Source organism: Lissotriton helveticus, chromosome 7 (genome assembly GCF_964261635.1).
Source record: "Lissotriton helveticus chromosome 7, aLisHel1.1, whole genome shotgun sequence".
Taxonomy (NCBI): domain Eukaryota; kingdom Metazoa; phylum Chordata; class Amphibia; order Caudata; family Salamandridae; genus Lissotriton; species Lissotriton helveticus.
This window is the reverse complement of record NC_136068.1, coordinates 849,899,129-850,043,307: the sequence shown is the minus strand read 5'-3', so window position 1 is coordinate 850,043,307 and position 144,179 is coordinate 849,899,129. Positions and strand designations below refer to the sequence as shown.

Genomic DNA, 144,179 nt, shown 5'->3' with positions numbered 1-144,179 from the left:
AACCAATTAAAAATTAAAGAATATTTTAATAAATAAAATGCTGATGAAAACACAAAAATCCACTTAGTACAACCAGAGTTATGAATTTTTCAATGTTAAGGTTAAAAATAGTGCCAAAAGGTGTGAAATGCCAACTCCCAGGATCTGGTTGCACCAGCCCGTGATGAAGTCAAACGTTTAGGCCGACTGCGATGAAGCCCGGCCAGGTACAGCAGCAGGTTCAGCCGCTGCGAGTTGTACCTTCTAACCTTGGTGCAGGGGCTGTGCAATGCCGCTATGCAAGGCTCTACATCGGATTCGGTGAAGTCACCAATCAGGACCTGTGTGGTGCTGCGCTGTGAGGTTCTGCATCAGATCCAGTGAAGCTACTAATCAGGAGCTGCGCAATGCTGCACAGTAAGGCCCAGCACCACTCTGCATCGCTTTGTGTCGGAACCGGTGAAACCTCCAGCTAAGAAGGGAGAAGTACACTCTGACTCCAGCCATGTATCCAGGACCTTGAGAACAGTGCAAAAAAAGGTCAGGACTCACTCCCACAGAAGTCAGCAGAAGGGCCCAGGTCAGGCTCAGTAAGATATGGTCAGCTGGAAAGCAGGAAAGGCTTCTAGAACCTTGTTGTGTCTCTGTAGCTCAAATAAGTGGTCAGCCTACAGACCCATGGAGTCTCTTCTGGGGTTTTGGGTTCTGTGTTTTGGCAGGTCGAGTCTTCCTTCTACAGACCACAGGCTAGTCCTTTTTCTAAATCTTCTCAGGTCCAAGAATGTTCTGATTTCAGGTTCTCTGGGTGATGCCTGTATACCCAGTGCCAGCCTATGGGTGAGGGATACACCCCTTTGTCTAACCCTAAAACTGGTCTGGTCAGTCCTTCTCTTACCAATGGGTTTGGCTCCAGCCTGGCTAGTGAAAGAAATGATAGGCATGGCCAGGGTAAGCTGCATCTTTTTGACAGGGAAGGCTTCTTCTTAAGTCAGGAAGGTCTTGGTACAGCTCCCTGGCTAGCCTTTGAAGTGCAATCGAGGCAAGAGCACAATTCCTCCCCAGCCTCCTGTCAGGATGACTCGCTCCCCTCTACACCCACCCCTTTGTACACTGTCTGACGCCAATACATATTTCCCACTGTGGGAGTCATCACCAGCCACAGATCAACTGGCCACTGACAGAAAGGCACTAAAAGCTATAGGCAGGAAAGTTCCAAACTCTAAAAGTGGCATTTCCAACATAATAATTTAAAATCCGCCTTTAACATTAAAGAAGATTTTAAATTATAATTACAATGAGTAGAAGAACTATTTCTAAAGCAGTTTCTGGAACAAATTCAGCACTTATTAAATGTGATAAGGTAAACCAATGTTAGACTGTGGTAGGCCAGCCTTGCCACAGTGAAAAAAGACTTTGGAGGTTTTTCACTACCAGGACTAGTGCCGGACTGGCCGTAGCGGGCACCGGGCATTTCCCTGGTGGGCGACCAGGGTTGGGGCCGGGTTTGGACTTCTGGGGGGCCGTTTTTGCAGCATGATTCAAAAAGGGGGGTGGTGATGGACAGAGTATCTGAATTAAGCAGAACACTCCTACCCAGTCAAAAGATATGGGCTTGATCCATCACCGTTTTTTAGCTCACTGCACCATCCCAGTTCAGAACCTGGCTACATGCAAATTAGTCTGGCCCTGGCCCAGTGCATCATGGGAACAGGGCAGACCAAACTACCAAGCCAATTCTTTACTGGAAAGGAAACAAGCTTCCGGGGACCGGTTTCTGGCATTGCAGCCGTCTTCGGCCCAGCTTGCTTGAATCCTGATGGTGCAGTGAGCAAGGGACTCACATCTGAGTATACCCTTCCATACTTGTGGTGGCTAAAACGATTCAAAAAGGGGGGTGGTGATGGACAGAGTATCTGAATTAAGCAGAACACTCCTACCCAGTCAAAAGATCAGGGCTTGATCCATCACCGTTTTTTAGCTCACTGCACCATCCCAGTTCAGAACCTGGCTACATGCAAATTAGTCTGGCCCTGGCCCAGTGCATCATGGGAACAGGGCAGACCAAACTACCAAGTAGGAGTGTTCTGCTTAATTCAGATGCTCTGTCCATCACCACCCCCTTTTATGAATCGTTTTGGCCACTACAAGTGTGGAAGGGTATGCTCAGACATGAGTCCCTTGCTCACTGCACCATCAGGATTCAAGCAAGCCGGGCCGAAGACGGCTGCAATGCCAGAAACCGGTCCCCGGAAGCTTGTTTCCTTTCCAGTAAAGAATTGGCTTGGTAGTTTGGTCTGCCCTGTTCCCATGATGCACTGGGCCAGGGACAGACTAATTTGCATGTAGCCAGGTTCTGAACTGGGATGGTGCAGTGAGCTAAAAAACGGTGATGGATCAAGCCCTGATCTTTTGACTGGGTAGGAGTGTTCTGCTTAATTCAGATGCTCTGTCCATCACCACCCCCTTTTATGAATCGTTTTTGCAGCATAGCTGCAATATCAGCTCCCTGTAACAAAAGCAGCAGGCAGCAGTGAGACGGGAGTGGTCCTTCCAACTATCCTCCCACCCATGCCTAGGGGCTTGCTGAGCTGTCTGCCAGAGCCGGTTTCGGTTGCCAGTATGGCCGAACAGGCCAAGAGATGTAAAACATTAAAGTTACATGCCTTTTTCTTTAAATACCATGCACCTTTCCCTATGAGCCTAAAGGATCTACCTGAGGGGTGATTTATAATTATTAAAAATTAAATGTGCAAATCATGTAAATGCTAGTTTTACCATATTTGAAGAAAAGAAGGCACACACGTTACCACTGGTTGGCAGAGTTAAAGCGCACAGAGTACTAATGCCAACAAAAATGGGTCATCTACAGGAAGCAAAAACCTGGGGAAATATCATGCAAAAGATGGCCATTTCTAACCAGGTAATATAAAGAATTATGAATGGGTAACAGTGAATAATGGGGATGTTTTCACTGAGCGGTTCTGAGTGATGTAAAACAGGCAAAGAGAGCAAAGCTACCCATCTACAATTTTATGTTATATGGCCAACAACATCATCAGTCCCTTCATTCAACAACTATGCAGGGGCCATGGGGGAGCCATACACAACACAGCCTAATCTACCTCAACCCCTTAAATTATGTTCTGTAATATTAATTTACTTTATGATTTATTATGGTAGATGATTGCAAATGGCACACATCCATCACTTGCAATTTCATATTAGCGCTGTATAGTCTTTATTAACTTGGTATTAGGTTTTCCTAAAATTATGGTTCACCCATTGGTGGTTAAGTCAAATCCTCGCTCGTTAAACCCCCTAAGCAGGGGTTGCAACAAGGTTCTTTGTTTAGTCCTACTTAATTTTATGTTTTCATGGCTCCCTTGGCCCCAGTAGTTGAGTTATTTGGGTTTGATGTAATTTCCTATGCCAACGTCATCCTACTGCTTCTTTTTTATGAGAGTAATTTGTCCACGGGTGAAGCACCTTTCAAAGACAGTCTTCATGCTGTTTTTGAGTGAATGCATAAGAGACAGATAAAATACAACTCTGATAAGACCAAAAGTCTTTTGTCTGTGACACAGGCGACTATTGATGGAAGTTGGTTTGACCTGCTTCTTTACCACCTCCTCCATACCCTGCCACAATTGCTAAAAATCTTGGACTGAAGCTTGACAACCTACTTTCCTTTCAACTTCAGGTGTCTGCTGTTGTAGGTTCTAATTTTGGACACTTAAGAAGTTTCTCTTCCTTATTCCACTGCATTCTAGGAAGCCACTAGCCCATGCAGTGACAACTTCTAGGTTGGATCTTTGGGATCCTGGAAGCCCTGAGCCACCAGCTGCAAATGGTCCAGAATGCCGCAGTTCCACTAATTCTGAAACTACCTTGGCCTACCTTGGTTTTTAGTCATTTTAGATGTCTCCACTGGCTGTCAGTTAAGAAGAGAATTATTTTTAAGTCTTTGGTTCTGCTTCATCGGGCCCACTCTCTTCTGTTCTGTACTATCTCTCTGCAAGATTTCAGTTTTATTGTCCTGTCAGAGTTCTTCAGCCAGCCACAGCCACTTTGGTAGGAGTGGCAAGGGTTTGGCAACTGAAAGGAGGGCTGCTTGGTTCCTTTTCTGGCAGATACGGCTTGGAATCCACTACCTCTAGAAGTTCGATCCCTCAGACCAACTTGTCGTTCCAGAAGAAGCTCAAGACATAGCTCTTCTCTCTGTGCTACCCTGTTGCAAAATATTGTTTGAATCTCTCATCCTCCAGTGCCAGGACACACCTCGGAGTAGCTGCAACTTTACAAAACATCTTCATTTATTGATTCATTTGACCCACACCCTCAGCCCATCTCTTTGGCTTCACACCCTCACATTAGGTTCTCCTGCCTTTTCTTGAGTGACTGGGTCTTTGTTGATCTGGTGTGTGTCCTTGTCAACGCCTGTTGAAGTTTCATTTGTGGTTGTGTGTTTCGCCTTCCATGTGGCTCCTGTCTTCCTAATATCTGACTTCTGTTTTTGTAATATCATAATGGAATGCATATCCATGCGGAGAAGCAGAGGAACAGGAGAGATCCCTTCAGCCCCCTTTGAAGTACTCATGATGTGCTCACCAATCACTGCCCTCCCTCTTTGGGCTACCTTATTCCACACTCGTACTTCTTCAAGACTCAATCCACTATACTGTCATGACCTAGCCATCTCGGCTCCACCCACATCCTTTTTTTTTCATCCTGCCCTTTTCCTGCTCCCTTCTAACTAAGCCCAAAACACAAAACACAAAACCAAGGTTTCACTATTGACAATATAGTTGATATTACATGGGAAAATTCGATTTAGTAAGCCAATACAAATGATCACATCAACTACAGCCGAAACTGTGTCATCAAAACAACATGTTTGTCATGTGTTGTTCTTCTTGGTTGATGTATACATATTCTGCAAAGTGTGTGCTTTGGTTGTGTTTCTGTGTCCAGGTCTGCTATGCCTATAGGCAGATGAGCACATTAAAAAAGCTCCATCATTCTGCTTGGCATGGGAATGTGGGTGGCTATAAACCCACTGCCTTTGTTCTAAGAGCCATTCGCTGGAAAGTTTAGAATCCATCCCAGTTTCAACTGTTTAAAGTAGGTGTCTCCAACGAGTAGCTCGCAAGCTACCTGGAGCTCTCCAGCTACCTGTGAGTAGCTCTCCTGTGTGTAGCCCACCCTACTAATATGGAAGCTTTTGCTTGCTTGAATTATTATATGTATACTAAAATTTAAAAGCATGTACTCAAGATGAAAGTGTATCTATTTTCAGAACTAATAAGCTGATATTTGGCGAAAAATTGTTGCGTTTTCAAAATGTTTTTAAAGCTATTATTGAGTTAGGGGAGGGTTATTACTCATATTATTACCTTAGTGCCAGGGGGGTTGCAGCTACGGTTTTATTTATTACCCATATACAGACATTTCAAATTGTCAGTGGATTATTTTACATTAGTGCTGGAAACCCTGCCTCACGTACTGATGTGATCACTGCTGACAATCTTGGTTGGGTGGTCAATATTACATCACTAATATTAGTAACTCAGGATGGCTTCCATGGAACATAAGTAGCTCTTATTACAGACAAGGTTGGAGATCCCTGGTTTAAAGTGTAATGGGACATGAGTTTAGCGTTTCACATTGGGTCTGCAATCTATGTTGAAACTTCCACCACCAATATGGTGGTTTGCTTTATAGCTTGATGCATACTTTGATGCAGAGGGAAAGTAACACAGGATCTGGTAAAGCTGCTTAAATGTCCTGCTGTCTCTTTTCTGAAAATTATATAGGTCACATAATACAAGTTTATTAATAAAAATAGATTGGGCCTTATTTACAGTTTGGTGGGCAGGTTGCAAGGTCACCAGCTTGTGGATATTATGTATGTCTCATTAGAAGTGCATTATATCGTATGACACTTGTGGAAAGGCAGGCGGGATATCTGTCACATTTGTATTGGAATAACCTATCCACAGAATTCTAAAACAGGCACATTATGTCCTTTCAATGTTTTTTTAATGACATGTTATGTTAAGTGATGTTATTTAAATCTTGATATAGCTCACAACTCATCACCGAAGGGACATCTCAGTGCAGATTCAGCAGGTGGGTGTGAAAGAGGCAGCATTTAAAACAGCCAAGTTTTAAGGTGTGTTTTGAATAGTATGCGCACAACGTGACATTCCCTCCTCCCCAACTTTTGTCACCTTACCTTACATCAAACCAAGTAATTTACCACAGACTATTACCAAAAAAAAGTATCCTTCTTGAATAAATAAGAATTATTCACAACATCACACTTTAGCTGCATCAACATATCAATGGCAGTAAGGGAATTAGGCACGACATTACACTTAGCCGTACATTTGAACTTTACACTTTAACTTTTAACTCGGCCGTACACTAGAACTTGGCCGTACATTTGAACTTGGACATCTCGGCCACCAATGTTCTACTCTGCTGCGCAGATTTTGCCGGTAGGCCCCAACACACTACAGCCAACAGTTGCACTACTTAACACCCAGGACACCGCATACTGCACCGGCCCTCCGGGGTAGGTACCTGAATACAGGCAGCATCGCCAAGATTTTACTCAGTCCATACGTTGTGGATTAGGACAGTAGAGTCCAGGACTACCGTCAGGTCAGTCCCTCCTCCCGGCCGACCCACTGCACCCGTGGAATCTACCCCCTCCTGGGGTCCATTGAATGGCTGCACCTCCATTGTTGTGCATCCCTCTTTGTTGTTAACTGTCAGCGTTCCGCTCCGCTTCCATGAAGCCGTGCCCTTCTGCCGGGTGAGTGGGTGGTCGACGACGCTCCTGTGGCCAGGCTGTGGTCCGAGGAGACAAAGAGGATGAAACCCCCCAAGGCACAGCCTTAAATACTCATGCTAAGTTTAATTTCTGCTAAGTTTCGTTCTCACCGTGCCTCACGATGACATCACCTCGGCCAGCCAACCCCTTCCTTGTTCAGGGGCCCCCTGTGGAGGCTCAGCCTGGTGGCGCAACTAATGGCGCCCCTACCCTAGGCGCGGGGGCGCCTGTTCATTCTGCAATGCTAGAGCATACGTGCATGAACAGCTAGTTCCAGTGGAGTGGAACAAGATAGGAAAAGGCACGGTCACCGTATTTGCCATTGCAAATCCGTCGGGGGCATAGAAGAAGCTGGTTGCTTGATCGCAGATGCCTGCTTGTTGCATAAGGGATATAAGGCTGTGCTGGAGGTATGTGACAACCACCATGGTGGCTGGTGTGCCACAAGTCCTTTAGTTGTATGACACATGTGTTCCATACATAACAGACTGAGTGCTTGTTCAATTCCATTTCCTGTCATGATGGTTCAGTGAGCTATAAGCTCGTTGCAGATATCATGTGGTGTTTGCAAGACCATTATACCAACCCACAGCAAGTTCGACTTCGCTTTCCGCGCAGGGCCATTTTAATTTCAGGTCTTTCATACGTGGAGAAGTGTGGCTCAGGGGTTAGAGGCAGCAGACCCGGAAGCTGAGATCGGTCCTGGACCAGGGTTCAATTCCCCGCCTCGGCGGGTCTTGGGCTAAAAATTCCACGGACTCGATAATTCTCGCCCCGGTGCCTCCTCGACTCACGGGTTCACACTCTGCGACTCTGGGCAATAGCTTGCTTAATCTCCACAACGGCCCCTCGCGGCGGGATGCCTGACTTTCACCTTGTGGGTACCCTGCTATCTCACAGGGGAATACCAGGAAGGGTTCCCTAAGCAAGCGCCGGGAAACCCACTGCGGGTAGCTGTGCGCTATATAAGCTCAACTACATTTACATTTACATGCCCTCGTTGGCCGCGTCACTGACAGTACACAGGAGCACTGGTCCAAATTTTAAATATTTTTGCGTCTAATATTCAGGGATAGTGTGTTTGCAATGTTGTAACACAGCAGTAGCAGCAGCTCAGTAATATTAATGCAAATAATCTCCGTGACACCCTCCCATTTCTCATATGTGAGATCCTGTTTTGAGCTAAAAAAAATCTTTTTTATGGATGTTGTATGAAACATAAACACAACATTTGTCTGTTATACACTCTCACACATCACCCACATTAAACATAAACTTAATGAAATGACGCTATTTACAACAATCTTTTAAAGAATGATTCAAGGTCAGCTCAAGACTCTACAGAACAGAGATGGCTTTATCAGGGGGCTCCTGAAAAACTGGGACCCTGGACCATAGCCCACTTTGCCCATGCCTTAAAACGTCTCTGCAAGTACCGAGATCGGTAAATTGTATACGATACATTGGGTATAGTATCTGTTATTTACAGCTCTTGGAAACTGCAGCATGTAGCGTTGCTCAAAGAACACCCTTGCGTATCTCTGAACACGTGCTTAATGTGTGACAAGTAAGAGTGCTGTCATGCCCACGTTTTACCTTAATGCTACACTAATGTGTGTATTTTCTGAATATTACTTCCCATACGCCCCTCTGCTGTGACGTCCACGTGCAAGAATGTAATGATTCACCATGAATCGCCGTGTTTCTGCTGGGAGGTGTTTTGACTGGCTTAAGGGAGGAGTTTTTTGTCAAGGGCTGCAGAAATGACTTTGTATGTGCTACATGTTAATAGTATACCATGACTAGTGTTGATAGGTAGGGGCACTGCCTTGGTGACTGCAGTATGGGTGTATTGTGCTTCTCTCCTTGCTTAACGTCGCCTGACTTTTCCCCATCGCTATTTTGAGAGCTGCTCTTCTCCCTACTTTTCTTTATCTATTTTTGTGACTATGTTGCTTGCAGACGCTGTTCAAATGTTCAAACTTTGAGATTTCAGAAGATTTTTTTATCATTTGCACCGAGTCCCCTGGCCTGCTCTCTTTACTTCCTTCTGTATTTAGACACCTTTCAATTGCGGTGTTTTCTGCACTTGAGCAGTTCGTGTGTCAGGTTCTCCTCCCAGGTATACCCTTAACGAGTTACCGGATGAATGACCTAATCTTGGGATCTGTCATGAACAATGGTGTCTGTACAAACTTTCTCAACACTTGGAGGTTGGTGTCAGATCACGCATTGGATGGAAAACATACCACTCCAACCACAGGCAGAGGACTTATTTTCCCGTTTATTAAGATTAGTCAAAAAATTGCGCACCCAGATGCTTTTATTTGCATTTCCTAAAGTCTTATGGTGAGGAGATTTATCTAATCAGCCATTAGTGCCTAATTTGAGCCGGTGGTTGAGGGTGGGGGTCCCCCTGCACTAGTGTTTGGGGACTGGCGCCTATTTTTCCTCATCCGATATTTCCCAAGTGCAAGAGAGGGAAGAACACACAATGGGAAAATACGGAAAAAACCGTCAAACAGGCATAATGCATGACCCTGCACCATTGAATTTAAGGGGAAGAGAGTGTCTGGCAGTGGATTAAAGCTGCATGAGGACGTGGATTTAGGACTACCCTTCCTTAGTATTCGGAGCGCAGACATTTAATTGCACCAGCCTTGGGCTTCCGAGCAGAACTGTGGGCACCGCCACTCATTCTTGTGGAGAAGTGTGGCTCAATGGTTAGAGCAGGCAGACCTTGATGCAGAGCTCTGGCCAGGGACCAGGGTTCGATTCCCACCTCGGCGGGTCTCCGGCTCATTGATTCCCCTGACTGGATATTCTCGCCTCAGTGCCTGTTCTGATCATGGGTCCCATGCTGCAACTCTGGGCAATAGCTTGCTTAGTCTCCACAACGGCCCCAAAAGCGCTGGGATGCCTGGCTGCACCTGGGGGGTGCCCAGGAGTGGACATTTCCCAGGAAGGGTTCCTAAGCGGTATACGGACAGCGCCGGGACACCTCCGGTGGAGGTAGCTGTGCGCTTTACAAATTCCGACATTTATTTATTCTTAAACAAATTAAGCACTGTTGCCACTCATTCTCATACAAATTAGGCACTGTTGCCACTCATTCTTATACAAATTAAGCACTGTTTTTACTGCACCTGGAGTGAAGATATCAGGATTCTAACGTGATTTTTGGTTCTCATATAATTGGTTCCAAATGAAAACCACACACAAAGTTAATTGGTGAGTAAGGGTCTCATTCTAAATAGAGGACTAATTTTAGTTTGAGAGCAAACTGCTCCTTGCTGCCGAATAGGCAGCACTGCGTCACTAGGAAAAGTAAGGAATCCACCGTAATTAGGGCATACTGCGCATTCCTAATTTTCCCCCTGCGCTGGCGAACCTTTGGCTGCCTATCTTCAATGCAGGCACCTTTGCACCATGGTGCAAGGGTGCCTGCATTGCATACTGGATAGTTTTTTGTGCAGGAAGCGGCACCTTCTTGCACGAAAACAATCCTGAGAGGCTTTTTCCTTTTTCTATGTGTGCTGCAGAATTCAGGTCGTAAAGTGAATTCCCACTCCTAGATTTAGTTTTTCTCTCTGTGTTGCAGCAACATGAACACACAGCCGGAATGAAATGTTGTCAGAAATGTTAAAATATAAAAACGGTGCTGCCGAGTACGCGGTGAGAAAAATGGAAAAAAGCAGAAAGGCTCTTGAAATAATTACAGTGTTGTCGGCAAGACTGAACACTGTGAGACGCATTTGAAAAAAACTTGAAAAAAACCAGATAGAAATGTATAGTCAAGACAGGAGCACACAGTGAGTAAAACGAAACTTAAAAGTGGGAATTCGCTTTACAACCTGAATTGAAAAGAAACAGTCTAATTCAATCAAGAATTACCTAAATACAGAAACAAGTTAAAAGACGGGCTTGGTCCTGAAAAGACCTCCAATCAAAGAGGTCGAAACGCATTGACATTCTTCGCAAAAAAAAAAGGGAGTTGTCAAATTAAATGAATCTGTTTCAAGGCAACCAATGGACTGTGAGGAGTGCCTTAAAAAACTAGCATTTGTTACAACCCCTCAGAAATGCGAAAACTGGAAAGTCTCCTAAAAACCACTAACTGAGTAGAGACTTACTTGGGTAGCAATGAATAATATAAGACTGTTTTTTGGTTAATTTTGTCTTTGTGCTTATACATGTCTTTTAAAACATACATTTTTGTAATGTTAAAGAGTGGTGTTATGTGTAACTTGTAAAATTGTGTGAAAAGTGAATATGTACTGCTGATCAAAGTTAATGCAACATTAGTTCTATGTGATCTAATGTGTTTGATATTGAAAAATAGCTTTTTGAAAGAAACAAAAAGTTTGAAAATAAAAATCAAGGGCTCAGGTAACTAATATCCTGATGCTAAGAATAATAAATCTGTTGTGAATAATTTCAGCTAAGGGAAACAACTTCATAAAAATGGCATTTTGAGGACTGTGGCTTCAAATCTGACTTTACCATTAAGATTTTAAAGTTACAATTCATTTGAGTCTAAACAGCCTATCCCTATCTGCACCCAATCCAAAGTTATCACTTATTAAATGTAATACAGTATCCCTGTGTTAGCCAATGGGAGAGATAGATCTTGCAGTAGTGAAAAATGACTTTCCCAGTACAAATTAACCCACATGTCCTACTTCTGAAATAACATGCACACTGCCCTATGGGCCTTTAGAGCCTACCCCAGGGGAAGGTTTAGACCTGGCAAATCATTAGCTGTGAACCAAGGAATTTCAAAACCCCAGTTAAAATCCCTATTTGGGCTTTCCCCTCCCTTGAAAATTGGGTGATTTCTTATGAACGTTATTGCAAGTAGTGTATAGTAGCCTTCATCTAGCACCAGTCCTGCAAATGATACATATCAAAATATCTATATAAATGACCTGAATAAACTTACACCTCATTTCTGTGCTACCCTCAGTAATGAAGGTGTGAGCTCTGCTCCTCTTTGTGCAATGACAGCGCCAGAACTTAGGCGTAGTGTACCATATGACTGTGTAATGTTGTGTGCAGTTAAATAGACACCAAACCATTACCCACCCATTGTGGCTTGTTTTTTCATGGGAGTCACTCCCATGTGGAAAAACAAGATCTACAAGATGGCCTCCAGGGGTATTCGAGCCAGCCAAGGGATTCCTAAACTTAACACATTTGAAAATATGTATACCCTTTCTACACTTGTTTACCCTTGGAAGTTACTACACAGTGTATTCAGTACCATTCTAGCTACTCTGAGTCTATTTCACCATAAAGAATACCTAACTATGTGAAAATTATCCTAGTCCCCTGCCAAATCTATAAATCAAGAGGGCCTTATCCAATAGAGCAATAGAGGCTTTGTGACATGGTGCTCTCAATATGTGGCTGCAGCCAGCAGAAGAGAGATTGCTTTGGTTCCTGTGCTTTGGGGCTGACTCTGGAAGCACCTTCTGCCGCCGCACTCATCTTTTGCCCCGCACCTCACCCTGGTGGGACCACAAGTCCCAGGGTGCACCGGCCTCATTCTCCCACCGCCGCTCACGAGGGGGAGGCACCACCACCGCGCTTAAAGCACTGCCTCGCTCCCCGCAGCGCGGGACGCTGCAGCTTTGGTTCCTGTGCTTTAAGGCGGACTCTGGGGGCATATCTGGCAGCATCCTGGTGGGATCGTAGTCCCAGGAAGCACCTTCTGCTGCCACACGCATCTTTTGCCCCGCACCTCAGCCCAGTGGGACCACAAGTCCCAGGGTGAACCGGCCTCATTCTCCCTCCACCGCTCACGACGGGAGGCGCCACCACTGCGCCTAAAACGCTGCCTCGCTCCCCGCGGCGCGGGAAGCTGCAGCTTTGGTTCCTGTGCTTTAAGGCTGACTCTGGGGGCATATCTGGCAGTATCCTGGTGGGATCGTAGTCCCAGGAAGCACCTAGTGCCGCCACACGCATCTTTTGCCCCACACCTCACCCTGGTGGGACCACAAGTCCCAGGGTGCACCGGCCTCATTCTCACACCGCCACTCACGAGGGGGAGGCGCCACCACCGCACTTAAAGCGCTGCCTCACTCCCTGTGGCGCGGGACGCGCCTGGGCCAACGGCGGGCCCGTCCTGCGCCCGTCAGCGCCTGGAAGAGGCACGGTAGGGCCACCCTCCTTGGCCTACGAACCCCCGCATAGAGACTCTGGCAAGATTGCCTTGGGACTTCCTTGAATGAAGCCATATATACCCTGCGCACTAAACTCTTTTTTAGCTGTGTTGGCCCCTCCCGTGTTTTTAGCAGGACTTGGTGGTGGACCAAGAGTGCATGCAACCTAGTGGCCCTTAGCACAAACCACTCGAACTGTTCCACTTCAGGACGTTCTTAATTGTGACACAATTTACATGTATAGTCTGCCCTTTCATCATTTTTACCCCGCGTCTTAATGTCTTTTACTTTGGCATATAGGGTGTGTAACTTCACTCACCTGTTTTAATTCACAATATTGGTTCCGCGCCTTAGGTGGCCTAACGCTTTGTGTTTCCTTTTTGTTTTCATATTTTGTTTTTATCTGACCGAATATGGGTAGGCGCATTTGTGTAGCACAAAAAGGGCCACAGACCCCCCATCCCGCCCCCACTGCCCCAAACCTCAATCAATAGGATGCACCGGAGGGCTATTGGGGTGGTCTCAACTGAAATGGAATTGACAGAGAGGCGTCTGTCTCTAACACCAGACTTATATTGACCAGGGCTGGATTCACCTAATCCCCAACCAAGCAGCTCGGGCTCCCCATTGAGACCAACAGAATCCCTGTCTAGAACAATTGAGTCATCTTCACCTTCACCACAACAACTCCCAGTGAAGCCAACCACCTGCAAAGGTGGCACCATTACTTCTACCCTTAAGACTACTAAACGTAAGATTGGAAATGCTACAGGAAAGAAGAGAAGGAAAAACCCAGTCTCAACAAACAGTGCTGAGGGAATTGATTGTAGCGCAAGCATGATTGAATCCCCCACCAACCCCCTTGATATCCTCTGACTGTCCTCCGCGGGCAAAGAACTTGATAGTGGAGCTAGAGCACCAGATGGGAGCCATTGTTAAGGAGGAACTTGCTTTCTTTCTCAAGCATCTAGATGTAGGGCAACAGACTGGATTGAGCGGCAAAGGCAACCCCCCTGGCACAACTACCATTGCCTTGGGGAAGAGGCAAGATTGTAGCTCACAGACCGATAGTATAGCCAATTATTTCATTTCAAAAAAGGGGCCTATGTTGGCTCCAATCTCTGCTGCACTACCAAGCGAAGGAAGGGCAGAGGCCCCTATTGCCTTGCCGACTGCTAACCCCCGACGCACCCTGAAACATCTGGCATTTATCCCCCACACGAGCCTAGGGCAATCTCCTGCCCCGCTCCACCCGGAGAGGACTTACATAGAAGAAGGCCTTTCCACACAGTGCAGAGGGGAGGCAGGGAAAGGTTATACCCAGTAGAGGCTGAGGACACAGGTCCAGCAACACCAATGACACCGACTATAAATCTACCCCCTGCTTCACTTCCCTATGTCACCATTCTTACAGGGGTTCCTGAGATCAACCATGGGCAGAAAGAATTGCAGTTAGAGCTCAGGAACAAGTGTCTTTTCTGGTTAACCAGGCACAAGCACTACTGCTACGACAGGGCTGGGGAAATTCTAATGGCCTGAAGAGTGGGATGTGGGCAACAATCCAAAAACAATTCAGGGAGATTGTATAGTCATCAACTTCAGCAATCCCCTAACCATACAAAATATTGCAGGCCAGTTTGTAAGTACTCATGTACCGCCTACCATGGTCCGTGCCCACACCTTGAACTTTTTCTACCCAGGTAATCACACCATGCTCTGGACTCTACAGTCTAGGGCTCCAACCCACAGATTCCAGCCATTTAAAACTGCAGGCCAACTCCTCAGACCTCTTTTTAGCATTCCATTAGCAAACAGATACAGGCCCCTCGAGAAAGTGGGTTGACTGGGGCTGCAAGGGGGCCTCAACCTCAATATAGGGACGGGGTCCAAAGAAGGCAGCAGGGGCCGATCTCAGTGGGCCATGGATACAGCACACCCTCAGCAGGGAAGATCTTGAACCAAGGGGCACAGTTAGCCTTACACCCTGGAGGAGCCCTTTATTTTCATGAGATAGGCCCAGCCATGCCCAATCATCCAGCTGCAACTCTTATGGATAATGTAATTCCCTGCCCAGTTCTTTCAACGGAGGAACCCAAAGTTATTTCGTCAGCACGGCCAGCCGTCACTAGTAGTTGTACCTACTTTAGTCAGGATGCCTATGGCGGTATTACATATTTACAACATGGGGTGGTGAGGGACAGAGTCTCTGAATTAAGCAGAATACTCTCACCCAGTCAAGAGATCAGGGCTAGATCCAACCCCGTTTTTTAGCTCAATGCACCATCCCAGTTTCAGAACCTGACTGTAAGCAAATTAGTCTGTTCCTGTCCCAGTGCATGATGGGAACAGGGCAAACCAAACTACAAAAGCCAATTCTTACACTGGGAAGGAAACAAGCTTCCGGGGACCGGTTTCTGGCATTACAGCCGTCTTCGGCCCGGCTTGCTTGAATCCTGATGGTGCAATGAGCAAGGGACTCATGTCTGAGTATACCCTTCCACGCTTAGGGTGGACAAAAATATTTACAACAAGGGGTGGTGAGGGACAGAGTCTCTGAATTAAGCAGAATACTCTCACCCAGTCAAGAGATCAGGGCTAGATCCAACACCGTTTTTTAGCTCAATGCACCATCCCAGTTTCAGAACCTGGCTGTATGCAAATTAGTCTGTTCCTGTCCCAGTGCATGATGGGAACAGGGCAAACCAAACTACAAAAGCCAATTCTTACACTGGGAAGGAAACAAGCTTCCGGGGACCGGTTTCTGGCATTACAGCCGTCTTCGGCCCGGCTTGCTTGAATCCTGATGGTGCAATGAGCAAGGGACTCATGTCTGAGTATACCCTTCCACGCTTAGGGTGGACAAAAATATTTACAACAAGGGGTGGTGAGGGACAGAGTCTCTGAATTAAGCAGAATACTCTCACCCAGTCAAGAGATCAGGGCTAGATCCAACACCGTTTTTTAGCTCAATGCACCATCCCAGTTTCAGAACCTGGCTGTATGCAAATTAGTCTGTTCCTGTCCCAGTGCATGATGGGAACAGGGCAAACCAAACTACAAAAGCCAATTCTTACACTGGGAAGGAAACAAGCTTCCGGGGACCGGTTTCTGGCATTACAGCCGTCTTCGGCCCGGCTTGCTTGAATCCTGATGGTGCAATGAGCAAGGGACTCATGTCTGAGTATACCCTTCCACGCTTAGGGTGGACAAAAATATTTACAACAAGGGGTGGTGAGGGACAGAGTCTCTGAATTAAGCAGAATACTCTCACCCAGTCAAGAGATCTGGGCTAGATCCAACACCGTTTTTTAGCTCAATGCACCATCCCAGTTTCAGAACCTGGCTGTATGCAAATTAGTCTGTTCCTGTCCCAGTGCATGATGGGAACAGGGCAAACCAAACTACAAAAGCCAATTCTTACACTGGGAAGGAAACAAGCTTCCGGGGACCGGTTTCTGGTATTACAGCCGTCTTCGGCCCGGCTTGCTTGAATCCTGATGGTGCAATGAGCAAGGGACTCATGTCTGAGTATACCCTTCCACGCTTAGGGTGGACAAAAATATTTACAACAAGGGGTGGTGAGGGACAGAGTCTCTGAATTAAGCAGAATACTCTCACCCAGTCAAGAGATCAGGGCTAGATCCAACACAGTTTTTTAGCTCAATGCACCATCCCAGTTTCAGAACCTGGCTGTATGCAAATTAGTCTGTTTCTGTCCCAGTGCATGATGGGAACAGGGCAAACCAAACTACAAAAGCCAATTTTTACACTGGGAAGGAAACAAGCTTCTGGGGACCGGTTTCTGGCATTACAGCCGTCTTCGGCCCGGCTTGCTTGAATCCTGATGGTGCAATGAGCAAGGGACTCATGTCTGAGTATACCCTTCCACGCTTAGGGTGGACAAAAATATTTACAACAAGGGGTGGTGAGGGACAGAGTCTCTGAATTAAGCAGAATACTCTCACCCAGTCAAGAGATCAGGGCTAGATCCAACACCGTTTTTTTAGCTCAATGCACCATCCCAGTTTCAGAACCTGGCTGTATGCAAATTAGTCTGTTCCTGTCCCAGTGCATGATGGGAACAGGGCAAACCAAACTACAAAAGCCAATTCTTACACTGGGAAGGAAACAAGCTTCCGGGGACCGGTTTCTGGCATTACAGCCGTCTTCGGCCCGGCTTGCTTGAATCCTGATGGTGCAATGAGCAAGGGACTCATGTCTGAGTATACCCTTCCACGCTTAGGGTGGACAAAAATATTTACAACAAGGGGTGGTGAGGGACAGAGTCTCTGAATTAAGCAGAATACTCTCACCCAGTCAAGAGATCAGGGCTAGATCCAACACCGTTTTTTAGCTCAATGCACCATCCCAGTTTCAGAACCTGGCTGTATGCAAATTAGTCTGTTCCTGTCCCAGTGCATGATGGGAACAGGGGCAAACCAAACTACAAAAGCCAATTCTTACACTGGGAAGAAAACAAGCTTCCGGGGACCGGTTTCTGGCATTACAGCCGTCTTCGGCCCGGCTTGCTTGAATCCTGATGGTGCAATGAGCAAGGGACTCATGTCTGAGTATACCCTTCCACGCTTAGGGTGGACAAAAATATTTACAACAAGGGGTGGTGAGGGACAGAGTCTCTGAATTAAGCAGAATACTCTCACCCAGTCAAGAGATCAGGGCTAGATCCAACACCGTTTTTTAGCTCAATGCACCATCCCAGTTTCAGAACCTGGCTGTATGCAAATTAGTCTGTTCCTGTCCCAGTGCATGATGGGAACAGGGCAAACCAAACTACAAAAGCCAATTCTTACACTGGGAAGGAAACAAGCTTCCGGGGACCGGTTTCTGGCATTACAGCCGTCTTCGGCCCGGCTTGCTTGAATCTTGATGGTGCAATGAGCAAGGGACTCATGTCTGAGTATACCCTTCCACGCTTAGGGTGGACAAAAATATTTACAACAAGGGGTGGTGAGGGACAGAGTCTCTGAATTAAGCAGAATACTCTCACCCAGTCAAGAGATCAGGGCTAGATCCAACATCGTTTTTTAGCTAAATGCACCATCCCAGTTTCAGAACCTGGCTGTATGCAAATTAGTCTGTTCCTGTCCCAGTGCATGATGGGAACAGGGCAAACCAAACTACAAAAGCCAATTCTTACACTGGGAAGGAAACAAGCTTCCGGGGACCGGTTTCTGGCATTACAGCCGTCTTTGGCCCGGCTTGCTTGAATCCTGATGGTGCAATGAGCAAGGGACTCATGTCTGAGTATACCCTTCCACGCTTAGGGTGGACAAAAATATTTACAACAAGGGGTGGTGAGGGACAGAGTCTCTGAATTAAGCAGAATACTCTCACCCAGTCAAGAGATCAGGGCTAGATCCAACACCGTTTTTTAGCTCAATGCACCATCCCAGTTTCAGAACCTGGCTGTATGCAAATTAGTCTGTTCCTGTCCCAGTGCATGATGGGAACAGGGCAAACCAAACTACAAAAGCCAATTCTTACACTGGGAAGGAAACAAGCTTCCGGGGACCGGTTTCTGGCATTACAGCCGTCTTCGGCCCGCTCAGATGTGAGTCCCTTGCTCACTGCACCATCAGGATTCAAGCAAGCCGGGCCGAAGACGGCTGTAATGCCAGAAACCGGTCCCCGGAAGCTTGTTTCTTTTCCAGTAAAGAATTGGCTTGGTAGTTTGGTCTGCCCTGTTCCCATGATGCACTGGGCCAGGGTCAGACTAATTTGCATGTAGCCAGGTTCTGAGCTGGGATGGTGCAGTGAGCTAAAAAACGGTGATGGATCAAGCCCTGATCTTTTGACTGGGTAGGAGTGTTCTGCTTAATTCAGATACTCTGTCCATCACCACCCCCTTTATGAATCGTTTTGGCCACCACAAGTGTGGAAGGGTATGCTCAGATGTGAGTCCCTTGCTCACTGCACCATCAGGATTCAAGCAAGCCGGGCCGAAGACGGCTGTAATGCCAGAAACCGGTCCCCGGAAGCTTGTTTCCTTTCCAGTAAAGAATTGGCTTGGTAGTTTGGTCTGCCCTGTTCCCATGATGCACTGGGCCAGGGTCAGACTAATTTGCATGTAGCCAGGTTCTGAGCTGGGATGGTGCAGTGAGCTAAAAAACGGTGATGGATCAAGCCCTGATCTTTTGACTGGGTAGGAGTGTTCTGCTTAATTCAGATACTCTGTCCATCACCACCCCCTTTATGAATCGTTTTGGCCACTACAAGTGTGGAAGGGTATGCTCAGATGTGAGTCCCTTGCTCACTGCACCATCAGGATTCAAGCAAGCCGGGCCGAAGACGGCTGTAATGCCAGAAACCGGTGCCCGGAAGCTTGTTTCCTTTCCAGTAAAGAATTGGCTTGGTAGTTTGGTCTGCCCTGTTCCCATGATGCACTGGGCCAGGGTCAGACTAATTTGCATGTAGCCAGGTTCTGAGCTGGGATGGTGCAGTGAGCTAAAAAACGGTGATGGATAAAGCCCTGATCTTTTGACTGGGTAGGAGTGTTCTGCTTAATTCAGATACTCTGTCCATCACCACCCCCTTTATGAATCGTTTTGGCCACCACAAGTGTGGAAGGGTATGCTCAGATGTGAGTCCCTTGCTCACTGCAAATGTACGTAAATGTAAATGTACATGTATTTATATAGCGCAAATCACCGACACGGTATCTAAGCGCTTGCTTAGGGAACCCGTCCTGGTATTCCCCTGTGAGATACCCCGGCAGGGTATCCACAAGGTGAAAGCCAGGCATCCCCCGCGAGGGGCCGTAGTGGAGATTAAGCAAGCTATTGCCCAGAGTCGCAGAGTGTGACCCCGTGAGTCGAGGAGGCACCGGAGCGAGAATTATCGAGTCCGTGGAATTTTAGAGCCCGAGACCCGCCGAGGCGGGGAATCGAACCCTGGTCCACGGCCGATCTCAGCTTCCGGGTCTGCCGCCTCTAACCACTGAGCCACACTTCTCCACTGAACCATCAGGATTCAAGCAAGCCGGGCCGAAGACGGCTGTAATGCCAGAAACCGGTCCCCGGAAGCTTGTTTCCTTTCCAGTAAAGAATTGGCTTGGTAGTTTGGTCTGCCCTGTTCCCATGATGCACTGGGCCAGGGTCAGACTAATTTGCATGTAGCCAGGTTCTGAGCTGGGATGGTGCAGTGAGCTAAAAAACGGTGATGGATCAAGCCCTGATCTTTTGACTGGGTAGGAGTGTTCTGCTTAATTCAGATACTCTGTCCATCACCACCCCCTTTATGAATCGTTTTGGCCACCACAAGTGTGGAAGGGTATGCTCAGATGTGAGTCCCTTGCTCACTGCACCATCAGGATTCAAGCAAGCCGGGCCGAAGACGGCTATAATGCCAGAAACCGGTCCCCGGAAGCTTGTTTCCTTTCCAGTAAAGAATTGGCTTGGTAGTTTGGTCTGCCCTGTTCCCATGATGCACTGGGCCAGGGTCAGACTAATTTGCATGTAGCCAGGTTCTGAGCTGGGATGGTGCAGTGAGCTAAAAAACGGTGATGGATCAAGCCCTGATCTTTTGACTGGGTAGGAGTGTTCTGCTTAATTCAGATACTCTGTCCATCACCAGCCCCTTTATGAATCGTTTTGGCCACCACAAGTGTGGAAGGGTATGCTCAGATGTGAGTCCCTTGCTCACTGCACCATCAGGATTCAAGCAAGCCGGGCCGAAGACTGCTGTAATGCCAGAAACCGGTCCCCGGAAGCTTGTTTCCTTTCCAGTAAAGAATTGGCTTGGTAGTTTGGTCTGCCCTGTTCCCATGATGCACTGGGCCAGGGTCAGACTAATTTGCATGTAGCCAGGTTCTGAGCTGGGATGGTGCAGTGAGCTAAAAAACGGTGATGGATCAAGCCCTGATCTTTTGACTGGGTAGGAGTGTTCTGCTTAATTCAGATATTCTGTCCATCACCACCCCCTTTATGAATCGTTTTGGCCACCACAAGTGTGGAAGGGTATGCTCAGATGTGAGTCCCTTGCTCACTGCACCATCAGGATTCAAGCAAGCCGGGCCGAAGACGGCTGTAATGCCAGAAACCGGTCCCCGGAAGCTTGTTTCCTTTCCAGTAAAGAATTGGCTTGGTAGTTTGGTCTGCCCTGTTCCCATGATGCACTTGGCCAGGGTCAGACTAATTTGCATGTAGCCAGGTTCTGAGCTGGGATGGTGCAGTGAGCTAAAAAACGGTGATGGATCAAGCCCTGATCTTTTGACTGGGTAGGAGTGTTCTGCTTAATTCAGATACTCTGTCCATCACCACCCCCTTTATGAATCGTTTTGGCCACCACAAGTGTGGAAGGGTATGCTCAGATGTGAGTCCCTTGCTCACTGCACCATCAGGATTCAAGCAAGCCGGGCCGAAGACGGCTGTAATGCCAGAAACCGGTCCCCGGAAGCTTGTTTCCTTTCCAGTAAAGAATTGGCTTGGTAGTTTGGTCTGCCCTGTTCCCATGATGCACTGGGCCAGGGTCAGACTAATTTGCATGTAGCCAGGTTCTGAGCTGGGATGGTGCAGTGAGCTAAAAAACGGTGATGGATCAAGCCCTGATCTTTTGACTGGGTAGGAGTGTTCTGCTTAATTCAGATACTCTGTCCATCACCACCCCCTTTATGAATCGTTTTGGCCACCACAAGTGTGGAAGGGTATGCTCAGATGTGAGTCCCTTGCTCACTGCACCATCAGGATTCAAGCAAGCCGTGCCGAAGACGGCTGTAATGCCAGAAACCGGTCCCCGGAAGCTTGTTTCCTTTCCAGTAAAGAATTGGCTTGGTAGTTTGGTCTGCCCTGTTCCCATGATGCACTGGGCCAGGGTCAGACTAATTTGCATGTAGCCAGGTTCTGAGCTGGGATGGTGCAGTGAGCTAAAAAACGGTGATGGATCAAGCCCTGATCTTTTGACTGGGTAGGAGTGTTCTGCTTAATTCAGATACTCTGTCCATCACCACCCCCTTTATGAGTCGTTATGGCGGTATTACATCCTCTGGCCATAAGCTAAGGATCTTATCCCGGAACATCGCTGGAATTAAAAACAAGCTCCACTGCCCTGATTGGGGAAAGTTTGTGGGATCTCACGATGTCTGTATGTTCCAGGAGACCTGGGCAAGAGAGGATATAGAGAGAGAAGGTTTCGCAACCTTTAACGTGCAGGCCACCTCAGGGGGAAGGGGCAGACCCTCAGGGGGGCCTATGCACTTGGGTCGCTACCCAACTGGATTGCATGGCAGTCCAGCTGAGTACCACATCCAATGATTTGAAGTGTATCATACTCACTTTCCCCTCCAATCTGAAACTCACACTCATTAACATTTATTCCCGACCTGTAAACATTAACCAGGAATCCCCGACCATAGAACTACTCAACTCCTTTATTGACACAGTCCTCCCGAATGCCAGACTGATTCTTGGGGGGACGTTAATTGCCAATTTGAGCCCCTGGCTGCCCCTACGGATGCCCTCTCTAGAGAAGAGGATTACCTCTGGTCAATCCCTGACCCGCATGTTCCACCGGTAAAGGCCTGAACTCCTCTGGTGCTCCAGATCAACGCAGCAATCCTAACCCACTCCTTGAGGGCCTGTAATGGCCGTACCAAGTCTGATCCGCCTGGGAAGTTAACTTTTAACAGAACAGGTTAATCCTCCCTGCTGGACCATATTTTAGTGGAGACAAGCATGTGGCGGTGGGTGGTCGACTTCGCTGTCATATCAAGATTTGACAGCAATCATAATGCTCTGACACTGGATCTTGAGCCTCCAGAAATTTATATCCTACGTCTACTGCCACCTCTGCTAGTACCAACCTAATACTCGCTAATAACAGAAGGAAAATCAGGGAGGGAAAGTTCAAGCAGTCTCCAGACAAGGAGGCCGAATTGTACTCCAAAATCATCTCGCCCTTGATGGAAATGGCGTTGGCTGCTGCAACACTTTTCTCTCCACTCACCCTCAGCAGACTAGAGGCACACCATGAAGAACTGACAACTAGCCTGACTAACACCTTCAACCCTATGACGCGTCCCAAGCCCACTAAGGGTGTTAAGCAAACTTGGTATAACAACTCTTGCCGTAAGGCAAAAAGCGCCCTCATAAAGGCTATAAAGCTAAAGGATAGATCCTTAATCAACAAAGCAGGGCACCGTATAGAGACTGTACCAAGCTGGCCAATAAGAACTGGGAGCTTGAAAGGCGGGAAGACATTAAGGCAGCTCTTCATAACAGGGATGTGAAGAGGTTTTGGTCTTTAGTCAGCACAGATGGTAGCACAGAGCCCTCAGCGATAGAGCCAAACATCTCTGCAACAGCATGGAAACGGCATTTCCAAGCCCTCTACACAACTGAGGAACCCACAGAGCCCAAATGTGTAACTGTTTCAGCAATCCAAGGGAACCCTAGTGAAGAACCTCAATGCATCACATTAAAAGAAGTCAGAAACGCAATTAGGAAGCTCCCTCTAGTTAAGGCCCCTGGTTTACATAAGATCCCCGGGGACCTATTCAGGGAGGAACCTAACAACTGGGGACCCTATCTCTGGGCAATATTTAACACTATAATGATAGGCATGAAGATCCCGGACACGTGGCTAGGGGCCAAAATCTTCCCAGTGTTCAAGAAAGGCTCACCACTTTTGCCCTCCAACTATAGGCCAATAATCATATACACGTCACTCAGAAACTGTTCGCTAGGATTCTCCTTGTGCGACGATGCCCCGAAGCTGGAGCAAGACAGGGTGCCAGCAATGATGTTTGCGGATGACACCCTGCTCTTGTCTAAATCTCCCATGGGCATCCAAAAGATCCTAGATAGTTTTTCTCTATTCTGTAAAAACCGAGGGCTAGAGATCAACACTAGAAAGACTAAATTTATGGTTTTTAATCCAGCCAAAACATCTCACCCAAATCCCTCCCTAAATGGTACTTCCTTAGAGCGGGTGACTGTCTTCGAATACCTTGGCGTCACGTTGTCCGAAACATTTGATTGGGGACCACAACTAGCCAAGGCAGGCCTGAGGCTAGCCCAGCTGGTGGGGGAATCACCAAATCCTATAGGAACTCCTCATACAAACCACCAGGTCCGGCAGTTGAAATATACAAAATGCAAGTGAGAAGTGCTGCAATGTATTGGGCTGAATTATGGGGCCACCGCCCTTCTGGCAGACTGGCCAAAACAGAAAAACAATTTTTGAGAAAGCTCCTGGGCTTACCGCCTAGCACTCCCCTCATTCCTCTGCGCCTGGACCTAGGAGTCAAACTGATTGCAGATGAGATAGGTCTAAGACCACTGACCTTCTGGTGCAGACTGTGGGCAACCCCTGAATTAGCATTCTACCAAAATGAATTTAAGGGGGTCTTCGGTTTACCGGGGGTGGGAAAACTGTCCTGGTTTAAGTACATCAAAGAAACCTGTGTCAGAATAGGGATGCCCAACCTGTGGACCAACCCAGAGGTAGTGTCCCTAACAACATCACGACTACAACTTGTCAGAGCCTATAGGGCACATAAATTAGCTGATTTGAAGGTGAACACCAAACTCGGGCACCTAACAGCTGAATTTCTTACCATAAAAAACAAGTACCTCTTTGAGTCTTTTCATAAGGCCCTGGTTGGCATAAATCTTGGTATAAATCTTAACTGAGAAGGGCCATTTGCTAGGCATTCATACTTTGACCAATGGATTTGTATATAGACTCCTAATTGCGACCAATAGATGTGGTGGAATACCCCATGTGTCCAGTTTAACCCACGGCAAGTTTCTATCTACTTTGTCGAAGGCTGTTGCAAAATCAATAAATGCACTATTAAGTTTTCCGGTCCACCTTTTAGTCACATTATTGATTAGGATCGACATCCATAGTAGGTTTATCTCATTGCCCTGCCCCTTTTAAAATCCAGTATGTGTGGCAGAATTATTTAATTAAGTTGTGCCCAAAGCCTCCAATTCCTTGTGGAGAATTTCCACTCCACATCCAAAATGGGAATGAGTCAAAAGTTTTCCAGTTTATCCTGCGCACCCTTCTTGTGTACTGGGACTAGGAGGGGTCCTGGCCAACTTTTGCTCACTATCACGTCCTGTAAGCAGTTTTTAAACAGGAGAGTTAAATAGGTAGTCCAATTGTCTATCGCTACCTTAAAAACACTTACAGGAAGGCCATTGGGATCGGGAGCACTTGCCGTGCAGATTGACGCCAGGGCAATATTAGTAAATATAAAATAAGCAAGGTGAAGCTCACTCAGGTTAAGGGCTTGGTTGTTCACCAGTTACGTAACGTTAATTTTTAGCTAGAGCAGCATGAGAACTGGGTCACATTATATAACTTAAACACGTTGTATATGATGTTTGATGCTTGTTCTGATGCATACCCTTCCACTTAATTAAACAAGATTTGGCATTAACTCTAGTTTCCTTGTGCGCTTGGAGAAATTATTATGATCAGTGTGTTTTTCTTCCGGTACCGCACCTAGTGACAATCGCAAAAACATAGGATATACAATTGTTGGCACAGATGGAGAACAGTCAAAGCAGCAAAATGTGCTTGATTGGGGGTCATTCTTCTTCTATGGCCCTCATTAATAGCGGCCCAGAACATGGAACAGTATTTCCCCACCCCAGAGTTACTGTTATAAGGCATCCGTAACTCTAGAAGTGGGAAAAGTTAACTCCATTATGAGTTGGACCATGAAGGGCCTCCAAGAAATGAGGAATTACATTGAAATCAGTAATTCTCGGTCTGATTTAAATGGTAATTCCTAATTTCCAACTGCAAAACAGCTCAAATCTAAGCTTGATAGCAAAGAGATCCACCGTGTTCCGACAGATTAAATTATTCCAAAGCGTTTGATACCTAATGTTACCAGCCCATTTGGAATTCAGGGGGTACTCGTAATGAGGACCCATGCATTTAATTCATTCTTCTTTGCTGTTCATCCAACATTAAATTGTTGCCGTGGCTGCTCGGTCATGCATGTCTTTCAGGCATTAATCAACCTTTAGAGTTGACTTGCTTTTCAAGTTCAGTGTGTTTACCTACGATAACACCATTCACCAACCACTCCCTATATTTTGAGATGATATATCTCAGTTATGAAAAGCCATTTAGCATGCTTCACTTGGGGTGAAGCATGTTTCTGTTTCATTATATTGGGCCTTCTGTTTCTATTATACTGGGCCTTCTGGAGAAAAACGAATTGGAACATTTGATTAAAATGTGTATGCATGAACAGAATGTATATTAGCCAGTGGTAGTTGCCACTGGGTAGTTCTAGCTGAGACCACTTTTCCATAGGAAAACCAATTTTTGTTTTGCTAATAGGTTTTGCACCGTTTGTAAAAATCTTTACAAAACTTTCCAAAAAAGAGTCTCATCCACCTCAGCTATTTCCAAGAAAGTTTTGGGATGATATGTGAAGCAAGGGGCAAGAAAAAGGGGGTACCAAAACTCGTTTTCCCCGTGCAACATAACAAAATTAGACACACCTGTAGCCAAAAGGAATAAACAGAATGTTAGACCTGACATCCTTGGCGTGGCTTTCCCCTGTTTTTTTGGCCTCTGCCTCCTCTATTTTTGCTGGATTTAGTTTTTGCTTGTCAAGATGCTTTGGGCACCTTGCCACTTCTGATCAGTGCCAAAGTGCAAGTTCTTCCTCTCTAGATTGTGAAAATGGATTGGTGTTTCCCTGATTGGCTTGTTTGACTTACCTGTAAGTCCCTAGTGCAGTGCACTGTGTGTGCTAAGGGCCTGTAAGTCAAATGCTGCCAGTAGGCCTGCAGCAGTGATTATGCCATCCACACAAGCAGCCATTCCAAGGGGTCTCAGACCTGCCACTGCAGTGTCTGCATGCAGTCTCTACTGCCATGTCGACTTGGCAAGTGCACCCACTTGCCATTCCCTAACCTTCCCTTTTATTACATGAGAGTCACTCCTAAGGGAAGCCCAAGGTGCCCCTGTGGGCTTGGGTGCAGTGTGTGTGAAAGGTAAGACATTTACTGATGTGTGTGCCATGTCCTGATAGTGAAATACAGTGTTTTTTGTTTTTCACTATTGAAAGGCTATCTGTCATTAAGGATAGAATGGGAGTTGATTTAAAACATCTTATAAGGATAACTTCCCATTGGGACAAGATAGCAAGATTGAGTTTAGTATGCCTGTACTCGTAATATAAAACCTTTAGTAAAGATGATTTTTATATTGTGTGGTTGAAAATACCACCTTTTAGGTATTTTCTTGCTTAGCCATCCTGTGTGCCTCTGCTGGTTTGTGGTTTGATTGTCCGGGAACGTTAGAAAACTCTGCTGCACCTTCCACCTGCCTGTTCCTGCTCACTCTCCTGGCGCCACAGACCCTCGGGACCCTCGGGACCCTCGACGAACACGGCAACTCGCCGGACCCGCTCCGCGGGTCCCGCAGCGCGGTCTTAACCGCAGGAGCTGCTGCAGGCTGAGGGGGGTTTATTCTTATTTGCTGACAGCTAGGGGTGCTTGGCGGATTCTCAGCAGGGCTGCGAGCTGAAGACAGGGACTCGGTGGACCAGGAGTCCCTGCGTGCCTGATTATCTCCACCTGGGCTGCTCTCCCTGCCGGCCCCGCCCACCCGCCCACGGAGTCATAACGGGAGCACTTGGACTGTGCCGGTGAGAACGTTAGAAAACTCTGCTGCACCTTCCACCTGCCTGTTCCTGCTCACTCTCCTGGCGCCACAGACCCTCGGGACCCTTGACGAACACAGCAACTCGCCGGACCCGCTCCGCGGGTCCCGCAGCGCGGTCTTAACCGCAGGAGCTGCTGCAGGCTGAGGGGGGTTTATTCTTATTTGCTGACAGCTAGGGGTGCCTGGCGGATTCTCGGCAGGGCTGCGAGCTGAAGGCAGGGACTCCGTGGACCAGGAGTCCCTGCGTGCCTGATCATCTCCACCTGGGCTGCTCTCCCTGCCGGCCCCGCCTACCCGCCAATCACGCCTGTCCTCGGTTATTTCAGAAGGTTGTGTACTCGCTGCGCGGGAGCGCCCGGGCAAAGGGCGGGCCCTCTGTGGCCCTCAGAGGCCGGAAGAGCCGGGCCTGAGCCATACCCCCTGCTTATTTTCCTTATATCCACTGACTATTGGACAAATGGACATCTGAAATCGTAAGCTCATAGTCTCCTGTATTCATTCATTATTATTGGTAATTAGGGCGTATTTTGATTTGTCTCTGACCTTGGTCACTGTTGTGTATGTTTAACATATTCTTAACCCATTTAATTGCATATTTAGTGTGGAGTAGCAAGGTTTGCTATGAATTGTAGAGAGACTAGAAGTATGGCTGCAGGTGGGGCAAAAAAGTTGACTGGAACTTTGGACGATTTTATTGTCCGCACCAATGCCCTAATTGACGAAGGGATCGTCCTAATGGACAGAAGGGTGTCCCAAGATTTAGCTTGGGCCAGGAGATCTTCTTTAGGTCTTATTGCCGAGGCACGTACACCTAACACCGTGACTCGCCCAAATAGCCCTGTCAGACTAGATAACGCTGGGGATCATGATTTATCTAGTTCCCAAGAAGGCCAACAGGGCTCAGAGGCGACCCCCAACCCCACTTTGTCAACAGACGATGGTATAGCTAACGATGTGATGAATAACCCACCCATGACCACTGACATCAGTCTAAGAGGGCTAAAAGAGGGCGCGATTCCTAAACAAAATAGTAACAAATCAACCTCCCATAAAGGCAGAAAAGCGAAAACCTCTGACAATCAGGTTACAATCAATTTAGATTCAGTAAGGAAGAATCTGGTAGAATGTGTCACTGATAAAGAGGGGGGTCATCCGGTAAATGCCGGTCTACCATTGAGCCTCCCCGAAGACACAATCCTAGACAGTAGTCTGGAGGAAATCTTGGAATTGAGTGGTACCAAAACCAATCCAGCTGAAATCAATCATGATGGTAGCGGGATAAGCCCGACTAATATTAATAAAATCTTTGAAATGTTAAAGGTTCTTTTGGAACCCATAGAGGCTAGACTACGCGGTCTAGAAACAGTATTGAAAAATATCCATAAGGATATAAGTGCCCCTAGCTTCAGCCTGAACAACAAGGTTCCCCATGGGGCAACCACAGTAAATAACTCAACTTTGGTTGAAAAACGTATTGCCCCGACTAAAAATACTGTGCCAAAGAACCCTAGTAACACCATAAATCAAGGCAGTGCAAAAGCCAAGACTCCTGACCCTAAACCATCACAGATCCCTGCCAAGCATACGACATCCCTCCATGTTAAACCTAAAGACCCCACACCTTTGATATCAAATCGGGATCCGGCCCTAAGAGACAAGGTAGAGGCTCGCAGAAATATCCATCTCCCTCCTGATGCCTGTCCCTATGTAGTGATTTTGACTGGGGTCACAGAAATTTCACCCACTGATGTAGAATCCTTTCAGACACTAAAAAACAAAGTGTGCCACTGGTTATCAAATAATCACCCCCTACCTCCAAATATATCAAGTAAGATCTTAATGGTAGAGAGAGCTCCATGGGTGGGGGGGGACATAAAAAATCTACAAGGAGATTGTGTTGTGGTAACCTTTGAGAACGCACAGGTGGTAGAACTTATCTGCAGAGGAACCTCTCGCCATCAAGCGAGTAGAGTCACTGCTAGGCCTCTCTCGTATTTCTACCTGCCCGTGAATCAAGTGGACACGAGATGGAGTTGGCTAAAGGGTTCACATGAACACAAAACCAGACGGAGGTTTAATCCCCCATGGGAGACACAATCTTGTGGATGGGATGAGGGTGGAGCTGATAGTTGGAACTTGGTCAAGAGAAGAAGAGGTAGACCCACCTATGGTGGGTGTGACTCAGGGCCACAAAATGGCTTCCCAAACCATTACCGCCAGACCGTGAATGGGTACGATAACCATTTTAATATCCCAATGGTTAACCAGTATGAGTGTCTGACAAATCTGGACTGGGTTGATTGACAAAAACAGTGCAGTCCGCCAATTCCGAGGCAAACTATTCCCATTACCCCATTAGAAAGTGAGAATAGTATCCAGGGTGTGCAGGAGTTAAACATAGATCAAACCTCATTAAATGAGCAGAGTGCTGGTGGAGGGGCATCACCGCACGCAAAACGGGATAAAGTAGGGGGAACGGGTGAGATAACTGTGACAACCTGGAACATTGCTGGTCTTAAGAATAAAGTGGATGATCCTTTTTGGAGGGACTTTTTAGGTACTATGGACATAATAGCCATACAGGAAACATGGGACACACAAAACACACTTTCTGTTGATGACTTCACTAAATTTTTTCTACCTGCAGTTAGGTCTACGCGGGGACGGGCAAGAGGGGGCATGGTCACTCTAATATCGGCTAAACTTCCGGGGACATATACGGATATAGCTACTGACTGTCCCTATTGCCTTGCGGTCCAAATTACCCACAGGGGTTTCCACAATGTGCTGGTAGTGAATTTTTATAATTCCTTTGATAGGGATCATCCAGTTAGTAACCTGATGATGTTAAATTCTTTTTTGTTGAAATTTAATGAGTCATCAGAGACTGAGTGTACCATCATATTAATGGGGGATTTTAACATCCATGGCTGTCAGGACAAATGTCCTCCTAAGGACCTGTTTGGTCCTCCGGATGAGGAAAATACTCATTTTGAGCACTCAGATCAGGGCATTTTCCTGGAAACTATGTTGGCAGAAAATGGGCTGATGTTACCAAAGGGGAGTAATGAGGACACCCCCACATTTATAGGACGTGGCTGCAGGTCTGTGATTGATTATATTTTTTTAAGTGGTAGTTGTGGCAGCCACATCAGTAGTTATTCAGTTGTGCGGTCCCATTTTAGCGACCACAATCCAGTTGTTTTAAGGGTTAAAAATGTTATTGTTGCCGTGGAAAGCAGACCGAATTTGGTTGACAAACGGGACATACGACTGACTGATCAAGCACGTAAAATCAAGTGGTGCAAGATAATCCCAGAGGAGTTCCTCTGTAATCTTTATAATAGTAGCCGGGAGGATTTAAAGCTCTGTATGGATGACAAGGCGGGGGACAGTGTAGTAGTGGAAGCGTACAGAAAGGTTTGTCTTGACATTGTCTCCAACCTAACCTGTAAGGGTAGAGGTCAAGCATATGGGAAAGAAGGCTGGTTTGATAAGAACTGTTCGGTGGCCAATCGTAAACTGAAAACGGCTCTTAAAGTAAAACCAGTAGATAGATCATTGGTGGCTAACCTTAGGAAAGAATACAAGGCAGTAGTTGGAAAAAGGCGGCGTGAGATTAGAGAGGATGCCTGGGCTGAGTTGACATCAATTGATGTGTTGAAGAGTAGCGCCAAGTTTTGGGCCGTGGTCAACCAACCCTATTTTTCTGACTCTAGTAATAATGAACTGGATTGTGGAATTCAAGAAGACAAATGGCACTTGCACTTTAAGTCTGTATATGAACAGTAGTTTCCGGGGGCTGAGGGTTTGACCACCTTTTCCGAAATGCCTTACATTTTAAGAGTTGAAGAGTGTGAGGTGGCTGAGGCCATTGGTAAAATGACTAGTAATAAGGCCCCCGGGCCGGATGGCGTTCCCTCCGATCTTTTTAAAGCTGATATTTCTTTTTGGTCCAAAATTTTAGCAAACGTTTTTAATAGAATTTCAAAAACTGGAATCCTAGAGACATGGTCCCAGTCGGTGATTGTCCCCATTTATAAGAAAGGGGTCAGGGGTGACCCTGGAAATTACCGCCCCATATCTCTAATTGACTCAGCAGTAAAGGTTCTAGGGAGAGTGGTTCTGTGTAAATTTACTGTTTGGTTAGAGGAGACCAATACCCTCTCTCCTCTACAGTATGGTTTTAGAAAGGGGCGTAGCACCATCGATCAAAGTTTGAATTTACAACTGCTTATTGGGAAGTACACTATAGCGAAGCAAGGACCCTGTATATCGCCTTCATGGATCTGTCCTCGGCATTTGACCGAGTAAACAGATCCAAGTTGTGGGCCCAGCTTCTTAGAATCGGAATAGATCCTAACATTGTGTATTTTTTAGCTGACCTCCACAGGGATCTTACTGCCACGGTGCGATATGACAGAAAAGGAAATAGCACTGGCAAAATTAGCATTTCTAATGGTGTAAGGCAGGGATGCATTCTTGCTCCCCTGCTTTTTACACTATATATAAATGATCTTAGTGGAGTTTTGGGTGCAGCTTGTAAAGATATCCCAAGGGCTGGGAAGTACCTATTGCCCGCATTATTATATGCGGACGATGCTGCTCTCCTAGCCAGAACTGCAGTGGGTCTCCAAAGCTTGTTGAATTCATTTTTTGATTTTATGACAAATCTTGACTTGAGTGTCAACTATGGTAAATCTCATGTTATGGTGGTGGCAGAAAAAGGGAAGTCTATGAAAAATTTAATGACACTGCATTGTAATGGACATAAGTTGACAAGAGTCGCCAGATTTCCCTATCTGGGGGTTGTTTTTGACGATCGCTCCACGTGGCACCCCCAAATATTGGAAAAAAAAAAGGTCCTGGCGCGCTCCATTTCAGCGGTGATGGCCTTCTCACGCAAACTAGGGGTCAAACCTCTGGAGGCTGTCCTAAAGGTATATGCTGCTAAATGTATTGCCATCGTTATGTATGGCGCTGATCTGTGGGGTATTAGGCCAGTCAAAACGCTTCAGGTGACAGAGGATAACTTCCTCAAAGCGATTCTCTCCTTGCCAAGATCCACGGCCAGTTTCATAGTCCATCAGGAATGTGGTGTGGACTATTTGGAGGATCGAATCGCTATGGCCCCCCTATTAAAATGGATATCAATCTGGCTTAACTTGGAACTTGAAGTGAATCATGAAATTTTAAAAGATTGCCTAATGCTAGATCATTGGGACAAGATCCCTTGGTTGAACTATGTACATCAAATATCTGTAAAGTTGGGTCGGTCGGAATTGTTTAATAAACCATCTAACTTAGTGAAAGGTGACTTGAAGTGGGTTAAAAACATTTTTTTGTTGAACCGAGGGATGGACAGAGAAGGCTTGGAGTTGTCAAAGCCTTCTGTCAGGACCCACCAATTGATTGTTTCGACTGGTCATGACTTGGAAATCTATTTAAAGGTTGTCAACAACTCTAACCATAGATATCTGTTAACCAAGTTTCGACTGGACAAAATCCACCTGCTAATTTCAGGCCGCCCTGGTTGGACCAAGCAACTTGATCTAGACTTGTGCAAATGCGATGGCTATTCGATCATGGACACTGCTCATTTTCTGTTTTTCTGTGAACATTTTAAGACATCAGGAAAAACTTCATTATCTCTTTTTTAAAGGGGAAAGGGTTCAGGCAAGTCAAGCCAGCTTTAATGCATCTTCAATTATTAGCAGACATATGGGAAATTTACAATGTAGCTAAATTTTTAACCATAGCGGTGAGACTCAGTAAAAAGATGAATTGGTCTTAGATGATTTACTGTAAACATTGACCATTGCAACTTGAATCAAGCGTTTTAAATTTAAAATTTTATTTTGCTGTTTTTAAACTATGGCATCATGTGCTGCACATACTAAGGGGTACTTTCTCTTCTTTTATATTGAATTTAATGTTTTTATGCTGCCTGGTGACCAATGGACCAATTTTGTGTGTGTTCTTGTACTTTTATGGTTTCTGCAATTGAACCGAATAAAGTATTTCTTGAACTTGATTGTCTGGCTTTGGAGTGTCAGGGGTTGGGGATGTTCATTCACTGTAGGCAGCAACTGGGTGGGGGGGTGAGGTGTGTCCTGTCTTTCCTGGATGAGTCAGGGCTGGGCTAAATAGACCTGGGCTGACTTTAGAGTAGTGGAGGAGATTTCCTTGCACCTGAATGGGCCTGGTCTGCCTTACACAATGCTGTCCCCACCTCCTGCCGGGAAGCTTGACCAAGGAGGATAGGACTGGTTTTGACAGCACAGAGCCTCTCTGTCACAATAGAACAAAGAGAAATTGAGTATACATATTGGGGCCCAGACCCCAGAACTTTAGAATACCTCTTGACTCAAGAAGAACCTCTGCTGAGGAGAAGAGTTGGGAAAGCTGAAGGAGAAGTACTGCTCCTTTGCTGTGTGCTGCTGGGGTTGGCCTGCAGTGGCTGCTTCCGGCAAGCAGAGGACGTAGACTTTGCTGTGTATCCTGCTTGAAGAAGATCTCCAAGGGCTGGAAGTAGAGCTTGCCTCCTGTTCTAAAGTCTCAGGGACACAAAGACTTCACCACCAGCTCCCCTGAACTCCCTTACCAGGAGTTCTAACCTGCCAAGAGGTACCTATTCCAGTGTTGGGCCTCTAGAGGTTATTCCTGCTGCTGGAACCTGAGAAAACTTAAAGCAACTCTAAAGCATGACGCATCCACACACGTTTCCGAAGCAACACACTGTGCAGGAAGAATTTCCACGCATTGCCGCTGTGCTTCTCAAGATACCGGCGCAGTGCCTACCCACTGCTCGAGAAATCGCTGCCTGCCGAGTCTTGTGTGTCCATCTCCGAAGTCCGAGATCACTGCACCAACTGATGCAGGCCCTGCTGTGCAACTGTAAGAACTGATGCATCAGGGGACCGTGGCTGGAGAGAATGACACAATGCCATTGCCACCACCTCATTGAGGGCCGACGCCTCCTGAATCCCCACACATCGCACTGGGGTGCCAAGTCTACAGCAAAGCCAGGGCCGCAGTAAGAAACCAAAGCATCACCTCCCCGCACAGTAAGAAACCAACGCATCACCTCCACACATAGTAAGAAACTGATGCATCACCTCCCCTAGAGCAAGGAACCCACACATCACCTTCCCTGTACGTAAGAAACCGACACATCCCCTTCCCTGCGGCTTGTTTTGTTAATGATTTTGACGCATTCAAGGTACTTTGTGTTACAAGTGTTTATCTATTGTTTGCTATGGACAGAAGTGTTTTTACCTTTTAAAAGTCATATCTTGATAACTGTTTGTTGGACTTTTGTCGTTTTAGTCTTGTTTGGTTTAGATAGAGATTACTTATTTTTTTCAACTGGTGTAGTGTCCATTTGTAGAGTTTTCACTGTATTACTGTATGTATGCATGAATGCTTTACACTTTGTTTGCTCGTGCCAAGCTAACAGCCGGTGAGCAGGGGTTGTCTAAGGGCTCAATTACCTTACCCTGACTAGACACAAGGTCCCTACTTGGACAAAGGTGCAAACCATTGTCAACGAGCGACCCCCATTTCTAACAGAGAATTACAACAAAGTTTGCAAAAAGCTAAATTGTGGTCCAGGAAGCGTGTTTTGTTTGTGATTTGGTGTAATTTTGTTCAGTATGTTTTTGAGAAATTAAGGTTTAAAATATTTGTATATTTCATTGCCACAGATTCACTGCGAATCCACCATGGAGTATGAACTGACCTTGCCACGCTGTGATTGGCTGACCACTACTAGACCCTATGTCCAACTTTCCAACCTCTACTAGGGGCAGGGTTGGGTTCCCTGTGGGGTTGGGTGCAGGGCCTGGCCACAAGTGAGGCCTTGTCCATAACCCTACTCTGCGCACAGTGATGGACAAAAAAAACACTGAAGTTTACCAGTTATATTTATCCCAAGTATCAATAACTTGTGCCCTAAATTAACTATCTCTCATGCCGATGCCATGCACTGCTAATTACCTCACATATTACATTATTTATTGCAACATCCAAAATGACATAATTGATAACAACACTGCATGGCAGGGCCGTGAGTTATGGTTAATTTAGGGCATGAGTTCCAGTGGTTTTGTTGGTTCAAAACAGTAAGTTTTGAGTGACATTTTCACCTATCTATAACGTTCCTTTAATTTTTGTTTTTTCAGTTAAAATCAATTAATATACTCATATATAAATATACATACAGATAGATAGATATATTCCTAAGGCAATGTGTCTACGGGTTGTGACATACCAAGCTCGCCCTTCAGGAAAATGTTTCAAAAAGCAAATTTATTGCCAATGTGTTTCAACCATGATGGTCTTCCTCATGGTCTGTATTGTTTTATGCACCACCACCTTTAAAAAGATTGGGTGAACAATAGACATAGAAGAGACATTGCATGTTCGTGCTTACCTCATACAATTATAAGTAAATGCCTTCCAAGGAGGTCTGGAAAACAGACTCCTATGTGAAATAAATTTTACAAGAGAAAAGAAAATATGTTTGGAGGAGAAAAAAAAATCTGGTTAGGCTAACTTTCACTAGTGACCACATTCAATACGGAGAAGAAGTAATTCATCCTACTGTTAGATAATATTGCCGCCTCAATGTTTGATAAGGACTATTGCCTGTCTGAAAAATAATTTCTTGTCTATAAACTGCTCAGGGTTCAACAGGCCTTGGTACATTTCATTTAATTCATACCAAGGAAGAATACATATCGTGTAATAAGGTTAGTTCATTGGAAAAACAACATGGTCATTAGAATTTGTTACAAAATGCATGCCAAATGTTTCAGTGACTCTCCTTTTCTATGCAGCTAATTGTATTCCATCTGTTTGCACGTTTGAAAAAGGAGCCATGGACTACTGCAGCTTCTATATCATCTGCCTGTGGTTTCTTGCATGTTCAAGGTTAGTACAAATTTTATTCAATGGCTTTATAGCATCCTGGTGCCAAAGGCCTTGTGTGATAAAAGAGGAGATATATTGTATGATGTAAAGTAGCATTTAGATCAAACAATCCCACAACATGAAGTAAATCCATGAACCAAAAACATTTTAGGGATTGGGTACGAAGCATCCATTTAATTATGTTCTCAATTACTGGGCCCCCCCTTGTTCTATACTCCAGCAAATGACAGGGACCACTTCACACCTAACCTGCATCAAAACTCCAGTTTATTTGGTATCATGCATCCTGTAAACCACACCTGACTGGCCCAGAAACCTGCGATTATATAAATTGCTGTCCCACCCTAGTTACCTGGACTAGTACAGAGCTATAAAAATAACCCAATAAAATGAAATAAAAATATGTTTAGTGATATTTCAAAGGAAGATACTGCAGGCTTTGCCTGGATTCAAACTATCAGCAAGAAACGTTATGAATACATGATTACAATATGCAGACAGTCGATACAGTTCTTGAATATGTTATTTTAGTTATTTTTATATATAGCACGATAATTACCCAGAAGCATCTAAGCCCTCCAAGATAAGGAGAAGAGGTTGGTATTTGAGTGTAACTACCTTGCCCTGAACTTCAGAACATTTTCTGGACCCTGATATTTCAATTCCTTTGATGTCTGAAGTCAGTATATACAAGGGCAATACCCAAAGAGTGACCCTACTGGCACTCGACCTCGGAAGTTAGAAAGAGACGGAAGTCAGATGCTGTGCTTCCAAAAGAAGAAACAATCATTACGGAGAGACTAGTTATAATCTTCAAGAAAAATGAAATGGTTCCATCTACAGTCTTCTTGGTTGGATATTGAGGCAAAGTAGAGATTATTTATTTTACACTTATTTACATCTTGTTTTAAAATTGTTGTATGTTGTATTTGTACTTTGATGGTCTTATAAACGGATAAAGTATTGTTATATCTACACATGAGTTCAAGCAGTACCAACTACAGTCAGGAAAACTACAAAATACAATTTAAAAATCAACTTAATAAAATGGAGGATAATCCAATGAGCACAAGGACACCAAAAAGAGAAAAATGGAAGAGGAGAACATTTTAAAAAAATTTTTAAGGCAAAACACAACTATGGAAAGCAAAGAGCCAATGTAAAATATTAGTATACCAATGACCAGACCTAAGGATGTTATCAAGCTAACAGCAATTGAGTCAAGTTGTGGCTACATCAAGTGGATTGTACTAGTCAAGGTCCAAAGCTGAAGCTGGTGAGGGTCCCCTGAGTTCAGTTATTTGGTCGTCAAGTTGCCACTGACCTCATTGGTTTTGCCACCAAATGCTCTGACCAGGACAAAGGAGGATTTCATGTCTGGCAAGGTTGCATTGCCTCTGATTTGCTACCTCACCCTAGTCAAAGTTTAACATTCAGACTTAGTTACAATTTTAGTTCTCAAAATTCACCAGGAGGACAAGACAGGAAGCTGTGCAGGGTTTCACAAGGCCGTATTTCCTTAGCATGTGGTCTTGCTGAACCAGTTTTTGGAACAGCAAAAAACTACAAGGGGGAAAACCTGGTTTCCTTTCTGACCTATAGTGCTTCCCCATCATGGACAATCCCCAGAGCTTCGTCCAGCTCTTCTGGTGGTGGATAAAATGACGAAGTGCCTGATTTGTTTATTGGCAGAGAGGGTACTCCGTCACAATGGTAACGAAGTACCTTCTCTGCCAATATATTGATATGACAGTGATAGGATTATTTTTTTTTTAAACTGGATGTTCTTTTTGAAAATAAAAAAATAATACAGTTTGCTGCAGGGCTCCGTTCTGACTTGGCCATACAGCAAACGCTAAAATGCATTCACAGGAACCGTCAAGAAAATGTTTTTTGCCAATTCCTTTATAAATGACCTCCAGCTAGACGGTCATTTATAAATCTGGAGGACGGAGTAGTCTGAGCCTGGTGGACATAAAGTCCTCAGCCAGGCCACTAATTAAAATGAGCCCTCGGTCTCACATTTCTTCAGCTACTAAGAAACTTCCTCTTGGACATTCCTGAAGGCCTTATGTCTGCAGTGCAAGCTTTTAGGCACTAGTTCTCTTCTGCAGGGATTCCTGTAGTGTCCATTCCTCTATGGTCAGTTTTTCTACCATTTTGTACCTGGCGCAGGCAGACAGGGTGCCAACCACCTAGCTCCTGGGGAGCAGTTCTAGTCCCTGGTTGCCAGCAGGAGTCAAGAGTTCTTGGGTCTTCCTTCTACTAGTTGCCAGGCAGAGTCATTTTCGTTCCAGGTTTTTACTTCTCAAGTCCAGGAATTTACTGAGGAGGTGATGTAGGTGTGCACGTTTTATCCTGTACACTAGCCAGTGGGAGGAGGCATTTTGACAAATAACTCTGACTTTTCTGTTGTAATGTCCTCACCTTTTTTAGCATTTCCTCTTTGGATACTGCAAACATGATGCATAAGTGGCTATTCCTTTCTTCTATCTGAAGCGGCTCAGTCTTTCCTTCAGTACTCCCCTCTTCATTTTAGATGGCCTCCCCTCTTTGAGGATCCAATTGGTTTTCCCGACTTCTTGGGTTAGTAAGTCCAGGATGACCCCTTGTGGAAATGAAAGGAACCAGGTCCTGCTACCTGTATTTGTCTTCACAAAGACGAAAGAAGAAGCACTAAGACTATATTGTCATTTCAATAGCTCCTGCCCCTTCTTCTAGATGGACTAATCCCTATTAAGTGGCCAGTTGTTGACAACACCTGTGCCCTCTGGAGGCCCAAAGGTAAGGCCATTGTCCTCTAGGAGCAAACTCCCAGTTAAAAATGTGTATTCAGCCTCTGGAGTAGGGCTGTGAGACAAACCATTTCTAAGCCAGTTTTCTTTCATGCAGCCCAAAGTACACTTTCTTGAAGTTCATTTTCACCAAAGTTATGATAAATTTACATTCATCGCTCAATTAGATTTTTGAAGCTAAGTGAAAAATAACATAATGTAGCAATTTAAAATTTTCTTAAATAGAGATAGAAATCCAAACCAAAGTTCCCAAACAATAGTTTCATAGTCCTTATAGCTCGATCAGATTCACCTTTGTCCATGAGACACAAGAGTTACTTTACTCTACGACTTACGAATTCGTATCTTTGGATCATGTGTGTGGGGTTTTGAATCTTAAAGACTTCACCTATATATAGACTATGAAGCTACTGTTTGGGAACTTTGGTTTGGGATCCTAAAATATGGGAACTGCCACTACCTTGTTATCATGTTACTTTCAACTCAAGGATTTTTCTCCAGGAAACACCTTGTGTGTATAGATTCTTGAATCAGTGCGCACTTTAGCACATTCTGTTAATTGATGGAGATTTATCAGCATAACCCCCACTCCTAGGAAACACACTGACCACACCCTGAAGAATTCCTATTGAAAGAAATGTGTTGGCTAAAGAAAAATCAGAGAAGAAAAATAAATGTTCTTAATTATAACAAAATTATGAATACAGAATCTCTTTTACCAAGAAAAAGATTCTGGGTGTCTGTGCATTTTGATGTCCAATTATGAATGTACACTGCTTTCATTAACTAAAAATATTGATTGGGTGTGGGTGCTGAGTCACATTTTTCTTTAACAATAAACTGTGTACAATACCATTGCAAGATGACTGCCCACTGCTATATTTAATGTTATTCTTTATTGAAAGCATATGCCTGATATGTTTAGACACCAGCATGTTTTCTATTTTCTTCTTTTAAACGTTTCATTTATCTTGCATATACTTATTGAGTTTATATGTCGGTGTTTTATTTTGGATGGGTAAGTGAGTGAATGCAGGAATGAGTAAGAGGGTGGATGAATTGATGCATGAGTGCAATAATGATTGACTGAATGCATTCATCATGAAGTCATATTGAGTGATAAACTCATCAGTCATTAAAAAGGCAATTTCAATTATGAGCCAGACGTACTGGCATTGGCGAAGTTCGCTTTTCAATTAGGTCTTACATTTTATTCAACAATTTCAGTGTCTGGCAGCATTTTGCCCTTCGCGGATTGATACAAAATGTTGATAAAATGTGCTGAATAAAGGTTGATATCATACAGTATTACATATCAAATATCTACTCCGTAATATGCAAATGCCAAAGCCATCATTTTTTACATATGCCCTTATCGTCAGGAATGCATTCGCCAGCGGGGATGGCTCCGATGCACTGCCAGGGTTCCAGAATCTCACAAAAGGTTACAACAAGTACCTCAGACCCAATTTTGATGGTAAGTATTTCATAATTTCAGCCGCTGAGGCAAGATGCTAAAATGGATAGCAATTCAGAAATTCAACATGTTTTCATAAATATTATTGCAAATTTGTATTACTTCTACTATAAGAAATGCAACTTCTATTGTAATTATAGTTTTTATTTTTGGTGTTATTGGTATAAATTATTAATATATTATTTTTAGAAGTATTCATATTGATGCACACACAAGATGAGTATAAGGCTCAGAATGAATCACGCAGGGTCACTGCTGATCACAATTAAAACAATACACATTGGAGAAGTGTCATGACATTGCTGTCACCAATAACGGTTTTCTAGCTAATTTTCTATACTTAATATTCACTTTGTCACTCCTCTAGAGCACGTAAAAGGAAGTAAATGCACCTTTGATATGCATATGGATTTCGGCCAGAGATCTTTTAAGCAACATGTATGTGCTATAGCCAGCTGCAATATCATGACCCTATACCAATCCAAAAGTTTCCATGTGTACTTCCAGGTGCTGTTAACACTATAATTTCATTACTGTTATTGTAATGAATTGCAAGTATTTATTTTGAATCTATAATGCTCATTCAATATTTTTCAAACTATACAATGGTGAAATGCATTCTTATATTAAACAGTTCGAAGTTCCAGGAGGCTCCACATTTGTGAAGTATTAGAATAATAGGGTATTGCATAGATTCTCCATAAGGCACTTCATATACGGAGTGCGGCTTTGAGTATCTTTAGCATAACTTGTTTGAAGAACTTTGGGTGCCTAAACCTCTGCAGGAACTCCTCCTGCCTATGCTCTGCTAACATCACTAAATAAAGATACCCTGTAGTAGATTGATTAGGGACAGAGCTATGTATTCGGAAATTCTTTAATTGAAAAGCATAGACATATATTTGGAAATCCGGTAATGCTAAGCCGCCACTCTTCACCTTGTTCCTAAGCTTTTTCCATGAAAGTCTGGTTGACATATACCCCCAAATAAAGGAACTCACTTCCCCCCGAAGCTACTTTATCTCTTTTTTAGGGAAATTTAATGGTATGCTGTTAAACATGAAGGTCAGTTTTGGAAGTATCGTCATTTTTATCAGATTTTTTCTACCATACAGATTTACAGGGAGGTTCTTCCACTTCCGGAGTAATAGATTCATTTTCTTGATTACTCTGTTTGTATTGAAAGCAGTTATGTTTTCCAGTTTCTCAGTTATCATGACACCTAGATATCTACTTTGGCCCTTCAGGTTATATAAATGACAGCCATTAGACCATGACATAATCTCAGTTGTATCCATGTAATTTGATAACCCGAGAGCTGGCCAAACTCTTGAGCTAGGGCACGCACTCTAGGAATGGTGATATGTAGGTTTCCAAAATATATAAGGATATCAGTTGCATAGAAGGCAAGCTTTATAGTGAAGGGCTGCAAGGTAAAAAGAAGGATTATTGGATTTAAGGGGATGATCTGTGAAAATGGTTCAGTATATAAGGCAAGCCAGGAGGTGAAAGAGGGAAACCCTGCCTTGTTCCCCTATATACGGTAATTGATCAGGATAATTCTCCAATACCTAGAGCTCTAGAGCTTGGTGTCTGGCATAGATTTTGAATCGCTAATCACAATGTTGGTGAATTTAAAGATTCTAAGCACTTCCCACGTATAAACCCAGTTAATCCAGTCAAAAGCTTTGGCCGCATCTAACATAACAATGGTTAAAGGACACTCACATGTTATGGCCATGTCTATGGCTTCTGAAGTAAGCCCCTTTTGGTCACTGAGTATTAATGAATGTATAGGATTTGCTTTCCTTCCAGCCACAATTTTTACAAAGACCTTGTAGTCACTATTCACCAGCAATATGTGTCAATATGAATCTGCTAGACCAGGTTATTTATATGGTTTCAGGATCATTACAACAGTTGCCTCTACCCAGGAAGATAAGATGGCAGACAGTAACTATGCAAGAAGATCTGATCAGATAATAGGCTCAATAAGGGGGCAAGATCTTGTGCCATAGTTTATAATACTCTGCGTGTATCTCATCTGGGACCACAGCTTTCCCATACTTTAATGACCTGAATTCGGGAATAATTTCTTTTTTAGTGATGTTGCTAGACATTTCTTCAATTTGGGATTCTGTAAGTTGGGGGAGTTCTTTTCCAGAAAGCCACCGATTGATATATTCTCGGTCAGGTGTAAAACGTTCCTGATATACCAGATTGAGACTATTAGCCACATACTCATTAATCTCTGCAGCTGTGGAAAGCTTTGCTGCTGTTCCAGCTCGCTCGATTAAATCTATGTGGCTCCTACCATTATCAGATCTCGTTTTCCATACTAGGAGTTTACCACAGCTCTCCTCATAGTCAAAATGTTGCAGCTTACTGATTTTCCACCTATCAGGTCCTTTCTTATACAGGTATGCCTTATGTTCCTTTTGAGCATGGTCCAGCTCACATATTACTGTATCTGAGTTGCCAGTAGAGGAGAGAGTGTTTTCTTGTAATTCTGGTTTTTGCAGCCAAAACACGAAAAAACTCCTCTTCCTGTAGGAGTGCCTTCTGATGCTTTATTGCTGCTACTTTAATTAGGATCCTCCGTGCACTCACTTTGAATGCATTCCCTAGCGAACACTAGATCAGTAGTGCCCACATTTTCTTTAAAGTAATATTGGGACGGAATAATTAAATCATGGAGTACCCCCTGATCCTTAAAGAGAGTTCTGTCTAATGTCCACCTAGGTTTGGATCTCTGTGTTGGGAAAGAAATTGATAGAGGGATTGACGAATGATCTGATAGTGAACCTGAATAGAGGACCACGGCTTGAACCATAACTAAGATAGTATTATCATGGAGAAAGTAGTCAATATGGAATTGGGAGCCATACTTTTTACTTTAAAAGGTGAAAACGTTACTATTGCCAAGTTCCCACCGACATATGTCAGTGAGACCGAGTTCCTTCTTCATATCTTTGATTTTTAATCTCATTTTCTTCATTGAGCACCCTTTATACTTTGACCTCTTTTCCATTGCCTCATTAAGAACTACATTGAAGTCGCCCCCAATTAAAACAGGGAGGTTAACTTCAAAGATTTTGTTTGATGATAATTAAGTAAGAGAGATCATCTATATGTGAACCATAATAACCAAAGCAAAGAAACTCTGTCCTGGGAACCTCCAGTTTTGCCAGGAGCCATCTACCCGATGAATGGGTCCAATAAGCTAACAATTTCAAATCATTTAAAAACATTTTTATTATAATTGCCACCCCCTTTGTTGATCTGAGCTGCTCCGATGTAATGACCTGCTGAACACAGGAAACATATGTAAAGTAGGCTCTGCCCTCCTGCTCACATAGGAATGTGCAGTTCGGATTCTTTTCCGACCGAGTCATTCTGATGGGCTCCGTCGGAAAGTAAACCGACTCGATTTTCCGGATGGCCTACGACTGGCTTGGAGAGGCCGTCCACCATCCGGAAACCCTTCCCACTGCCTTTTTTGTGACAGCCTTTCCGGCACAAAAAGGCAGTGGTACACTGTCTTTGGGGGGCCCCCAGCAGTCCTCCTGTTGATCTCTGCACCACGTGGCAGGCACCTTAAGGTGCCTGCCACGGGGTGCAGGGTTGAACTGCACCCCTGTTCTTTCAATGAGTGCATGCATTCCATTCGGACAAGACGGAGGTCCTCATCCTCTGCCCCACCCCCTCTGCCTGGGATGACTCCTGGTGGCCTACCACACTGGGACCAGCACCGACACCCACGGACCACTCACGCAACCTAGGATTCATCCTCAACTCCTCCCTCTCCATGTCAAAACAGATCAACGCCATCTCCTCTTCCTTCTACAACACCCTCCGCATGCTCTGCAGAATCTACAAGTGGATCCCGACCGAAACCAGAAGAACGGTGACCCAAGCCATTGTCAGCAGCAGGCTGGACTACGGCAACGCACTCTACACAGGAATCCCGACCAAACACCTACGACAACTGCAATGCATCCAAAACGCCTCCGCCCGCCTGATCCTCAACATCCCTCATCGCAACCACATCACCCCCCACCTAAGAAACTTGCACTGGCTCCCCGTCAACAAGAGGATCACCTTCAAGCTCCTCACCTACGCACACAAAGTACTCCACAACACCGGACCAGTCTACCTGAATAGCAGACTCAGCTTCTACACCCCCACCCGCCAGCTCTGCTCCGCCAGCCTTGCCCTCGCCGCCGTCCCCCGTATCCCACGAACGACCTCCGGTGGCAGATCCTTCCTCTTCCTCGCCGCCAAGACCTGGAACACCCTCCCGACCCAGCTGCGGCAGACCCAAGACCTGCTCACCTTCAGAAGACTCCTCAAGACCTGGCTCTTCGAGCAGTAGCAGTAGCAGCACCCCCTTCCCTCAGCGCCTTGAGACCCTCAGAGGTAAGTAGTGCGCTTTACAAGTGATTGATTGATTGATTGATTGATTGAAAGGTATAGGCATGCGACCGAACAGGGTTCGGTCACATCCTACTAGCGGGTCTGTAATCGACGACAGGAAATCATTTGGTTACAGTTCTTGACCAACGTCCGATGGACTCCAGTCTGTCCGACATCAGAATCAAGCCCTTAATTGGGATTTTTAATTATTACTGTACCCCAACCATGCTATCTATTGCAAGTATTGGGGGGTTGACTTAATATTCCTTAGTAGTTCCTCTGCCTCCTCTACTCCTCTTATACTGTGCATCTCATTCCGCCACATTAATGTTAGGGCTACAGGGAACTTAAATTGGACATTAACACCCAGTCCCTTTAGGTTTGCCACCCTCCTCCCGAATTCCTATTGTGTTGAGCCGTAGCCTGTCCAACATCTGACCTGATCTGGTAAGGGAAGGAGCCATGTTGGATATCCTTCCTTTTTAAGGCTGCACTGAGTATTTTTTCCTTTAGGGTATATGTATGTAGATTGACCAGTATCTTTTGAGGGGCCTTACGGCTCGTATCCCATATGAAGGCATCCCTGTGAATCCTTTGGATGTGGTCTTTCAAATTGAAGTCGCATTCCTCCTCCATAAAGTCTTCCTTTAAGATATTGACAACAAACCCTTTTAGGTCTGTGCCTTTGAGATCCTCTGACTCTTTCAACAGTCTAAAATTACTTCTTGTAGAATGGATCTCTAACCTTTTAAGATCTTGGGAAGGTATTTCCTAAATGTGATGTTTTCAGGTTTTTGCCATGGTCTGGAAACTGAAGATCAGAAATCCTGTCTAGCAGTCTTACGCTACTTTGTTTTGCTGCTCATCAGTCTTCTTTCTCTTCCTGTTGTCTGTACTTTGTCCTTGATGTACATGGGAAGATTCATAGAGTAAATTGCAGTTAATGTGTGTTTCTAGGGGCAACAAACAGGTCTTTCCGAATGTGTGTAATGCGGTTGGACATTTTAGCATTGGAAACAAGGCATACTGCTGCCCTGACAGTCATGATAGATATCTTGGGACGGCTAACCAGAAGAAACGTACTAGTCATCGACATGGTAAAGCACAAGGGAGCGGACTTATCTGACATTTGAAGTAGGAATTGTGTTCTTCAGCAGGTCAAGTTGGTATGATACAGTTTTTGCCAAATGTATTTACATGTTCATTGAGGTTGGGAAGCGGATCAATTATGTAACCTAGAAATTTGGCAACTGTAGCCTGGGTGGGAAAGATACAAGAGGGCAGACAATGTCAAGACATTTTAAAATGGTGGCAGGGAGTTGTTGGAGAAATGAAGTCAGAATTTGGCCATGCTAAGAGTAGTTTTAGAAAGAAACGGAGTCATCCAATCAATTAGCTTTTCATAGAAAGTTAGATTTGAAGTGTCAGATACTCTTAAGATATAAATGAGTGTCATCAGCGTACTGATCTTTGGAAATATCTTGGACTATGCCAGTCAGGTGTTCCCTATCAATATTTAATATTTGATGTGAGAGGACTGAGCCTTGCCACACTGACCACAGAGTAAGATGAAGATCTGAATGATTCATGTTGTATTAATTGTGCTCTTACTTTTAAGAATGAGTATAAACTAGTGTAGCACTTTCACTTTTATACCCATTGTAGAGGGAAGAGTGTTCAATTGTGCCAATTGTTGATGATAGAACCAACAGGACCAGAAGACAGACTTCACCCTCATGCATTGTTTTAAGGATATAAACACAATATAAACACACACAGAGAATGGAAGGCCTCTAAATTTTGATTAGTGTATCACAATCTGCATATCAGGAAAACCTGCAAGGTTTTAAATACTGCCCTCGCCCACTGGTTAGTGGCATGCTTCATCATTGGGCCGCTTCTACACCCTTCTGCAGGCCAACATATAGGGTGGACCACAAAAATATTTTATAGAAAAAAACAACTATAGGAATCTATTTGTGCAGAGGCAGTGATTCCAATAAAACTATAGGAGGGCACCCTCTCTGTTACTTTATTCCCGGGTCCTTCCTGATAGGATAAAAAAAATTAAAAAGTGGGTGTACTTGGGAGTTTAGTGTCCTGTCACCCTATCTGCTTTATATTGACACGTTTCTTGCCTACTTGTGTAGCCCACTAGGGGTCTGTGGCATTCCTCAGGATATAGATCCCGTTTTCTTACCTTGAAAAATCCTTCATTTGTGAGGTTTTTAGTATATACTTAACTGTGTAGTTTTAGTAACTCACCAGGAACTTCCTATGATAAAATGATTACCCAATTAGTTAGTATTCATGTATGACATTTAACAGTACAATGTATGGGTTAGCTCACCGTACCGCCTCATTTCTAGGTTATCCATTTCATTTTAACATCATGCTCATTTCTCTGGTATGATCTTTGTGCTCATAACTCATTCACACACTATGTTACCACCTATTTCGGCACCGTGTCTCCTATTTTTTCTAATACGGATCGATTTTAATAGATTGTGTTATCATGCACCCTAGTGTACTTATTAAGGAATTGATAAATCCCCTACCCAAGTTTCACATATCTAGTCCGGAAATCAGTAGGGGAGAGGGACGTCGTCCTGGTGTCACACTCTAGGGGAAGAGACGTTAAAGACACCAATTGTTAAACTCTCCTGTGTCGATTCCACCTCGTGACCCCGAGGGGATATGTGTCCTGTTGCCTGTTTGACCCTACTCTCGGGCGATGTTTATGTTGTACCCCTTGTATGATTATGGTTATTTTGTATGAATACTCCCAAACAATTTCTCATACGTAAAAGCTTTGGGCAAAATTCCTATTTCCCCATAATGCATATCAAGTTAAACTGACCATTTCCCCTTGTTGTGTACTCACTACTCCAAGGAACTAACGCCACCAAATCAGTTCTCTCTTCTCCCTGCACTGGTAATTCTTTCTCTACCGGCCAGCCTTAAAACAGGGTTCAGTTTCTGGGTCATGACCTGCCACGTGATCATTATGCCACATCATGCAGGAGTGACCGTGGGAGGATACCTTTTTATGTCTTGCCTGCACCCCATCCATAGTTACCGCCATATTGATATCTGTTCTTGGTGCATATTTTTGCTAAAATCATAGGTTTACGATTATTAATCCATCGGACAGAAATCGATAAGGATTTCTTTCATAACTTTATCCCTTACTATCACTCAGGGGGATCATGTTACTCGGGGATCCTTCAATAGCGGGCATGGTGGTGGGAAGCAGACATAGATCGGTGAATGTATTGTACATATATACAAAATAATTATCTGGAGCATGCTTATTAATCAACTCTGGGTTTTTTATTCAAGCTGTTAAGGCAATGCCACAGAATCGCATCATTCAATCCCTGGGTGTCACTCCTTATTCTTTAGACCCATCTTTGGTCTCATTTAAATAGATATGTTTTCACATCTAACACATTCCTTGGGATGAAAGGATTATCACCCATTTAATATCTCTCTCTGGGTGATTATGTTCGAAATAATGTGAATTTAATGTTTGTTATGGTTTTCTTGCCCCTCATGTGTTCCATAATCCGGATTTTCACCCATCTAGTTGTCATGCCAACATAGAGCTAGTTACAAGGTCCCCTTATGAGGTATATTACATTTTCTGAGTTACAGTTTCAGTGTGTGTTTAAAGTCCAAGGGGGCATCAGGTTCAAATCAATAGTTTTTATTTTGTCTGTAAAAGGGCATGCTTTGCATGTGCCACATGCGTAGTGCCCCACTACAGGTGGCAGATTCCACAAATTCAGTTCAATGTTTGGTTTCCTCACTACAGATCTTGTGTTTACAAGTAAGTCCTTAAAACTTGCACTTTTCTTGAATGCGAACATAGGTCTTTCCAAGTTTAGACCCCCAGAGTTCAGAATCCGCTAATTGTTGTTCAGTATTTTCTTTACATAATTGGAAGCAGTATTGAATGGAGTGGCACAGATGTTTTTGTCTTCTTCTGGTTTCACATGAGTTTCCAAAAGGGACTCCCTGGTGTTATTCCCCAATCATTTCCATGCGTTCTTGATCACTTTTCTTGGGTAATTATGTGCCTGTAATTTGGCGCTCCGTTCTTATTCTTCGTCATCAAAGTTATCTAGCTCTGAACAGTTTCTCCTAATCCTTAGGAACTGTCCAAAAGGTAGATTCTCTTTTAGGGCTTTGGGATGGAAGCTTCCAAATAGTAATAGATTGTGCTTGTCAGTGGGTTTATAGTATAACCTACTTATCAGCTTTCCCTCCTTAGATTTAAATTCAAGGTCAAGGAATGGTAGGTTCTCAGTTGTTACTGTGAATGTGAAGAACAAAAAAGAGTTTCTTTTGTTCAGCCAGCCCAGAAAGTCTTCCAATGATTTTCGGTCTCCCTTCCAGATAAGAAAGACGTTGTCAATGTACCGACGCCAAACTTTTATTGATTGTGAATAGGGCGTGATGGGATAAATGTATTCATCCTCGAAAGTCAGAGAAATAGAGGCACGCCAGGCTAGGCGCAAAAGAACTACCCATGTGACTGTAGATACAATGTGTCTTTGTATTGGAAAAAATTCTTTGTTAGGGAAATCGCAGTCAGGTTTGAAATAAAAGCTTATTTTAAGGATGTCATCTAGGATTTGCAAGGTGGCTAACCATTTTGTGTTTTGACTGGAAGCTGGATATGGCTTTGTTTAAAAGTTCTTACTGTGTACTCATAGTTCAGTAGTTGTTTGCCCGCAGCATTTGAAATAATTTTGCACAAGATGGTAGTAATAGGCCTGATGTTTTGGTTTTCTAGGTAGAGGTTTTGTTTCTTGATTAGGGAGTGACATGCCCAGGCTTAAGAGCTGAGGTAACCTGCTTTCATCCAGAGAGGTTTTGACAGGTAGGTTTGAAAAGAAAAGGAGAATTGACATGTGCCCACATATGGAATACAGTTGGTCAGTAGTTGGAAAGAAGACCATAGTGTGATTATTTTGCCTGGGATGAAGGGTGAAAGTAACTTTTTACAGTGATCCAGGCCTTTGTAGACATTCTGGATTTCCACAGAGAAGATTTGACCATGTTTTCATCCCTGGCCATTGAGCTGAATCTTTCAGTCGATTGGTAAGATTTTGAAAATGTTATGATTGAAAGAGCTTTAATTTGATTTGTTCCTCAATCTTGTGCTTTTAGTAATTTGCTTTGGTTGGATGGATGAAGTCTTAGAACATTCCCATTTATTTTTTAAGGGGCAGGATTGCTTCAAAAGTGCTTGTCTTTCACTGATTTCCTCAACTTTCCTTGTAGTTGATTTATTTGAATATAGATCATGGCAGTACCATGGGGATGAAGTCTCTCTCTGATGAATTTCATTATAAATGGTGCTTTGTTGTTAAAATACTCTTAGTTAAGGCAATATAAAAGTCAGTGTTGGGTCAGTGATATTAACACTATCTGAGTGATAAATGATAGCTCTATGTTTCTCTGAAAGATGTTGCTAGAAATATTCTTAAGTGTTCTTTTCTATATCCTGAGAGGTTCACATTTACCTTAGTTGTGTTTGGAGATGTGAATGGAAATGGAACAGTGGAGGTTGGTAAGTACAACTTAAAGGAGGGTGGGTGGGGCCCACACACACCCATGCACACTCACTTACAGCCATGCATTCACGTGCAGATATGGGCACACAGACCCATTCACAATACTCACTCACAAATGGGAAACATCCTTTACAACGAAACTTTTACCACGCAGTACCTTTACAACGCAGGTATTACAACGCAATGCGTTACAACGACTTGCGCTGGAGGGCGCTGTAGGATAGGGAATAGTTTAATTTACTATCCAAAACCTTCCCTACTACCGGAGTACCGGAATTGGAATAGTAAATTAAACTATTCAGTATCCAGCGCCCCCCAACGCAAGTCATTGTAACGACTTGCGTTGTAATACCTGCGTTGTAATGGCATGCGTGGAAAAAGCATGCGTTGTAACAACATACATCCCTCACAAATACACATACAGTCATACATACATGCATGCACCAAACAGTTAATAAAAACGCAACACATCTGCTGCAGCTTTCTCAGGGGGGAACATCAGAGGTGCCAGTAGGTTTGGGACTGCTGCATTCCCCCATTGGCTGTTCTTCGGTCACCCAATGTGGGGAGACTGCGGTCTCAATCTCATCATAGATGACACCACCCTCTTTGTGAAGAGGTGTCAGTGATAGACACTCGGCCCCGGGGACGCCAGTGCTTAAAACTGAAATGGCCAGGTACGAGGCTATCAGTAATTTTCTCCTTCGTCATGGGGTGAGGGCCTCAAAGACCTTTGCAGAGACGAGAAGGTCATGCCCACAGGAGAGGTGACATCCTCAGCCCAGCAAAGTTCAGCTCAGGCAGCCAGGAGCCTATGCATTTTGCGCATTTGTCTAGCTCGTGGCTGCCTGACCTGAAAATAAAGAGTGTCTGTCAGGTTAACCTTTGCTCGGCCTGAATGACACTCTTTATTTCCAAATGGTGCAGAGCATTGGCTTCTCCGCCCATAAGGACGGGATGCTGTTGAAATGGAATGATTAACAGACTATTAAAGAATGCTTTTCCCTTCCAATGTAATGAGATTGTAGCTGGCTCTAATTAGATGCAAATTCTCTTATGTGTTGCAGAGGCAAAATGCTATGTGAAGTTGTGGCAAGCACACATTTCAATAGATTTCATTCTCAACTGGTTTTTATCAATGGTCGACATTGTGGTGAATTCAGTTTATCATTGGATTAGTGCAATAACATAATTGGGACAAATTCTTCAAAGGTATAGATGAAGGCAGATTTGTGACCTGAGAGTGGTAAATGCTGGAAACCCCAAGGGGGCCTGATCATAAACTGCATTTTGTGGTATGTTTAGTAGTATTCATAATCCTACATGTTGAAGTTCCAACTCCACCTCGCCTACATTTTTCTGTTTTGAACTCTCCCCCCAAGCTGCAGATTCCCGTACAAACATGCTTTAATAGTTACTGTGGGAGCGACAGGAAGAGTGGCAGGAAAATGGGGACTTCTCACTACTAAAGGCCCCTTTTACTGCAAACATTGCGGTTTTAGAACCAAGGATGCTGTGACTATCACACTACCTTCCCCTCCCACCTTTGAGTCCTTCAGCTTAAACTGTAAAACACTTTGCTGAGGAGTTTGATTTGGTACAGGATAAGGTACCCAACATCCTCTTCCTGATGGACACATGGCTCACTAAGGACACGGAGGCTGAGCCGGGATTGGCCCTACCCCAAGGCTACACTATAAGGACTTTGAACAGAATGGGCCGGGGTGGAGGCATTGCAATTATTTTTAAAACCTGGTACGGTGAAAGCGCACTTTTTAAAATTACCCTCAACTGTAACTTCACCCTGTCAGGATTACTGATTTACCGTCCCCAGGGGCCATCTAAAGACTTCAGAGACGCTTTAACCATTTTAACAGGCACACAGACAACCAGGTCGGCTAGTTTCAATATTATTGGCAACCTAAATTTACACCTAGAAGCAAGCCAAGACTAGGAGATTGGAAATTTCTTAGCGGATCTCGCTGCTTTTCAACTAAAGCAATGCATCTCCAACAGTACACACTCTGCAGGGCATCTGTTAGACCCCATTTTTAGTAACCTATCTGCCCTAAAAGTCAGTCAGCCCCTTCCTATGAACTGGTCAGACCACCACCTCATTTCTATGACACTACAGGACGAAGCCCTTCCCAGGATGCCCCTCGGCAGTCAATCAATCAATCAATCAATCAAAGCATTTGTATAGCGCACTACTCACCCGGAGGGTCTCAAGGCGCTGGGGGGAGGGGGTCCGCTACTGCTCGAACAGCCAGGTCTTGAGCTGTTTCCTGAAGGCGAGGTGGTCTTGGGTCAGGCGGAGGTGGGTCGGAAGGGAGTTCCAGGTCTTGGCGGCCAGGTAGGAGAAGGACCTTCCTCCTGTGGTGGCTCTTCGGATGCGGGGGACGGCGGCGAGGGTGTGGCTGGTCGATCGAAGCTGGCGTTTGGGAGCGTAGAAGTTGAGGCGGCTGTTGAGGTATCCTGGGCCTTGGTTGTGTAGGGCTTTGTGTGCGGGGTGAGGAGCCGGAAGGTGATTCTCTTGTTGACTGGGAGCCAGTGCAGGTCTCTCAGGTGTCCGGAGATGTGGCTTCGGCGGGGGATGTCTAGGATGAGTCGTGCTGAGGTGTTCTGGATCCGCTGGAGTCTCTTCTGGAGTTTGGCGGTGGTTCCGGCGTAGAGGGAGTTGCCGTAGTCCAGACGGCTGGTGACGAGGGCCTGGGTGACCGTCTTCCTGGTCTCGGTGGGGATCCACCGGAAGATCTTACGTAGCATGCGCAGGATGTTGAAGCACGACGAGGAGACGGCGTTGACTTGCCTGGTCATGGAGAGGGAGCAGTCTGTCCTAAAACTCCCCTGGCATAAACTAGATGTCAGCCACTTTTGTAACCTCCTTCTCAGTCATAGGCCGATTCTCCCAGATAACTCCAAAATGGTGGATAGCATTTTGTCTGACTGGCTCACTCACTCCCTCGATACTTGCATCCCGCCAAATTGGCCCGCGGCAGTAGAACACAGCCAGTCAATGGTTTAATGAGAGTCTGGCCCAGGCCAGGAAAACCTGTAAGGCCCTTGAACGGGCATGGAGGCAGCAAACGACCAGGTCCTGAAAATACAGTATCAGGTGGCTCTTAAGAACTACCATAACTCCATCCGGAAATCAAGAGCCAATTATTTTGCGGACAAAATTAAAAATAGCAGGAATTCCGCAAGATTCATCTTCTCCTTATTAAAAGATCTCAAAACCTCAGGGCATCCCAATACATTTTCCTTCACTTCCAACCAGCAATGTGAGGTACTTGCCTCTTTTTTTGATAAGATGGTCAAGGACATCTACAAAACTTTACCCCCACTACTAGCAAGGCAGGTCCCTTAACCTCGATAACTCTGCCCCTTCTCTTCCTACTTTCCCCACAATCTCCTAGAATGCAATGTTTACCATTTGCAACAAAATTAAATCGGGATCTCCAGTGGACCCCCTCATATCAGATAAGTTCCAGAAATGAGGTTCCGTGAATTCTGAACCTGGGTCATAAAGGTCGTGGTTCTGTTACGATTTTGGTAACAGCAAACCGTAAACAGTGAGCTCAGCAAGCATGAGTGTTTTCGTCATGTTACACCAATGGATTCACTGTGTATTTGAAGATTTCGTTCTGAACCTTTGGGTTCCATTTTGTGCATGGCAGCCATTTTGTGGTTGCCCTCACATAGGCCGAAGACTTTAGCTGACTCTTAGATGACCTGAGTGAACTGACCCTGTTGCCTGAAGCTGACCTTGCCAAACCAGTTTTTGCCCTTTAGCTGATCAAGATAGAGATCAAAGACACACACCCTTCTATCTTGCTTCTCATCTGTTTCTGTTCCTTCTTTTTATGACCTGTTTACGATATGGGTTTTGGTCTTTTATTATGGGTTTGTTCATGTCAAGGTTACAAGCACCCTTACCTGTAGGTTGCTTGAAGATGATTCCGCAGAGACGTTATGGACCTGCTTCCCCAAATTCTAGGCAATCCCTAGTGGTTTATTTATTACACTGAGGTAATCTTCTAGAAATCAGGGAGGTAGGCCGGATCGTGGACGCTACCTGCTTCCTTAATTGTCGACCTGCGAGGCAATAAGGAAAGCTATTTGTACTCTCTATTCAGAATACCTATTCTCAATTTCTACAACACAAGAGTTTTTCTTCCTTTGAATGTTCCAAGGCAAATTATGCGCAAGCCTACCTGCGACTGATAAGGCCTAGGCGTCGCGTCCGTGTTGTCGTCGTGAAGGATGAAGTAGTGCAGAGCTGTGTTGAATGGGATGGGTTGCCAGAGAATCACCTTGTCACTGAAGAAATAAACAGTTGAGAATAAGTTACTTCCTTTCTTATGTTTGTCTAATGCTTACTACAATTCTTAACTATTTTATTTCCTCACTTACTCTCTCTGTTCCTAGCTGTGTCTTCCTTCACTTTTTCCTCCTAGACAAAATAACATTATAAACACAACACGTTTTGCACCAAATAACTCTAACGAACTAGAGTTCCAATAGTTAGCCTTGATACTTCTCAAAGCCAAAAGAACAAAGAATAGTCCAATTGGAAAAGTTTCTATTCAAGTTCCTCACAACGATTCTTTAAATCAAAGTCCAGGTAAATTTGCTCGAGTTTCGAATCTTTGTCGCTTGCTTGCGTTGGGCGCCTGAAGAATTAAACAATAATGAAAGTTTTCACTTAGCTTGTCTTTCCTCCTATGATGCGCGATGCCGAGTTGCAGACCTTCGAGATGCTGGGGCGTTGGCTGGCGTCTGCAGGCTCCGTGAAGTTGCAGACCTTCGAAATGCTGGGGCGTTGGCTGGCGTCTGCAGGCTCCGTAGAATCTTCAGGACGATCCGGTGCTGGGCGATGATGAGAGGCAAAGCGTCGAGCAGCATTGGGTGTGGCCTTTTATAGCGGTGCCACACCCAGGGTCTGCTGACGTAACGCGCACCTTCCCCAGCGTGCGCTTTTCACTGCGTGCGCTCGCACCATTCTCCTGCGTGCGTTTTACTCTGCATGCGCTCGCGTTGCTGCTGCTGCATCTTTCAGGAAATAACTGACAAAGCATTACTTCCCTATAAGCGCACAATGTGGAAAGAAGCACAACGTTTCTCTAGTCCTTTCTCAATGAAAACAAAAGCACTTTGGCAATATTATCAGAAAAGGTTTGTACAACAGAATACTATGAGTAATCACAGGAAACATTGTTTATGCACTCACACATACACTTTACATTACTGGAGTGCTGGTTGCACGGGACAGGGGTGGGTTTCTTGAGAGGGCAAACTGCTTTCATGGGAGTCGAGAGAACTAGGTGTATGTGGTTCATGACAGTACTCCCCTCTCAAGAGCCCTCCCAAAATGTGTGGAACAGGTTTGGGTTTGTTTGGGTTATGAAGATGGAAACTTCTGAGTAAACGAGGAGAATTCTGTAAATTGGAAAGAGGTTCCCAAGTTCGTTCTTCTGGACCATATGCTTTCCAATGTATTAGGTAAAATAGCTTTCCTCGAATTCTCTTTGAATCTAAAATTTTCTGGACTTCAAATTCAGGGGTACCATCGATGTATAGGGGTCCAGGATTTACTCTGAATCTTGTCTTAGGATCACAAGGTTTAATCAATGACACATGGAATACTGCATGAAATTTATACTTGGAAGGTATCCTTAGTTTAATACTGACTGGATTGATTATTTTCTCTACCTCAAATGGTCCTATGAATTTTGGACGAAACTTTTTACAAATATTAATTTTTAAGTTCCTTGTGGATAACCATACCTTGTCTCCGATGGAGTACTCAGGTGATGGTTTTCTGTGCATATCCGCAGATTCTTTTTGACTTTCTTTTGCTTGAGCTAAATGATACTGAGCCAAATTTTGCGCATGAATTAATTTCGTGATGTGGTCTTCTAAAGATGGTATAGCCGAAGGGATCAATACTGTTTCTGGGATATTTTTAGGATGAAAACCATAGGTGCAGAAGAAGGGCGATAAAGTGGTGGAGGAACTATCCATGTTATTAAATGCAAATTCTAGAACCCATAAAACATCTGACCATTCCTTCTCTTCTTCTACCAAAGCACATCTTAAAAACTGCTCTATGGTTTGATTGGTTCTCTCTGTTAAGCCATCAGTTTGAGGATGATACCCAGAAGACGTGCGGATATCCATACCTAAGGTTTCACCTAAATGTTGCCAAAAATGTGAAACAAATTGAGGACCCCTATCAGAAATTATTACTGAAGGAATACCATGTAATCGAATTATTTCTTTGGAAAAGATTTGAGTTAACTCTTTTGCAGAGGGAATTTTCTTTAATGGGATGAAATGCGCCATACGAGAGAAATGATCGACTACTGTCAGAATTGTGTTAAACCCTTCCTTGGTTTTTGGAAGTTCCACGATAAAATCAAGAGATATGGTGTGCCAAGGTTGAGGGGAAATTGGAAGAGGAAGCAGTTGACCACTAGGTGCCTGATGTTGTGTTTTATTCTGTGCACAAATCTCACAAGTCTCGATATAAGATCTAACATCATTTAACAAGGAAGACCACCAGAATTTCCTTCTAATCAATTGACTAGTCTTGATGATTCCAGGGTGTGCAGACATAAGTGTATCATGATGCAACTGTATAATTTTGTTTTGTAATTCTGGTGTGGGTACAAAAATTTGTTCATTCATATACAAAAATCCTTCTCTTAACTGTAATAGAGGATACAAGTCATACCATTCTTGTGATGTTTTTTCTTGAACCCTCTTTTTAATGTCTTCCATTACATTGGACACAATCACTCCAACCTTAAAACAATGGTCTGGTAGAACAGCTTGAATTTCTTCAGATGAACCTTCTTTTTCTTCTAATATTGCCAAACGTGACAAAGCGTCTGCTTTTAGGTTCTCTTTTCCTGGTCGGTAAGTTATCACAAAATTGTAATCATTAAAGAATAATGTCCAACGTAATTGCCTAGCTGTGAGTGCCTTAACAGAGCGCAGAAATTGAAGATTTCTGTGATCAGTATAGATCGTTACAGGATGTCTTGCCCCTAACAAGTAATGACGCCATTCTTCGAAGACTGCTTTGATGGCTAACAACTCCTTGTCAGCGATAGCGTAGTTTTGTTCTGTAGGGGTTAGTTTCCGTGAATAATATGCAATTGGATGCATTTGACCTGTTTCTTTGTGTCTTTGAGATAGAATCCCTCCAATGGCAAACTGTGAAGCATCTGCTTCCACTATAAAGGGATTAGAAGGATCCGGATGCATTAATACAGGAGCTGTAGTAAACTGTCGTTTGAGGTTCTGAAAAGCTTCCTCTGCATCGTTATTCCAATCAAATTTTACACCTTTCTTCAGAAGCCTAGTAATTGGGGTTATCAAATGGGAAAAATTACAGATAAAACGTCTATAAAAATTAGCGAACCCCAAGAAACTTTGTACTTGCTTCACTGAAGAAGGACTACTCCAATCTAGAACTGCTTGGATCTTCTTAGGATCCATTTCTATACCTTCTGGACTTAGAACATACCCCAGGAATTCTACTCTGGTAGTATGGAACGTGCTTTTCTCAAGTTTTACATACAAGGAGTTGTCAAGAAGTTTTCGAAGAATTGCTCTTACTTGTTGTACATGTTCTGTGGTGTCTCTTGAATAAATGAGGATATCATCTATGTACACAATACAACAGATATCTAGAAATTCCCTTAGAACCTCATTTATAAAAAATTGGAACGCCGCGGGAGCGTTGCAGAGTCCGAATGGCATAACCTGATACTCGTATAGACCGAATTTGGTCCGAAATGCTGTTTTCCATTCATCGCCACTTCGAACCCTAACCAAATGATAAGCTCCTCGCAAATCCAATTTAGTATAAATGACGGCATCTTTTAATTGGTCTAAGAGAGTTGGAATTAAAGGAAGTGGATATCTGTTCTTAATGGTTACGTTGTTAAGAGCTCTATAGTCAATGCACGTCCTCAACTCACCTCCCTTTTTTGGGATAAAAAAGAGAGGAGAGGATACAGGCGATTTCGAGTGTCTAATAAATCCATTTGCCAAGTATTCGTCTAAATACTCTCTTAAATGGTCGTTTTCTTTTTCAGTGAGAGCATAAATACGACTACACGGTAGAGTAGCCCCAGGCACTAGATCTATTCGACAATCGAAATCTCGATGTGGTGGTAAGGTATTGGCCTTTGATTTATCGAACACATCATGAAGATCAGAATACTCTTCAGGAATTCCTTCCAAAAGTAACACACTCTTTGAGTTCAGGGGGAAATTACTACCTTGAATCAGTACTTTGGAATCTAGTGATAACAAACAGGTTGATGTACAGTAATGTGAATCTAACAACACTGTTCTCTCCACCCAATCAATCTTGGGATTGTGCTTAGTGAGCCAGGGGATACCTAGAATCAAGCGAAATTGAGGTGCGTCAATGATGTCGAAGGTTATGTTTTCTTTATGGACATTCAAACAAGTCATGGCAAGTGTTTCTGTGCGAAATTGAATTAAACCCGATGATAATTATTTGCCATCAACAGCCCTAACCACTTCTGGATGTTCTTTGGACTTGGTCTTAAAATCTAACTCTTTCAAAAACATTGTGTCTACAAAATTGCCTGTGGCTCCTGAGTCAATTAAAGCGTCAACTGTCCATCTTTTCTCTGATTCTGTAAGAGATTGTAGAGTGACCTTAATACTAAGATGTTGGGAAGTCATTTCAGGAGTAATGGAGGCCAAACTAGAAATCTTACTCGACAATCTGACCTCTCGATTTGTCGAGCTAGTTAGTTTTCCGACTGTTGTACCAAAGCTACCTCAGGATTCTTCCCCTTGGGTTTATTTGGACGCACCGGGCATTCTTTGACAAAGTGGCCTGACTTGCCGCAATACAAACATTGGTTTAATTTTCTTCTTTTGTCCTTTTCTTCTTTACTTAGTGGACCTTTGATAGTACCTATCTGCATGGGTTCTCCTAAATCAACCTTAGGTGTGCTTTCTGTTCTCATACTATTATTTCTCTCTTTAAAAGAGAAGACTTTAACCTCAGTCTTTCCTTTTTCACCTCTGCGTTCTGATAGCCGATGATTAAGTTTCACCACTAGGTCAATGAAATCTTCTATAGTATCTGGAGGATCTAAAATTTGGGTGACCATATCTTTTAATTCGTCTTTGAGTCCTTTGTAAAAAAGAGAAACCCTTTTTTCCTCTGGCCACTGAGCTTCAATTACGAGTCTATTAAATTGAGATATATAATGCAGTAAGTCAGATGAACCCTGTTTTAAATGTAATAACTCATGATCTGCTGATTGGACAAAAACATGTTTTGCGAACAGTTTTTTCATAGTATTTTAAAAAAAGTCCGAAGATTATAGAGAATTGGATCATCACGATCGACTATAGGCACTGACCATAAAGCTGCATCACCTCCTAAATATGAGAGAATAAAGGCTACTTTAGAGGAGTCGTCAGGAAAGGCTGCTGGTTTTGCTATAAAATGCAAATGACATTGATTTAAAAATATGGAAAATGTATTACTATCTCCATAAAACCTCTCTGGAGGTGCTAATGGGACAGGTACTGGAGTTACCACTTGAATCTGAGTCGATGTTGAAGATGAGCTAGCATCAGGATGCAAGGTTTGAAACCCCGGCTGAAAAGTCGCTGGTTTCAACACAGACTTCTGAGTTGGGGAGAAATTCCAAGTACTAGGACCGGATGAAACAGGCTGCATGTTACTTCTAATGTCAGCGACCTCCCTACGAAGGGCTGCGTTATCTGCTTGAATTGCAGTTAACAGATTTGCCATGTCTTGTAAAGAATTTGCAATGGAAGGATCCATAACGTCTGGGCGGAATAAAAGTCGTGGGCTTTGCCTTCTGTCAAGGTTACAAGCACCCTTACCTGTAGGTTGCTTGAAGATGATTCCGCAGAGACGTTATGGACCTGCTTCCCCAAATTCTAGGCAATCCCTAGTGGTTTATTTATTACACTGAGGTAATCTTCTAGAAATCAGGGAGGTAGGCCGGATCGTGGACGCTACCTGCTTCCTTAATTGTCGACCTGCGAGGCAATAAGGAAAGCTATTTGTACTCTCTATTCAGAATACCTATTCTCAATTTCTACAACACAAGAGTTTTTCTTCCTTTGAATGTTCCAAGGCAAATTATGCGCAAGCCTACCTGCGACTGATAAGGCCTAGGCGTCGCGTCCGTGTTGTCGTCGTGAAGGATGAAGTAGTGCAGAGCTGTGTTGAATGGGATGGGTTGCCAGAGAATCACCTTGTCACTGAAGAAATAAACAGTTGAGAATAAGTTACTTCCTTTCTTATGTTTGTCTAATGCTTACTACAATTCTTAACTATTTTATTCCCTCACTTACTCTCTCTGTTCCTAGCTGTGTCTTCCTTCACTTTTTCCTCCTAGACAAAATAACATTATAAACACAACACGTTTTGCACCAAATAACTCTAACGAACTGGAGTTCCAATAGTTAGCCTTGATACTTCTCAAAGCCAAAAGAACAAAGAATAGTCCAATTCGAAAAGTTTCTATTCAAGTTCCTCACAACGATTCTTTAAATCAAAGTCCAGGTAAATTTGCTCGAGTTTCGAATCTTTGTCGCTTGCTTGCGTTGGGCGCCTGAAGAATTAAACAATAATGAAAGTTTTCACTTAGCTTGTCTTTCCTCCTATGATGCGCGATGCCGAGTTGCAGACCTTCGAGATGCTGGGGCGTTGGCTGGCGTCTGCAGGCTCCGTGAAGTTGCAGACCTTCGAAATGCTGGGGCGTTGGCTGGCGTCTGCAGGCTCCGTAGAATCTTCAGGACGATCCGGTGCTGGGCGATGATGAGAGGCAAAGCGTCGAGCAGCATTGGGTGTGGCCTTTTATAGCGGTGCCACACCCAGGGTCTGCTGACGTAACGCGCACCTTCCCCAGCGTGCGCTTTTCACTGCGTGCGCTCGCACCATTCTCCTGCGTGCGTTTTACTCTGCATGCGCTCGCGTTGCTGCTGCTGCATCTTTCAGGAAATAACTGACAAAGCATTACTTCCCTATAAGCGCACAATGTGGAAAGAAGCACAACGTTTCTCTAGTCCTTTCTCAATGAAAACAAAAGCACTTTGGCAATATTATCAGAAAAGGTTTGTACAACAGAATACTATGAGTAATCACAGGAAACATTGTTTATGCACTCACACATACACTTTACATTACTGGAGTGCTGGTTGCACGGGACAGGGGTGGGTTTCTTGAGAGGGCAAACTGCTTTCATGGGAGTCGAGAGAACTAGGTGTATGTGGTTCATGACAGTTCAGCTTGTGTAAGAAGGAATGTTGGGTTTTTTGCATGCTTGCAAAAGCTAGGACTGCCCCTTACTTTTGTGCTGAGTCATGTAACCCTAAAACATATATAAGGCCTCTGTTCTCTGTATTCCTCAGACTACCTCATTCAGTTGCTACGGCTTCTGTGTGACGTGGCCTCACTTAATTAAGTTTAATAAAGATGTCTTTTCATATTTCAGCTTCTGTGCCAAGTTCTTTGTTATATTAGTAAGTATTCCCTGAGAATGAAGATTTCAGTTCTTCAGAAATTGCTACCCTAGCTTCTCCCTTCCTTTTGCAACTTAATTAATTTGTCCATGTCCTCTGCTGTAGTAACTGTCTCCTGGAAACACGCCAAGGTGATCCCCCTAGTCAAAAAAACGACCTTGGATGATTCCAAGCGGAATTTCTTTGCCCAATCTCACTTCTCCCTCTGGTATCTAAAATTACTGAATATTATATCAACTGTATTCTTACTACTCTCAATGGTATCTAAAATTACTGAATCTTATATCAACTCCATTCTTACTACCTTTTTAGAAGCTAATGACTTTCTGGACCCCTCACAGAATGGCTTCTGCCCACGTCACAGTACCGAACCTTCCTTACTGGCAGTTACCGAACTTCTTCCGAGCTCCCTGGACATAGGTCTCACCTTAGCTATGATTCCTCTTGATCTTATAGCTGCATGCGATACAGTGTCTCATCAGATCCTTGTGCAGCACCTTAGAGATATGGGTATTGGAGGTGCGGCCCTGGATTGGCCATCATCCTTCCTGTCAGAGAGAGTCTTCCAAGTGATTGCCACCCCTTCAGCTCTCAGACACACCATGTGTGTCAAGAGGTCCCACAGGACTCCGCCCTGAACCCCACTTTTTTCAATATTTACATTCAACCTCTAGCAGTAGTGGCTAAGGATAGGGGTCTAACTGTAGTCTCCTATGCTGATGACACACAGCTGGTGGTCGCATTGTCCCAGAACTCAGTGCAAGATGCTGTCAAGTTCAAAAATTACCTGACGACCATCGCAGAGTAGTTGACATCCAACCGCCTACAGCTTAATGACAATAAATCGGAGATCCTCCTCATGGGCAAAACAACTCACCTTTGGAGTGAACATTCATGGACGTTCCCCTTAGGATCCCCGCCCGTGCCCAAACAGACTGTAAAAAATCTAGGCGCATGGGTTGACTCCTCCCTGGCCTACCAGGTACAAAACAAAATTGTTAGCTGGAGTCTGCTTTGCACACCTGTGCGGATGCAAACGTTTGCTTGGATTCTTCTACTCCAACACCCGCCAGGTCATCATCCAAGCCACCATACTCTCCAGACTGGATTACACCAGCTCTTTGTATCTAGGGGCCAATAAAGCAGAGCTAAATTGCCTCCAAAGGGCACAAAACGCTAAAACTTTGACCTGCCCAAATCTTGCTCTACTTCCAGCTTTCTGCGCAGGTTGCACTGGCTCCCGGTGGAGGGAAGACTCAAATTCAACGTTCTTTTCAATACTCACAGAATCCTGTATGCGCAGGCCCCCAACATCCTAGCTCATCTTATCACACCCTACATACCTAATCGTCCGCTGCCTTCCACTGGCCAACACTTAGTGTGTGTTCCTCGTGTCAGGAAAGTTCGGGCCGAAGGGTGCTCCTTTCATGCCCTTGCTCCTAGACTCTGGAATGCCCTTCCTGTCAACATCAGAATTATCCAAGATCATTTATTCTTCCGGAAGTTTAAAAAAACTACCTTTTCCCGAATTAGCTTCCTTGCCCCTCGCTGCAGTCCCCTGTTTTTCTGCCCGCCTTGAGATCAGCGCTGGGAGGCCCCTTTGCTGGGGCAGCTATGTTCTCTACAAACCACTTAACATAACATAAAGGAGAGGGACGAAGGAAGGAGTAAGGAGGGGGTGAGAGGTTTAGGGAGGGACATGCACCCACCCACAAAAGAGTAAGCTCATACCTATTCAAAAACTGCACTTCTAAAGTTACTGCAGACAAAAGGACTCAAAACAGTTGGAAATGTATTCCAGCTCAGCGCTCAGTACTCACAGGTACTGCAACACCCACCCATAGAAAGTATTGGAGATAGGGACATAAAATAAAACCCTGCATTAGATATTGTTAAATTAAATTATTTAACATAGTTAGTTTAATGTTAAAATAAAAATCAAAAGATAATTCATAGTTTTTACTTCATTTTAACATATTTTAATACCCTTTTTTTAATTTAAAACTGAATGTAAAATATAGCTAAATTACTTTTAATTAATTCGATATAACACTTATTGATTTTTAATGCATAAGAAATAACATGTTAGGTGGAAAAAATAATGTTATTTTCATTTAATACATTCTGAATAATTACATATTAAAAATTTAAATTAAGTTATTAATGCAGTAGCATTTTTATATACTTTTAACAAATATCGAAGATGAATTCGCAATAATATTTAACATTAACATAGTTTTACTACATTATTCAAGCTTAGTTAACCTTTTTACTTTTCTGTCTATTTTACTTTTAAATTTAATATAGTTTGCTATAGCAAGAGCTCTGCCACTATTTGCAAGAAAGAACGTGGACTTTGGATAAGCCAATGGCTTTCATGTGTTTTTCATGTACTTCAATTGATTGGATTGACTGCTTATCAAGGGCATGGTATTTTGTGGATGGTTCCGCTGTCCCATTTGTGTCTCCAATAGTTTTTGATGATGGGGCCTTAAGTAATGCTATTGGTAGGCTCAGATATAGTTTAATGCTTATTTATGGCTTTTTTGTTTAGGAAGTGTATGCTGTTGGATGTCTTGGTGTGTCATTATGATCCAGTGCTGTTCACTGAACATCCTTGTACATACATTTGTTTTACTTTGCTGTTCCAATCAATCAATCAATACGTGTTACTCAATTGTTTCACAGCAATCATAAAAGCATATGCAAAAAGTACAGTACAGTGTATCTTAAAAAAGAGAAAAATTAATAAGAAGACATATGCCATTTTAATGTGAAAAATTAATTGAATTATATAGACAATAGTCAATTTTTAAAAAGCTCCCAAACTCAAAGCACACTAAGAGACTAGACACTATAATTAAGGACATGTATATGCTGGTAAAAAAACCTACAATTTTAAGATTATCATTAAAAAAATTACATTGAAATGCCACAGAATATTTAGAAAAAAATGTGTCAAAGTATGGGTGGAAACCGCCTCACAAGGACAAATAAAAATTGACCCTGAGTCGTATTGTCCCAGAGGAAAACACAAATGGCACCTTATAGTGCCTAGCCAAAATGTAGTTAACAGGGATTTTCCCACACATCTTGTACATAGTTAAGGTAGGGTTCTAGGCTACTGTTAGTTTGAATCAAAATGTAATCCCTAACAGTGGGCTTTTTAAGTTGACTCTCTTCTCAATTTAAAGAAAGATAAGAATAGCTTTTTTAGCTTTTCTTTGTCTTCCTTAGCAATCTGACTTGGGGAAGTAAACAGTGCTGGTCTGCTCAAGAGTTCCATAATGCTCTTCATGTATCTATGCCATTGCATCCCAAGGCCCCGACCACAGGCCAACCAATCAATAATCAACCTACGATAGAGGCTGACCCATTCATTTCCCCATAATGATATCCAGAGGAGGAGAGGTGCAAATCTAATGCAATCATCAACATAAGGGAGCCCCAACTCCCCATGTGTGCAAAAATGTGGGCTTATAGGTGGAAGTCCAAGCACCGCCTACAAAAGTGACTCTCTTTACTCTGTAATATCAAACCATTTCTATAGCTGCTCCATATGCTAAAAATGAGACACATTTACGTCTGTACATTTTAAGAACGGGTAGCACAAGTTTATTTTCCACCTTTCTGGCTATCTCAAAAAAGCTGCCACGGACTGATTAAAGCTTGTACTTCTGTGTGAAAGGAATCCAAGTGCTCCACACATCAAAGGTCACCCCTAATACGAGAAGTCATTACCTCTCGAAATGGGCTTTCGCTTAATGGTAATAGTTTTGATCTTAGATTGACAGTGACCACAGACCATAAAATGAGTTTTGGAAATATTGGCCTTGAGGTTCAAATTGTCCAGGAACCTAACAAAATTGTCAATAAAGCCTCTCAGACCATTCGGGGTACCCGCAGTTAGCACTGCATCATCTGCGTGAAGAGGTGCCGGTACTAACACTGAACCCACCCTGGGTTGGTCCTTGCCATTAGAGCTCAAGAAGTCACTCAACCCATTAATGTTTAAAACAAATAAAATAGGGGTGAGGACACAACCTTGACGACCCACTCTGGCTAGCTTAATGGGTGCAATACACTTCCCCTCAGAGCCGTATTTCACCGAGGCAGTTAGTCCGCTGTGTACGGCATGCAGAAAATTATCAAGGGGGTCGGGTAAACCCATCTGTGTGAAAAAATACCCTAACCTTGATCAGTTAACTCGAACTATGGTCCATGAAAAAGATATATATAGGTCCTCTAAGCTACAGTGTACTTTTCAATGATTAGATGTAAGTTCAAACACTGTTCTTGAATACCCATTCTTTCTTTAAAACAATATTGCACCAGATTCATCACTTTGTTGTCATTCTCCCAATCCTCCTTTAATAAGGAAACTGGCCTACGGCATTGGGGTCTTGCCTATAGTCTTTTTTATAAATTGGTACTATGGTGCCTGACTGCCATGAGGTTGGAATGCTAGTTTTGACAGCAACATTCAGAATGCTGATTATAACAGGACCTCAAAAGTCAACATTGGATTTATACAAATGAATAGAGAACCCACCCTGTCTGGCTGCCTCATTAGATAGCCTTAATAGCCTCTACTACGTCCTCCAAGGTAAAATTAATATTCAACAGGAAGGATAATGAAGCCTCTCTCCCATCCTCAGCACTATCCTTACCATAAGTGTAAATATTGCCGAAATGATCCGCCCATCTATCAGTGCTAATGTTATTGCCAACCCCATTAGAGTTAATGCCTCTATTGAGATTAGCTTTCACAACCTCACAGAATGCACCACAGGCCTTCATCATAATTTCAGGTTTCCTTTTCCTGATGGCTAGCCTATAGTTCTGCACTAATAATGCTGGCACGGCATCTGAAGGAGCCTTTTAGGACATCTCATAAGTTTTTATTAACTCTCCTACACTCTTTGTTGAACAATCCCTGTAGAGTGTTTTTCTTAGTACATTGGGCATAAGAGAGCTGATCAATTTGGAGGATAGCTACATAAAAAGCAAGGGTTAACAAACAATCATTAATTAAGTCAAAATACATGTTACTGATATAGACTAGCAAAGTTGGCACTTTTCCATTTCAATCTGAACCCTTTACCAATTTTGGCATTGAAACCCCCTCCCAAAATAACATTGAATTAATTAAGAGCAGAAAATGATCTTTACTTTCAAATAATTAAGGTATTAAGTAGGGTGTCAACAACTCCCTCTTTATTCTGCACGTGACTAAATTAAAAAAATTAACCAGATCCAATTAAAGGTATTATGTAAGACAACCTATAAAACTTAAGTTCCTGAATGAGAATACACAAGGGACATCATTAAACACCACGAATTTCAAACCATATTAAGCCATTCCCCCCAAGCTCGAGCACAAATTAGACAGCCTGGTAGGGATGCTAAAGGTTTGCTATAGATCCTACACAATATCTTCAGTAAGCAAGGTTTCCTGAAAAATGACAAAGCCATATCTTTGAACAGAAGTTAGCCAAGTCTTTTCAGGTTGCGTGGACTTGGACCTAAAAATATTCCAGCACAGCAAACTAGTCAATAATTTCCCTCTGGATTATTTAGGACAAGGTTGTGTAGATCCCTTGTCTCCAGTGTCCTTACATATCAGTCAAACAGGGTTGGTCAGATTGGCATGCAAAGAATGTCATATAGATATGCTTTGCCTGCACACTGTGTTAAGTTAGCATGAGCGTGTTAAGAAGTTTAAACGCCATTTTACCTTTCTGCTGCTTCCCCACACGGCACATATTGTTATTAGAGCTTTGAGCCTAGTAGAATATTTTGCTTCACACGAGAATAATATGTTTTTGCTATTGTATCAGCGTTGCTTGATAAGCTATGTCTGAACAGTAAGTGCTGAGGCCTTCAAGGTTATTTCAACACAGTGGTTGTTGTGAGGTCTGATCTTTGCACGTTCTAGACATAACATATATGCAGCTGCGGCCAACTTTGGCTTTAGGCGCGTTTTAATATTGCACTGTGCAGAGCATGCCCACACACTTGATGAATCTCGCATGCAGAGAGCTGGTGGAAGATGATGTGATCCCTTTCCACTAGGATCAGAGGTATGGGGCCGCCCTTCTAAAAACCAAAGAGACCTTCTTAGATATAATATAATATACTAGCAAGGGAGGGTAAGGCTTAGGTGCTATTTAGCCTTTTTCCCTTTAGCATTTTAACATGCTTTCTCCCTTTGTATTTTATGGACTCATAACTATGCTGATTACTTTGTTTCTTATAATATGTTTGCTTGTATTAGCCAAGATACTGCGCTTGAGAACACTGCATTAGAAATAAACATTTCAAACTTGCACGTGTCTTCATTTACTCCTTGTTCTGGAATGAAATGTTGGTATAACTAAAGAGTGTTCATGTGTTCCACGTTGCCTGAGATGTTCTAAGTCCATGTTCTGGGTTGTCTAAACATTGGGAGTTTGTAAGAACGAATGAGACACTGATTGCTAGTCTGGTAGGGGATTTTGGGCACTAAGGTGAGTTTTGGCACACCCTAATTCACTGAGGTTCCAAGTCTCTATGCACAGTTCTGTGTAGGAGCAGAATCCCTGCGACGTGGCTCCCAATCGTTAGTGGTCTTATTACATGACACTTGAGTAGTGCTTTTATCAGTTCTTAACCTCATTCGCTGTTGTTTCCGGAAGACAGTGGTGTCGGACAAACCTACCTATTGTTATATAGGTCTTTTCAAGCTTGAATCTTTTCAAACGGTTTCCTTTTGAATTACTACCCAGTTGTGCTACGTAATTTTTATTGTACCTCTATCTTACTGTGTCGCTATGGCTAATGCCGTTAATATTCCGCAGCATAGTCGGATTGCGGTTCGCAATCATTTACAGACTTATAAACTCCCGGTGGATGGCATGGCTGTGATCATGGCAGTGAGTGCGGAAGTGGCTCACCCACACGAAATTTTTTATTCGTGGGTGACCTTACCGGCTGTGAATGCAAACACTAATATGTTCGACACGTACACTCCTACTGCCATGCCACAGGAATACGTTCCCTATAGGACACAGGAAGTTCCTATTAATGCTTGGCAGCACCGAGTTTGGTTTGATGGCGCCCTACCCCACTCTTTATTCAATCCGAGGTTAGGTCCTTTGTCCATTCCAGGCGCAACTTGGCCTGTTTTGGCTGGATTTACACCGCACCCTCAACAAGGGGCGTGCCCCCTTGCAGATTTAAGATGACTACATCTAGTCGCAATTAGCGTGATTAGGTCGTTAGGGCAGTACATTACCCGCAATCTCCCGGGCGGGGCCCCGGGTGCTGCGGCGCTTCCAGACGGACAGGGCGGAATGAAGCTCAGTCCTATGATGGTGAATGCAGTCATGGGCAAGCGCCCCCAGAATAAGGATGATTTTCCTTTCTGGCTTGCCGAGAAGTTTGACCAGCTGGAAGCAGTATTCCCTAACTCAACTCCTGGTGAAAAACATAGGATTCTGACAATTAGCATGCCAAAAGACTTGGTCCCAGAACCTGGTGACTGTGAGACTTGGGGTAGGACCTTTGCGGCTGTGTATACAAGGTGCTTCGGCACGCCGTTAATGACTGTCCTTCCAACGGTCCTTAAGCGTGTTCAAGACGAGCACGGCCCGAGGCGGCGGTTGAATTAGGTATGCGCCTCTGCGGCACTTTTGACGTAGTTTCCAATCTCGTACTTGCGAATGTCAAGGGAGATGCTGTGAACTTTCAGGTGTCTAATGCTTTGCAGGCTGTGCCTGATGTCGATAAACCCCGACATTTAGCGAGAATTATTGTGGCGGCTTATAAGACCGTAGGCCATACTAGTTTGGGACTCAAGCCTTTCTCGACAAAAGAGAAAAAACAACCCCAAAGGCAGAAGTCGGAAACTGACGAACAGCCCAAGGCCAAGAAGCTAAATTGGCCAAAAAGACAAGCAGGACGATCCAACACCGAAAATACCCCAGTTTCAGAAAAAGAAGGTTGCTGCTTTAACAGCGAGATATGCCACAGATAGTGAGAACGCAGCTTCGGAATCTGACATGGGCTCTGACCTTGCTGGACAGCGCGGCAGAGATTACCATAGTGCGAGAGGCCCTGCGTCCACTACTGAGGGTAACAGCGACTGACCGATATGTTGTTGAGGAGACAGCTGACACTAGAGTAGCTCCCCCTAATAGACTTTATGAAATAGTCCTTTTGATTGAAGGTGACATACAACGTACCATAAAAGGGGTATTTTGGGAAAATATTATGACTACCTATGACATTTTGTTAGCGGAGGCTGACTGGCCCCCACCTTTTGTGCGTGCAGCTCCGAGAGGGGAGGAGGTGATCCTCCCTAGTTTCGCACACTCTGTCTCGAAGGAGCATGAGCTGAATTTTGCAGAAGAGTGGGCTAAAGCCCTTGCGCCGGCTCTGTACCGTACACACTGTGGTTGGGATAAATTTTCCCCACACCACGAGATTCCTTTACGGTCTATGCCACAGCCACAACCTCAATATCCCATCCGACGTGAAGCTAAAGCTTCCGTTGCGGAAATCCTTGAACAATTAGAATATCAAGGTATAATTGAAACTTGTGTGTCACCGATGAATAACCCTCTTTTTACTGTGACCAAGCCAGACGGCTCGTTCCGTTTGGTATTGGATTACCGGCATCTTAACTCGCATTGTCGTACCTGTGCAGTACAGAATACCCACGGCTCTGCTTTAGTGGATGGTCTTGTATGTAAACGGTTTAAAACCACACTTGACATTTCCAATGTTTTTTTTGCCCACTATTTAGATGGTCTAAGTTCCCAATGGACCAGTTTTACAAGTGGCGGCAAACAGCGCCAGTATAAACGTTTACCGATGGGCTACAAGAATAGTCCAGGCCTGTTTGCTGCCCGCATAGTCTCTCTCTTGGAGAGAGTGGACCCAGATGCATGTTCGTATGTGGATGACATTTATCTCACAGACAACGAACTTTGGGCGCATCTGTGTCAAGTTGACCGCATAATTTGTAGCTTTGCGGACTTCGGTTACAAATTTAACTTTGCAAAGTCTCACATTGCAGAGTACACAGTGTTGTTCCTGGGCTACGAGCTCAACAATGAAGGTCGAGGATTGGCTCCTCACTTCTTGGAGAAATGTGCACAATTGCGCGCTCCTACATCTCTGAAAAAATTACAGTCCTTGCTGGGATTTTTGAATTTCGGGCGTACATATATTCCTGAATATGCCCAGCATATCAAGCCTTTGTATGCTTTGATACAACCTACCTTTACCAAATCGTGCTGGCTGCCAGAACACTCAGCTATTTTGCAATCTTTGCAGGCTGATCTTTTAGAATCTAAATTCTTACTGACTCGTGATAACCACACCAACCTGGTGATAAGAATCATCCCTGTGGCGGTGGGTTTCACTTACCTTACTTTTAACGAAGGAGACACAGTACCTATTGCTTACAAGTCACACTTGTACACTTCGGCTGAAATGCGGTTTTCCTCTGTGGAGAAAGTTTTAACAGCAGTGCAGATGGCGATTCTTAAGGAACGTGCACTGTCACAGGGAAAACGCATGTTCGTTGTTAGCCCGTATCCTGCATTAGAGGCAGTTACGAAAGCCAGTGTACCAAATTCTAAAGCTTTGCACCCACGGTGGATACAATGGGCAGCATCTTTGACTTCTTCGGATGTCACATTAATTTTTGATGCCTCCCTACAGTCGCAGGAGTTTTTGCAGTATGAGTTTGTTCATTCTGCACCTTTGGCTATGCTGCCTTTGGAGGATTTCCATTGTATCATTTACACTGATGGTTCACCGCAAGTTGCGCATGGGTCTAAACACGCATACGCTTCCGCTTGCGCCATTGTGGTAGGTGCCATGGTGAATGATGAGTTCAAGTCCAGGGTCATGCATACGCAGACTCTAGGGGACTGCAACGCACAATTGGCTGAGCTTCGCGCTCTGATGCTTGCATTGGAGTACGCAGATCCTAGTGTGACGACTCTTATTATGAGGGATTCTTACTACTGTGTCCTGTGTTACAATGAAAACCTGTTCTTTTGGATTCAGAATGATTTTCGTGATTCCAAGTGTAGCACAATAAAACATAAAATGATCTGGGTCCGAGTGGCTGAGCCTAAAGAGCAGTTGCCACTCGTGTTTGTAATTCATACTCTCGTGAGTCCACGCTGTTGGCAATTCGTTGGCAGATGAGGCCACGAAATCAGCAGTATCGTCATATTTGGTTGCAGCAGTTACACGGTCCAAAAGTAAAATTGATGATGACATCTTGGCAGCTGTTGCTGCGACTGAGAAGGGAAGTAAATATCCTAAGGGGGTCCCTTCGAAGTATTCATATCACTTAAGTCCTGATAAAGTTCCTTATGTGAAAATACCTGACGTTGGTGAGAGGTTGATTCCCAACGCAGATCGCAGGCACACTTTGCTCACAGCGGCCCATGAAGGAGTTGCGTCTGCGCATGCGGGCGTTTCGGCTACTGTGGCTCAGTTACAACAACGTTTCTGGTGGTGGGGACTGTACAAACAGACGCGTGATTATGTCCCTCAATGTGACATTTGCCAGCAGATTAAGCCTTCAACTGCGGCACGTCCACCCCAGACACAGTTGTACATATCTAATAAACAACTAGGTTGTGTTTATTTAGATCACTGCGGTCCTTTTCCTTCTGATACTGTGTATAAGTACATCTTAGTAGCAGTTGATTCATGCACACGCTTTGTGTGGGTGTGGCCTCACTGCAGCGCTGATTCACGGACTGTCATAAGAGACTTGCGTGTCTTTGTAGGGATTTTTGCCTGTGGTACCTTCCATTCGGATCAGGGTCCGGCTTTCGCCTCTAAGGCGTATAAGGATGCCATGACCTCGTTGGGGGCCCTGGAGTCACGTTTTCGTCTCCATACAGACCTGAGGGTAATAGTGTTGTGGAACGGATGAACCGAGATTTAAAGCAGTCTTTGACAGCTCGAGTTAGAGGCACTGGCAGGAACTGGCTGGCCCACCTCAGTAGCGTGCAGTGTGCTCTCAATAATCGCCCTAGAAGGTCTCTGGGTGGGCGGACCCCATACGAAATGCTCTTTGGTATCAAGATGTATGTACCGGACCTTGACGGTCTAGACTTGGCGGCTGTGGCTGCCACCTTTGGCGTAGATGAACATTGCAATGTTTTACAGAATCTACAAGAGACGAGAGACAGTCTTGCAAAGGAACATTTGCCCTCCACCTCGGATGATGCGTTGCAGATCCCGGTAGTTGGCTGGCTACCCCAAGTTGGTGAATTGGTTCGAGAGAAGATCGAAAACAAGAAAGAATTTGGTCCCTCTTATCAAGCTCCGGTTCTGGTGCTTGGAGTGAAGGGCACAAGAGCAGTCATTTTACCACCACTTCCTGGTCGTAAGGAAAACAGGTATATCTCAATTGACAATGTCAAGATACACAGAGTGGCCGATTCTTCTTAGTATGACACCGGCGGTCTCATGTCCTTCGATTATGAGAAATTCTGTTTTGGCCCCGGCTTCTTATCCAGTGCCTGAGGTTGTCCTCGAGATGCCTGCAATCTCCAGTCCTTTATTGAGTATATTTCCTGGTACTCAACATGATGAAACTGACTACACTTACCCAAATGACTTATCGATGCCTGATTTACAACCTCGCTTGGCCACAGAATCCAGATTTTCATTTGACACTGTTTCACACACATCGAGAAAGCCTTCAAGGATTACTGTTTATGTAAAACTGTTTAAAAAACATTTTTTAATTCCCCCTGGACCTATATTTGGCTGGTGCTTTTTTCAATTTACCTTTTATGTCAATTGGTTTTCTGTTTTATTTTTTCTGTCTCGTCAATGGACATTATGTCGAGGGGAGAACATGCATTCGACATATCAAGGGAACATTGGCAGCCCATTCCTCATCACACAGATTGAAGAGAGACTTGGCTTTTGTGAACATCACTGCTTGGCCTGTCCTGGATGGGATTGTATGGGATGCTGTTAAATTTCAAATCCATGGCCCCACTGAGGTTATAAATGTCCCTAATGTCCTTAGAGTTAACATGGGGGATGTCGTTAAACAAAATATACGTTCTGATTATTGGGATGTTCAGGCCATAGAAGCGCTGTTTTCTGATTTGAAATATTATGCTGCCTTTGATGCTGAAGATTTGTATTTAGAATCTGCTAATTATGGTGATTTGTATTGTTACCAACATTTTGGCAATCACTACCTGCATTAAGCTAATACCAGGAGGAACACTGTAAATTATACACTATGGGAACATTGTCCAGCTCCCATACAAGGCAGTTCTGATACCTTTTTGAAAGGTTCACTTATTTTACTGATTTTAACCAGTCAAATCCCAATGCATTTTATTTTAAAATGACCAAGAAGTCCACATCCAAAGTTAGACTTACCGATACTAAATTATTGTACTCGAAGTCCTTTCTGGACAAGTTAGCTGTTGGTGGCTACGAGTTGTGGAAAGAAACAGTTGACCTTAAATCTGTTTGGGGTTCTAAAAGTTGGCAGGTGTAGGGGACTGAGGCTTTGCACTGTGCATGTCTCATCCCGAATCATATGCTGTTTTTGAATTCTACAATTTCACAGATGACATGCTTTGGATTGGCTACCGCAAAAAAATTAAATGCTCCCTTTTTCCCTGACTTAGAAGAATATTCAGGTTGGGGTAATACTACAAAATGTTCGATCAGAGAGTTGCAAACTCTGTTGCTAAATTCTTCTTTTAACATATCCAGTTTGGATCCCAATGGCTGGTTGCTCTGGCACAGAAGTGCTGACACTTGCCAACATCGTTTTCTGGGTTTGGCTCAAGGCTTTACACAGGTCAGGGTGGATCCTTGTTTTGAAAGTGACCATTCTGTGACTACCTATTCTGTAGGCAAATTATGTCAGAATTGGCTCAAACATTCTACCTTGGCGTCAGTTAAACAGCATTTATGTAAACTGACTGACGATGTCGATTTGAATGATTTCATAAAAGGCCCGGCTAAAGGTAGATCCAAAAGATGGATATATACGGTTTATAACAAATTCTGGAAAACATCCAAGATTGAGGCGGCTACCCGCCTTAGGGCTATAGATCATGCTAATTTAGAAAAAGTGCTTGCTGTTGTAGATAATAGCATTAACACGCGTTCTTCCTGCATTTACACATTGGATAATATTGTGTCATCTGTTGTTGATATTGTGCATGATGAAGTGTCTGTATTGCACCATGGTCAAAATCAATTGCGTTCTATTATGCAGTTTGCTTGGACCCTGCAGACGCTCAAGGCCAGTGTGGTGCCATGGTATTACATGAATACCTCTTCCCTGTTTGCCCCATTTAATTTGACTGACAAGTAGCGTTTACTTTCAATGAAAGATGCCTCTTTTTCCATGTTACACATTGAGAGGTTGGAGTCATTACCATTTTCTTTGGCAGAGGCCAATACTGCAACGTGGCTTATCCACAGATTGATAACTCTCCCGTTTCCTCTGTTCGAGTTCAAAAACTGTCTGAAGTACTTTGCCATTGGTAGATACGAGCCTCTTGGAAGTTTTTATCTCTATGAAGCCTGGTCGCTTCCTTTTACATATAGATGCCTTAGGGAGGGCAAGAAAGTTTATTTGAACGGTGAAGATTGCACTGAAAACACCAGATCACTCATTAATGTGTAGACATATCCAATTACACGGCTCCTGTAATCAGAACGAGCCTAATTTAGCCTGTACTTTGAAAGGTAGCCCCGTGCCTGCTATTGTTCCCACATTCACATTACTGGCAAACAGGAGTTATTTACTGTTAAACAATGAGGATTGCTGTCGGTTAATAAAAGGAATTGCTTATGTGGTTACCGTCAGTGAGCGTGTAGTGTGCTGTACGAATGTAATGTATCCACCCACGCATGGGAAACTTGATGTTTCCATCTGGCCCAAGATTCGGAATTTGAAAGCAGAGTTCAATAAGATGAGTTGCATAAGAGCTCTATTGTCCCAAAAAGAAGTTGCCCTAACATCTGCTTGTGAAACATTTGTCCTTCACGTTGCTAACACCCGCACAGAGGTTCATGCTTTATTAAATACTGACTTGCCCTTGCACTTCGGTGAATTGATTCACACAATCTTTAATGCATCCTCCACAACTGGGCTGGCGCACTTTTTTAAAGTAGTTAGCAGCAGTCTTGTGACTTCATTTCAAACTATATTTGGGGTCTTTCCTGCTTTCTTTCATTCGATATTCTCCAGCCTGTTTGGTGGATTTCCTATTTTGCTGGTGTTGGCTGCAGGAGTGCTGTTTTGTTTCTTTCAAAATGGATGCACGTCCTGTGTTTCGAGAAGACCTTTCACATCTGGCACTGTTTCGCAACAGAATGCTTGAATACTATGGAGCGCTGCCTCTTGCAACCTTAAGTGCAGCATATGGATTATCGTTTCGATTTTCCTACTTTACATGTGTCCAGCCTGTCTTTCATTGCCTGAGTTGCTATTTCGACTGGGCCCTGGATTTGTGTCTCTGCAATATGGTGTCTCCAGATGTGGATTATAACCAGCTTATGAGCCCCTTAGTTGCTCATGAATTGCTTTGTTCTGGCGGAGGGATTATGGCCTTTGCAGCGATGCATGGAATGCTGGGTCGTTGGAATATATTCGCAGCGGCGCAAGATTTCTTTGCACACAGCTTCAATGAGAACCCACCGAGTTGTCCTCTGATGGTGCTAGAGGCTCCGGTATTTGAAGAGCATGTATGTTCTTTACCGCTATTAAATTGGATGGCTGAACTATTTTCGCATGAGAACAGTGACTTCCTATTGGAAGCTGTTGCTGCATATTTTGCATATTCAATGTTAGGATGATGTGTATCATCGTCATTTATTGAACATTGAACATTTGTATTATTTTTTTCTAGCATATGAAAACTTTCTCTGCCCCAGGCCTATTGACTTTGCTACCGCCAATGACCAGAAATTTTCTTGCTTTTGAGATTTTGTTTTTGGGTGGAAATGTTTACATTTTTTCACTTCTGCAAATTTGAGCTGACTGTTGTTCTTAAACTCTGCATTCCAAATATTTGCCCCTTATCTTATCTTATCTTTTCCGTGCACGGATCAAGGGATAAGCTTTGCCTGCACACTGTGTTAAGTTAGCATGAGCTTGTTAAGAAGTTTAAAAGCCATTTTACCTTTCTGCTGCTTCTGCACACGGCACATATTGTTATTAGAGCTTTGAGCCTAGTAGAATATTTTGCTTCACACAAGAATAATATGTTTTTGCTATTGTATCAGCGTTGCTTGGTAAGCTATGTCTGAACAGTGAGTGCCGAGGCCTTCAAGGTTATTGCAACACAGTGGTTGTTGTGAGGTCTGATCTTCGCACGTTCGAGACATAACATATATGCAGCTGCGGCCAACTCTGGCTTTAGGCGCGTTTTAATATTGCACTGCGCAGAGCATGCCCACACACTTGATGAATCTCGCATGCAGAGAGCTGGTGGAAGATGATGTGATCCCTTTCCACTAGGATCAGAGGTATGGGGCCGCCCTTCTAAAACCCAAAGAGACCTTCTTAGATATAATATAATATACTAGCAAGGGCTGGTAAGGCTGAGGTGCTATTTAGCCTTTTTCCCTTTAGCATTTTAACATGCTTTCTCCCTTTGTATCTTATGGACCCGTAACTTTACTGATTACTTTGTTTCTTATAATATGTTTGCTTGTATTAGCCAAGATACTGCGCTTGAGAACACTGCATTAGAAATACACATTTCAAACTTGCACGTGTCTTCATTTACTCCTCGTTCTGGATTGATATGTTGGTATAACTAAAGAGTGTTCATTTGTTTCACGTTGCCTGAGGTGTTCTAAATCCATGTTCTGGGTTTCTAAACATTGGGAGTTTGTAAGAGCCAATGAGACACTGATTGCTAGTCTGGTAGGGGATTTTGGGCACTAAGGTGAGTTTTGGCACACCCTAATTCACTGAGGTTCCAAGTCTCTATGCACAGTTCTGTGTAGGAGCAGAATCCCTGTGACAAGAATAGGGATTTGAGACTGCCATTTGCACTATTTCTGTTGGATTAGACCTGGGCACCGCTGGTGGTGATAGCACATTTGAGACAGGAAGAAAGTGCCTATAAAAAAAACAAGCTGTGGCACTTTAATGTTCATGTGAATATTATGGTTAGTTTTATGAAAAATAAGGTGGTGTGCCAGACGTGGGTATTTGAAAGTGATACCACACAGTCTCCCCTAGGTTGCTTAGCACTTGAGCAATTCAAACCATCCTTCAAATGAAGAGTAGATTGCTACAATCACCGAGAGAAATGTTTGTGTTCTCTAATGGCATACCTTGTTTTTTAGTTTGGTTGTAGACTCCTCCATGGTTATTGGTAATGGGGAACATTTGACCAAACAACTACGTATGGGCAGCAATCTGGGGGGAGTTTGAATTGATGGCAGGGCCCTGGATTGTGACTACACCTCAAATCAGGCCTACTCATTTGCTTTTCTGAGTTACCTCTTCTGGCTAGTGATTGGGCCAGCTGCACCCCTTGTTGACCCTGAGTGTTAGAACAGTTAATGGATGACTGAAATGTACCATTAGGTACAGTGGTAAAATCTATGTTAGTGGTTAAATTTCCTCACAATGGAAGTGGCGAGCTTATGATATCACACCTGAAGAAGGAACCTTGATAAAGAATTAAAGGAGCCATGTTTGCTAATAATTTCTTCGATTGCTGTTTCCAGCCTATGTCGTCTCCATCAGGGAAGCTAAGCGTAAGTCCACAAATTCCTTAAATCTTCCTACCATCACCTCCCAGATATTTATAAAGGGGTCACCCACCGAGCACTGAGTCGAGACATTGAAATTGCTTTTCCTTTCTGTCTCAGCAGGACTCCATTTGGCATGGTTGGTTTGCCCAGCCAGGCATTTCATCATCCTCTTTTGCCATTTAACTGAAGGGCCGCAGAGAAATGTATTTCTGGGACTGATTTCCCCCTGCTGGGGCTCCCTCAAAGTAATGGCAATTGGCCTATTGAGCTGTGGAGTGGGGGTCGGACACTCACCTAACTCAAGCAATACATGCCTCTCTGCTAGGTCTATCTCCTTTGTGACGACCCCCATGGCCCTAGCCAAGAATGATCTCAAAGTTGTATTACTGAATTTATTTGAAGTTATAGTATGTGGAAATTCCCTTTCCTCATCCTATCCAGCTGAGAGTGGACCACATAAATGCCGAATGTACTCATATAATGACTAGTAACAACATATAACAATAAATATTCACTGATACGCCAAAGCTGTATGTACTTTCAAGCCACTGGTGCCAAAATCAAAAGCCAAGAGAGGTGCCCCAGCACAGCCTCTTCCAAGTGATGACGGGTGAAGATGGGCCCCGTCTATGAGTGCTTTGGTCCCGCCACCTGGATGCTGGCACAGGGAGTCTGGGCCTTGTAGTCCTGGCAGCCAGCTCCAAAGGTATCTGGCGTTCTGCGTTGTGGAAGAAGTTGTGTTTAAGATTGATTTGGTCCCGCCTTCTGGCTGCTAGCAATTGAGTTTGGGTCTCCATTATTGTTATTATAACTAGGCCTTGGTGACATTTTATGCTGGAGTAATTGCCGTAATTTTGGTACTTTCGTATAGCAAATGTTCTGTGCATTTATGGAGATTAGGCTACTACTCCACATCGCATATTTTTAGGGAGAAATTGTAACGCGAGATGTACCATTCAAGTTATTTTGAACATGACCAACATTTCAGGTAGATGTTTTTACCCAAGCAGACTAGGTAATTTTGACAACAAAACTACAAATCTGAAAGTGAGTGACAGTGTTTTGAAAAAGAGTGACAGTTCCTTTAATGTGGGTGCTCAACAAACATTTCAGGTAGAGTTTTTAGCAGGCCATTCAAGTAATTTTTGAGTGCAAAACTACAAATCTGAAGATGAACGGCAGTCATACAGAAAACCAAGCAGCCGCAAATCAACTTGAAATTACATTTTCAAGTTGAATTGTTTGAGTGTAAGATGAATTTCATGTAATTACACATAATTTCACGTAATTGCTCTACTGCAAATATTGTGAGTTTCGCACACACCAGAACATGTTGGTAGAATTGTGGATTTATGAATGCAAAGTAAAGATGTAAGCACGCATAGGCTTTCTTAAAGATGTAAAAAGATACAGGCTGTTTGTCAAGAATATCAACTATGCAATATTCCGTTTGTTCAGCAAAAGGGCCATACTCCCAGCTTCCATATTGTTGTAGCCCAAGGCAAAACATGTACAAATGTAAACATAGTGTGAGGCAAAGCATGTAAAAATGTACAGCATATGGGAAGGACAAAAACAATCACATAAGATAACTCACAACACTACACCTAAAATACCTCAGAGCATTTTCTTTCTATGATATTTGGAGGCAAAACAGACATTTATTACCAAACACTTATATTAAGCCAGTACTACTGGCTTCCCCATTGTGTGAAATTAATACTATAACGTCTGTTGATGGAATTCCCAATAACCAAATTATTTGCATCCAGCTTTGTAAAACTTTTTAGGTCGAGCCTATAGAGGCAGAGCGCATGCGCTGCTCGCTTTACGAAGCATGCAGTATTCAGTATGGCGTGGAAGCTCCATGGAAGCCCTGCCCACTCTTTGCCCATCTTTTTCATTGGCTTAGTTCCTAAATGCTGCCATCCGATTGGTGTTAGACTTGTTAGTCCCTCCTCATGACAGCCATGTCGTCACTTGTATCCTTCCATGGCTACTGGCCCCTTTACTTCGAGCACTATTTTTATTCCGTGCCTCCTACCCTCTCCTGCAGTACGTGCCTTCTCGGCTCCCCCCCTCCCCCCCTCCCCCCGCGCTCCCGTTCGTGCCTTCTAGCCCGCCCGCACTCCCATTTCCAATACAATAGGTCTCACGTAAATGGGAGTCCTATTGCATTGCAAATGCTTCTTTCATTGGGTGGCGTGCCGATGAGCGTTTCCTGGTGCTGCCTAGTAACCGCCCCTTTTTAAACAGTGAAGACAGACTAAAAGCAAGCGGTGCACGAGCCAGGATATAGATGGATGTTAGCCTGGTGCCCATTTTCGAAATCTCTTTAGTATGCACACTGAACATAGAAGCGAAAAATACTAAACAATAAACAAAGAAATAAAAGAAAAAAGTGTGCTTTACAAAACATGAGTCTAGAATTGTATTCAAAGCAAATCTCAATATTGATATAGTTTTCTAGTACTAGAATTGATGTTATTAATTCCGTCCTCAGTTTTCATTCCAATATAGTAAAAAAACGCAAATATATTTTAATTGCCAATAGTTTTCATGTCCTAGCCTTGCGAGCGTTGAAATGATTACTCTATTTAGATATGGCCGCCGTATTGCGGGCGTGATGAGATCCTACGTCTCAACTCTTTTCTAAGTCTTGACTCGCTGCGCTTGAGACCACTCTGTTGCCCCTGACTCCACCCCTTTCCTCGCCCACGTCTCGTGTCCGAGGAGATGTCATTCCTTATCAACGGAGTGCTTCGTGCCTGCTCCTCGGTCTTGCCCCCTTTCCCCGGTGTGTGATGCTGAGCGAGAACCGGAGGACTCCTAGTGGCGGCTGGAGAGAGAGCTCACAGCTGTGGCCGTTGGAGGGGGCACAGTGAGCGCACACGGGGCCGGCAGCAGAGGGAAGTGGCTCGCACGCAACGGCGGGTCCGACTCCGCAGCCCCAGGTTCAAGCATGGCAGAGAAGGTGGCACTGGAGAGCCGGCTGCAGAAGGGAGCTGCTGCCTCCAACTCCTCTTGCCGGGCCACCAGGGGGCAGCTCCTCTTCTGGAGGGGCACTGGCCAGTGGGCTTTCGCAGCCGACAGGCTGGCAGTCCTTACTCTACTTCAAAATCCTCTTCTTGGCCTGGCGGGCCGGATACAGCTCCAGGCTCTTTGCTGTCATACACTTCGAGAGCATCATCCATGAGTTCGACTCTTGGTGAATGTGGGATGGTCTGTCTGATGGAGTGGGGTTGGTGGAGAAAGAGGGAGGGGAGCTTTCATCCCTCTATTTAACTTTCTTGATAGAAAATGACCAGCAAAGGTCAGTAAAATACCAGAATCACTTTAGCAGTCTCTAGATTCCATTCCTTAGAAATTATCTTCCATGCGCACCTGTAGAAAATAATATTTCTTTCAAATCGTGTATTTTCAGTGATATAACCACCGAAGGCCCTTATTTTATATTAAAAACAGAGTTTTGGACTATACCATTTCCCGCTGAAAGGCAATGTTTCTCTCCATGTGTTTCCATACCGGGCATGTCACGCAGTTTGGTGCTTATTTTCCCTCCATGTTAAAGAACAGTAGATGTTTCAACACACAGGCTAATGTGCTGCATAGCTAAATACATATAAGGTCCCAAAGGCGAGACCGATTGCATTGCAAATGCTTGTTTTATTAACTACCTTCAACTGTGAAAGAGTAACTAGCATTGGATGAAAGTAGGAAATGCAGTTTGGAAATGTATAAGGACAGAAAATGTGGAAACTAAAACAAACTATTTTGTGTTGCTGAACAAAATCAAAGAGCAGCCTTTATTTTTGAACCTCAGGGCTTGTAATATATCAAAATATCGCACTTCCTTTTCTCTTCTCCTGTCATTTCCTGTTTAGAAGTGTGGATGCAGCTCACAAAGCGTAGGACAGTCTACATGAGAAACATAAGTATAAAACAGTTAACAATAGTAGAGTTGGAATTACAAAACATGGCTAAAGTTAAAACTTATGTAGCAAAAAAGAGCATATTTTATTTTTTAAAAAGGTCCACGTCCTTTCATACATGTGAGTGCACTGTTGCTGAATAGTTCAACACGGTAAATGATCAAATCATGTTTGCTTGCATCGTTGATTTTAATGAACTGTAAATTAAGTTCACATTTTTCTCACAAAATCGTTTTCAGGCAAACCTGTTCTAGTAAACGTGTCTCTCCAGGTTGCCAGCATTACTGCCATTTCTGAAGCCAACATGGTGAGTTGTTACATGATGGCTATGAAAGCATTGTTGATTGCAAATTGTGATGCTTGCGGCTACTGGGGAATAACTAGATTGTGTTCTTTCATTGCATAGATTCTGAGTAACCTTGCTCTACAGCATGTGCTAGTAAATTATTATAAGTTATAAATGGTAAATACTGCCCCCTGGTTGTATTAATTAGGGAGCGTTCTATTACAATACTTTTTGAAAAATAATGTGAAGTCCTCCACATCTGGATATCACAGGAGTATGGTGCCTTATGAAGGTATAAAATAAAGAATTGGAAACCTTGTTCCATTATTGTTGGGAAGTGGTTTATTAGTAGGGGCAAGTTGGGACTTAGCACTACTAATAAGACCACAATCACAATAAAAGGTTCAGTCAAGATCTCAATAAATTATTCTCTTGCTCAACCCTTGCTAGCTGGCAACAAGCAGGCAGGCTTAAATTAGGAGACAGGTGTGTAAACCATTTAAAACACCAATAGATTAAATAAGTAAGATACAACCCACAATAAAAATCCAAAATACTTTTTTAATCATAAATTATATTTTTATGAATAAATAGACATCAAAATGACAAAAATCCAATGTAGGCAATCAGAGATATGAATTTTAAAAAGATTAAAAGTAAAACTAGCGGTTAGAAGTAATAGCGCTCAAAGTGTTAGAAAAGGTCACGCTGGACTGGGACAAAGTCCAGAGTTCAGACCACCCATAATGTAATACTTTTTACTCTTCCTTCCAGAAATGTTTCTTGATGCATGAAAGTGTTCCACAGCCCCAACCACGAATTCAGATGCTCTGGTTTGCCTCTCGGGGTCTGGGATTACAACTTTCACAATGCACCTGGTCAACTTATGTAGCTTTTTACAAAAGGTGCTCCAAACTTCTGGAACCTCTTCCTGAAGTTCCTCTTGTGGGTTCAAAGTGTCCAAAACACCAATCCAAGGGTCTAGAAGCTCTGAGATGGTCCTGTTGGCACTACAATTCCCACAGTACATTTGGCCAAATCCTTAAAGTCCACTGGTCGCCCTCCAGGCTGGGGACTTCTTGGGGGAGATGGTGCAGGTGAGCTCTGTTAACCTTTTGCTGTCAGGGAGTCCATTCCTTACTCCTTGTGAAGCCAGGCAAAGTCCTTAGGGCTTTAGTTCCAAATTGTACAACCGGTGCAGTCCTTCAGAGTGCAATCGTTTGGGTGCAGTTCAGGGTTCCAGCAGGGCAGTCTTTCTCCTCCTTTTTGTTTTAGGCAGTAGATCTGACTTGCTGTGCAGCTCTCCCATATTTATTCAGTATTCCAAGGCATCAAGCAGGGGGGCAGCCCTGATCAATGGGATGCAGGGTGCAACCCAGGTGTATAACCACTTACTCCAAAGTGTAGCATATTCTTGCCCCAGAAAGCACTATTCGTCCAAAATCGAGAAAGTGTCTCCTGAAGAGTTAGATGTGTCTAAGCCAACACTCCCCTTCCAGCCCCTTCACTAATCAAATTACAGGGCTTCTGTGTGGCTAGGGGTGCAGGATGTGGGGGTGAGCATGTGCTGTCCTAAAGTTCATTGGCTCTTTGAATATAAGTGTGGCTACTCCAAACTCATCCTGCCTTCTGCGTATGCAGTTTCAGTTCTCCTCCCACTGGAAATCCTTATCACACCTTATTAAGACAGCTTGGGTCAGTCTGGCAGAAGCTGGCTAATCAGGAGAGGGCAGCTGGGGGCTTTATTTTGGCTTAAAGAAAATAAAGTTCTATAACTTCTTTTCTGTAATTGTTATATCAAATCTAATAATGGCAAGTTGTTGGATTTATCATAACTATTATGTTAAGTACTTGAATTATATTTTGAGCTCACTCCTATCAGTAGTTATACTTTATTAAAATATCCCCGTGTTAGCCTATGGAGCCAATGCATTCCATTGGGGAAAAAACGAAATTGGCAGTTTTCCCCTCACCAGGGCACATACAACATATTTTATAATGTACCTCTTATAGTACAAGGCACCCTACCCCTGGGGCACCTTGGGTGACTTACATGAACAAATAAGGTAATATACTACTTTGGAAGTACCTTTAATTCCAAAGTTAAATCTGCCAATAATTCTACTTTAAAGCAGCCTGCAAGGCAGGGTTGGCTTTTAAAACGGTAGGAGGCACCACAGCAGTGCACACTCAAGTGCATTAAATCTGGACTTACATGCCCTACCATATACTAGGGACTTTGTTTAATTAATAAAACAAATTTCGTAGCGCGCGCAGCATCGCAATGCAGGGCGCGCTACGAAATTCGTTTTATTAATTAAATTGTTTACTTACCTTCAATTATCCATATTCCGGATTGTAGAACCCCACACCCTGCCCCTCCCGTGCCCCGCCTTTCAGCCCCACCGCAACTCCCTCCACGGGCCGCGGCTGGGTATGGTATGTGATTTGAGCTTGATCGGGCCATTTAAACATATGGCTCTTTAATGCTAATTTTTTAGACTTCGAACTATCCTAAATCGAAACAACAAGTTAATTTATTCCTTGCAAGCAGCAGGTAAAATCCGGAACGCATCTTGATTATGCAAAATACATACCGTTATTTATTTATTTATTTATTTTTATTTTATTTAACTTATAAGGCGCACAGCTACCCACAGTGGGTTTCCCGACGCCAAAGGACAGATAAAAGACAGAAAGAACCGCCAAGAATACTTGCAGAAAGGAACACTCTAACTGTTACTGGAAAAGCCACATTTTTAGTCCCTTGCGGAAACGTAAAAGATCTGTTTCAGTTTTAAGGCTCACAGGCAATGCCTTCCAGAATTTTGGGCCAAAATGTGAAAAAGAGCGGCCGCCCATCTTTACTAACTTAAATCTAGGAATCATGAAATCGCCTTTCCCAGAGGATCTCAAGGGGCGGCAAGGCTTATAGGCCTGGATAAGATCTTGTAGATACTTAGGGGCTGAGCCTTGTTTAATCTTAAAGATGTGGCAGAGAGCCTTAAATTTAATTCGCCTCGAGATCCTTAGCCAATGAAGGTCAGAGACTGCTTGGGAGGCAGACATTCTCCGAGGAACATGCCGGAGAAGTTGTGCCGCCGCATTCTGCACAACTTGGAGTTTATTTATTGTTGTTTGATCGGCTCCAAGATAAAGGACATTGCCGTAGTCCAAGCGGGAAACAACCAATGCCTGGACTACAGTCCTCTGTGTAGAAACGGGGAGCATCCAAAGGATTTTTTTGAGCCATCTTAAGGTGGCAAGGCAGATAGAAGCCACCTTTATTGCCTGCTGCCGCATCGTGAGCTTTTCATCGATGAGAAAGCCGAGGTTGCGAACCTGAGCCACAGGCTGAGGGGGAGGGCCCATGTCCTTGAGCCAATGTTGAGGACCCCATAGGTCTCTGCCCTTGCCCAGGATCACAACCTCGGTCTTGTCTCCGTTAAGCTTAAGGAAATTGCTCCGCATCCATTTGGAGACCCGAGTCAATTCCTGCTTAAGAACAGAAATAATATTTTCCTCCGTATTAGAAAGGGAGAAGATAATTTGGGTATCGTCGGCGTATGAAAATAGAGTAAGTCCAGCTTCCTCCACGATGGTAGCCAGGGGTCTAACATAAATGTTAAATAGCAACGGGCTAAGAATAGACCCCTGGGGAACGCCGTACGCCGAAGGACAGATTTTGGAGGATGCCTTTGTAGAAAAAACTTGGAAAGTGCGACCACTTAGAAAGGAGGCTATCCAGGCTAGGGCCGAACCTTCAACTCCAAGGGACCGAAGAGATGCCAAAAGAATGGAGTGTGACACAGTGTCGAACGCCGCACTCAAATCAAGAAGAATGAGTGCAGATGTTTCTCCACGATCGATACACTGTCGCAATCTCTCGGTGACTCCCAGGAGTGTAGTTTCGGTGGAATAATGTGCCCTAAAGCCTGATTGAGATGAATGCAGGAAGCCTGAACTCTCAACAAGATGCGTCAGCTGTGTGTTAATGTGTCTTTCCAGAACTTTAGAAAAGGCAGGCAACAGCGAGATAGGCCTAAAGTTGGCTAAATTAGAGGCATCAGCTCCAGCCTTCTTAAGGAGGGGAACAATCATCGCATGTTTCCACTCCTGTGGAACATGTGACATTTCCAAGGATGCGTTAAAAAGCTTCATCAAAACACCGCGGGAATCCGGGTCAAGCTGCTTCAGAAACTTGACTGGTACAGGATCACAAGGAGAGCCTGATTTAATACTATCCAGACAGTGAGCAAAGGAAACATCATCAAACGGTGACCAGTCTGTCAATTTAACTGCCAAGCAAGGTATGCTGTTATAGACAGGTGCCGACATAGGAGGTGAGTCCTCATCAGAGGAGGAAGGGCCCAGAGAGTCGTATATGCGCTCCACCTTTCCTATGAAGAATTCCGCAATAGAATTACATTGTTCATCATTTAAAATAGGGGGGTCGGGGTCGGGGTCGTATCCGAACCTGTCAGCTTCTTAACCACAGTGAAGAGTGTACGGGGACAGTTTTGGGCATGAGTCACCGTGTTGGTGATAAAGGTGGCCCGCGCCATTTTATATTGTTTATGGTAGTCTCTGAGAGCCTCTTTGTAACCTGCTTTACACGATGGGGAATAGGAGCGTCTCCATTTCCTCTCAAGCGCCTTACAACGGGACTTCATGGTTTTCAGGTTTTCTGAAAACCATGATGCAGGGGGGTGGTCAGGCAGAGAGTGCTTAGGTACCAACGGAAGAAGTTTATCTGCGGCTGTACTCAGCCACTTCGAAACCGCCATGTCTAACATAGGTAAGGGCAGGCCAGCGTCAGGTAGAGTCTCAGACAGGAGCGAGTTAAGGTCTTTGATGTTCAATTTGCCCCAGCGTCGGAAGCTCTCTTGCATGTCTCTGCTTTCAGTAGCCTTAGTCTCAGTACAAGTTAAAGAGAATTGCACCGCAAAATGATCAGACCATTCCAAAATGCATGCAGCAGAGTTACAATTATACGGAAGGTTGGAAAGGACAGGGTCCAAAAGATGCCTCGCTGTGTGCGTCGGCCCGGAGTTGCATAGCAGGATATTAAGGGCTTCCATGTCAGATAGGAAGGTTTTGCTAATACTACACAACGGGTCCTCCAGATGTAGATTCAGGTCACCAAGAATGGTAAAGTTGGCAGCTTTTAGTGAGAGAGGGGCAATAATATCTGAAAAGGACGTCGTCTGTATGTAATACCACTTAGGGTATAGACAAACAGAGGCATCCGCCTGAGTGCTCTTGTATACATTATGAACAAGGGTTTTCTGTTGGCCGATTTATCAGATCATTTTATATTTAAATACTTTTAAGTCAGGTAATTAGATTCATATTCCTTGATCTATTAGATTATTTTAAATATTTTTATTCTAAGGGATGAAATGTTATGTTATGATTGTATTGGTTTTTATTAACCGAACAGTAAATGTGATTTATCTTACTTACATGTGTCACAGTGGCATGTTAGCATGTTTCCAGGTCGCCCTGAAAACAGGAGGAATCTCCTTGAGCACAGTGCCAGTCATAATTGACCACCCCTCCAGAATCAAGAAAGGACAATCCTGGCCCTGACACCCATAGTAGGGAAATGTTTCCTAGTTTCCAACAGTGGCTTGTCTGTTTCAAAACCATGAATGGAGCTGGTCTAGCCATTGACCTTTGTTCTGTCTTAATATCATTTAAAAAATATTGTGGGTTGTACATTTCATTGCTAAAATATGTGATGTCTAGAATATTGTGGGGCGTAATACAAGTAAAAATATTGTTTTAAACATTCTTAAAAATATCTAGGGTATTTAATAGTTTTTTTATATAATTGCGTAAATTATATTTTTGTATTTTTCATTAGTTTAAAACCCTTTCATAAATTGTTAAAAAAGATATATATTTTTTTTTTGCTGGGTGTTTAGTTTGTAGGGGAGCAAGACTGGGAGTATGTATATTCGAATTTATAATTGCTTAGTTTATTTTAATTAATTATTTGACTATTACATCTGCATATTTTTACAGTTTGTGTGGATGTAAAATCTTGTGAATATTTGTTTGCTTTGACAATTTGTAAAACATAATTATTTGTGTTGATTTATGTTTTTGATGTTTTATAAATTATAATATGTATTAGTATTTATTTTGTTGGGGTGTTATGGTTATTGTAGGGAAGTAGGGGTGGAAGTATTGATAAATATATTTTCATTAATTTTATAATTAATGTACTATTTATTATTTGGTGAAATTGTTTCTTAACTTTGTGAACTTTGGGGCTTATTTACAAGTCCCTTGCGCCGCCGGCGCGTCACTTTTAATGACGCACCGGCAGCGCAATGGGCTTCCCCATAGTTACAACGCCATGTAAAGTCACCCTGCGTGACTTTTTATGGCCTTGTAAATAGGCTTCCCTTTCACACATAACTCTGCGTGAAAGGGGCATTCCATGGGTGTTGCTGTGGGTGTTCCCACGCAACATCCATGGAAGGTGACGCATTCCCAGATTTACAACATTTTTTAAACCTAGGAATGCGTCTGAATCCTATGCCTTGCTAGGGGAGGCATAAGGAGACGCAATGAGGAGAAATACTTTTATTTCTCCTTGTTTTTTCCTCTTTCCATGCGTGCTGCATTCTGCAGCACGCATAGAAAAAGGAAAATGCCTTTAATTATTGTTTTTGTGCAAGAAGGTGTACCTTCCAGCACAAAAACAATTATCCCCTCAGTGCAGGCACCCATTCAAAATGACACAAGGGTGTCTGTGCTGGCGCACGGCTGCTGTTTATGCTCATGGGGAGAATTCCTGCCTCTATATTTTGAAGCACAGCAGCGCAGCAGGAAGGATTGCTGCACTGCCTTGCGTCAAAATATTGTAAATAAGGTTGTATGTCTTTTAATATTTTATATTACATTTATATATTTTATTATTTGGTCACAATGTTTTATTAATAGATATTTTATTTAAGTAGCATTTTCAACTTAAATGCATATTTTTATGTTTCTTATAGTTTTTTCAAATTTTTACTTATTCCGTTTAAAAAATATTTTGTGCATTGATATTTATTTTTACATCATTTCTTTTAGTTGTGAATGTAAATGTTTTGTTATTATTATTACTAGCAATAATAATACTAATACTTAATAACAATAATAATGTATTATTAGCATGATTTATTATTAATATTGTCAAGATTTACCATTATTATCATCACCGTTATTATTGTTGCAATCCTTATTGTTATAATTATTATTATAATCTAATGTAATTATTATGTCTTTGATATGATTTGAATATCATTTTTTATGTTTAGAGTGTTGGGTTTTTTTGTAGCCTATTCTTTATAATTTAGGATTTTGATTAGTAGATGTGACTTTTTAAAAATGCTTCTGTCTTTTAATACTGCTGGTTACATTGGATTGGAAATAATATTTTCTGTCCAAAGTCCAATACTTTTCTTACTGTTGCTTAGGTTGGAGTGGGACTCATAATGTTGACCCCTCCAAAGTCTAGCACTTTGCCTACATTTGTTCAGTTTGGAGTAGAATTATATATTGACCCCTCAAAAGACCAATGCTACCCCTACTGTTGTTCATCAAGTAATCGAGTTCTACACCATGTAAAACCAGCTCTGGGGTATTTATTTATATCTTTTACATGAATCACCCCGACCGGGGTATCTCCGCACTTGACAGCCTTAGACAACCAAAAAGGGAAGATCAGTAATTTTTATTTATATCTTTTATAAAGCGCCTGAATCTCCCCGACCGGGGTATCTCCATGCTGGACATATGTTATTACCATAAGCCAGTCGTTTTAAGCGATTTATAAGCATCAGATAAGAATAAATACTTTGAAGGTCTTGTGTAGGCAGCCACATCAGAGGGCTGAAATAATCATCTCAGGTACAGGATTTGTCAGGGTAGCCAGTAGAACGCAAATGACTACACCTTAGATGCCTTTCTAATATTTAATATCACAAAGCAATTACTGTTTTGTTAACACCCATTTCCTAATGACTAAAGCAGCAGGACATGGAACTGTAGTGTCACAACCACAGAGGGCACACAAGGTCATGCTTCTAGCATATACCTTATAGAGTCAATCAAAGATAAATTATCCTATACAAAAACATCCAGTGTGAACTGGTGTTTTCTTGCTTATTTTCTACATAGTCTTGATCTTTCAAAATTTTGTTTATTCTGAATTCTCTACAATCCAATGTCTAAGAAAATGTAGTTTCAAAGGCACCATCAGTAGAAACTGATAACTTTATATTGCCTATTCTTGTCTCACATGGCACACCTCTCTTATTTGAAAAGGATTACACAGCTACCATATTTCTACGCCAGCGATGGACCGATGAACGTCTGGTTTTTGAAGGCAATAAGAGTTATAGTTTGGATGCCCGGTTGGTTCAGTTGCTGTGGGTGCCAGACACATACATTGTGGACTCCAAGAAGTCTTTCCTTCATGACATCACAGTGGAGAATCGTCTTATCAGACTGTTCGCAAATGGCACTGTTCTGTATGCCATCAGGTAAATATCTCAATGACGACAGCATTAATAGGCGTATAAATGGCATGTGAAATCTGGTGTACTGTTGTTGAACCATATGTAACTTCCACCCCATATTTGTTTTAACATGGTTGATAATATTAACCTACTGCAATTTGTTCTGCATTTCTTTTCCTAGAGCCCCATTGCTCACCCAAAAAGACTTCTGTAAATGTATAATATGAATGGTAAACCAGTAGTGAATTTCCAAGCTCACATATAGTCTGCTTTTGGGGTCCCTCCATTAGCAACACCACACTGCCTGAATGCCGAGGCCACCAGGAGCCGGCAGCGCTAGCGGTCTTCCGACCACCATATCACAAGTTTACCACTGTGCCCGCAGTGTGACGGTGGAGATTTTGCAGTACTGTTGATTATTTTTCCATATGTATGGATGCCTTTGTGAGCATCTTGACTGCATATGTTATCGAATGCACACATGTGCATGATACATTTAGAAAAATACCACCTACCCATTGCCGGAGTCTTGCCCATATGTTGGCAGTCCAGTCAGTGGGTATGTGGTACAAAAAGGACTCACCGGTACATTGCCACAAACAGGGTCATAATCCTCTGGGTGAAGATGCTGCTGTGAAGGGGGCCGGGAGTAAGGGATCCAGGTCGAACTCCGACGGAAATAACAAAAAAGGGTAAGTATGCACCCCAAATCCTTTGTTTCCACTGGCTTGAAGCTGGCAGTCTCACCACCATGGTCGCTATTGCAAACAATGGGGTAACCCAAAATAGTCAAGGACCTGGGTGCAATGCGATACAAAAAACAATGTTCCTAGACCATAAATTTGTGATGGGATAAATCCCTACTGAGTGATGTCATTCCATAGTTGTGAGCTTTTAAAGAACAATATTGTAGCTCAGGGTATTCAATACATTACTTATTCTAAACCAAGGAGATGTGCAACAAACCATATTCTCAATCACCATGTATTTATTTCCATGACAATTAGTAAAATCAACAGTGTAATTTGGCGAGTTTTTTATAGGCCGTTTAAATAAGGGAGGTTGCTCAGGAGGGAACGTGCATATAGCAAGGGTGCTCAAGGGTGAGTGGTGAGGCGGGGGAGGGGTATATTCAGAATAGTGACATAGAGAGGCTAGACATATTTAAATACATGGACTGGTTATCAATCATCGTCCGACCTGGCCACGCTTTTCAATATACAATCTAAGTCATACAGTTTCTAAATTCAACTAGACATTCATTCTAGTATGGCAGATGAGGGGAAAAAGATTTCGTGGTCCAAGCTGAAATAAGGGGGGGGGGGGCTCACAACAATGGAATGAAATCACTCAGTAGGGATTTATCCCATCACAAATTTATGTTCTAGGACAATTGTTTTCTGTATCACAACCTTGGTCAGCTCATGGAAAAGCCAACTCATAATACGGATGGCGGTGAAACTCCCCTTTACCACCGTATGGCAGCTGCTAGTCCCCTTTACCACCGTATGGCAGCTGCTAGTTCCTGACCGTGGCTCCGGTGGTCTGCGGCGGGCTGCCCATGTCAGTGGTTTAGCCACGGTCCTTGCAATAGCAATCCGCACATCTCGTTCGGACTGGGGGTACCACGGTTCATGTCCCCGCCAAACTCGTTATAAGGCCCTGAGACATAAATATAGACCAATGTCAATAATGGCTAATGAGATCCATAAAATAAGTTGACATGTAGTGTTTTCTTCCATACTTTATTAATAAAATATAAACTTAATGAATTGAACCTATTACTAACAGGAATGTCTTTCATCAAGTGGCTCTAGCTGACATTAGCCAGACAAAGAAAGAGAAACTTAAGTTGTCCATGATGTCACTCAGAACCTTTTAAGGTGGAAATCATTCTCATTATTCACGGTTTAGCAGTCTAAAATGTGTATGTTATATATGGCCTCCAAAATTATCTGCCTCTGCTTCCAACATATAAACCAGCAGAGGAGTAACAGAGGAGTCATACATAACATGGCTGATACTCCAATTGCTAAAAACGTGTCCTCTTTGCCACCCACTCCCACAACCCTCGATACAGATCCTTTACCATACCCCAAACAAAAAATAAAATACCTAGCCCTCATGCCCCATACCTTTCTCACCCTTAGATGATAACACTCCATCACCCAAATCCAAACTGTGAAAAGACATACTTGGCCTCCTACCACTGTTCACACTCTGTGCCTTACCCCTCCCTCTGTACCCAAATGTTCTGGCTTTACACTGACAGCAGTTTTGTAGGAGACGCGGGGAAGCAGAGTCTGCTTTCTCCTGCGAGTTCTGGTCTGTAGAGCTCCGTGCTATCAGGAAGACCAGAAGGAGGCAGATGCAACTACCACCCAACATTCTCCCGCCACTTTTAGGTCTCATGGTTATAGAACAAAGGGAGGGGAGCATTTCCCCTGGTAACATCATAACAGTCGGTAACCATGTTTGTTACACCCTGTTGTTACATCACTGTAGTAAATAATTGGATTTCAATCCAGTTGCTCATCATGATAGAGGCGTCCAATCAGTGGCGTAATGAAAGTTGTAGGGGCCCCCTGGCGTGAGTACAGTGCAGAGGGGTCCCCCTGCAGCCCCTGGGCCCCCCGCACTGCGGGGGATGCGGGGGCCTGTGTTACGCCCCTGCTTCCAATGAAAGCCTATATAAAACATAGGTAAATGGAAATGCTGTTCACACTATGCTAAGGACTGAGCTGTTCCATGGACCATTGTTGGACATTCTAGGTTACGCTGTTGCTTTCACACTGTAGCAGTAAGCAATTCAATCAATATTTTTATTTCACAATAGCACCTACATATTGCTTTTAATTTCATTACGTTTTAAACAATAATTAACAAATATTTTAAATAGTTAATTCAGTGTAGCATTTGTAATGTAAATATATATATTACAAAAACATTGTGTTAGGAGGCGTGCAATGAAGTTTAAGATTGACAAACATCGACTCAGTCAATAGGTTTTTCTTTTGTATATTGCATGCATTGAGACAAGGATTGAGACACCCAATTTTCAGAGGAAACTGCAACTTTAGACATACATGGATGTAGATTAGCACAGCTACAGCCACCCTAGCACATAAAGACCAACATAGACACCCATGGTCACAGAGGAAAATAAATCTAGGCCCGGTAGACTTAGAAAGCACAAACAATGAATGCAAAAATCACGAAGACTAACTAATATATGTGAACACATCCATACATTATGGACTGATGTTAAAACAAGGAAACAGGCTTATTTTTTTTGTTTTACTGCCCACAAAGGATTTAGTGTTTCCTTTGCTGATATGTTTGCTACAGATTGTAGCAATTATAAAATGTAGTTAAGTTGTTCTCGGTTTTCGGAGCCATCATGACCTGAGGACATTGCCGGCGTGAGCTCCTCGCCGACCGCGAATCCCCAGCCATCAGCGACCACTGCAAGCGTCCCGCTCCACTCTGGGAAATGCCCCTGAGTGGTTAGGGCCTCATCACAACCTGTGAGTGCATCCCCCCGGGATGGGTTAGGGAAGCAGAGGGCCAGCAGCCGAGGATGGAGAGCACCTTTACTGGCAGCATAAAATGGTGGTCCTGCATCTTTCACAGGGAACGCCCTTCTACTTCACTTGGCCGGCCGAGACGGTGCTTCTGGGCATCGAGGAGGACTGGCGAGCCTTGGGGTCATGAGGAGAAACGGGGTGCCAAGGGTCAAGATCACCATGCTTTGTGATGCCGGGGACAGATCAGGCATTCAGCATGCATTAGACCAGATTGCGACCTCGTGGGATTAGTGAGAGATGCAAGTGCATTGAATCTGCCCCTGAGCGGGGAACAAACTAGAAGTATGGCTGCCACATGCACGAAAATGTGAGTTCTCCTGTGGGGGAGGGCCTGCATTACTGTGGATTTCAGTTTATGGGAGCCCTGGAGACCACCCAGCTGCTCCTCTGGGTACCACACACAGGGCTGGACTAGTGCTAAGCCTGAAGCCCTCTTGTGATAATTGGGGATATTACAGATTGTCAGCCCCGTTATTTGTACATTGCTGGTGGGGGATGCTTGGAATGACCCCTGAGAAGGGAAAGCTCTGCACCCTCCCCCCCCAGAGATTAAACTAATGTTTACCACTGTGGGGGATGCAGGTGCTTTTACTTGTGTGCAGGCAGGGGCCGGACAGGTCCCTGGTACTGATCCTTTGTGCTCTGCTGATGCCATCTTACTTGGGGCCTGATGGTTATGGTGCCAGGTCCGCTGCTACTCCCTAGAACCCTGGAATCCGGACTTGTGGCCAGCTCTGCAGTGGCATGAGGTTCTGCCCGGTCGCTACTGAGACACTATAGGGGGTCTACACTGCACTGGGCCTCTGCTGAGTGGTGTTGCTTGGCTGGTCTTTCGTCTTGTGCCCAGATTCTGCGATCCTGACTGTACTGTTGGGGCTATCATCGGGAGCACTCGGGCGCTAAGTAGGATACATCTCTGAGCACCCTCCAGGAGTGGATTAAGCAGGGCACCAGTAGTGGTAACATGTCATCATCAACAGTAAATTTGAGAAGCTTCTGACTGCGATTGATGATTTTGGGGATAGACTGGAGGGTAAGATTGACTCCATTGCATTGGATCTTGGCCTTATCCGAGAGGACTCCCGGGAGGTGGCTGAGAGGGTTAATGCCCTGGAGAGCACAGTGCTGTCCTTGGTGATGACTGTTCAGTCCACTGATCACCGTCTTACAGGGCTGGAGGCCCAAAGGAAGCACCTGACTACCCGGCTTAACGACCAGGATGGGCGGGCCCAGCAGAATAATGTACGTTTTGTGGGACATGCGGAATGAGTTGAAGGTGACTCAATGCTGGCGTTCCTGGAAGATTGGCTGCAGGAATGATGGCCACAGAGAGTCTTGGAGTGGGCTCATTGTGTACCGCTGTAGTCATCCTGGGGCCCAACCTTGCCTAGGAGTTGCCTGACTCCTGCATTTTTGTTACAGAGATTACTTGTTACAGCCGAATGGGCTCATGGCCCCTTTGCAGTAGAAAATGCCAGTGTCTCCTTGTAACCTGACTTCACCCTGAAGTTTCAGAGCCAGAGGATGTCACAGTTAAGAAAATGCTGTGTGAACTGGGTTTACTCCATTCCTTGCTGTTCCCAGCCCGGCTTAGCATACAAATGGAGGATTAGGTGCACTTCTTCACAGATACGACTGGCTTGAGTTATACGATAAGCGCACTGTACGAGCAGAACCTCCAGAATGTCAGCAGACTCCATGCACCCAACATAGCAGATCCTGGTATAGAGAAGCATATCGACCCACCAGGTCCCAGGTGGCACTGGAGCAGAAGAGTGGTAACATTCCGCCACTAGAGGTCAGAATGTTCTAACAAATAAAACAAATCCCTCACTGAGCCAGAGAAGATAGAAATCACCTCGTGGTCCATGAGGTCTTTGTTCACAGCAACAGCTGTGAACAACATTAGAATATTTGAGCTCCGGGATTCTCCCGTCCACTAGAGGCCGGGAGCTATCCATTGTTGTCAATTAAGCTCCCAGCATTCCAATGTTCTAATAAAAGTTAGCAGCACAAATGTGGAACTTTCTATTTCTTATCAAAAATGTTTTTAGGAGTAACAATTAAAAACATATTTTACCTCATTTAATGAAGTAAACAAAACTCTCATCCACGAAGTGATGTCAAATACAGTACAAGTATTCTAAAGTCATTTTCTTACATCTTTAACTGTAAGAAAATAACCTATATTTTGTCTTGGTTTATATAGAAAAACCACAAGAGTGTTAGGTTTTGCCTACTAGACAGTGCATGTGCTGTCTGTTGAGAGGCATATTGTGGCTTACCAAGACCATAGAGAAGCTTAGAGCATGCCTATTGCTTACCATTGGTTGTCTTTCATTGTCACTCTCATGTGCCATCTTCTTATTGTTAGAAGAACAAGGGGAGCTTGGCCCTAAGAGGACAAGTGGGAAGGCTGGGCCTAATGTATACGTAATCAAACAAGAGTGCCTCCCACTACTCAATCACAGCCAAAAAATCAAGGCAAGTTGAAGACGCTATTTGTCGTTTTCAACCAGGTACTTTTATTTATACCAGTTATTTTTTAAGTTTATACCATGTTTGTCGAACACAACATATGATAGGCAGAAAAGACCTGTACATATCATAAATATTGAACAAAGTTAGGTTATTCAATGCAACATAATATCAAAATTAAATGTGGTCCTAAATGTGGTCACAACTGTACAAAAATCAATGTGAAACAGACAAAAACAATGAACATATATTACCAATACATGGTGCAACACATTTTTACATACGTAGAAGGTTTGATTAAAGCAAAGAAAGTGAAATGCAAAGAAAGGAAGAATTAGGAAAAGGAGCGCAAAAGTCAATTCGAAACTCTTTTTAAGCAATGGCTTAAAATTAGATTGTCCTTTTCTAATTGGCCGACGCGTTTCGAATCCAGGAATTAACTGTCCGGATTCTCCTCAGGGCATAGTTAATCTGTCTGTAGATTTACAAAAGGGAAAAAGTTTCAGTGTCATGAATAAGCAAAGAGGCAAGACTCCTTATGTTGTGACAATCAGCTAGCACCTACCGCTTTTTAACGAAGTTAATTCAGCGGGAGGATTTGTCAGTGCAGACTGGAGGTTGAGTCCAAAAATTGGAACGCCTAAAATCAAAGTGAGTGGGCATTAGCACAAAAAGTGAACAATTGGATGTTGGCGCATACGGACAATTAAAAATTGAGCGTACCGTCATTAATTTCAAAGCTGGAGGGGACGGCTGTCTTTTGCGGAAAGAGGGGCTCAGCGGCGTGTTCACAATGACTGGAAGGCCCGTGGCGCTGTGTGTGAAAAAATGCATATATCGGTATTTGGAACCTGGGGTCTGGGTCTGAAACCAGTTTAGTTCCGACGTGCGGAAATCATGCCTTTTAGATTTTTCAGGGATTGGTCCAGGGGGATCCTGGTGCCTGGAAGGATTTCGGCGTGTCAAAAAGGATTTAGACGGGCTCCGTCTCCGCTGAGGGAAAACGGGAGTATTGTTAGTATGGTTCTGGCGTTTCCCTTATGCAGCGCGCTGGTCAGCGGCACTTCGCCGCAAGAGCATCGCTTACCTCGGTGTGGCTCGGATAACCGCTCACAACATTCTGCCTGGTCTCCCAAGATGGATGCTGTCACGGTTGCTATGACAATAAGTCATTAAAAGTTCGCTAGAATTATGGGATTTGTAGTTTGTGCTCAGTCTCACTAAATCATTAAAAGTTCGCTTTGAATTATGGGATTTGTAGTTTGTGCTAATGTCTCATGTTTGAGTGGGTGGTGGCCCATATTTGTGGTTAAAAACGAGGAAGTACTGAGACGCGACCGGAGCGGTCGTCAGGAACCAAGACAATATTGGATCAGAGTCTGGCGACTTCAGATAAGCTGTTGAGGCCCCTCTGTACACAGTTGAATTTCATTATTAGATACGCTTCTGTTTTCAGAAGCATTCTGTCTACATCCACGTTGCTCTGTGAAGGACGCAATGTGTACAAGACCGTCCATTTAAGTTGATTTGCATCATGGCTGGCATTTATAAAATGTTCAACCATGGGGGCAGTCATAATTTTATTCTTGATCCTGGACCGGTGTTGGCAAATGTGTGTGTTAACTTGTTGTGTGGTTTTGCCAATATAGATTTGGTCACAGGGACACTGGACCAGGTAAACGACATTCTTGGTCTTACAATTTGAAAAGTCTGAGTGTTTCCATCTGGTAGTCCCATGTAGGAACTCATCGCCCTCGATAGTGTTTGGGCATACAACACAGGTGCCACACTTGTGGTGCCCCGTAATTGGTTTAAGGTTCCACTGACTCAACAGGTCACTTTTCTTTTTGGGTAAAGTCACGTCCGCCCTCATGATGTGTTGTCCTACATTTTGATTCCTCTTGTAGGCAAACAAAGGATTTGATAATGGGCAGTCTAAATTCGCCAATAGGTGCCAATTGCTCAGCACTGTTTTTCTCAATCTGTGAGTGTCTGGTCCGAAGGTGGTGACACAGACCAATCTTTCAAGCTTAGGTTTGGGCCGTACTTGCAGCAGAGTTTCACGGGGGGTGAAACGTGCTCTTGTTAGTGAATGCTTTAACAATTTTTTGGGGTACCCCCTCTCCTGCATTTCTTGGCAAAACGTCTCAGCATGAGACGTGAAGTCTCTCAGGTTCGAACAGTTCCTCCTAATACGCAATAATTGCCCATATGGAAGATTAGATTTCAGATTCCTGGGATGAGCACTCTTATGGTGCAAGATGGTATTCCTGTCTGTATCCTTCTTATGGAGGGAAGATTTTAGAACACCATTGATGTTTATGATTTCAACGTCAAGGAAGGTCATCCTTTCATTGCTTTGTGCCATCGAAAATTTAATATCAATATGCCGGTTATTAAGCCAGTCATGGAAAGCTACCAGGTCTGTCTGGCTCCCCTGCCACAGGAGCCAGACGTCATCTATGTAGCGGAACCATTGTAGAATGTGTTGTTTGAAGGGATTGTTGCTGTCAACGAACATCTGTTCGTACTGCGCCATGTAAAGTACGGCCATTTCTGGGGCATAAGGGCACCCCATCGCGGTGCCCTTGACCTGCATGAAGAACTCCCCATTAAATGAAAAGTAATTCTTTTTTAATGCAATTTCGGCCAATCTTAGAATGAAAGCAGTGGGTACTTGGTGGGGCCTCTCTCTCTGGTTTAGATAAATTTCCATCACCTCTAGCGCTTCTTCTTGCGGAATCTGCGTATAGAGGGAGGTTTCAAAAAGAAATCCACGTACTGCGACAGAGGCTCAAGACACGAGTCACACCCAGACACGATTGGGCGTCCTGGGGGATCTTGAAGGCTCTTGTGGATTTTTGGCAAGAGATAAAGCACTGGAGTTCTCGGGTGTTTCCTTAGTAAATACAAAAAACAACAAGTGATGGACTGAATGTGGATCAATGTCACACACTCCCCCAGTCAAAAGATCTGGGCCCAAATCCATCGTTTTTTTGCACTCCACACCACCCTGGGTCAGATAATGGCTTTATGCAAATCAGCTCTGACCCTGTTGCCCCATGCTCTTTTTTGCCCAAAAAAACACCGTCCACACCATTCTGTAATGTGTCTGCAATTAGTCTTTGGATGTCTTTGACTGGGTCTTCTTTGAGGTGTCTGTACCAGGTTGCGTTGTTTACCTGTTTATTGCCTTCTGCTAAATATTTTTCACGGGCCCACACCACCTCCGCCCCGCCAGTACGTGGATTTCTTTTTGAAACCTTTTTTGAAAACGGTCAAATCGTATTTACGCGATACGACTGATTTCCTCAACAAAGTTGAAGACACAGTGTTCAACCCTGAGACCCAACTGCTAGTCACAATGGATGTAACCTCCCTCTATACGTGGGGTGCCCTTATGCCCCAGAAATGGCCGTACTTTACATGGCGCAGTACGAACAGATGTTCGTTGACAGCAACAATCCCTTCAAACAACACATTCTACAATGGTTCCGCTACATAGATGACGTCTGGCTCCTGTGGCAGGGGAGCCAGACAGACCTGGTAGCTTTCCATGACTGGCTTAATAACCGGCATATTGATATTAAATTTTCGATGGCACAAAGCAATGAAAGGATGACCTTCCTTGACGTTGAAATCATAAACATCAATGGTGTTCTAAAATCTTCCCTCCATAAGAAGGATACAGACAGGAATACCATCTTGCACCATAAGAGTGCTCATCCCAGGAATCTGAAATCTAATCTTCCATATGGGCAATTATTGCGTATTAGGAGGAACTGTTCGAACCTGAGAGACTTCACGTCTCATGCTGAGACGTTTTGCCAAAGAAATGCAGGAGAGGGGGTACCCCAAAAAATTGTTAAAGCATTCACTAACAAGAGCACGTTTCACCCCCCGTGAAACTCTGCTGCAAGTACGGCCCAAACCTAAGCTTGAAAGATTGGTCTGTGTCACCACCTTCGGACCAGACACTCACAGATTGAGAAAAACAGTGCTGAGCAATTGGCACCTATTGGCGAATTTAGACTGCCCATTATCAAATCCTTTGTTTGCCTACAAGAGGAATCAAAATGTAGGACAACACATCATGAGGGCGGACGTGACTTTACCCAAAAAGAAAAGTGACCTGTTGAGTCAGTGGAACCTTAAACCAATTACGGGGCACCACAAGTGTGGCACCTGTGTTGTATGCCCAAACACTATCGAGGGCGATGAGTTCCTACATGGGACTACCAGATGGAAACACTCAGACTTTTCAAATTGTAAGACCAAGAATGTCGTTTACCTGGTCCAGTGTCCCTGTGACCAAATCTATATTGGCAAAACCACACAACAAGTTAACACACGCATTTGCCAACACCGGTCCAGGATCAAGAATAAAATTATGACTGCCCCCATGGTTGAACATTTTATAAATGCCAGCCATGATGCAAATCAACTTAAATGGACGGTCTTGTACACATTGCGTCCGTCACAGAGCAACGTGGATGTAGACAGAATGCTTCTGAAAACAGAAGCGTATCTAATAATGAAATTCAACTGTGTACAGAGGGGCCTCAACAGCTTATCTGAAGTCGCCAGACTCTGATCCAATATTGTCTTGGTTCCTGACGACCGCTCCGGTCGCGTCTCAGTACTTCCTCGTTTTTAACCACAAATATGGCCACCACCCACTCAAACATGAGACATTAGCACAAACTACAAATCCCATAATTCAAAGCGAACTTTTAATGATTTAGTGAGACTGAGCACAAACTACAAATCCCATAATTCTAGCGAACTTTTAATGACTTATTGTCATAGCAACCGTGACAGCATCCATCTTTGGAGACCAGGCAGAATGTTGTGAGCGGTTATCCGAGCCACACCGAGGTAAGCGATGCTCTTGCGGCGAAGTGCCGCTGACCAGCGCGCTGCATAAGGGAAACGCCAGAACCATACTAACAATACTCCCGTTTTCCCTCAGCGGAGACGGAGCCCGTCTAAATCCTTTTTGACACGCCGAAATCCTTCCAGGCACCAGGATCCCCCTGGACCAATCCCTGAAAAATCTAAAAGGTATGATTTCCGCACGTCGGAACTAAACTGGTTTCAGACCCAGACCCCAGGTTCCAAATACCGATATATGCATTTTTTCACACACAGCGCCACGGGCCTTCCAGTCATTGTGAACACGCCGCTGAGCCCCTCTTTCCGCAAAAGACAGCCGTCCCCTCCAGCTTTGAAATTAATGACGGTACGCTCAATTTTTAATTGTCCGTATGCGCCAACATCCAATTGTTCACTTTTTGTGCTAATGCCCACTCACTTTGATTTTAGGCGTTCCAATTTTTGGACTCAACCTCCAGTCTGCACTGACAAATCCTCCCGCTGAATTAACTTCGTTAAAAAGCGGTAGGTGTTAGCTGATTGTCACAACATAAGGAGTCTTGCCTCTTTGCTTATTCATGACACTGAAACTTTTTCCCTTTTGTAAATCTACAGACAGATTAACTATGCCCTGAGGAGAATCCGGACAGTTAATTCCTGGATTCGAAACGCGTCGGCCAATTAGAAAAGGACAATCTAATTTTAAGCCATTGCTTAAAAAGAGTTTCGAATTGACTTTTGCGCTCCTTTTCCTAATTCTTCCTTTCTTTGCATTTCACTTTCTTTGCTTTAATCAAACCTTCTACGTATGTAAAAATGTGTTGCACCATGTATTGGTAATATATGTTCATTGTTTTTGTCTGTTTCACATTGATTTTTGTACAGTTGTGACCACATTTAGGACCACATTTAATTTTGATATTATGTTGCATTGAATAACCTAACTTTGTTCAATATTTATGATATGTACAGGTCTTTTCTGCCTATCATATGTTGTGTTCGACAAACATGGTATAAACTTAAAAAATAACTGGTATAAATAAAAGTACCTGGTTGAAAACGACAAATAGCGTCTTCAACTTGCCTTGATTTTTTGGCTGTGATTGAGTAGTGGGAGGCACTCTTGTTTGATTACGTATCTTCTTATTGTTGTCCCAGATTATCAATCATGTTATGTCCCTGAGAAGGAGCACTGCCTCTTTATAATCTATTTGAAACGCTGGCATCACTGTTTGCTTTTGAAGCACGTTTTCCTTTATGTGAAGCACTCCATTAAAGTGTGTGTTTTTGAGCCATCTCCATCATATACATCTCTCCCTCTGCACTCTGTGTTGCTGTCTGTTGCCCAACTGCTGTTCCCCATTCCCTACCTATTGCGCTTAGTCATGTGCTTCTCACCATTGATTTCCCTCTTTCGTGCACTGCAGTGTTGCTTTCCCAACACCCTCCATGTTGCTTTCGCTCCAGCCTTCCCCCAGTTGCTTTCACGTCCCCTCCAGGCCTCAGATTGATTTCACATTCCCTCGCTTAATTCAACGTTCTCCCACGGTCCCTGTGTTGCTTCGCAATTCTCCACCCACCGGCCACTGTATTGCTTCCGTGCCCCCACCTATACACTTTAAAAAATAAATATTTTTGCAAGTTTTTTTCGTTTTAGTTACCAATCCAACTCAGATTGGTAACTAAAAAGAAAAAAAACAACCATGTAATTTTGTAGGTGAACGCATGCATGCCTACAAATTGGTATGGGCATCCGCGTTTGTTTTTGTTTTTAACTGTAATCAAGCTGCACAACATCACTGATGACGAACATAGGTGTGTTCTTCTACAGGGGACACATATCTTTTCACAGTGTATAGATGAATACTTTCCAATTTTTAACAGAAGTAGAAAGCATGCTATTTTACAGGGAAGACATTGGCACATTTACAAAAACAACATTGGCAAAGCCGAAAGGTCACATTTTAATTTGTTAACACATGCAAAGAAAGGCATGCACCAACCCTATTTGCATATGTTGCATGCATAAGGTTGTTTATAAAATTAAAGCCAGACATATTTGCTTTGCCAGCAAAGAAGAAAGCTTGATGATGTAGTCTTTTTTTTCATATGTAAAATAATATCTCAAAAATTCCGATGGAACTACTTTTGTTGGAATGATGCACAATATCATGAGGCAACTGAGAAGAAAACTCCTGTGGATGCAGTCTCAGCCTTCGCTAAAAGCCTGGGACTAAAACCTTTTGAAACTATTAAAAGAATCTACCAAGCTAAAACAGTTTCTGCCGCCTCCTTCGGGGCAGGTGTTTGGGGTATGGCAGCTGTCACCTCTCTTCAAAGCCTGGAAGATATATTCTTCAAAGGTTTAGCCTCTCTCCCTAAGTCTTCTACAAACTATACATGTCATTTAGAGCTTACCATGCCCTACCTGACTGATAGCATTAAAAAGGCGCCAATCATGTTATGGCATTCGGTATGGCGTAGGGATACAGTGAGCCTTACACAACGGATCATAAAAGATTGCCTTAGACTAGATAACTGGCACAAAATAGCGTGGCTACAGTATGTGGAAAAGACCCTTACTGACATCAGGTACAAGATACTGTTTGGCTTGCAAAACAATTTCTAAGTGTGATCTTAAGACATCGTACTTGAAAAAGGCCGCCTTTGATCGTTATGAAGCGAATCGTCTAAAGAAACTGGTGATTTTATACCAAGAAACACCAACAATCATGGAGGGAGGTTATTCGTACTTAGGAATTGCTAATAATTCCCAGCATAGATTCATTCTAATCAGATTCCGAATGAACTTAATTCCGTTGATGTTGGGCTTTCCTGCTAATAAGTATACCTATTCCGACCTATCACCTTGCCCCTGTGATATCATATCGAAGCAGTCTGATCTTCATATTGTTTTATTTTGCATTTTTATTAAATTGGCTTGAGCAAAGTATATTTTCCCAATTCTAGAAAGTCGTAATTTTAGACAATCGCGAGTAGCATTATATTTTTTTAAATCTCTCCGAGACCCTTTAATATGCTGCAGAGTTGCTGCACTTTAATGGGCCTGCATGAGCATTAGGAAGACTCTGCACTATAGTACTGTCAGATAGTGACGTGGCCCTCAGGTTCAAGAGTATTTACCTGGCCTTGCCTCTCCACACTTTTAGGCTCTGTCAAAATGCTGAGGTCTTTTTATCTTCTATCCTTATCCTATTCACTTGATTGAATTTCTGCTTGTACTTTTCATGTTAGCTTATACAAAATGGACTTGGGCTTTTTGTGTGTTTTTATACGGAACTGTATATTTTTTAATCTCTTGTATTAATAATGATGTTATGCAAATGCACGTTGTAGGCTGTAAAGCGAGCTGTCTTTTTTCTTGTGCTTTTCTGGATTTATGTGTAAATCTGAATAAAGTTTATGACTGACTCCTGTGGATGCAATTAAATGAAATGAATGAAATTAAAATAGTATTTGTAGAGCGCGATAGCTACCCTGAGGCGTCCCTCTCTGTGTGTATTTTCAAGAATTGGTAGCAATAGTTCAGTGTACAACTGTTATGGCATGTCAGTCCTAATTACACAACTTTTATAAGTAAGATAATTCTACTATAATTTTCAAAGGAAGGTGTACTAGTGTAGACGTAAATCACTGTATGCAAATTATAGAAATGGTTTAGAATTCATTGCCTTTGAAATTTAAAATATTAAGTATTCTCAGGGCCAACTGGAATTATGCGGCAGGAAAAGGCAAATTATGCGGCACATTTTGGAAATATATTACCTCAGCAATTTGTCATTTGTAAACTTTTTTCAAGACTGTCTTGGCATTGGTTGCAATTCACTAGTCCCAGTTTAACACCGAAACACAGCAATAAGCTACACAAACTTTGCAAAGGGTCTTTCACTACACAACAACCTGTGTTGCTACGTCTTTAGTAACTTATGAACAATTTGAGCTAGAACATTTTATTTTTGCTAAACTCCGCAGATTATGCAGTAGATGATAGATTTTGTAGCAAATTCATAATTATGTAAAAATCGCCACGTCCGCACAATTTCATAATTCCTGTGACGGTGTGTATGCTTTGTCGCTGTGCTTGTAGTGCCTTTAGGTGCTTTAGTTCCATTACTGCTATCTAAAAAACAAAATAGATTTCAGATTTTGCCAGTTCAGTGGTGAATGCAATATTCATTGCAAAACTGGTGTGTCTTTAATGTATTATTTGTGTAACTCCACTGATCTATTTCTTCCAAAGAATTACAACTACTGTTTCTTGTAACATGGACCTGGCAAAATATCCCATGGACAAACAGACCTGCAAACTGCAGTTGGAAAGCTGTAAGTATGACATTCTACAGAAACGTGAAAATATTCGACCATTCTGAAGTTTTCCAATTGCTCTGAAAAGCATAAATCGTTTGCAAATATTGACTGTTCCTGCTTACTGTGCCTTTTCGAGCGAATTGCTTTGCGTGTTTTTGTCCTGTTCCTCTGGGTGGTCGAAAAAAGTAGCAAGAAAAACAGGTTTTTATATTCGACTAACTCTGGATTGGTGTAGGGAAGTTTTAATCAGTAATAGGGAACGGAGGTTTCATGACCCAGTGCTTTGAATAAACACATTACTGATAGGTTGTCTGTGTGGCATTAAAAGGATATCTTGATCACCATAAGTAGATTCCCAAAAGTCAGGTATGAACAGTGTTGGAAATGTAGTCTAGTAGATTTACCACGTATACAATGTAGCCTCATTCACTTAGGCCTAATATGTCCTCACATTTCTGACTGTCGGTTAATTCCAAAGGGTTCCCAAGAATCGGTGTGTATAAACATTTTCTCAAGCAGTAATAGAGCATGCAGGAATGTTTTACTCAAGTTCATTTACACGTACATTTTATTTTCATTTATTTCGAAAGTGTGAATATATATTTATTTTTCCCTTCCATTCGAACAATTTTATCCACATTCCCACCTTTTATACTGACTTGCTCCTTGACAGCAGTACATCTGTGACACATAAAGGGTGGGAATGTTCCTTCTAGAAATGTGTGAATTTCCAGGTAGCTACAAGTTACAGCCAAATTTGCAGGTATTTACCTACTTTTCTGGGTGTTCCCGACCTGGAATGCACATTACTGAACTCAGTGAGGAGGTTTACCCACAAGAAAATGTTGTATTGCTGGTAGAACTTAGGTTAAGCAATCTAAGCAGCAGGTGATCTATATACAGGTGCAAAGCATCGCATGAAGCATCCCACTGATCTTTTTATTATGTCCATACAGAGCGTCAGCTGTGAAAGAACAACACAATGCTTAAGGCAGCTTAATACTGCTTCAGCTGCTTGGTTCCTAGCTGAAACATGATGATATACCAACTTCACATGGAATGTCACTGGGGGACCCAGAGCTGATTTATAATCCCAGCTCAAAACAGTGTAAACCCTGGTGAAAAATGAAGATCTTTGAAAACAGCACTTTGGGTTGATTTTGTATTTGCTAATTGTAAGAAGTTTGTTTTTTGATTGAGGGTGGTGAAAACCTGTCTCAAGCAGCAACCACAATCCTTGTCAGGGTAAATCACAAACGTCACTAAATTAACCTGTGCTTAACCCTTTGGTAGCATGGCACAAAAGCAGTTAGGCTTAATTTAGAGGCAAGCTATAAAGTATTTATGCAGCGCTCAAACAGTAATAAAGTGGAAACCCAACACCAGAAAAATTCCACACCAGTTTATAATAGAGCAAAATTAAATGACTAATTTGAGACCAGAAAGACAAAAATCCATTCTAATCAGTAGAACTGGACATATGCAATATGAAAGTTTTAGGTAAGTATAGCGCTTAAAAGCATGAGACACCTAAAGCACAACGCGCCACTCATGGTCATCTGTTGTGCTAGACAGCTGGAAAGTCACAAGTTCAGGCCGATCTCGGTGGAGCATGGGCTGGATACAGGGACTAGGTTAGTCTCACTAAAAAAAATATCTTCTTCAAAGTCCAGAATACACAATTCAAAACTTCAGGAGCTCACAAGAGAAGCTCAACTGATACCAGCCGAGGGTCCAGGATCTGGAGAGGCACCTCTTTGGGATCAAGAATTCACTCCAGCAGAGGCCAGCAGGGCTCAGACAGGTCCAGTTGCAGGACCAGGAAAGTCCAGGCTTGGCCGGTGCAGCAGGTCAGCTAGGCAGTTGCATGGAGGTCTCTGGAGTGTGTTGTGTCCCTGTACATCAGATCAGGAGGCCAGCCAGCTGATCCTTGGAGTCACTCTGGTAGTCCTGGGTTTACAAAGTAAAGAAGGCCTCAAGTAGCAGGACAGTCGTCTGAAGAACAAGGCAGGCCTCAAGCAGCAGGGCATTCTTCTGGTAGCAGCAGGGCAGTCCTCTGAAAAAGACGGTGGGCTTCAAGCATGAAGGCAGTCCTCTAAGAAACAAGACAGGCCTCAAGCAGCCAGGCAGTTCTCTGAGTACATGTCACTCCTTCTGAAGTATTCCACAGGTCCAGGAGCGTACTGAAGAGTGGATCTGAGTGTCCACGATTTATACCTGGTTTCATCTTTGAAATGGATGGTATTTCTGGAGTTTGTACCCCACCCCCACTGATGGTCTGGAATGTCCTTCCTCTCTACCCAGGTCCCAAGATGTTTAGGGTGAGAAAGGCCTGGTGTCAAGTTCTTATTGAGTGTGCTGCAGCAACTCCTTTGAAATGTAAGTAAGGCAGGGATTAGCTCAATCACTCCTATTCTGGAAAGATTGCCTCTCAAAACTACACCCAGGTCCTTCTTTTCACTGTCTGTGCCCAGTGCACATCCCTGATAGAGAAGCAATTAACAGGCACCTAGAACTCTTAGAAGGCCTAGGAAAGTTTAGAGCAAGAAAATGCCAACTTTCTAAAGGCATTTTCAAAACTGTAATCTAAAATCCAACTTTACCATTAAAGGGGATTTTAAATAACAATTAATTTGACCCAAACAGGACTTTTCTACATGCTCACATCAAATGTTAGCTCTTATTAAATGTAATAAGGTAACCCAATGTTATCCTAAAGGGAGAAGTAGGCCTTTCAGTAGTAAAAAACACAGTTAGGTGTTTTTCACTACCAGGATATGTAAAACCTAAAGACACATGTACACCTTTTTATATACAATGCACTGTGCCCTGTGGGCTGTTTAGAGCCTATCCTAGTTGTATGCATTGAAAAGGGAGGTTTATGCCTGGCAAATAGTTTATTTTACCAGGTTAAATTGGCAGTTTAAAGATTCACACATGGCAGTCCTGAGACATGTTGTAAAGGGCTACTTAAGTGAGTGGCACAATAAGTGCTGCAGTCCCAATAGTCGCATTTATTTTACAGGCCCTGGGTACATGTAGTACCACTTTATCAGGGACTTATAAGTAAATTAAATGTGTCAATTGGGTGTAAGGCAATTGTATCATGTGTGAAGTAGACAGCACAAGCACTGTAACACTGGTTAGCAGAGGTAAAATACACAGAATCCTAAAAGCCAACAAAAACAGGTTCAGAAACCAGAAGGGGTGAAGGCAAAAGGTTTGGGGGTGACCCTGCAGGGAGGCTAAAGGTCAACAGTTTTATCAATTGTTTTGGTTTAATGGTTGAAAACTGCTAAGCCACACTTAATTAATAGATATGCTGTAAAAATGAAACAATTTCTAGATTTTTAAAGCATTGAATGCTGAGTACAAGTGGCCAACACCTAGATGTTTTACTTCTGATAGATTGCATAGCTTCTGAATGTGCTTCTCGTCTCATCATATTGAACTGAAACACTAGACTGTTAGGGAAAAATCTGACAATATGTCTCATGCCATACCACTTACCTCCAACAACCCATCTCTAAATACATCAACACATGTTTTTTCCGATTGTGTATCCTTTTTCACTTTCAGCCTGGGACAGGTCTGTGATGCGCTGCACCTTTAACTAGTTGCGGCAGTTACAGACTAGTAGAGTTCACCCTATCACTACAAATTCACTTTTCCTATGGCAGAATCAAACCTGTGCCTGCAGTGGAAACACAAGGCATTAGTGAAAGGAGTGTTAGATGATTAAAGCTACCAATATGCATTGAACTAAAGGCAGAGACCAAGCTTTTGTTTCAAAGGGGGATAAAGATTGCCTACACCCACCTGTAGAGGGATGCCAAAGGGTGCATGGAACCGCTGTGCGCCCATCACAAGTTGCACCCTTGAGAGCTGGACTGACTGTGTGCCATCTCTGTGTGATGCACACTCGGTGCACCTCCTGCCATCCTCTGCGCCGGGTCTGTAATATGGCACTTACACAAAGGCAAAGCATTCCCTAATTTGTATGGATTCATGCCCCCATACAAATGAGCGATACAAAAGGGGTGATGGACGGAGCGCTTGAGCAAATCAAACACTCACCCCCAGTCAACTGATCTGGGTTTAATCCATCACCATTCTTTAGCCCACTCAGCCACCCCAGTTCAGACATGGCCATATGCAAATCAGTCTGACCCTGTGCCTCATGGGAACAGTCCAGCCCGAACTGCCAAGCCATGTCTTCCCTGGACCGGAAACAAGCATCCTGAGACCGGTTTCGGATTCATAATCCTCATCAGCCAGGCTATCTTGAATCCAGTGGCCAAGTGAGCAAGGGACTCACGTCTGAGCATACCCTGCCACACTTAGGGCGAACAAAGCGATACAAAAGGGGTGATGGACGGAGCGCTTGAGCAAATCAAACACTCACCCCCAGTCAACTGATCTGGGTTTAATCCATCACCATTCTTTACCCCACTCAGCCACCCCAGTTCAGACATGGCCATATGCAAATCAGTCTGACCCTGTGCCTCATGGGAACAGTCCAGCCCGAACTGCCAAGCCATGTCTTCCCTGGACCGGAAACAAGCATCCTGGGACCGGTTGTACATCTCCTTTGCTGATTGATCACGCTTTCTGTTTCAAAACGTATATCCATGTCACATAGGCATAAGCTTCTGTATGTATGAAATGATGGCTAAAATAATAAATCATTTTCAGAACAGATAATAACTACCTAACTTAGAGACAAAACTAGTAAATGTCAGTAGTCTCCTGCAATAGTTTATGCTTCTTTTTAGAATTCTGCCTTGAACAAGCACCATTGATGCTAAAGCCCTTTATGCTAAAGCCCTAACAAAAGTTAAAAGGAAGCCTGTAATTTGTATTGCCTCTTCTCCTGGGAAAGATACATTCAAGTGTTGGAGGAAATAACACTGCATAAAATATTTCACTTTTATTAGCTTGGATATTTTGTAACCCTGTAATAAAATATTGGAGATCATTTATTACCCAGTACGAAAATCATCGTATATGATGAGGGTCATGTTCGAAAATGGCAATATTGCACGGTGATTTAACGTGCATTGAGTAATTAACATTCTTTTATGATTGTACTGGGAAGCAACACTGATAAAGCTCATTTTCTAAACTGCTGGAAAATAATTGAATTTTCCGCCTTTTATAATACTTTGCACAACTCACGCCGAGCGCCTTTCTGTTCATATCTACTTAGGTAATATCATATTAAATAAACCCAAGGTTGGATTCACAAGATAATAATGAAACCTTGTTTTTAATATAGCGGTTAGTATACCACTTCTACTCTTTCTAAGCACCTTCATTAATTGGAAGGGCACTCAATGTTCCAACCTCCGATGGATGGAAGGTTGATTTGGCCTTGCTGGGATAGGTGCTAGTGACATACATATTCTAATCACGGAAGATACCAACTATGACGGTCTAACTCTTGCAATAAATAGCTCTAATGAATGATTCCCATTCCCTTTAGCCAATGACCTTTTGAGACCAACGACCTCAAAGGAAAAAGTCACTTCTGAATCCACTTAACTAGAGAAAATGTCTTCAGAATCTTTTTCCTTACCAATTATGCCTGTGATTCTGTTTTAGGGGGCTACACCATGGACGACCTGGCTTACTACTGGCTGAGAGGGAACGACTCTGTGCGTGGCATGGATTCTCTACGTCTGTCACAGTACACAGTGGAACGGTACTACACTTACGTCACTACAGGGAGGTACGAAACAGGTAAACTGCAAAACACACAGATAGCAGTATTACAAGTACCCGTGTCTTCTGATTCTGACTGACCTAAAACACTCAAGATTGAGCCGTTCTGCCTTTCCCACTTTTCTCCTTGGCAGCTGACACCTGGTGAGCGACCCATCGTTCATTGTGCAAGATTACAATTCCATAATGCCTGTTTAATTTCCCTTCCCCTTCTCTTACAGATTGTTGTTTTGCTTACTGTTGCTTGCCACCATTGCTATCGCTACTCTGACTAACCCGTCTTTCCTGTTCTATCGCATCAGTCACGCCTAAAAAACTGAATTCTAAACCCACCAGGCTGGGAGGCAGTCCTATGAACCTTGCTGTCCCTTCTGCAGTTTTTCCCTAAGTCTTTCTTCAGTCAGTCATGGAAAATGGAGAAGCAATTAGGTCTGAGCACTGAAGCAAGATGAGGTTCTCTCAATAGGCAGAGTTGAAGTGAATTTGGAGAAAATGCACAGCAGCCCCATTTCTACATTGCGGCCAATCGGTTTAGGACTTCAGAGCGTCCAGGTGAAGCTACATTGATCATCTGCCCCATCCTTTCCACTGTCACCACCAACATGTCCTACCACCACGATGCAGGCAATTCTCCATAGGAGCATTAGGAGAAGAAGGTGGTTTGATAAGAGAAGGAGGAGGGATGCAACCCAGTCCCACTGTCAAAGAATGAAACAAGCTTTATCCCTGCTCATTGTTTCAATAGCATGTTTTCTACTACAGATGATAAGCCCCCCACCCCTTGTTTCCATTGGTTCAGTTACCCCTGGAGATGGGCAAATGGAAAAGGGCGCTTTGGAATCTTCTGAAACCTCTGCTTCCTTGAAGTCCATCCCAGCTAGGTGTCACCAAGTGAACAAAGGGATTCATTTCATTCTTGAAAGCTCAACAAAAGGAAGGGGGAATCCAGGACAGATAAATAGTGTACTCTTTATCAAACCCTAACTAGTATTACCCATAACTTTAGTTTTTCTCCAAAGCTACAATACTTGGAGCCATCTCGTGATGAGATGCTGTCAATAATTGAATCAAAAAAGGTAAAAATTAGTAACCTAATAAAGGAACTAAAGAAGGTTAGAGACCTTTTTTTTTTTTTTTAAATGGTATGTTCACTGAAATTGGTTAGATCAATGGTAAAATCAAGAATATCATTGAACCAGGCTGACACAGTGCACCACAGCAGAGCAAACACCCATCTTCTACCTCTGAGATTCAATGTCAATCCCACTGGCAGACTTGATGAGCCCAAATGATATAAGAAAACCCAAAACTCTGAATATACATTCCTTGAGAGATAGGGGTCTACTTACGATCTTATCACCCAGTGCACCGCACAAGGTCACTGTGCTGCATTGTACTGCGTGACAGGGAAAGGGCATGAATGAGCTGTATTTAAGTCAATAGAGCCCATTCCTGCGTTTTCTCCTTTGCTGGCACACTTTCGGCAGTCTAGCACCTACACAGGTACCCTTCCACCATGCATTACTCTGCCCTGTGAAGGCATTCCTTGTGCGTTTGGTGAGTTTTCCCACGCAGCTCCCATGGCGTAACAAGGAGAAATATCTCTATTTCTCCTCGTTTCTTTCACTTACTGTTTGTACTGCCTTCTGCAGCAACCATATAAAGAGAAATATGCCTCCCAGGATTGATTTTGTGTAGTATGCAACACTGGCATCCGTGCACCATGGTGCTAGGGTGCCTGTGCCATGGTGCAAGGGGAAGGGTTGGAATTCACCATATTTCATTATATATAGTGCATTTCAGCCCTTTTACTGTCACGCAGGAAGGTGCTATGTCACCAAATATATGGGTGTTCCCTAACTTTTCCCATTTTGATACTAGATCAAGTGCTGACATTTTCAGGGTGGGGAAATTACTCTAAATGTTGTATCAACATCCAGATTTGCTCTTTTGTCATCTTTGCCTGGTGTCCCAGTTCTGGAATGCCCCCTAACCGCCCATATGATCCCTACTGGTCGTTGTGAAGACCTACGTTTGTGAGTCCAAACAGTCATATTTCCTAATTCTATGAATCAGGAACATGATTTTGAACTTCTAAACACATAAATGTTGCTATTTATTTATACAACTAGCTTTGTGACTCATGATTTTAGAGTGGATGTCCTTTATCAGGGAAAGAATAGCACATTTTAAACTTTTAGTGGTAAAATCCTCCCTGATACTCTGGCTATTTCCACCTGTGGATTAGGACATAATGCAGTATAATTGAATAGATATTCATTAGAGTGAATTATTGGTGTTACCTGACGTCTAGAATGGTAAATAATGCATAACGCATTTAATATTGGCTTTAGGTCTGCTATTAGTAATTCACGGGTTAACTACAGAGGTTTTGCGCCGAAAGCTGAGGGAATGTCTCTGAGGCAGTCAGAGATAACTTAGATGTGTTAAAGTCATTTTCAAATGTGTGTCCTGCAAATCTACCATTTTTGTGGGAAGGAGTGGAGTCACAGCTACAGGTTGAGAACTGAACGACAGTCACGTGAGAGTTTTTGATAACAGTCATGAGGCGACAGAAGTAGGTGCAACTGTTGCAGGGGTGGGGAAGTGATAGGTACAGCAGCGAAAAGGGGCAGGGGAGAAGATTAAAGGTGGTCGAGAGAGGCTTGCCAGGTCCACGGGAAGTCATGATTTTGGGACATCTCAGCCACAACACAATTTCCACCCACTTAAGATTAATGATAAATATTCATCAATGCGGTATGAAATCAATGTGGTGTGATCAGCAGCCTCCAATGTGATGCCACTAAACCCTGAAGGTTTGGCGGCTATGCCTTCAAGCTCTAAAGCTGAAACATTGCAAAGGCCATAATAGTGGTCTTTTTCACCATTAACCCCCTTATTAAACGAAAAGTACCTCAATCAGCAATCGTTATTAGTGCTTTAGATCTATATTAACAGCTGTCACTGTGTGGGCTTCAGTGCTTTCATGGGGCACAATATCCCTCATGCCTTCTATAAAGGGAAACAAAGGCCTTGATTCGCAGTTAGGTGATACATTCTGATCCCTCTGCAAAATTGACTTGTTTTCTCCCCTCATAGGTTTTGGCAGGTGGAACCTGTTGACATTTGTTAGAGTAATATGCTGTAAGGAGGCAAAACGTTGATTTTGGTGCAATAAAAACTGCATTTGCAAATTATGCCTCACTTTAAGGACCAACACTTGCGCCCATTGAGATACCACGTCTCAGGGCATTGATATTTACTGGGTGCAGTAAACACCGCCCCCATTGCAACATTCTTGTAATCAGTGCTTTAATAAACAGATTTGAATAGTTGTGCGCCTTGGAATTGTCTCACAAATACATAGACCATCATTCCAGGTAAGGTGATAACATTTTAATCAATGTGCAAAGGGGAGCTTCACCTGGGAACATTTATACGGGGACCAAACAGAAAAAAAGACAAAGCGTACAGAATTCGGTGCAGTAAACAGTGATGCACGCTGTGCCCTATTCCCACTATGAAAACTTCAAAAAGGAGGTAGTTTCCACATCCAGAAAATACCCCGCCGAGGGTTACAGCATTCACTGAATATGATACACTACATTCTCTAGTCCACTCACACTGAATGGAAGGCCATAGCCTCAAATTGTTGACTGAATAATCTATGTAATGTAATGTGGCTGTACTTTATATTAAGGCAAAGAGATGAAACATTGAATGAATAGTCGACTTTGATTTGTGGGTCATAAATTCAAAATGATGGTTGGAGAGAGCCCCATGGCTCGTTCTACCAGGTATTAAGATAGTACCTCATGTGAGATTGAGAACAGGAACATATTTTAAGCCAAATATCCTCTGGGAGGTATCAAATTCAGCAGATAGGGAACTCTTGACATTTTTAAATCCCAACTCAACTCCGTTCTCTTGGACTCGGCGCTGTAATTCCCCAGGATGACTTCCTATTGGAGTCCTACCCTTATCCTAACCAGATCCTAAAACCTCAGATCAGAAGGGCGCTGCCAGCTATTATCAGATAAAGACAAGACCTTGGACTTTGAGCTTTAAAAGCAGAATACTGTTTTTCTTCTACTAAAATCACCCTCACCACCACTGTATCCCTTCTAAACCAAAACTACCCTAGGTAAAACAATACACAAATACTAAAATTCTGAAATAGACAAAGTAACAAAACAAAGTGAAAGTTGCCCCCGTCATTTCAACAATGTTCACAAATCAGTTTATCGTAGATGTTACCTTTACGGGACCCCACCCCGCCATGTTATCATCACTTTGCAGATTAATAGATTCAGTGGCTTTAACGATGACCGTATCCAGCTTATAAACCGGTATACCCATCCATTTCTAACTACAAAAACCGACAGAATCTGATGCTTAGGAGGGTTTGTTACATTTTGATGTGTTTGATGTGTGCTTCATCAACCAGGGATTTTGATGGCTATATGTGATTCTCCTCGGCTTGGCTTATAAATTAAGATCTGTGTGTAGGAGCCATAGATGGTTTACTGTTCTAAGGGGTTTGTTAGGTATGTGATGTCACATTTTTGTAGAGTGATGGGCAGGTTCGGTGTTGATGACGTATAGGTTAGCGAGATGGGGATCTAAAACTGGATCATCACTTATACGGGCAATCAGGGAAATGTGTTCAAAATATGAGATGAAAAGTCTTTTCCTCCTTGCTATGAGGCTGGTGGTTGTATTTAGGATTTTTTTGTACAGTGGGCTAAGAGAGCTTGACTAAACATAAAGCCATCAAGATCATGAAACATCAGATTTCTCTGCCGGGGCGTAATGTGTCGATTAGGAGACCTTGGCTCAAGATACAAAAAATACCATTTTTTTGCAAGTATTTTCGAACAAATATATTTCTTAATACTCCGCTTGTTGAGATAGCCTAGACCTATAATTTCAAAATTCCAACTATAAAGTAATCTAATTGTTTGTCTTGTTCACATTTATATTGGTGTTTTGAGAGCACAACATTTAGCCCGTGAACCAAGGAAGGGGGTACATTTTACAATCTCTATGCAATTCAAATGATTCACTTTGGATCAGACATGTTTCAATCGTAGGCACATTACCTTACAATAGAGTGAGTGTAAGATTAGGGAGGACCATCACCCATCGCCGTGGAGCATGTGTCAAAATTATCAAATCAAGCACTCAAATGTTAAAGTGACTTCAAAAGTGTGCTGAGAATTAAAATCTAAAAACCTAAAAGTTCACCAGAACTGCATAAGCCTCTATGAGAATTGTCAGAGCTTAACATACTCTACCTGAATGTTTACCATAAAATGTATTTTTGTTTCTTAAGCAGGTGAATACCCAAGATTGGTTTTGTGCTTTGAGCTCCGAAGAAACATCCTTTACTTCATTTTTGAAACCTACATTCCCTCGACATTGCTGGTCGTCCTTTCCTGGGTTTCATTCTGGCTTTCCATGGCTTCAGTCCCTGCACGCACATGCATTGGTAAGATGCTGCCCTTACTCAATAGAATTAATACATCGAAAGGTGGTCTTTAATAGGTTCCAAAACGGAGCCACGTGAACACATCACTGAGGGCGTCCCCTGGAACACTAAACATTTATTTATTCACAATACGCCTGAATGTTCTTGCATTTCTGCCTTAGATTCTCTGTCATCGGTTTGTAAATCTGATAAAAGGTGCTTCCCGGCAACTTTATTTATCAATTCACGTATTGTTTTTTAAAAGCTATATATTTTGTGTTGAAGGTACCCATTTGTATGTAACTGAGCTGACAAACTTCTCTGATTCAGCACAACACACACACACATATATATAGAACATTCTCCACCACATTTTATGATGAGGGAGTGTCTGACATATATATGAGACGTGTGTGAGTGACTGTGCGTGCGTGCGTGTTTTTTTCTTTCCCTCCCTAGTGCCGGATGTTCTAGGCACTAACAATACCTTACTCCAGTGGCTACGAGAATAGCACATGCAGTGGTCCGAGGAGATCGCTTTGAAAGCAGGAGTAAATTCCGGAAGTCACCATGCTAAAGACGTGAAGAACAGGCTGCATATGAATGAGACACCTTGAGAAAATAATGCCACTGTTAGAAACGGGACCCCCGGCCGGCCAAGGCTCACGCCAAAGTCAGTCAGGGATCGCCATTTCTAAGGTCAGGGCAAGGGAGTCACACACCAAGACAACCCCTGCTCACCCTCTAGGTAACGTGACGCGAGCAGCAAGGCTAATCTCGGAGGCGATGTGTAAAGCGTTTGCGCGCGCACCCCAGCGACAACACCCTAGGCCCACCACCAAGGAAACTCCACACAAGGTTATATCAAAAATAGCCTTTGTATTATAATAAAAACACATTAGATAAGACACACACTTTACAATGTGCCAACAGGCACGGGCAAGATTTACAAGGGATTATGTACAGGACAGGGCCACCTGGACCACTGTCAGGGGTATGCACTTTTTAGAAATAATACATGTAGGTATAACACTTAGCACATCAACATATAATGACTGTAACACAGAAATAGTGAATGTAGCATACAACCAGTAACTACTGGTAAAGGGTAAATACCTCCTACGCCACCCTAAACACTGTAGGGAAATCACGCAGGGAACTAGGACCTTATCACCAGGACCTATGGAAGGAAAACCATCACCTAAGCAAGTCACATTTAGCAAAGGGAAGGAAACCTAAAATAATCACCTAAGCAGGTCACATTTAGCAAAGGCAATAAACCATCAATATTCCTCTAAGCAGGTCACTTTTAGCGAAGGGGAATAAAAAACAATCCTCTAAGCAGGTCACTTTTAGCAAAGGGGATAAAACAAACAATTACCTAAGCAGGTCACTTTTAGCAAAGGTAACAACAAACATTCCTCTAAGCAGGTCACTTTTAGCAAAGGGGAATAACACATAAAGAATCACCTAAGCAGGTCACTTTTAGCAAAGGTAATAACAAACAATTGCACATGAAACATTAAAACACATTCAGAGGTGCAGGTAGAACTTTTGCGCAGGAATCACATAAGCAGTAAATCATAAATTGCGCAGGGTGCACATGGCACAACACTAGAATTGTCCCCCAGGCCAACTGGCCTCGCAAGGGCTGGAATGCCCTGAGTCTCAATGTCAGGGGAGGCTGCACAGGCAGCCAAGAACACAACCTAAACGTGGCAACTGTCCACTAAGTGCTGGACAGTTGTAAATACTGCTGGGCACACGTTGGAGCCACGTGGGCTCAAGAACAATGATTGGCACCTAAGAGCCTCTCTGGGGCTCTAGAACAAATATGGGTGCTGTGAGCCTTCTCTCAGGCTCTGTAGAACAAACGCCCCCTCGAGCTTCTCTGAGCTCGCAAAACCAAACAGGCACTTCAGAGCTTCAGTGCTCTAAACAATAATGAAATGCCCCCAGAGCCTCCTGTGGGCTCGCAAAGTTACTGTGGGCGTAAGAGCCTCTCAGGGTTCGTGAAACACGAAGGCGCTGTGAGCCTCGTGGCTCTAAACAAACAAATTGCCCCCAGGAGCCTCGGGCCCCTAATCAAAAAAATGCGGGGCTGCTGGAGTCCTTCGTGGACTCAGAATGGACGTCGGAGCGGCCCGCTGCCAACCGGGGCTGCTCTGTCACCCCCGGGGATGCTTGGAGCCTCTCGGGGCTCAAAAATCACCTAAGACGCCCGGCGCCCTCGTGGACGCATGAACTCAAATGCCCCAGGTGGTCGGAGTGGCCCGCTGCCAACCGGGGCCACTCTAAATTCCAGAGACCCTTTCCCTCACTCACCGGGTCTGCGGCGGCGGGGAAGCACCCTCTGCCGGTCTCCTTGCGGCGGCGGCGGCTCTGCGGGGGCCGCGGGCGGGGCTCCTCTCCACTCGGGAGCCTCGGCCGGTCAATGCAGGCTGCTTCCTGCTTCCTCCTCCTCCCCCGATGACGCGGCGGGAGGCTCGGCCGGCTGGGCCAATCCAAGCGCGGCCGGGCGGTGACGTCGGCGGCTTCTTCCTCGCAGCCCGGGCTGCGGCGGTGATCACGGGCAATGCCGGGTGGGCTCCGGCTTCAGATAATAACCAAATAAAACGGGCAAATGCGGCGTGGCAGCCGCCTGGCAAAGGACAACAGCGCCCTGAGCACTTTGGCAACAATAAACGAGGTGGGCACTCGTACATCAAATACGAGCGCAGCAGATGCCGGGTGGGCACCGGCTGGGCAACAAAAGCGCTTCCAGGCGCAACAAGTAAAATAAAGCGCTCTCTAGCGCTAGGGGCAATCCACAGCGCTCCCAAGCGCTTCAGGGCAGGGAAAAGCGCTCACAGCGCTGGAAATACAAAATAAAGCGCTCGAAGCGCTAGCAGTAAAGATAAAGCGCTCCCAGCGCTAGGCAGCACAAAGGAAGCGCTCTTCAGCGCTAGGGGCAAAAGAAAAGCTCCAGCAAGGTCTGGAGGCAGGTAGGGGGGCAAGGCAGGGCCAGAGCCAGCACACTGGGTCTCCAGGCAGGGAGACAAGCCAAGTGGCGGTCCTCCTGGCCCCAGCAGCAGCAACAGCCCCCTCTGGCAAGGATCCAAAAGTAGAACAGTTTCTGTGGGGACACAGCCCCATTTTTATACAGAGAAATCCTTTGTTTGGAGGTGCAGGGTGAGGGGAAACCAGTTGCAGCTGGCTTGGGAGTACCCTTGATGGCCCAACCACCCCTTTCATTCACTGGGGAGGCTAGGGTCATTAGACACACCACAGGGGGGCGGAGCCAGCATTGTGTGGGGAAAAACCCAGCCCATCCAGGACCCAGGTGCACTCCTCCCACACATCACTCATGCTGATCTCACACTCACCACCGGGCAGACCCATCCAGACTTCCTGGAGCCTGGCATGCCAGCCAGCCCCAGCCAATCACGCTCCAGCACCCTCACTGCACACATACATCAATGTCCAGAAGTAGCACTTCCCTTCTAGACACATACAAGCCGCACATACCATTGCTCAGCATTCATTCTCACAAGTTCATACATACTAAACTCGAGCCTGCACTCCCCACACATCAGGAACTAACATGGACACACACATTCTCCATGCATTCCTATGGGAGGGCAGGCCAGCCATACTACACGCACGCACTTTACTCTGGGACACAGGGAAAAAGTGCGCCAAGACCCAAAAATCACTAACACTGGGTCACAAATAAAAGCAAAAAGATTAGGGGTGAACCTGCCCTAAGGCCCAAGTCCAACACAACCCCCTTCCAGCCAAAACGCAGGGCAGACCGATCACCACCGTGATGGACTTCCCTGCTTGGGGCGATAAAACACGGACGCGGGCCCACAACTGCAGGGACACCCTCCTGTTTTACGCCACGGTGAACCCCTAGGGTTCCTTCTAAAACTACTGTAGGGACTAACTGGGGTACCCCACTGGTACTCTCCAGCTGACCTCGGCCAGGACCAGGCCCTAGGCCATCCAGGTACCACTGGATCCTGCCTACTCACAAAGTGGGGGGTAGTAACCCCTGGCACATAATAGCCATTTTCCACCCTTCCTGTCTGCAAGACAGGGCTAGACTGCCACTGGCTCTCCAGCCTAGGGTCTACAACCTTAGGTGGACCAGGAGTCTCAGGGAAGGCTCTCCTCCCCCTACCTCTTCTTCTCGGGTTCCTCCTCCTCCTGCGAGGGGTACCCTCTAAACACAATTCTCCCAACCTAGGGTTTAACCCCTCAGGTTGCACCGGGGTCAGAGGTGGGCTCTCCCACCCTCTGCACCCCCTTCCAGAGTCCTGCTCCCTCCCAACCGGGGCGGTACTTCTGGAAAAAGAACTTGTCAGGACACTGATTACAGTAGTCCCACCCATCAGGTCAGGCGGATCCTGAACCTGGCCTTCCAACCTCCGGTCTAGAACCTTTGGTGGAACCAATGCCTGGCACTCCAGGACTTCTGGGGACTCACATACTATTCCCCAATCACTCCTTTCGCTGGACTCCTGTACCCTCCCCACTGGAGCGGTACTGCCAGACCCTAGAACCATAGAAGCTCCGCTTACAGATGCTCCAGGTCCTCTACACACTAGGAGATCTCCCTCAAGTGAACTAACAGGCAAGCTTAGGTTCCCTTCCTGGTGTTCCCTAAAGAAACCATCCAGGCTCTGTGACAGGGCTTCGGGCCTCTGGGGACTCTCGGTCACACACTCACTCCCGCTCCACTGAGACAGGCAGTCAGCCCCTACACCCTCCTCACTAACCTGGGACCTAGCTGGGCTACTCTCACCCTCCTCCACCACACTGGGCTGGAGGACACCTGATCCACTACTGTTGGAATCACTCACTAGTGACTCTAAAGAACCTCTCGCACTTTCCCATCGGTCGGCTTCCTATGCCAGCTCATATGGTTCAGACAATCCACACCCTAACAGGTGTTGGCGCAATTCTGGATAAACAACACTGAGCAACTGCTCTTTGGCAATCACATCAAACAAGCTGTCCCAATCACATTTTGTGGGACCCCGTAACCAATCACACTGTGCTACACAACAGTCATCCTGAAAATCTTCCCAAGACTGGTGAGGTGGTTTCCTAAGGTTCCGGAAATTCAACCTACACTCCTCTTCTCGGGAAACAGGTACCATACTCGGGGAACTGGGAGTGGGACTGTCTACACTAACATTTAAATAGCTGCCACCACTGGATTCAACCCTCCCTGGGGAATTCAGAAAACCACAACTGCACTCAGGGGATAACCTATCCTCTAGGGCTACCTTCTCCCTGAACAAGGCCCTTTCAGCCTCTAGCTTGGCGTGCTCCAACCTGAGCTGTTCCATCGCTAGCTGATGCTCCCGCTCTTCCCTCCTATCCAACCACTCCTCTGGGGACAGGACAAGGGATGGGGCGCTGGTACTGACACTGGACTCAGCAAGGGACTCCCTACCTATGGGGTCCTCACTATCTGCTGATATCCATCCACTGTCATCATCATATAACTCACATTCTTCAGGGCTCTCCACAGACTCACCACCCTCATGGCGTGCGGCCCGGGCCCTATCTCTCTCACTGCGCTCAAGATCCCACTGACCCTTTTGCCATAGGATCAGGCTGCTCCTATGTTCTGACTGAGTATCTGACTCATCCACCCCTATGTCTCTCTCTTCACAGAATCTGACCAACTCCAACATACTGTATCTAAACAGATCACAGAAATCAAAAGTAGGCTCCATTTTGGCAGACGTTCTCAAGAAGAGTTTGACACAGGGAACCTGGGGGTCTGAGCTTACACAGGAGTACACAATTAACACAATTCAGCAAGATTCCTATCTCGGAGAACTTGCACTCCTCTGCCCAGTGTAACACACCACTCATTCACACACACCCTCCCCTCGGACCGGTAAGGCAGTTTCTACCACCCCTGATTTCTCAACCTGACCATAAAGACACAGGTACCAAACTCTGGAAGCAGGGCGGGGAACAAATGTACTGGACAGAAATTACAAAATGACACCTTTCAGGAGAAGCAATACTGATCTTCCCTAAAAAACAATAATCCCCAAAATGTGATTATCTAAAATTGCAGAGCTTTGTAGTGTGGCCTGTCGCCACTGTGGTACAGCGCAAACGCAAGTCCAATCTGCACCGCTAGCCACCAATGTTAGAAACGGGACCCCCGGCCCGCCAAGGCTCACGCCAAAGTCAGTCAGGGATCGCCATTTCTAAGGTCAGGGCAAGGGAGTCACACACCAAGACAACCCCTGCTCACCCTCTAGGTAACGTGACGCGAGCAGCAAGGCTAATCTCGGAGGCGATGTGTAAAGCGTTTGCGCGCGCACCCCAGCGACAACACCCTAGGCCCACCACCAAGGAAACTCCACACAAGGTTATATCAAAAATAGCCTTTGTATTATAATAAAAACACATTAGATAAGACACACACTTTACAATGTGCCAACAGGCACGGGCAAGATTTACAAGGGATTATGTACAGGACAGGGCCACCTGGACCACTGTCAGGGGTATGCACTTTTTAGAAATAATACTTGTAGGTATAACACTTAGCACATCAACATATAATGACTGTAACACAGAAATAGTGAATGTAGCATACAACCAGTAACTACTGGTAAAGGGTAAATACCTCCTACGCCACCCTAAACACTGTAGGGAAATCACGCAGGGAACTAGGACCTTATCACCAGGACCTATGGAAGGAAAACCATCACCTAAGAAAGTCACATTTAGCAAAGGGAAGGAAACCTAAAATAATCACCTAAGCAGGTCACATTTAGCAAAGGCAATAAACCATCAATATTCCTCTAAGCAGGTCACTTTTAGCAAAGGGGAATAACACATAAAGAATCACCTAAGCAGGTCACTTTTAGCAAAGGTAATAACAAACAATTGCACATGAAACATTAAAACACATTCAGAGGTGCAGGTAGAACTTTTGCGCAGGAATCACATAAGCAGTAAATCATAAATTGCGCAGGGTGCACATGGCACAACACTAGAATTGTCCCCCAGGCCAACTGGCCTCGCAAGGGCTGGAATGCCCTGAGTCTCAATGTCAGGTGAGGCTGCACAGGCAGCCAAGAACACAACCTAAACGTAGCAACTGTCCACTAAGTGCTGGACAGTTGTAAATACTGCTGGGCACACGTTGGAGCCACGTGGGCTCAAGAACAATGATTGGCACCTAAGAGCCTCTCTGGGGCTCTAGAACAAATATGGGTGCTGTGAGCCTTCTCTCAGGCTCTGTAGAACAAACGCCCCCTCAAGCTTCTCTGAGCTCGCAAAACCAAACAGGCACTTCAGAGCTTCAGTGCTCTAAACAATAATGAAATGCCCCCAGAGCCTCCTGTGGGCTCGCAAAGTTACTGTGGGCGTAAGAGCCTCTCAGGGCTCATGAAACACGAAGGCGCTGTGAGCCTCGTGGCTCTAAACAAACAAATTGCCCCCAGGAGCCTCGGGGCCCCTAATCAAAAAAATGCGGGGCTGCTGGAGTCCTTCGTGGACTCAGAATGGACGTCGGAGCGGCCCGCTGCCAACCGGGGCCGCTCTGTCCCCCCCGGGGATGCTTGGAGCCTCTCGGGGCTCAAAAATCACCTAAGACGCCCAGCGCCCTCGTGGACGCATGAACTCAAATGCCCCAGGTGGTCGGAGTGGCCCGCTGCCAACCGGGGCCACTCTAAATTCCAGAGACCCTTTCCCTCACTCACCGGGTCTGCGGCGGCGGGGAAGCAGCCTCTGCAGGTCTCCTTGCGGCGGCGGCGGCTCTGCGGGGGCCGCGGGCGGGGCTCCTCTCCACTCGGGAGCCTCGGCCGGTCAATGCAGGCTGCTTCCTACTTCCTCCTCCTCCCCCGATGACGCGGCGGGAGGCTCGGCCGGCTGGGCCAATCCCAGCGCGGCCGGGCGGTGACGTCGGCGGCTTCTTCCTCGCAGCCCGGGCTGCGGCGGTGATCACGGGCAATGCCGGGTGGGCTCCGGCTTCAGATAATAACCAAATAAAACGGGCAAATGCGGCGTGGCAGCCGCCTGACAAAGGACAACAGCGCCCTGAGCACTTTGGCAACAATAAACGAGGTGGGCACTCGTACATCAAATACGAGCGCAGCAGATGCCGGGTGGGCACCGGCTGGGCAACAAAAGCGCTTCCAGGCGCAACAAGTAAAATAAAGCGCTCTCTAGCGCTAGGGGCAATCCACAGCGCTCCCAAGCGCTTCAGGGCAGGGAAAAGCGCTCACAGCGCTGGAAATACAAAATAAAGCGCTCGAAGCGCTAGCAGTAAAGATAAAGCGCTCCCAGCGCTAGGCAGCACAAAGGAAGCGCTCTTCAGCGCTAGGGGCAAAAGAAAAGCTCCAGCAAGGTCTGGAGGCAGGTAGGGGGGCAAGGCAGGGCCAGAGCCAGCACACTGGGTCTCCAGGCAGGGAGACAAGCCAAGTGGCGGTCCTCCTGGCCCCAGCAGCAGCAACAGCCCCCTCTGGCAAGGATCCAAAAGTAGAACAGTTTCTGTGGGGACACAGCCCCATTTTTATACAGAGAAATCCTTTGTTTGGAGGTGCAGGGTGAGGGGAAACCAGTTGCAGCTGGCTTGGGAGTACCCTTGATGGCCCAACCACCCCTTTCATTCACTGGGGAGGCTAGGGTCATTAGACACACCACAGGGGGGCGGAGCCAGCATTGTGTGGGGAAAAACCCAGCCCATCCAGGACCCAGGTGCACTCCTCCCACACATCACTCATGCTGATCTCACACTCACCACCGGGCAGACCCATCCAGACTTCCTGGAGCCTGGCATGCCAGCCAGCCCCAGCCAATCACGCTCCAGCACCCTCACTGCACACATACATCAATGTCCAGAAGTAGCACTTCCCTTCTAGACACATACAAGCCGCACATACCATTGTGCAGCATTCATTCTCACAAGTTCATACATACTAAACTCGAGCCTGCACTCCCCACACATCAGGAACTAACATGGACACACACATTCTCCATGCATTCCTATGGGAGGGCAGGCCAGCCATACTACACGCACGCACTTTACTCTGGGACACAGGGAAAAAGTGCGCCAAGACCCAAAAATCACTAACACTGGGTCACAAATAAAAGCAAAAAGATTAGGGGTGAACCTGCCCTAAGGCCCAAGTCCAACAGCCACTGTAACAACATTTGTGAATTTGGTGACAGTTTTGTCCACATAATGTGCTAGGGAGAGCGAGTTTTCATTGGAAGTAGCAAAACATGTTAGAAATTGTGTGTCTCAAAGTGTATTCTACAAGGCTTTTGGTTGCTTTACCTAATCCTGGACGTCAAATAGTCATAGTGCTTCTGTAATGACAACTGATTAGGTGATTTGGCACCCCATATTAGACAAAATGCCTTAATTGTCCTTGAAAGTGTGAATACATTTTGCATGTGCTTCAACAACAACCTCTTCCTAGCATACGTTGGCTTGCTTTGAGCAGGCATAACTTAGTCTTGGGGCCTGACTCAGAACTGACAGCAGCACCATCTTCTGTGATATATTCATGAATCCACAGCTGCAAATTCTGCTACAATATGTCCATGCATCTGGAGATGTGGCACAGTTCAGAGGGGTTCAGATGTCAGGCAGTTTCTATTGTATTTTCTAATCCACATTTGCCATAGGCTGCCATTCTATATGAAATATTATGCCTACTTCAAAGCTGCATTCTGAATGTAACGTGCCTTTCTGCTGTTTTCATGTGATGTTTTGACCAGGCCACTAGGGGGCAGAATCAGTTAGATTATTTTGAGTGTCTCCTACTTCTACTTAGAGAATTAATTTTTAATTCCGAAGCGTTCGTTTTCACTTGTTTCCTCTAATGATAAAGTCTAGAGGAAGGCTTATAGCATCTTTTGTCTTAGTTGTCGAAACCCTGGCTCAACAATGGACCAAAAAATAATTTTGTGACTGTGTTTAGTCAAAACGAGTTCACTGATCAGATTTATCTGGTTAAATTGGTTAATTCCTTTGCACTCATGGGAATAGAGAAGTCATTTTTGGCGTGTACCTACATTCCTTATGAGAATACTCAAACACTAACAGTATGGCCCGCCATTCATGACCCTGTTGGAAACAGTCTTTCTAGGTGAATTAGGTAGGAATCACAGCAAATGCATAAATAACCCATTCCCGCTGTTCCACGTGGACATTTCACCACCCACAAGCTGAAGAATTTTTCAGGTAGCATTGGGCAAAAATGAGTAATTATTGCATGTTCAAAGGTACAGTGTTCCCACTTCTCTCAGAAATTCATATTTTCTCAAGGGATCCCAAAATCCTGTGGTGTTCTTACATACGAAAATTACCAATACCTGCAGCATCAGTAATTTCAAGTGCAGAAATGCCGATGTGATATTCCCAAACTATTTGGAATGGAAGGTAATCCATTCATGTATAATTACTCTCCAATAAACTAGCTCTTTGACTCATCTAATGATTAATAATCTTTTTAACGGCACAATGCTTAATTCTACTGAACGAGAATGCTGGTACAATTAAAAAATATATTTTTGGAAAATTAATCCTTGATGTATGGCTTGGTGTGAATCTTAATTGGTGTCATTGTTACAATAATTACCATAAAGTATCGCCTTTTGTTTGCGCACGTTCTTTTTAATAGCCAAAATGTTTGGCTTAAGAGATTGTATAGTAGAATTCCTTACTGTCCTTAAGTCCCAAGTGTGCCTGCTGCTCACAGTGTATGTAATATGAGACCGAAGTCTACTGTACCAGTCTACAGTCATTAACATTGAGAAACTTCAGGGAGTTGAGAGGCCAAGTTAACCATGCACATATTAGAATCGTTGCTTTGTACAGGATATTAAGTCTTCGAAGCCCTTACTATGATGCAAAGCTATATGCACTCTACAACATTAAATACAGTATGAATTTAACTCAGATAGTTCAAAAGTGGTAGTTTTACTGTTGTACTCCCTGAATATTGACCCCAGAATATCGATGGGACACAACACGGAGGACAAAGTATCCCAAACAAATATTTACCGGTTAGTAAGTCCAGATTTTCTATACTAATTCCACATGTATGTACCTAAGTGGTACATATATATTAAAGGTACATAGATATGGGAATAGTAAATATGTACTTACCATTCGATATTTTGTCCCTCAATATGTTGTCCTCATTATTCTTGTACCACAATATTCGGGTGGTCGATATTCAGTAGTACAATCATATCACTGTGATGTAGCAAAGTGAAGCACAATGTAAGGTACAATATTTATCTCATGCTAGAAGACTACATTCACAACCCAGTGTTGGTCGGAAGTCTGCCTAATTACAACAACAATAGATGTAAATGAAACGCTAACATTCATTTCAGATATATAAGGTATCAAATCCACATTGGCATTCCACCTTGTTTGTGAATGTGTTGATTTCTGACAAACTATTAAATTATCAAATGTTGTTTAATTCATAGGAGTCACAACAGTGCTATCAATGACAACTTTAATGATGGGGTCTCGCTCCTCCCTACCCTCAACCAATGGCTTTATTAAAGCTATTGACGTTTACCTTGGCATCTGCTTCAGCTTCATTTTTGGTGCCTTGCTTGAATATGCAGTAGGACACTACTGCGCGGAACAAATGGCGGTGTCAAATAAACTCAAAAAGGTAAGCACTCATTTCTCTTGCAGCTAGACACACTATGACACACTTTAAAAAGTACTATGTGTTATGTTATGTTAATTTTGTCTTTTATAGCGCGCGGCTACTCAAGAAGAGTGTCCCGGCGCTTTATTGACAACCTGTGAAAGACAAACACAACACAGAAACACGATGGGAGCTGTTAAAAGAAAAAAGGGAGCCTAAAGGGCAAAGAGCCAAGTTTTCAGGCCCTTCCTAAAGGCCAACAGGTTCGAGGTGCTAAAGGCCAACAGGTTCGAGGTGCTACGTAATGCGAGAGGCAGAGTGTTCCAGAGCTGTGGGGCCCGCAGCCTAAAGGAGCGCCCTCCAGTACGGGCCTTCTTCACACGAGGAACCAGAGCAAGGAACATCGATTCTGATCTAAGAGATCGTGCCGGATTGGAAAAGGCGAGCCTCCTTTGCAAATATTTAGCCCCAGATGCGTGGAGAGCCTTATGGGCCAGGGTCAAAGCCTTAAAAACTATCCGCTTCCGGATAGGCAGCCAATGAAGAGACTGCAAAAGGCCGGAGGCTCTGGCTCGCCTGTGAAGGCCAAATATGGCTCGCGCAGCCGTATTCTGGACCACCTGTAGCCGTTGCAAGAGGTACTCTGGCAGGCCAAGGTAGAGGACGTTGGCATAGTCCAATCTAGAACCAATTTAAGCCTGTACCGTCGTCCTCCTGTGTTCCTCAGAGAGCAGAGGAAGAAACTTCCGAAGCGTCCTGAGGAGGGCAAAACAGGTGCCAGTAAGGGCAAGGATCTGGGATCTTAAAGTCAGACCATTGTCTATCCTGATTCCCAGGTTCTTAACCGACTGAGACGAGCAAGCTGGAGGAGACATATCAGCGGGCCACCATTCCTGCCAGTCTGGATCCGATTGACCACCGAAGAAGAGTACCTCCGATTTATCTGAGTTGCACATGAGGCTGTTCAGCTGGAACCATTCAAAAACAGCCCCAAGGCACTCACGGATACTCTCTCCATCAAAAGCCTCTCCTTTCCTGCAGGTAAAGAGGAGCTGGGTATCGTCGGCATAGGATACGATCTGGGCCCCAAAAGATTCAGCCAATGCCGCCAAAGGGGTCATAAAGATGTTAAATAGAGTCGGGGTCAGCACCGAGCCCTGCGGGACTCCCACTCCCAAAGGCGGCATCTCAGCCGAGCAGGATGAGGCCCAGACCGTTTGCCGACGGCCCGCTAGAAACGATCTAAACCAGCTAAGCACCGCCCCCCTCAGACCGATCTCATGGAGTCTGACGAGCAGACCCTCGTGGGGGACGGTGTCAAAGGCCGCCGACAGGTCAAGCATTACCAGCATGGCTTTGCCGCCCGAATCCAGTGTCTCCTTGATGGCTTCAGAGACCTCCAGCAATGCCGTCTCAGTACTAAGATTAGGGCGAAACCCGGATTGCGGGTAATTTAATAATTAAGAAGCAATTATGTGTGTAGAGCCCCACAAGGTAGACTTTCATGTGGTCTGGCTACCTCCCTGAGCAGACTTCAGTTCTCATTTGAGGTTTCTTGGTGGCAACATTTCGGATCTTTCTAGCTTAACAAAACACAAGATCCTATGAGGTGCAATCTGCCTGGGTTAGTCCCTCAGGTATGAGGCTTGACTTTACCCTTATTATCAGATCTTCAGTGAGTCTTCCTGTAGCTTTTTGTACTGGATTAGACATTCAACCCAGTTGCATCGGCCCTGATACAAATGAGTGTGACATAGGACGTGCTTTGCCAGTCAGTGTTTGGCTTGAAAGTGACGTATTAGTGCTGAATTTATGTTAAGTGGAGAATGAGATACAATATTACATTCCTCCCATTTGCCTCGACATGTTCTGTATTGACATTTAAACAAAAGGCCTGCAGGTCACTTCCCTTTGAAAGCAAAATACTAGTATATTTGTATTATCTCTTTGGGACTTTGATATTTAGAGGGTAATGAGATATGCATATATTTTTGCCCCAAAAAATTGACCTTTTGAAAAAATTGCTCTTAAAAATATATTTTAACAAAATTCAAAATGACTGTGTTTGGGAAACTCGGTTGGGCTCCTTGGCAGGAATGGCCATTGGGATGTAAATAATTCCTTAGACACTGTAGTTCCAGCTCTCTCTGGCTGGCAGCTGCATCAGTCGTTGATTTAGAATAGCAGGATAACAACGACCTTCTCACCAAGTAAAATTTACTATCTTGTTCCACTTCTGTAGGAGTTTTGTATGTTAACCTGACAATCCCAAACCAAATCCTTTGAGAGTTTAGGAACGCCTCGCTACTGAAAAGGGAGGTTTAGGCCAGCTTAGTGAAAGTAGATTGGTGCTCGTAAGGCTTAAAAAATGTTGGGGATTTTAATCTTACAAATGTTAATATCAACCTATGTTCACTATGCTCTTTATTTTTTATAACACATTTTATTAAGTTTCATTTTATCAACAACATCAATAAAAACTCCAAGTTCACGCCCGGTGAGCCACAGATAAAGCACCAAGCAGTGCGCTCAGAATACTGAAAGTCAAACACAGCTACAGGAGTGGCCAAGATCAACAGCATCATGGCATCGACGCACTATACATCAGGTCATGACCCTGATTCAAATGTTCACTATTCTTAGTCAGTTTTGGAGAGGAAGGAACCCAAAAATGTCCCAAAAATATAGATTTTCCAAAAATATACCGCCTGTCCCGCCAAGACCGTAGACTTGTCTTTCAGAGCTGGTAAAGCCAGCTCTTTGATTTACTATCACTTGTATAGAATATTTCTGTACTTTGTTTGGCGTTCTAGTGCTTTTCCAGTCTTGCTATCCTTGTCGTATTCTCTGGGATTTCTCAGCCATGTTTGTGTGTTGTCATTATGTTTGGCAGTGAAGATCATTATGTTCAATTAGAGGTTATGGGATGCAACTTTTTGTAAGCTCTAAGTGTTTGGTATTTACGTTTTGGTGGTGGTGCTGTGTTAGGAGAGCGATATTCTAATGAGGTTGCAGCACTTTGCCAACATTATGGCGTTGATTTTGTTTTATGTGCCAGAAAATGCAGGTACTTCTGTCCAACGTCTTCTTTTGGGGGTTGGGAGATTTATATATGCATCCAGTTGTGCCTGTCTAAGGTATTCAGATGGATGGTAAGTGCTGTTGAGAACCCTGTGACAAGCGACTGTATGGCATTTCTGAGCTCCGTGGCTGTATGTGCAATGTTCTACCACATGTGCTGTGGCCCGGGCGCACCTCGTGGGGGCAATGCAACCAATAGAAACCCTCAGGCTGATGTTAAGTGGTGCATTTGAATATTGCGTCACAATATAATGTTCTACAGTATAATTGATGCAATGTGTTTATGGATTTAAATCACACCTTATTATGTTATCGTTTAGCATGGCAAGCTAATATGATCAAGTCAATTGTGGTGTTGTTCGAGGGATTTTCGGTACAAAAAGTCCCATGTCAGTTGGTTTGATTAAAGCCCTTTGCAAGCATGGACTGGTGTTTGGATCCATGGACTGAATTGTGCGCTTCCATGATAGCGCGAACAGAGTATCTGTATCACCCAAGAGTCTCAAAACTCAAGGAAGGTTATTACCCACCTGTTTATCACGGTCACGGTTTATTATGTGGTGATGCTTGACATCGAGTTAAGGCAACTACAAATGATGTAATCTGGCCATAAGGAATTATTCCTGTCACATGTCAAACATAGAAGTGATAATGTATAGTGTGCTAGGAATTTTTCAGGCTTAACCAATTTGCAACCATATGGGTATGGTAGCAAGATCAAAACAAGTGTTAGCAGGATATTTACCATACCACTGATAGTGAATTCCAGGCGGAGGTAGTCCTTGGGGCCTTATGTGAGTTTCTTGCAAAACTACTGTTTGTAATTGCCACAAACTAAAAAGCATGTGAAAGCCATGTTTTTACCAGTTCGTCGGTTTACTGTTGTTAGAAATGGGGATCTCTAATTGGCAGAAATAGGTACCTTTGTCCAAATAGGGACCCTTACTTCTATTCAGGGTAAGGTGGATATACTCCTAAAATAACCTCTGCTCACTGCCTTGGTAGCTTGGCACGAGCAGTCAGGCTTATCTCAGAAGCAGTTTGTAAAGCATTTGTGAGCACATACAGTAATACAGTGAAAACACTACAAATGGACACCACACCAGTTTCGAAAAATAAGTAATCTTTATCTCAACTAAAACAAAACCAAACGACAAAAATCCACAATATAGTATTAAAAATAAGGCTTTTAAATGGTAAAAATAGTTCCGTTCAATGCAAGTTGTAAATGCAACACTTTTCTCAAAAGTACCTTAGATGTGTCATGCAAAACAAACAAAATGACCGCAGGGAAGGAAGGTGATGCGTCGGTTTCTTACACTCAGGGAAGGTGATGCGTTGGTTCTTTACTGCAGTGCAGGGGAGGTGATGTGTCAATTCCTTACTGTGTGGGGAGTTGAGGCATCTGGTTCTTACTGCGGCCCTCAACGATGCAACAGTCTTGGAGCCTCAATGCGATTTGTGTCAATTTGGTATGGTGCGTGGTTTTGGGCAGCCACACAACTGGCTTGCGTTGGAATCGGTGCGATGATCTCGGACTTCGGAGATCGTTACACCTGATGTGTTGTGCAGCGATTTCTCGAGCTGCTGCAGGTGCTGCGACTGTTTCTTCAGCAATGCATCGGAAACAGGTACAGATGTAACACACTTTTTCAATGTTGTGTCGATTTTCCAGCTCCCAGCGACAAACAGTGTCTGGATGGCCTAAACAGCAGCAGGCACCTCTTTGCAGGTTGGAATTCCCAGCAAGGAAATTCAGGGGAGCTGGTGGTGAAGTCTCTGTTTCCCTGAGATTTCAGAACAGGAGGCAAGCTCTGTTTCAAGCCCTTGGAGAGCTTCCTCAAGACGACAAAGCACACAGCAAAGTCATTTTCTCCTTTCCTTGGTAGCAAGCAGCCAGTGCAGGCCAACCCCAGACAGTAAACAGCACAGGGGCAGTATTCATCCTTAGTTTATCCGGCTCTTCTCCTCGGCAAAGATTTCTCTTGATTCCAAGAAGTGATCTAAAAGTCTGAGGTCTGGGCCCCATTTTTTATACACACAAATCCTTTGTTCTCTGAAGGCTGAGAGTGTCTGTACCCAGCCACAACCATTTCTGTCCTCACTGGTGCAGCTTCCTGGCAGGAGGTGGAGACAGCATTGTTGAAGGCAGGCCAGGCCCATTCGTATGAAAGGGAAATCTCTTCCCCCTACTCTAAATGCAGCCCAGGTCTATTCAGCCCAGCCCTGACTCATCAGACTTCTGGAGCCGCAGCCCCTGTTATCCAAAAGCCAAACATGCAATACACAAACCTAGCAGAGGCACACTGGATTATTAGGCAAGAAGATACCTACTTTCTAAAAGTGGTATTTCTGAACACAGAATGTAAAAATCACCCTCACTAAAAGATGCATTTTAACATTCTGAGTTCAGGCATACTAAACTTAATTTGTCTACCTTGTTCACAGAGCAGAGTAATGCAAGGCAGCGACTTGCGCTGCCTTGCATTCTAGATTTACCAAGACACGCAGGACCTTGAAAGTTGGCCTTGCGTTGCTTGGTAAATCTGAATTAAGGATTACATTGCCCTTGCAACACCCTGCAACGGCAGAAAAACAAAACATTTTAAGATGGCCTTTCACTGATAGCAAGTGGATAGCAAATAGGTGAGTGAAGGGGGATGAGAGAAGAGAGGAGTATGGGGAAGATGGAGAGAGATAAGAAAAGAAAATAGTCCCAGAGTAGAAAGATACATGATCCTATCAGAACACTGTAAGACTGCAATGCCTCTGGATGGGACAAACACAATAAAAGGGAGGAAAAACTTTAAATCACAATCAGGAACATGAGATAGACAACAAGGCCATCTAATCATGAGCAGTGGAGAGGGCTGAACCAAAGCCTAATCCTAAGTATATATATTGTATTGGAAACAATAGGTCTGTCTGTCTGTAGAAAATGGCATGAATTGTAGACATGTGAATCCTTTTACAAAATGAGTTCAGTAAGATATGTGTTTCTTTGTTTCTTTGTTTCTTAGAATGCTTCTGAAGAACTGGAAGAAATTAAAATCTCAAGTGTCCTCAACAGTTCGTTGCCCAGCTTCAAGAGAAGAAAAAGCCTCATCCAAAAAGACGCACTGGAATGCGGGGACTGTGATGAGAAGAATTTGGAAAAAAATGATACCAGGTTTAAATACTTGCTGCAGACCAAACAGAGAATGAACAGATGCCTTCGTTTATTCATGGTGGAAAACCCAGCCAACGTTGATCGTTATGCAAGGATAGTGTTCCCTTTGACCTTCTTGATAGTCAATGTGTTTTATTGGGCATACTATTTGTTTTTCTAGAGAAAGGATCTACGTTTGTTCCCATGCTGGTAGCCTCTTGGTTTTCTACACATCATGACCCAAAAGGAGATATGCTGATCTGGATTTTGTCTTGCTAGTGCGCACTAGGACGACCAAATCATGTGATAACATTGTATGAAAATTACTTCTTGAACAAAGACATGTCTGTAACCTACTTCTACAGATCAAAAACAGGAAGTATCACTGGGTGACCACGATGTCTACCTGGCAAGAGTTCCTCCAGCGATCTGCAACCTATAGGCAAGGACATATTAGATACAGAACGAGGCTGATAGATACTTACATTTTAGTATGTAAGCACATGAGGTGTGAGGTGGGCGGTAATGGGAAATTCTCCAAGTTCTGGTGGAAATGGTAAATCCAGAAGAAAACAGGTGGAATTTCCTCTGTTATGTTATCCCTGTGGTGAACAAAATTGTACCAGTGGATTTGCCGCCATATTTAGCATTTGCCCCAGAAAGTGGAACATTTCACTTTACTGTTTTGGACGTGATAAATTGTCAATTTAGGTGTTTTATTATTATTCATAATCTTTATCATGAAAGAAAAATGTTACTGGCATCAATAGTAGAAATCACTTTACCCAATCCCTACCAACCCACAGTCTACCTCCTGGAAATGATAAATTACAGTAGTTGTGTTTTTCCGTGAAAAGACCAAAAGAATAATACAACTTCAATTGTGATTGGTAAATTCATTACAGCTTGCACTAATATGCAAATTCCCTATGAAGAGAGATAAAACAATACCACAGCTTGACACCTAAAGCACATTCTAAAATGGTGACATAACCTTACAGATAGAATTTTCAGTCTTTATTACTGCGTACATCGCTGGCTACGTGCAAAATGTGTGGCTCTTTCTCCATAAAGCAAATGATATCTCCAGTACTTTCAGCATTAGTGGTTGAACGTGCCAAGAGATTATTGTCATATTATCCCCCCTCCCCCAAAAAAAGAAATCCAGGGGCCATATCAGAGATTTTCATTGGACCAACATAGTTAGTGAATATTGAAGGTCCAAGGTGCTTATAACAGCTGATATAACATTAACACAACTAGGAGGTATCAAAACCAAATGCCTCTTTGAAACAGGCACTAAGAAGAAATGTTTTAATTTCTCAGAAACAACACAGAGTACCTGTCTACTGAAGTTCACAACCTATGTTTGTCTAGACAACATAGGAATTAGTAGTGACAGGGTATCCTTTCTGTACAAATTCTATGCTAGACAACACATATTTATCTCTGCACAGATGAGTAAGGCCAAGCAGGCCAATCCTAATCTGTATGGCTCTATGCTGTATTTTTCCTGTTGCACAACTCAAGGCAGCAAATATGGTTGCTGAGAAGGTTGTGTTAATAAAAATCTGCCGCGAAGATTGAAATGGAATCACAAATATTTTGCACAAATGTCTACTTTTTGCTGCTATTCAAGCTTCTAATGCAAATCTCTGACCTCCATTTGGGAAAATGTGGGGCCTCATCAAAATCCAAAACTCGCACTCAACTTCACCATTTGAAGTCATAAACGAGTGAATTCAAGCTTTTTTTTTTACCACATTCTGCATTAACAGCATCCATGCACATAATGTCGTTGTTGTGATTATTCATATTTGTACGGAATGCTCTAATGTGTGCAAGTTGACGTTAATGTTTTATTTCAAATATTTTTGTATTTATGTGAGTCTTTTAATAAATATTTTGTAATAAATACTTTAATGTTTAATGATTTGTTTACTGCCAGTCCTGGGATTTCAAACTTGCTTTTAAAAACCTCAAAAATATGTGATTCGGTTTCCCGTCTTCAATGCCTTACACGTGCACGCAGATCCATTCTTACTGGGTGGAAGCACAAAGGTGAAGATGCAGCACTGCATACCACATGTGGCAAGTAACATTCGCCTTCAACTGTGGAGCAGTCGAAACAAATGACAGAATATTATGTTTTCATTACCTTTATGCTCTAATATTCTAGTGTCAATTAATTAGGTAACAGGATCACGATTGAGAAAAGGTAACTACTAGATGTGCAGGGCACAATAGTTAACACTAAATTAAATTCCTAACGTATATATTTTTTATGATGATATCGTATTTTCAAACCTTTATAGCTTTAGTTTTGACTTTTTAGCAAGTGGCATTGCCACCTACCTTCCTGAGCATGCCATACCTGTATGGTTTATGTAAACTGACATAAATATACATCCATTAGCAATAATGGGGTAACCCTGGGTCCCTCAGAACCTGGGTATGTATGATATGTAAAGAAGTGAGAGTGACAATTCCCAGTCTGCTTCCGCTCCTGCGTGAATAGGGCATGTCTCTTCTTATCGTAATGATCGCTTGAGGGCGGCGTTGGCAAAATTACTGTTTATCTCGTCTCCAACCAGCTGGTGGAGCACGCTTGAGATAACATAATTTCATCAGACCACAACCTCCTGGTGTAGGTCTACAAGCTCTTCAAAATCGGAATCAATTCAGATCCCAATCCACCGACTCAATAGGATCCCGGGCATTTATTCCTTGCGGCTGTCAACACTTGCTTCCCTACCCCCAGTCCTGATGAAGACCCGCCTCTGACGCATATTAAGCTGCGCTTCCACCCTGGGACAAAAAGTCGACGATGCAGTCACACTAGTCCATGCAGCTTTCCTGACCCCATTATAAAGTCACACTTGGGTTGTGTATTCATGCTTGTAGGAATGGACAGTTTAACTTAACTGTTTTTTGTATTGTCGTATATGTTACCCATTTGTATAGTATATGTATAGCACTTTTTCACCTATCACTACAAGTCACCTTTTCTGCACTTCAATTACTTCAACGCTGTGTATTGTATTGCTTTATTGACAGCCATATGCATTGATATGTATACATAATATTCATACAGTCCACTCGTCCTTTTTGACCAAAAAGTTTGTCTTTATGATGTGTTCCATTTATCCCAATTTAGTTCTTGAAAAGTGTTGTTAAACCATTTCTAAATTGTTTACATTAAGTTTGTAATGTTTGCTATTGAAAATTTAAAATTCAAGATGTATTACATACAATGAACAAAGGAATTGTCATTCTCCCGACAGAACCACTTCTTTACATATCATAAATATATATACAAGCAAACTGCAATGGTGAACACTGGGAAAGGAGGCTGATTGAAACATTACCTAAAATAAAGGTGATACATCGCTGTCTGGGCCCGCTCCCTTACCAATGGTCCGCTGATGTCCCTTACTAAGAGGTGATGTGAGTTAACATTGGCCACCACGCATTGGCCGCTTTCTATGTTCATAGACGCGCCGTCTTACTCACAGCGTGCCTTCCCGATCACCGGACTGCAACCTCTGCAGACACGGAGAGGACATCGTTCCCCCGCCCAAAGAACCCCATCTGCAATCGAGTCACTGCACTCCTACAGGTAAGAGCCCCAAAAAAAAAAACAATGCCGGTGTACGAGAATCCTCGCAAAAATGGGGACCTGAATGTGACCCGTCCGCCTTATTCTTGCTTTACCAGATACAGCACTGACCCCGACCCCAAACCGGGCAGCCAACCCCACTCTGGACCAAGTATTATACCAGGTAACCAGCCCAGTCGGTAACTGCCTCCTTATGGAGTCCCACAAAAGCGTCCACACGCAGAAATTAATTCTCGGCCATTCTCGTTGTTTTAGAAAAACTCGGTGACGAAATTGATGTCACAATCCATTGGCAATTGTGTGGACAGCGTCACACTCCAATCAGGTAACCGCCGACCCCCGGTCCTACCACCCCCTGCCTAAGCTCCTACTGTTAATTTAGTAATCAAGGGGCACCCCCCCTGTTTTAATCTATTTCTATAGAAAATTGCCCCATTTTGCAACAAGACTCCGAACGATTGATTAAGGCTATCCCTATGCGCAAGATCCTAGGAGCCCAATACTGGGGTACGCTTTATTCCCCGAGCCCCCGGTAGTTATATTGATTGCATTCACTCCAATCACGGCATGTTTGCACTCGGAAGTTCGACCGTTGGGCTAATTTGCAATAATTTTAATACTTTCAATATGAGGATTGCACGTGCTCAGACCGTTTTTCAGGAGCCCTCAGCCTCCTGATATGTTTTGCCAAATATAGAATCACCACGCCACCACCGTGCACATATTCAAACTTTCTTGTCAGTCACAGAATCTCACTCTTGTTCTGTAACAAACACTGAATAGACCACAATAAGTCGATTCCGAAAACGAAATGTGCAAAGCAATTGGAATGGTTGTGTTGTTGGAGTTTCACTTATAATTTGGTAAATGACCTTTTTCCTTTCCCTTTTCTCTATCTCTTTCCCCAAACAGGCGGGTGCTTGATAAACCACAGTCAGGCAAATGTTTTCAATTTTCTGTCCTGATGATGATCCCATGTAACTAGAGCTTTAAGGGATCGAAACGTCGACTTTCTGTAGCACACTCACAGCCTAACCATTGTGTTATATCTAAGTTGTGTGTTGTGTTTCCTGGCAAACACGTCAATTTAAAATCAATTCTAAAGTGGCCAGCTTTGCTCTCTCTTTGCCTGTGAAATATTTTCCCTTATTTGTTGTTTTGTCTTCTCTTGAATGTGGTACAGGACTGTGCCGGAAACGATCTAATTAACTGTTCTAAAAAATTGTTCAAATAAACACCCTGTCCGGCTGGACAGAGGACAAATATAGTTTCCTACTATGGCCTATATTTTATTTTTAAACTTGATTCTGATAAGCTAAGGACCTTTGTCTTTCAAAACGGGAGTTAACATTACATCAATCAATTTCGAAATTAACAGTATAGCCCATTTGGGGCCTTGCGATAATTGCCAAATCTCACCTAAAACTGAACCTAATTAAAATCCCCAATCACGGTCTTATCGAAGTAGCTTATTTCACTATAATGGACTCAGCCAGCACCATCTGTGCCGGGATCCTGGTCTACAATCCCCCTACAGCAACCGTATCTTCTCTCAATGCTTTGACGCATTCTATTGCTGACTTTCTTCTTAAACATCCCCATTTCACTGTATTGGGGGACTTCAATCTCCATATTGATAACTCTTCTTGTACTAAAGCCTCGTCCCTGTTGGAAACCTTACAGGGACTTACTCTGCCGCAATTAGTTATAGGCCCGACCCATATTGCAGGGCACACATTAGATCTCATTTTTTCTAATCATCCTGGCATATCTGTTTTGTCCCCTTCTCCTTTAACCTGGACTGATCACTTCCTTCTTCCTTTTACCCTCACTTCCCCTTCTTTTTCCCCCTCCTCTCTTCACAGAGACAGTGGCCGTAGATGGACCAAAGTGACTTGTGAGTCTTTGGAACCTTATCTTCAGTTTCAACATAACCATCTCGAAGACCTTGACAAAGAAACTGCAAGATTTAATTCGGCCCTTTCCTCGGCCCTTGATTCCGTTGCCCCTGTTGTTCCGTTGTCTTCTTCTAGATCTCGTCCCTCTTCTCCTTGGTTTTCTTCCCTGCTTCGTGAGGAGAAGAGCTTATGTAAACAACTGGAACGCAAATGGAGAAAAAATTATGACCCTCTGGCTAAACTGGCCTATAAATCTGCCCTGAACAAATTCCATAAGCTGAAACGCTCTACGATGAGAGCTTATTTCTCCAATCTTATCCATCAGGCACAGAATTCCTCTAAAACTCTTTTTAATATCGTGAAAGACTTTGTCAATCCTCCTGCCACGAAAACCCAATGTATTCCAACGCAGGATCTTTGCAACGGACTTTCGGATTTTTTTCAGGACAAAATTATCAAACTCTCCTCTTCTTTTGATACTGTTGCACCTTGCCACCCCCCTGACACAACATGTCCCAGTCATAGCTCATTTAATCATTTTGATGAGCTCACCTCCGAACAAGCCTTGTCCTTGCTAGTTAGAGTTAAGTCCGGTTCTCCTTTGGACCCTGTCCCTGCCAAAATCATGGGCAATCTTGCTCCTACTCTGGTTAAACCTCTCCTCACGATTTGGAACGCTTCTCTGTCGCGTGGTCAATTTCCCTCTGATTGGAAACAGGCCAGGCTAATCCCTTTTCTAAAAAAACCCGGTGCTGACCCTTTACAATTCACCAACTACCGGCCCATCTCACTTCTGCCTAAACCTGCTAAAGTCTTGGAGAAAGTGGTACAGACTCAGTTGGCCCAATATCTGGCATCCAATCAGCTGTTACACGAATCCCAGTCCGGCTTTAGAGCGGGTTACAGCACCGAGACTGCGTTGCTAGAGGTCTCAGAAATTATTAGGGAATCAGTGGATAAGGGCGAGGAGGCCATGCTGGTCCTCCTCGACCTATCCGCTGCATTTGACACTGTATCCCATGACATACTAGCAACTCGTTTACATCAGCTCGGGATCAGTGGCACAGTATTAGCCTGGATTAAGTCCTTTCTGTCGAACAGGCTCCAAAGGGTCACATTGCACCCATTTGAATCGGAGGATAAACCTCTTCTGTGCGGGGTGCCCCAGGGCTCTGCCCTCAGCCCTCTATTGTTCAACATCTACGTAGCGCCTCTTGCTAGGGTAGTTGAATCTTGGGGTGTCAGAGTGGTCTCCTATGCTGATGATACTCAGCTTATTTTTCATTCAGAGGCCACTCTGACTCCCATTTTTCTAATTTTAGAAACTGCCTTGGCAATATCTGCACGTGGATGTCCGCTAACCACCTGGCGCTCAATGCCGAAAAAACTGAGGTCCTTTTCTTCGGTCAGAAATCTCCTCCCCCGGCCAGCCTGTGGTGGCCCACTGTTCTGGATCCCCCTCCTAAGCCAGTTCAGGCTGCCCGCAACCTAGGCTTTACATTTGATAACACCTTGTCTGGTAAGCCCCAAGTCAACAAGGTTGCGGGGGCTTGCTTTGCGAAATTGCGCATGATCAGGAAGATATTCCCGTATCTTCCTCAATCTTCCCGCAAAACGGTGGTCCAGGCACTTATCACCACACATTTGGACTATGCTAACAGTCTGTATGCGGGTGCCCCCCAGTATTTGATTGATCGCCTGCAGATTGTCCAAAATGCCGCGGCTCGGCTTATTGGCAATATCCCTGCTCGCTCCTCAGTCAGAGCGTATAGAGATGAGCTTCACTGGCTCCCTATAGCTCGGCGTATTGATTTTAAGATCTTGACCTTGGCATTTCGTGCTATTCATGGAATAGGCCCGTCTTACCTGAGTAAACGCCTTAAAATTTCATCTTCAGTTAGACATCTCAGATCTAACAGCCTTCGTTTACTGATCGTCCCAAGATTCAGACTTTCCAGGTGTGGCGGCAGAACTTTCACCGTCACGGCTGCCAAACTCTGGAATAGCTTACCTTTGGATCTTAGGTTCATTGAATCTGAGACGGTCTTCCGACGTAAACTCAAAACCTGGTTGTTTACTAATCGGTCATAATAGTGTCTGCTCCTTTTATTTCTTTTCTGTAGGATTTACTCCTGGTATCTTCTCTGGGTGGCATTCGGGTAATCTTAGCGCCGGGACACCTCCGTCGGAGGTAGCCGTGCGCTTTATAAGATTCAAAAATAAATAAATAATAAATTGGCTACACAATAAGGACCATGAATCAATAACTATGGTTAAGAAGGTTTATTGCAATTTAAGAATCAAATTAAGATATACGACTCTTAGCACCATGTCATAAATATACAGAATAACAACAGGAAAGCCTAATCTCCTAAAGGCCATATTACACCCA

General features: G+C 43.9%; 1 protein-coding gene across 1 annotated transcript; it reads left to right on the top strand.

Moving 5' to 3' along the window:
* The first annotated feature begins 36,483 nt into the window (after positions 1–36,483).
* On the top strand, positions 36,484–139,064 carry GABRP (gamma-aminobutyric acid type A receptor subunit pi). Its single transcript, XM_078650712.1, has 9 exons — positions 36,484–36,573; positions 40,751–40,845; positions 83,362–83,429; positions 91,734–91,951; positions 107,129–107,211; positions 112,801–112,938; positions 118,259–118,414; positions 129,869–130,062; positions 136,143–139,064. Exons 1-9 carry the CDS (start codon positions 36,521–36,523, stop codon positions 136,449–136,451), a joined length of 1,314 nt encoding a protein of 437 aa, XP_078506838.1. The 5' UTR covers positions 36,484–36,520; the 3' UTR covers positions 136,452–139,064.
* Positions 139,065–144,179: the final 5,115 nt, after the last annotated feature.

Coding starts and splice junctions, on each gene's coding strand:
- GABRP (XM_078650712.1), top strand. CDS start 36,521: ATGGACTACTGCAGCTTCTATATCATCTGCCTGTGGTTTCTTGCATGT. Junction 107,212..112,800: donor CAAACTGCAGTTGGAAAGCT/GTAAGTATGACA, acceptor ATTCTGTTTTAG/GGGGCTACACCATGGACGAC. Junction 112,939..118,258: donor TACAGGGAGGTACGAAACAG/GTAAACTGCAAA, acceptor TTGTTTCTTAAG/CAGGTGAATACCCAAGATTG.